Genomic DNA, 144179 nt, shown 5'->3' with positions numbered 1-144179 from the left:
CCAGAACTCTCCCCATCCCTGCCCAATCTCCCTTCTCCTAACAAATGGCACTACCAAACCTCCAGCCCAAAGCTTTGGAAGTAGCCAAATAGACTCTCTCTACCAGCAGACCTCACACAAGGCTGGGATGGGCCCATCTGTGTTTGGAGATGCTCTTAAGAAGCAGTAATAGTGAATGGGGAAGCAAGACAGGAAGGAAGTGGATATATTGTCACTGTGAGCAGCTGAGGCTTTGCACTGCCAGGGACTCTGGGGACCAGTGGAGACCTCAGGCATTAGAGTTAGTTCCACAGGATGTGTGTGTGTGTGGGGGGTGACTAGGCTATGGAAATACTAGCTCCCACCAGCTGTAGTAGAGGCCACCCTGGGGTTCCTTCAGGTCTGCCTTGGGCTCATGGATATATGAACAGGCAGAGTGTGATCCAGCAATCGGGGAAAGCCTTCAGACAACAAGATGCTTAGATTGGTACCAGAAGTGGGGGCACAAGTGTAAGGAGAGTATAAGATGTGTCATTGACAATAGTGGTAACAGAATCTCTAACATAGGCATCCCCTTCTCACACGGCATAGCCCAGGGGCCATTGCAAAATCTGAAGAATCTGCTTTGAAAATGTAGTCTAGAAATAACTGGTTTTGTTTTTGTTTTTTTTTTTTTTGCAAAAGTTTAAGCCCCAGTCGGCTCTTCCGTGTATAGCTGTGTTAGGCCTCCCCAAGAGTGTCCCTGTAAGTCATCCCACCTCCCTTAGGGAATGGTAAGAAAAGGGAATAGAGATCCTGAAGCTCTGTGAAGTCCTGTGAGATTTGTGGAGCCCCCATGGATGCAGGCAGCTTCAACAGTGGTGAGCCACTGTCCCTTCTGCAATCACATTGTTCTGCCTGTCCTTATGTTAGGGTGTGTATACGGTGTGTGTGGTGTGACACCAGATTCCCTTGGGTTCTACGTATCTAACCAACCCTGGCTTCTTCATGTCCTGTCTCTGGAAGGTTCCAGGGTCTGCAGGAGAGCAAAGGTACCTGCACATTTGCTTTCTGTCTATGTCCTGCCAATGCTGTGGGAGTAAAGCCACGCACCCTGTTCCACAGAGAGGCGGGACCTCTGGAACCTTGTACCTTTGCCTGGCTTCTTCCCCTTTCTGCTTTCCCTTACCACTGTCTTCTGAAAGTGCTCCTTAACGAATCCGTGCCTAGAAGCCTTGTCTCAGCATCTTCCGGGGGAAATACGACCAAAGGCACTCATTGTTTATTTCCTCCACCTGTAAGTTCTCGAGGGCAGGGAGTTTTCTTCAGTTTTATGTTCTCAGCAACTGGAACAGTGCCTCGCATACAGAAGGAGCTCAATAAATACGTATTGAGTAGCTGCATAAATGCATGCTCATAGGCAGAAATAAATCGGCACTCTTTCTAAAGAGTGCTTTCTCCAGTCCATTTTACGAGCCCCTATATTACTAAGGCCATCAAAAACACCAAGTTGATGCTCAGTTGGTATTTATTGATCAGTTCTTACAGCCCTTGTCTGCTCTACTTGGCCACTTCTTTTTAGGAGTGTGTCATGACCTCCCACCAGTTGTCAGCCCTAATGGTCTAGTCCTGAGGGACTCAGAGCTAGACAGATCCCAGACAAATAGGGAAAGGGCCACAGATAGACTATCAAGATGGCAAACTTTCAGTTCTTCCCCACCTTCCTGACAGACACAGGCCTAGCAGGTTTTTCTCCTGCAGTCAGGGCTTGGGTCATGCTAACAGGTCCAGGCTGGCCGGATATGCTCAAGGCACATTTTAAACATCTTTACCTGATGCTATGAGCCTGTCAGCTCCCTTTCTTTATTTAAGTTGACCAACTCAAAATTAGGGGACAGGGACCTGCCCAGTGCCACAACACGTAAAACCCCTAGCCTTCTGGGGAAAATAGATTGTGGTCCCACCATCACAGTGTGTGTGTGTGTGTGTGTGTGTGTGTGTGTGTGTGTGTGTGTGTGTGAGAGAGAGAGAGAGAGAGAGAGAGAGAGTGCATTTTTAAGTGTGTGAATGTATATATGTGTGAAAGTGTGTGTGTTTGAGTGTATGAGTGTATGTATGAGTATGATGTGAGAAAGAATGTGTGTTTAAGTGTGTGTATGCATGCATGTGTGTGAAAGTGTGTGGGTTTAAGTGCGTGTGTATATGTATAAGTGTGTGTCTGTCTGTCTGCTTCTTCACTTGTAATGAAGTTTGTTACCTGTTGCTGCCTGCTGTGCTTGAGATTTTTGCCTACCTTTTAATTCCTCAACTGGAGGAGAAGAGGAACTTATTCAAGACCCCTAAATAGTAATAGTGTTACCTGGCTTCTCTCCCCCTCCTTCTTAAGTCATGGGCTCAGAGTGGGCTCTCAGCACAAGGGTGCTGAACTGCAGCACGTGTTTGGGTCCATGGTGCAGTAGTCAGCCCCTCTGTCATCCCTCTGCCACCAGACTCTGGGTCGGCGTGCTGGCCACTCTGCAGCATGATGAAATTATCCCTTTGAAGGAACCTGAAGTCCCAGATGTCCGAGTCTTAGACTCAGAGTCAGCAATTAGAAAGAAGAGACCATGTAATGGTTTTACTGAGACCTGCCATTCAGAAAGAGCGTGATACTGGGCTCCCTAAGAGGAGAAAATACCATGGGAGGAACATTTAAGCTTTCAAGAGACTGGAGCCAGGCATGGTGGTGCACACCTGTGGTCCCAGTACTTAGGAGACAGAGGCAGGAGGATTCGAGGCTAGATCTATTTGGACCCACAGGTCAGGGCAAGATATTGGTGGGATTTGTCTTTGTTTGGACTGTTATTATGTAATGGGATGCTAAGTGACTTAAACAACAGAAATATACCTCTCAAGTTCCTGAGCCAGGAAGTTCAAGACGAAGGTGAAGCTGAGCTGAGACCTCTCCCCCTGCTTTGTGGATGGTCACTTCATGTGGCAGAAAACAAGCCATTGTTTTTCAGCCTCTTAAGTGAACACCCATTCCCTTATGAGAGTTCTACTTTCTTGGCCCAGTGATTTTCCAGAGACCCTACCCACAAAAGCCATCATACTGACCATTGAGTATACCAGAGGAGTTGGAGGGTAGGCATGGGTAGTCAGTCCATAGCAGAATTCAAGTCCTACCACACGGACAACATTCTCTTCATAGCAGGTGCTGTTCACAGGCTTTATGTGTATTCACTCATCTGACCTTCACAACGCCAGAGTATTGTGGGTCTGGAACCATGGGGAGGTCAATGAGCCACCCTAAGGCCTACTTAAGTTTTATACCCTACCCTTTGTGCTTCTGTGTCTTCAGCTGGTCCTAGAGGTGAGTAGTGCTATCATGCCCATTTTATAGATAAGAACATTGAGACAAAGAAGGACAAAAGGCCACACACTGGGTCAGTCTAGCTACATGAAATGTCTCTCCCACAAGTGCTTGGGAAGAGATTGGTCCCTGGAAGCTGTGACCTGCTGGGCTAGGGGAGGCTCTAGGAGTGGGGAGGGGGGCCACTTCTCAGGGAGAGTCTAGCCTTCACCTTGTCCATTTTCTGTTACTGAAAGTAAAAGTCCAAGGCTGGGAATTTACAAAGAAGAAAAGTTTATTCGGCTCTCAGCTCTGGAGGCAGGGAAGTCCACGGTACCACAGCATCTGAAGAGGACCTCATGCTGCCATCATTAATGTGTCACTGAGCATCACATCCCATGGTGAGCCAGAGAAACCAGGTAATTCAGGCATGTCCTCCTCTTCTCATAAAGCTATTAATGCCCAATATTAAGGAAGCAGAAGCAGGAGGATCACCACAAATTCAAGGTCAATTTATTTTTCCCAGTGAGCTCTAGACTGGCCAGGGGCACAATAGGAAGACTTTGCTTGAAAAATATGAAAAAGAAAGCCACTGTCACCATCATAGGTACCCACTTTCAAGACCTCCAATCTAATGCTAATTGTGGCACAGCTCCAAGTTCATCAAACATAAGAATGTGGGACTTAAGTTTCCACACACGACCTTTCTGGACAGGACCAAACTTTAGCAGCCCATGGGGCAGAGAGACGCCTAATCATAGGTTCTGAGGTCTTCTGGGTAGAGAAATTCTCCTGAGAGAGTCAGGGTCCTGAGGATGGGGGCAGGCATTGGGAGGCTTTAGGAAATGTGGACAGGGAAAGTTCCCGGAGGACTGGTAGATAGAAGGGGCCTGCCTCCAGAAGAGGATGACAGTTACCTGTACAAGAGAAGGATCTAGGAGATGTCAGGGGATGGGGAGGTCGGGGTAGGAAGAGAGGAGTGCAAGAAAGCCTATAGGACTGTTTGAGGTGGCGCAGGAGGTGTGGGAGGGCAGGGGGGTTAACATGGAGAAGACAGAGGGGCGGGGGCGGGGGGAAGGGGGAGGGTTTTGTTTTTGTTTTTAACTCAATGGGCCAGAAGAAGACTCCAGGGCATGTTGGTCACAGAAGCAAATGGGAATCTGGGAGAGTCTGAGCCCAGGGACTGCAGAAGGCCCTGAGGAAGATTAGGGTCTGCCAAGGTTTAGGGAACAGGAGCACTAGCATGGAGGAAGAAGTGTCTGGGTACATCTGGGACAGAGTTCTAACAGGAGGGCAGGACAGGAGAGCATTATTGAGTTAGGGAACAGATTCTTACAATGTCATGTCATTCAATTCAGAGCTTCAAAGAAAAGTTGCCAACACTAAAAGTTTTCTGAAAGCATAATGACTAACAAATAATTTAAAAAATCGAGTGTAAGGTATCCAGGATGTTTCTGGCAGCTTTGGTTCCTGTTGTACCATGTGACTCGATGGCAGGCTCTGTTCTGAACACACATGCACACTTTATACGTTATGTGGCTCCAGGAGCCTGAGCCCTTTCTGACCCCTCAGCTCAGGCATGAGACTATTGTATGTGATGATCTACAGAGTTTTTAAAATTGTGAATACGATGCTTTCGGCTCTAGAAGCACAATGATTTGATTAACTGAAAACAAAGAATATTTTCCTACCCTATTCCTCAGCACATGTCAAATTAGTAAATATTTGGATTGTATTGTGTTAGAATATTTGATTTTAAAAATTGCTATTTGAGTTGCCAATTTGAGCTTCATTAAAAAGATCATTAAATGAATCTTGGCTTTGGGATCAGGAAAGAATTTTTAGCAATTTCTGAAATAGCCTTGAACATATTTCTGCCACTTAGTACTAAATGTTTATGCAATGGCTTTCTCAGCACTGATGATTGTAGAATCAAAATATTGATCAACTCTGAAAACCGTTGAAATGCTCCGTCCTGTAATATCAAATATTCAGCCAAGGTTTAATGCTTCTTTTTCATTTTACTTTTTAGAAAGAATAGCTTGTTGACTGTATTGTAAGGGCCACTAGGATAGGCCTGAAGCCAATAATTAATTTTTTAAGTCAAACTTATGTTTCTGGCAGCTTTGCCAGTATAAACATATCCATCTCATTACTATGCAAATTTGTTTTCCTCTCTAATAAATGGTAAAATGATATGTCCATATAAATTGCTTTAAAATAAAGTCCTTTATAATTTGTTATTAGTAAACATTTGGTTTGCAGACATATTTTATATTCCTATATAGTTAGAAAATAGAAAATTCTTGGGTGAAAAGGAATCACTAGAGGGAAAAGTCTGAGGCCTGACCTAGGATGGAAGTGAAGCTCCTGAGAAGGCAGGAGAAAGAGTCGAAGGTGTGCTGAATGTGTGGGCATTTGGCAGTGCTTGTGGGGAAGCACATTGGAAGCAGGAAAGAAGAAGCCTATGGGAGAGGTGTTGGGGCCAATGGATGAGGGACCATCTAGGGAAATGATCAAGCTTCCTTAGCAACAGAGGCTTCTGTTAAGACCCCCAAATACTAAGTGATAGTTAGCTTCCTTAGTTGTCAATTTCACATAGTCCAGAATCACCCGGGAAGGGAGTCTCAATTAGGTTGTCCTGTGGGCTTGCCTGTGAGAGATTTCTTAACTGGGTTGGCTGAGGTAGGAAAATCCCCTGAATGTGGGAGGCACCATTCCATAGGCTAGGCCCTGAATGGAATGAAAAGATGAGAGCAAGCTGAGAGCATGATATATGCATTAGTTCATTGCTTTCTGTTCTAGACTGTGCATGTGACGGGACCTAATTGCTTTGGCTTCTTGCTGCCTTGACTTCCCCTCAGTGGTGGACTAGAGCCTGGAATTGTGAGCCACATAAACCCTTTCTCCTTTGAGTTGCTTTTGTCAGGGTATTTTACTGCATCATCAGGAAAGGAAACCAAGACAATTAGAGACAGAAAGTGTCCAAAACTTACAAGGATGTAGAAGACATTAAAGTAGACTTTTCTCTCTGTCTTTCTGTGTTGGTTTGGGAAATTGCTGGGTCAGTCAAAGGCATTTCCCCATTAGGAGAATGTCTGACTTAGTACAGGAGTTGCCATTTTTGTTCACAAACAAGAGAGATTGAATTGAGGTTAGGTTTGAGAATAGTGTGAGCTTCAGGGAACAGCACCACAGAGGTTTATTTTTCTCCCATTTGGAAGGGCCACATTAATGATCTGGGACTCCTTGGTGTCAGTGTCCTATGCCTTCTGCCGTTGCTCTACACCATCGCTGCATTGTTCCAGATGGTTACCAGCACTCCAGCCTTTAGGTATAGTTCCAGTCTGATGGAAGGAGGAAGATGAAAATAGCTTATCTCCTACTATAAACAATCCCCAATGTTGCATATCTTGCTTCTACGTATGTCAGCTAACCAGAATATAACTGTACAAATCATAGCTGCAAGGGAAGCAGGACAATGCAGGTATCCAACTATCTATTTAATGCCAAGCATCCATTGTATGAAGGGAGAACTGAAAATACATTGGGGGACAGAAAGAACTCTGTTCGCTGCCATATGGCTTGAAAAAGTGATCTTGGGATGGTATATTAGTACAATTACTGCCTAAGAATAAATCTCTAGACTTCACAGCTCAAATGCTTCACTAACACAGCTTCTAGAATCAGGAATACAGAAACAGCTTTTGAGTGCTGCTTGGTCAGTTGAGAGGGGACTTGGCAGAGTGTGGACACCAGTAGGCAGGGATGCTTATGATCATCCGAAGGACTACCAACTACATACAGGTGAAAAAGAAACAGAAACTGTACCCAGAGTCAGGAAGCCTGATTGGCCCTGGGCAACAGTGGCTCAAGATTAAAGAGTATATCTTAATCTGTCTAGGCTGCCATAGAAAAAGACTAGGCAGCTGGGTGGTGGTGGCACACACTTTAATCCCAGCACTCGGGAAGCAGAGCCAGGTGGATCTCTGTGAGTTTGAGGCCAGCCTGGTCTACAGAGGGAGATCCAGGACAGGCACCAAAACTACACAGAGAAACCCTGTCTTGAAAAACAAAAGCAAAAAGCAAAAAGAAAGAGAGAAAGAAAGAAGGAAGGAAGGAAAGAAAGGAAGAAAGTGTAGCAGGAATCTTAGAGAGTCTTATTAATAAAATCAAACCCAGGGCCAGTTATTGGGGTAAAATGCTGGATGGTCAAAGAGACAGAACAAACCACAGCTAACCTCACCTGGCCAACTTCTCAGCTGGTCTTGTTTCCTCAGACTGGAAGCCTCTGTGTCCTCATATCTGAATGGCTCTCAGCTGAACTGTGCTGCTAGAAGCCTGAAAGCTTAACCAGCCAAATGCTTCTAGTTTCTGGTCCTCACGCCTTATATACCTTTCTGCTTCCTACCACCACTCCCTGGGATTAAAGGCTTGCTTTCTGGGATTAAAGGCATGTGTCACCATGCCTGGCTGTTTCCAATGTGGCCTTGAACTCACAGAGATCCAGAGGGATTTCTACCTCTGGAGTGCTAGGATTAAAGGTGTGAGTGCCACCATTCTCTAGCCTTTGTATCTAGTGGCTGTTCTGTCTCTGACCCCAGATAAGTTTATTAGGGTGCACAATATTTTGGGGAACACAATACCACCACAAGAAAGAAAAAGACTAGGCAATGCTTGAGCTACATTCCTTATAGTTCTGGAAGGTTGAAAATAGAAGATCGGGCACTAGCAGATTTAGAGTCCTTTGAAGGTGTTTCTCATAGAGAATGCTTTCTTGATGCATCATCAGCATGCACAAGGGGCAAACAACAAGCTCCTTCATGCCCTTTTTATGTGCTTTATTCACCTCCCAAAGGCTCCACCTCTTGATATCACTATATCTATATATATACTTTATATACAATATATTATATACTAAAGCCTATATATTATACTTTATATATAATATATTATATACTAAAGCTATATATATATATAGGAAGTGGGTGCAAGCACTCAGAACATAGAAAGGTACAACATCATGCTTCAGTCATAACTTCCTACTGCCATTTCAAGATGAAATGCTCATGTGATGAAGGCTAGTCCCCAGCCAGTCACTCTACAGAGAGGTGATTGATTGAGAGAGGACTGACATCATCAATACATTAATCCATTGATGAGTTCATAGCTGAATGGGCTGTTAGGAGCTGGGGTAGGAGGAGGAAGCAGTTGACTGGAAAGTGTGACTTTGAAAGGTATGTCTTGTCCTTGGTCCCTTACTGTCCTTTTCTCTGCTTCCTGGCTGCCATGGGTAAGCAGCTTTCCCCTTCCATGCCTTTCCATGGTGATATTCTGCTGTGCCACAGACACAAAAGCAATAGAGCCAGCAACCAGCAAAATATTTCCTCCTTGAAGTTGTTTTTTTAAGTAGTTTGTCACAGTGATGGGAAACTGACGTATGTTCTGGCACCAGCACAACCACTCCCAAGGGACAAGCCTGTCTACTGATTCAAAGAGGAGATGGCTCTACGACCGCTGCCCTCAATGGAGCGCCAAGAGCAGTGAGTGTGCAGAGGCATCACTAGCTGCTCATAGATCCTGCTGGCCTTCTTGGGAGGAGATGCTGAGACGGTCTCACAGCACAGCCCAGGCTGGCCTTGAACTCACAGTCTTCCTGACTCAGCTTCCCCAGCACTGGGATTACAGAGGGTCAGCACCATGCTTGTTTGTTGCTTGCCTTTTATAGTATCTAAAGTGTACTCTCTGATCATTCCAGAGACTAACAGATTCCCTCATTTCCTGTTAGCTGAAACTGAGAACTCAACACTGTCTATGTGGATGGACTGAGCATTAGAAATGCAATTAAATGCTTGGCTCCATAGTCAGATGCCAGCATGGAGCTTTTGTGCATGAGTGACTAAGTTCTTTCCTCAGAGGAAATTGTCTTCACTTTTATATTTTCTCAAGCACAAGGGATTACTCAGATGACCATCTTTAGTGACCAGTAGACACGGGCTAATTTGTATAACCACTGCCCACGCAGGGAGGGACAATGGCCTGCAAAATACATTACTGGAGACAAGCTGCCATTGAATCTGATCTTCATATTCTAGTCTGTGACCCAGCAGTTGCACCAGAGCTTGGTTTTAGGGGGGTGGGTGGGGCACGAAAACCCACACACATTCTTTCAATTTCTAAAGGGAAATTTGACTCGAGCTATAGAACAAAGGAAGAAGAAATAGAAGTAAAGGAAAATCAAAGAAAAAGTGATTTGGATTCAAGGGGATCAGATGTTTCATTTATTGCAGGTTGGAGACCTCCAGTCAGTCAAATGAAAGGTGTATTTGTATTCAAATACCTACGAGGCAGAGGGAAAGCCTTGATTGGGGGCGGGAGACTTAAGTTACAGCAATCTTGCTGAGAGATAGAACCCACCTCCCAGGCTATCTGTTCCCAATAGTGAAGGTCTTCTGTATCATAGACCTGAGATGAAAGCTGGTTGTTCTGACGTCTAGGTCTGGAAGCCAGACACGGAAATTAGCGGCATTCTCAAAGAGCATGCAGCTGGGAGGTGGAACCCAGAATGGTGTGAGACGAGGGTAGCTGCTTTCTCAAATGAAAAGATGCCAACATAACACAAAGAGCCCAAGTCCCTTCCGTGGGCAGATATGGATGGGACTCATGAAAGCATCTTCTGTCAGAAGGCAGGGCACCCTGGTACTCTCTCTGTTTTGTACCATGATGGATGGGACTTGGTCTGCCTGGCTCTCATGCCAGGGACCTAGGAGGTATTTGATAAGTAGAAGTAAACGTGGGACAGCATCTTAAGCCAGGGCCAGGTCACATACACCCTGCAGATGTGGTTTAAATTGAGTACCCACATGCCTTGTTTGTCTCACCTGGTCCCTATTCTTTCTACAGTCACTAGAATAGAAAGTCTATGATGGCAGAAATTTTAAATGATGAGACCTTGGATAGCTCTTTCCCCTCTTTGGCCTCAGTTTTTAAAATACAGAGGTTACATGGCTGGAGATTTCTCCACTGAATGAGTACAACTGATAGCTGGGTGGATGGGCTAAGATAATGTTATGCAAGGCTGTAACATCAAATAGTCTCAAGGCAGTGCTGATGTCTTTCACAGCTCTCAGTGACTCCAAACCTCCACATGAAGAGGGGAAAGGCTCTCATCCTAACTAAATTTTATAAACAGATTTCTTCCTTTTGTGCTTATTTTTATTGCTATCTTCCTACTTTTGGTAAGTGATGACATGTTTTCCTTGGAATAATCAATTTGGGGAAGAATTCTTTGTCAAATGTATATAAGCAAATTTTGGCTGTGGTAAAGACACTATGAGTTGGGTATAAATACATCAGGCACGGCGAAGGTAAGGCAAAGCCTTCACTTTGGGGAAAACTGTCCCAGCTGACTTCCAAAATTCCTTCTAGAAACATTGGTCATCTCAGGTCTAGGCTTGTGCTGCTCTGATTGGGGTAAGACAAACCCAGGAGCCTCTGGTGAAGAGAAGAGCCTTAGCTGTGCACAGAACTCTGGGACAATGGCCATTTATCCAGACTTCAGATAGCTGTCGAGGTTCTAGCACATGCTCGCTACTGGGCCATTCAGCACTGTGGTTTCCGACGTCCAATAGGAAGCAGTCCCCACAGACTGTAGAACAATAGTGGGAAAAATAGGGGGAAATCTGTCATCCTGGAGTCTCTATTCTAGTGGTTTGAGGAAGCAGAAGGCGTGAGCTAGGCAAATGGATACTCAGGTATATTCTTCGAGGCACACCCTCAAGTCATGTATGACCAGACTAAGCTTGAGGAGAGTTCCCTAGGCTGGCCATCACCTGGCATGTCAGTCATCACTGCAGCATAGGGACCTGCTCTAGAGTTTTTGATATTGTTAGTAACTCCCTAGAACTATGTTCTGTAAGAATAACTCAGATAATTCCAATGGTTACCCGGGGTTGAGAACCACTGATGTGGACCAAGAACCCTTGAACATGTGTGTTTGGGCATTTGCTAAAGGCATCGGCCTTCTGGGTCCTGAAGTCACTAACTGTTTTCCAAATGAATTAACTAGAGAGTAAGTAAGTCAATATGCTGCCACTCATCCTAATGACAGAGTAGCGCCTGCTCCTTGCAAACTGATGCCAGGGGCTGTCGTTATGTCTCTGAAGGGCTTGCTTCACTCCACCCTTACAGCCACAAGCAGGCAAGGTGGTGTCATCCACATTTCCTTTTGCATATGAGGAAACAGCTGTAGGGAAAGGTAGAAGCTTGTCGAGGGCCACCCAGAAAGATTTCTTCCCAGCTGCTGTGCCCTCCCACCTCCCTGCAGGAGAGCCCCATGCCTGTGTCTGGGCACAAGAGTCGGGGTGAAGGGTGTGAGCATGGGCGCTGGAGGTGGTAGCTCAGCAGTATAGCCCATGGTTAGCAGATAAGAGACCTGTGTTCAATTCCCAGCACCACCACCCTCCCAAATTAAAATAAGACAAAAACAAATAGGAAGAAGCTGGGACTAGTCTTTACTCCCCTGCCCCCCCCCCCACACACACACACTGTGTTCTCTCACTGTGCTCTTCATGTGTTAGACTCACGACTCTATAATATTCCTCTACAAAGGAAAAAGAAATAGTGTGAGCATGGAAACCATCTTCCTGCCCAAGACTAGGGGACTCTTGCAGGTGAGGTGGGGAGCATGGCAAATTGTGAATCAGCGTCTGTCCAGTGTTTCCAGATCTCACAGCTTATCAAAGAAACAAAACAGGAGATCTAGTTGTGATGTCCCAATTGCCATGTGAATTCTCATTTTAAAATAATGGTGTGGAAATTAAACTGGTCTGTGGGAAATTCCAAACTGGAGAGAAGTCCTCAGGGACCTCGACTCAGATCGATCGTCAGGTGACCAGAGGCAAGCCCTAGGCCTTCCTGGACTGCAAGGAAATAGGTAACATTATGTATTTGATCCTCAACTTTTAGTGACACTTTATATATTAAACACTGTGCCAGATGGGGGATTCGAGATTAAATCAAGGTGCCCATCGCAAAAGGGGAGTGGGGGAGGGGATAAATAAGCTCCAGGCTTTCAGGATAGGGGTTGCTGGGAGATAAAAACTGATTGTGGAGACTGATATTCTCCCAGGCAGTGAGAGCACAGGGAAAATGGCTTCCTTGATACAGGATGTACTGCACAATCAGCATGGACCTGTTATGTGTTCAAAGACAAGTGTATTCACCCACAAACTTCTTTGTAGAGCATGTAAATAGATACCAGGAACTCAGTGGGCTTGTCTACTCTTCATGTGCCTTTGTTGTTGTTGTTTTGTTTTTTGAGACAGGGTTACTTTGTGTAACCTTGGGTGTCTTGGAACTAGCTCTTGGCTGGCCTTGAACTCACAGAAATCTGCCTGCCTCCACCCGAGTGCTAGGATTAAGGGTGTGTGCTACCACTGCCCGGCTCTGCATGTAAATACATTCAAGAATAAATCCAGACCCATTGGTCTTCCCCCTGAGTGTCCCTCTGATCTTACTAGAGATGGCATTCATCAGGAGCCTGGGGCAGACATTTTGTACTGTCTCTCTCTATCCAGGGGCAGACATTTTGCACTGTCTCTATCCAGTATCTAGCTCACTGTACACATAGACCTACAAAAGTGCCCCATGAATTGGCATCTTCTTGTTTCCTACCCCCAGTCATACCCCCCTCTGTAGCTTCTGTCTCCCACGTGGACTCCTGTTATACTCTCTCTATTCTCCCTCTTTCTTGTCTCTCTGGCAAACACATCCATTGCTGTCTGCAAAAGTTAGATCTGAGCACGTCCTTATTGGCTTTAAGCCTCACACAGCTTCTGCTGACCTTGGGGGGAAGTGTGGAGGGCCTGTGGCCCTGTGCACTCTGGACCCGACCTGTCCTTCATTAACAGCATCCTAGGAAGAGGCAGAGGTGCGCTTTTTATGTTCCTGTCCCGCAAAGGCTCCCCAAGATAATCTTGGTAACCTCTGGTCTCTGCAGGTTGCCCCAGGCTTCCTTCTTCCTTGACTCACTTCTCACCACTGTCAGCTATGGGACCCCGGCCTGGCTGAAGAGTTCTAGCCTTTGCGAGTTCTCATAGACTAAGTTTCTGTGGTCTCCTTCAGGTCTCACTAGGGCCAGACAAGCTGTAGACAGAAGGAGAGTGAAGCCTAATAATGGAGACAGAGTCTTAAAAATTCCAGAGGGAAAAGCCTTTCTGAAAGTCATCATTTTCTGGGCTGAAGAGGTGGTTTCAGCTATTGAGAATACATACTATTCTCCTAGAGGACCCAAGGACACAAGTTCAGTTCCCATTATTCACCTCTACTGACTACGGCCTGCAACTCCAGCTCCAGAGGAAGCAATGCCCTCTTCCGGCCTCCCTGCGCATCTGCAGTCACATGCACATAATCTGAATTGGCGTACACATACTTATAATTTAAAATATAAATAAGTCATTAAAAAGAAGCTATTTTGCAATATTCTCAAGCTGGCAGAGCCCTTTCATAGGGCTCATCAAGGCACCCACAGAAAGAGAAAGCAAGCTCACGCATCAGAAAAAGACGTGGGGCAGAAGGAACCAAAAAGTCAGCAAGAGCCTCAGATCGAATGAGAGGCTGGATGTGTCTGGAAGCATCTGGGCCCCAGTCATTGATGTCTGCTACTTACTCCTAATCAGCAAGGCAGCCACTTTGGGAAAGGTGCAGGCAGTCAGGCATGGGGCCAGCTCATGGCCTTGATCACATCCAGCAAAGTATTATGTGGCTGGACTCTGAATCAGTCACCTGGAAGGACAGGCACATCTCCAGTAGGGCCATCCCTTTTTTCTCCAAATATCTAGACATTTTCTGCAGAAACCAAAGTCTCAAATTTAAACCACACTGATAACAAGAGAGACTGTCAGCCGGTAGTGATTAGGATCACATCCACAGATTGTTCTGGAGACATGTAATACTTGGACTTTGATGGGAAATCATCTGTTATTAAAATGTTTGCTCAAGTTTTTAAAACATCGTATAATACAAAAGACACAACATTGCCAATGTATGACCTCTAACATAAAGGTACATGTAGGTACAGATTGACATGTAAGTGCAGAATTAGTTCAATAATCTGGGCCCTTTGTATTTGCATGGATCCATCTATTTTGCTAGTAAATGACAAGTCATTTAGTTGGATTATGCTTACTAACCAGGCATTTGGCCCTATGGAAACTGGACTTCTGTGTGCAATAATTTTCACAAATATTTCCCTGTGCATTCCTTCTGTGTTTATGATTTTATGTAGGAATACCATCAATATTACAATTTTAAAATATTCTTATAATTATATTTGTGTGTGTTTATATATGGATGTGTGCACATGTGTACAGGTGCCAGCAAAGGCCAGCAATGTTGGATTTCCCTACAGTTAGAGTTACAGACAGTTGTGAACCACTCAAATGGGTGCTGGGAGTTGAACCTGGCAAGAGCAATAATACATGCTCTTAACCACAGAGCCATCTCTCCAGCCCAATGATTTTTAATTTTAGGAACAAGAAGGGTTCTTAGGCATCAGGTGGCCTTTACTCCTCTCCAGAATTTTACAGTCCAAGAAACTGAGGCTCAGAGAGCAGACAAGCTAGATCAGGGCCAGAGAACAAGTTGGAATCTCCATCAGCACCTTGCACGTATTTGTAGATCGTACAACCCCTACTCGTGCCTGTTCGTCTTTTCCTTGTTCCCTTGAGCAAACGTCCACCGGGTGGCCAGATGTGCTGAGTTCCAGAGAGTTTGAGGAAGTGGTTTGGAGGCAATAAGAAGCAGGCCCCAGCTGGATGGCAATCTGGCCTCACATCAGCTTAGAGATAAGAGGCCGGCGCCAGAGAAGCTGATGCATGGTCACGCACCACAAGAATGATGTCTTCTGCCTGGTTTTATCTGTGGGCTTTGGAATGACTCCTTTCCCCCGCTTAGGCACATGCAAAGCCAAACAGACCCTTCTTTCCTGTGTAATGGAGAAGCATATCCCTATGGCAGGTTCTAGCCATGCCCATCTCCTTCCACTGCTCAGGAGTCCCTTTTCTCAGAGCACTCCTGCCCCATGCCCTTCTATCAGCTTGTCGCATCTTGGAAGCTGCTGCAGGAGAGGGAGCATGCCAGACTCAAAGGCATGAGGCTCTAATGGCAGGGACACAGGCTGTTTGCCTGGGGGTTGGATTCCTGGGAAGTGTCAGATGACACCTCCCTCCCTCAGAATCTGGTGTGGTTACCCTAAAACTGCCTACTCCCTTGTTTGGCCCACATGTCCCACCTATTTTCCTGTTAGCACAAATCATGCCTCCACAGCCTCTTTTTTTATCTCACGTTTTAAAATATACAGCCACATCTGTTTGTTTATGTGCATATATGAATGAGGGGGAAGGAGGAACAGGGAGGCAGAAAGTGGGATGTGGAAGAGAAAAGTGAGCATGTGTTCAGATCCTCCCAATGACTCACCTATGTGGTAGGTTTCATTGACCGGCTTTCTGGATGAGCACACTGAGACTCCTACCCATCACTTACTCTCATTTTCTCCCTTTCCTGTCCACTTCTTTCTTATTTCACTACCATCTTTATTCACAGAACTGGACTTGCTCCAGGCTTGTGCTTCTGGGACTGCAGGTGCTCAGTCTAGCTCAACTCAACACAGGCTCTCCACAGCAGCACCTGTTCCTGAGTGCTCATACCCCCAAACTAAAAATTGTCTTCCTATTAAAATAATTCATGGCTAAGCATAGTGGTCCACCCTGTAATGTCAGCAATGGGGAGGCTGAGCACAGAGAACTGAAGGTTCAAGGTCAACCTGGGCTATAAAACATGACTTTGATCAAAACAAACAAACAAATAAAAGCATGAGCTATTCCATGCTGAAACATTTTGGGGCCACACAAGTTCATCTGACATTTTAAAGTCTCAGTTATTCATCTGCAAAATGCTGCTCCTGGTGTACTAACCTCACAGGGTTGGGGAGATAAAGTAGGATTATGGAGCATCTCTTAAAATGTGGGAAGGTGATCCTGAGATACACTTCCATATCTGCAGACTGCAGACACTTCCATATCTTCCATTGAGTCACACCAACTCACAACACAAGTTTTCCAATCATATCAAAGAGAATCTCCAGTTAGTGCTTTTACGACTTGTGCACTTCCTTGACATGTGACAAATCGACCTTTAATTAAACAGAATGAGGTGTTAGGTTCTTGGTAGGCAGCAAGGTTCAACTGGGCTATGAGAAGGATGCCAAATGGATTAGAGACTAGATTCCCAGGGTGGTGAGCCCAGCAGACCTGAAAAGGTGAACCTCACTTCAGGATGGGCAAGTCCCCTAGAACAGTGGTTCTCAGTCTGTGGGCCATGATCCTCACAGAAGTCACATCTCTGATATTTACGATTCATAACAATAGCAAAATCACAGTTATGAAGTAGCAAAGAAATAATTTTATGGTTGGGGTCCCCACAACATGAAGAGCTGTATTAAAGGATCACAGCATTAGGAAGGTTGAGAACCACTGCCTTAGAACCAAGGTCGGCTGAGGATTGTGGGCTGCGTTACAGGAAAACACAGGGTGTGAAATGTAATATGAAAACATCTGTAACATTCCAATGGATATTAGAAATTTGTAACAAAAATACATGACATAAAGTTTACTATTTTTCTCCTCCTCCTCCTCCTCCTCCTTTTCTCTTTTGAAACCAGGTCTCACTGTATCCCAGGCTGGCCTCAAACTCACACTTCAACCTCCCAGATTCTGGGGTTGCTGTCATACACCAGCATGGGTGGCTCAATTTTTAACCATTCCCAGAAGCATCGTTGAATGGTATTAAGTAGAACCACACTGCTTTCCAGTGCAGCCACCATTTACCCCCAGAACATTTTTTTCAACTCCCCAAACTAAAACTTCTGTCCTCATTAAAATAACTCATGACTAGGCCCAGTGATCCACCCTGTAATGCCAACAGTGAGGAGGCTGGGGCCAGAGGGTTGAAAGTTCAAGGTCAACCTGGGCTATAAACCATGACCTTGACCAAACCCAAACAGTAACTCACTATTCCTTCCCTTGCTCTGCTCACTGTCTAGGCAGTTGACTGCTCCATGTGCCTGACGAAGGCAGAATCACACAGACACAGCATGTACCTTTTACTCTCTGACTTTACTGGCACAGTGTCTTCAAGAATACTTATAAGACCATGTTTCACATGCATAAATGACAGGCTTACAAAGCAAGTTATACAGAATAAGTAAATAATTTTAAAATGATACAGTATTGTATGTGCTGTTATTAAAGAGCAAGGTTGAGAGGTAGGCCCAATAATCATTACAATTTCCAAAGAGTAATGAGCCTGTCTGTTTCCAGATGTTATCAAACACCTGGGATGTGACTTCTACTGATGACATCTCACAGACTTTGTATGTAGAACTGGTAAGATTGTATTGTGTCGCCTTATATTCAGAATTAAAGGAAATGTGAGCTTTTAGCCAGAAGTTAGAAAAAAATGAAAAAAAGTTTTGTTTTTTTTCCCAACCAAATACGGACTTCCTGGATTTTATGCACCTATTTTTTTTTCAAGGAGCTTTTGCTCAAATGGTGTGGGCACATGCATTTCTGTCCTCACTGGGTTGTTTCATTCTTGATGCAGAGGTGAGGTGAAGGCTAGGTTTCCCTATCTCCCACCTGACCTCCTTACCAATGACAGCAGCCTAGTTTGGGGGACACCGAGCAACTTCTTTTTTTTTTTTTTTTTTTTTTTTTTTTTTTTTTAAAACAGGAAACAAAACTTTTAATTTGAAAAAGAAATGAGGTAAATGACTAGCTTCATTTTTTGAGATGTAGATGGTGTTCTAGAACAGATATAGTTGGATATAAACCTCTCCAATTCATACTGGTTTAAGGCTTTTGGTGTTACAGATTTTAAATGGTATAACCACTTCAAGACTAACGCAACTTTAAGCAGGATGAAATACTTCAGGATTGAGAGCCTTGTCTAGACAACCAGGGTAGAGATAACCATGACTTATCCACCCACAAAGAGGGTGTATATAGTCCCTGTGAAACCCATTACCTTCATAGCAAGGGGCTGAGAAGGCAATGGGGGATTCAGCTATCATAGAACGGGAGGCTGTAGAGGTGAGTGTGGGCACCCTGTGCTCAGAGGGAAAAAATGTCTGCGATTGTAGGAGGCGGAGAAGACGGCGAAGATACAGTAAGAGTCAAGACTCAAAGATGATCAAGGTTTATAAGGCTGGCAGTAAGAAGATGAGGAGGGAGGAAGCAAGGGTCGGGGGTGGGTGGGAACAAGTTGGGGGAGAAACCCCAGGCTGCCTGGTCCAACTAGCTACACAGAAATCTAGTGTGTAGTCTGAGACAAGTTGGCTCCCCCCCCCCCCCCCCCGAAATAGACATGGCACAATTTTTTCTCACAAAATTTTTCTTTCTGTTTTCTGTCAAGCCTCAGAAATCATCCCCATCTAGAGAGGACTCTCTTGGGAATGTTGGGAGTAGGATCTGATATTTTCTTCTTCCACTAAGAAGTCTGGGACTGACCCCCTAGAAATCGGATCCAGCACATGCACAGCCTCCATCGAGCAACTTCTTATTAGGTCATCAGGTACTGTATTTTAACAGTGACTTGGGAGAGGATGTGCTTAAACTTCGGGACTGGCCCGTTTCACTCTGAAAGCGACTCTAGCTGTTCCATTGAGCCTCATGGCTCATTTGTGTTTGTTGTGCAACAAAGCACCCAGATGCAATTACAGGGACAGCCTGAAGCACAGGAGACCCTCTATGTGTGGGGACAGTGCTATTCCAACCACAGAGGCGACATATTGCCCTATTCAGAGTAGTTGCTTAATTTTTCTCATTTACAAACAGGCTTCAGATAGTCAACCTTTAATTAAGACTCAGTTTGCTTTTCAAAAGCAATGCATTCTAATAGATACCATCTGGGCTAGGGTGGGGGCACCGCAGAAATTATAAGTACAGCTGCAAAACCGTGCACCGTGCAGCTGGCTAACCATGAAGGCCTTTGGGAAGGGAATTGTTTCCATGTGCTTGGGAGACTAGGGCATGCCTAGCTTCAAAGCCAAGCCATAGTGCCAGGACACTGTATTTTGCCTTCTTGTGTAAAGAGAAGACAGGGAGATGTGAAAAGCTGGGGGGGGGGGGGGGGGGTGGGTAGGGTGGGGTGAGGGGTAGGGTTGACTTCAACGCCCTCCGTCCTGAGAGTCCATCGATTTAGAACTAAGAAGCAATGGGGGTTGGATTAGAAGTATTTGGACTGCAACTCAGGTCATAGGCTTTGAAAGGAAGGATCTTAGATATCAGTGTTTCTACAGACTGAAACATCCTGGCACTTGAAATGTCTAAGTATTCCTGTGACAGCCCAGCCCTTCCTACTCAGGGCTTCCAGATAAACCAGCATTCCCAACTGCATTAGAATTTCAGATAAACAATGGATAAATTTTAATATAAGTATGTCCCAAGATATATGCTAAAATCGTTCACATTCATTACTCATTGTTTATATGAAGACCAAATCCAAACAAATGTCTTAATTTCTTATAAACTAAATCTGGGACCTCTCCATCTACTCAAACTGGTGTCTAGAACCTTTCCTCCATATCTTTATCAAGAAATGCTGAGCCAGCCTGGGCCATACTAAGGTCATCTTGGAGACATCTCTAGAGTTAGCATAAGGGTTACACGAATTTGGGGGTCTGAAAGGTCCAAGATGGCTTCCAACTCAGACCTACTTTCTGGTGGGGTGACTTCCAAAATGTTGCTTGACCACCATAGTCTTAGCTCTTTCCATTGAAGAACAGAGCGATGAAAATCATAGCTGACATTCCATCACGTCCTGTAGCCACTTAAAATTTCAAGCATTTCCCAGGCCAGTTAGTCATGGCTTCCCAGGCACCATTCCAGCCAGCCACCCTGGCTGCTCCCTTCCCACCTGACCGTCCACCTTCCCCACACAGTAATGAGTGCTGGGCACAATGAAGGGCATCTGGACCCTGTACTGGTGGTTTAATCAGTGTCCTGGTTGTCCAGTATCTGTAGTTTATTAGTAGTTGGATAAATTCATTTTGCCTCCTGTTCAGGAATGCCCACCTCAGAAGGTCACTGTGAAATTTAAATGAAAAGTGGTGGAAGCCAGGCACAGTGGTGCAGGCTCGTGGTCCCAGCTATTTTGGAGGTTGAGACAGGAAGACAGCAAGTTTAAGGGCTTCCCTGGGTTACAGAGGGAGTCCCAGGCTAGCCTGGGCAACCTAGTGAGGCCACACCTCAAAATTCTAAAAAGAAAAAGGAAACTTCAGATCTAGCTCAGTGACAGAGTTCTTTGACTAGCCTTGTGTGAGGCCCTGGACTCTATCCTCAGTACTGGAAGGAAGGAAGGAAGGAAGGAAGGAAGGAAGGAAGGAAGGAAGGAAGGGAGGGAGGGAGGGAGGGAGGGAGGGAGGGAGGGAGGGAGGGAGGAAGGGAGGGAGGGAAGGGAGGGAAGGAGGGAGGGAGGGAGGGAGGGAGGGAGGGAGGGAGGGAGGGAGGAAAGAAAGGAAGGAACTCAATACATATGCTGCTTACAAAGGAGAACCTCGGGTCTTTGCACTTGACAAAATATCTTTCTAATAACTATCTCCCTCTCTTTCTATGGTACAAGGTTACAGACACTATTCAGGCTTGAAGAAATCCTTAAGATCACTGTGGTTTACTTTACAGGAGAAAAACTGAATGACATCATTCACTGAATTCTCTAAACTGGGCTACCCACGTGCATTGACCCTTGAGGGGCTGCTGGAATATCTTTTGCTCAAAAGCATCCTTGTCATCCACTGACCACAGAGCCTGAAACTCCACCCTTAGTGTTTTAGCCATCTTCAAATACTGAACTGAAGCTTATCAAGATATTTCTCAAGGTGTAGTCTCGTTAAAAAGCTAGCAACGGCCTGTTATCACCCTGAGAGCCTTCGATGCTGGGCTGGGCACTTGTAGACAGGGATTCTAAAAGAACTGGAAGGGAGACCTGAGGCACACCAGAGACTCATGTGACCAATTTGAAAACCTTGTGACAAGCCAGCCATGCATTAAACTGTCCCACTGGGCCGGTTGTACATTTATGCTGTTGCATAATACAGAAGGACAAAAGGCACAAATACCAACTGACCATTTCATTTAAAAGAGCTTCCAAGGAGAAAGCCAGACCCCCTCGGTGCTGTCTCACATTAAGTGAAGCTAAGTCTTCCTTACACGGATGGCCAAGGGGTTTTCAACTGGATAGATGCAAATACTTTGTCACAGATCTACAAAGTGTGGATGATGAAATAGTGGATGATGAAATAAGGCTTCAAAATAACCAGAGGCAAAATGTAGCTGACATCTTTTCTATTTACATTCACAAATTGGCTCCATTGTCTGGGTTAATGCTAACTGCCAGAGTTAAACATCCCTTGTATTTGGCTGGGACTGTTGGATTCCATCCACACACACTATCTTGAGGCCAGGTAGCAGCTAACCAGTTGATTGTAAAGACGAAACCATTTTCCCTGGAACATACAATAAAAATTTCGGATCATTTCATTGGCTTAGTTTGGAAGATCACAGTTAAAAGACAAAGAAGCCTTTTCAAAAACGAGAAAGAAATTCTGTTATTCTTCAAATATCAAAATATCGATACTGGTGGCTTATTAATTGCCAATGGATGGTCACCAAATGAGGAAGGATTTTTCCCACCAGAGCCTAATTAGTTTCATTGTCTGCTCCCTGAAATCTATTGTATTCCACCCTAGCCATCAGCTGCCTGTTTTAATTAATTTTGCACTACATTCAAAGGTTTTACTCGGTGCCTCTCTGTTTGATTTAATTCCTTTCTTTTTTTCCCCCCAAATAAATAAATAAATAAATATCAAAGCTAATGAGGCTCTGAAGATTTGAGATGTAAATATCAGATGCAGATTCTTTTTGGGGTCCCAGCTCAGCAGAAGACCAAAAATAACACTTGGAAGTTTGATTAAGAAATCCCAGACTCTCTGGTCCCAGGCCTCCCTTCAGACAGTCTTTCTGCTGGCCCTTCTCAGTGATTTGACAGAAATAAAAAAATAAATCAATGAATAAATAAATAGCCATGCCCCATGAACCAAAGCCTCAAGAGTAGATGCTTTTCAAGGATGGCTTCAATGGACTTGGTTCAATTAGTCTACTGTAAGAGATCCATCTCCAGCAGACCCAAGTCTGACCTGAGAAGTCTGATAGGTCAGCTGTATACACACAAACACACACACACACACACACACACACACACACACACATGCACACGCACACACGCACGTGTGCACACACACTTTCATAATGCTCACACACAAAATCATATACATTATAAACACAAAACTCACATTCTTTCATATATACAAATACACAAATTCACAAAACACATTGTCATTCCATATACATACAAAAAATCCCATGCTTATGCAAGCGAGGTTATACATTTGCGTATAGACTTTTGGATACACGAACACACCAACACCTCCACCAGACTCTGGCCGATCAAGGTTTCCAGTTTCAAATCTATGTCACATGAAACACATTCTCTAACATCCACTTTCAAAGAGATTCCCTGCAAGAAATTCCAGGCCCCTTCCTGGCGGGTGTATCCCAGGGCTGCCTGAGGCGCCCTTATTAAACTGTATCCACAGAGCTTGTGGATTGCGCAATCTGCTTTCGCCTGAGATATTCGTATCCTTTACTGAGAAACTCTGATTCATTTCCCAGAAATTCTCATCTGCTAGTAATCTTTCAGGACATAGTTAGTGTTGTGATATTTTCAGACATTGTTTTCTGGGGCTGGGGGAGGGGAGGGCCGGTTTCAAGTGGCTGTCCCCTGGCGGTTCCCCGAGATTACTCGGCGCTTATAAGCGGCTCAAGACTGTGTGACAGCATTTCCATGCAAGGGACTTACAATCATGTTTCATTAATTCGACGTGAATGAAGCCTCATTTCTGGCCTTGAGGAGCTTAAGATTTATGTGAAATTAATAACAGAACAGATGTCTTCACAATTTGGTTTCTCTGGAAAAGGGAAAAGAGAGAGAGAGAACCTGATTACTTTGAAAACTTCCATGCTGTAAAATGCAGAGCCAGGGAGTTTTTACTCCAGGGTAAAGAGTTATGCCTTGATACCGTCCACATCTCAGAACTAAGTGGAATTTAAATGTCAGATTTATATTAAATAGTCATATTCCCCCATTATGACATGTAATAAACAGCAGCTTATTACTTTCATTAATAAGATGTGTTGGACATTTAAAGCAAAGCTTGGAGATAAGGCCGGGCACCTCATAAGCAGGAGGTGAGGGGGACCCTGGAGTGTGGGGAATATGCAGGCTGCTCTGTTTTTAGCTTGGTTTCAGATAATTTAATCATCATTTCCTCACAGGAAAACAAAATGAATTTGCTTGCACAGAACCCTCCATTTCCACTGAGGTGTGCTGGAGACCAGAAGCTCCATTTCAACAGGAACTTCAAATCTTGCCTCTTTTTTAAACTTTCACTCCTGCCCAAACTCCTTTCCTTTATCAGATACCTGCCTGGCTATAGTTTAACCCTCTCCCAGCCCCATATGACAACCTGACAGTAGAGCTGATTTTTTGCTTGTTAAGGTTGGAAGGAGGGGAGAATGGAGAGGTCCCCTAGGGGACATGAGGGAGATGAGGCACGGTGGGCACAGAGAACAAACGCCCCAGGTGTAGGGCCAGAACTTCCCTGTGGCTAAGCAAGTGAGTGAACGTTGCAGGGTGTGGGGACGTGGACACATGGAAAAGCCTGAAGTAGTTTCCAGAATCTGATTCTCAAACTACTGTGGTAACCTTTTCCTTTGGACACAAACCTACCTGTGTGTCCTTCAATCTGACTCTTCTACTTTCCTGGTGGAGCTAATAAGAGTGATGGGCCAAAGGGTCTGAAGGCCTCCCCTCGGAGCTTCTCAGTTGCCTGTAAGTTTCGGCCTCCCAGAACTCAGCCCCTTCCTTCTCATTATTCCTATCTCTCTCCGATCAAAACTGCACCAAACAGGTCGTCTATGATTCAGCCACCTCTGAGCATTGACCTAGAGATAAAGGTCAAGGGAAACTTGCAATGGCTTTGGTCCAAACCCAGCTCTTCCTAAGGGTGTGGCCTTGAGTAAGACCCATGACATGCTAGACCCTCTGACTCCTCACCTGAAGACAGAGTGGCTTTCCCCCAGGTTGTTATGGGAACCACTGATGCATGTAGTCTGGCACCATTGTCAGCATGCTTGGCCTTCTTTACCAATGGTTCAGCTTCTACTGACTCAACCACTATGGTTTGAAAATACCATAAACAGAACTGTACCTGTACTGACTATGTGCAGGCTTTCTCTCGTTATTATTCCCCAAACAGCACAGCATAGGAATCTTGTGCACAGCATTTCTATTGTGTTCGGGATGAAATAAAGCGTACGAGAAGATGTGTGTAGACCATAAACTAATCTTGAGCCATTTTATGAAAGGAGCTTGAGCATCCATGGATTGTGGAATCAGAAGGGGGCCCTGGAACCCTACCCCCACCCCAGCAGGTACAAAGGGAGGTGGTGTCATGGCTTAGGGGGAGAACAAGATGCCAGAGAGAAACAGTGGTATCAGGAATGGCAGCTCTTAAGGACACTTCGTAGCCTGTTGGCCTGTGAAAAGAAGAGGGTCAAGGACGCTCTCCTAACTGATGCAGGATTGTACAGCCAGATACAGAGGGACAGGTCCCATGTAGTGTGCGAGGGCATCTCAGTGACAGGCAATTGTCATCTTAGGGGTGCCTCCCGATGGCTCTGCAGGACAATGATAGACCGTCCATCTCTTCAAGGAAACCATAAATGTGGAACTCTAAGTGATTTTAAGTAAGATGATTTACATTGGAGTTGAGGATGCTGCAAGCCTATGCAGATGCTTATCTCGAAACTTGGCATCAGCTGCATTTCAGAGTTCAGATGTTTTTAGATAAAGAAAAAATGATACAGTGAGGCTGCTACTTACTGCGTGACCTCCGGTTGTGTCTCAGGCAGCCTGTCACACTCACGCCTGTTGTCATTCCTGCACTAAGACACTAGGACTGGAGTGATGGCTCAGAGGCTAAGAACACTTGCTGCTCAACATGAGAACTGGTCTTCAGATCTCTGCACCCATATAAGAAGCTGGGCACCCTGTACATACCTAATACCTCAGGTCAGAGGTGAGCAGAGACAAGAGGATCACTGGGACTCACTGGCTTCTAGCCCGGTTAAGAAAACATGAGTATCAGGTTCAGGGAGAGACATTGCTTCAAAAGAATGGATTGGAGGATCTCTAATGATGGATAAAGGATGTTGTTCTCTCTGGCCTCTGTGCATACACAGAGGTACACACATTCACATACAGTCATACGGGTGGACAGAGACACACACGGACACAAACACCCAAAAGAATTATAAAAAAAAAAAAGAAAGAAAGAAAGAAAAAGACACGGACACTAACAGAATCCCCAGCCACCATCATGTGTCTTTGGTCGAGTCCTATAGGAAGCACCAATCGTTCTGGCCAAGGGTCCCAACAAAGACAGTAGGCATCTCTATAGCTCTAATAGGGCCACTTCTCATTTCACAGCCAGTCAGGGGCTACTTGCCAACCTAGGACTGATGATGGGTTCCTCTTGGCCCACTCAACCATGATTTGAGAGCTAAGGAGACTGAATGGAGGTAAGAGGTCGGGCAAAATCACATCTGCCTGTCGCCATGGTGATTTTGTTTTTGTTTTTTTTTTCAAGACAGGGTTTCTCTGTGTAGTTTTTGGTGCCTGTCCTGGATCTCACTCTGTAGACCAGGCTGGCCTTGAATTCATAGAGATCCACCTGCCTCTGCCTCCTAAGTGCTGGGATTAAAGACATGTGCCACCACCACCCGGCTTTCGGTTGTACCTTTTTATCAGCATCATGGATGGTAATACTAAAGAAGGAAGGAAGACCTAGCAAAGCACACAGCTTGTTACTAGCAAGAGGTGGGTGGGGTATGGCCTAGATCTAGCAAGGCATGATTCCCTGATTATGCCAAGTGAGCCTAAAGAAAGGGAAGGATGGAGCCAACACCCACCTTCTCAGTAGAGCCTAATCCACACACATACACACATGCCACACACCCAGCCTGGTCTCCTCATCCTGCAGCCTGTGTTGGGGGGAGAGTTGAGTCAGAGCTTAGAAACAGACCTAGACACACACGTTCATGCTCACTATGAAAGAGGGCCTCAGCACCCCGTTGGCTCAATGGTGTGAAGTAACATTGTTGATCTTTCCTTCTTTTCTCATGCCTCCTCCTGGTCCAGATCAGCCTCTCCTGAGACCAGCAGGGAGAGCACTGAGGACATGTCACTGTTGCTACTGTTTCAACACTAGAGACTTCCCATGCACTCTCCTGGCTACATCTAGTAACTTCCCTCGAGGTACAGATTTGATCAAAGGCACAAAGTATCAGTGGCCAAGCAGATGCACCGAGGTGGTTAATATTTTAAACCCAAATAAACCAGAGTCTGAATTGGACAAAGACCTGTGAAATTCTGGTATTTATTATGACTGTGCATAGACAGCTCTTTCTAATTTGCATTGCTTCTCACCCTGCACTTCACTTTCGAGGACAGGAGTTATTGGTTCTGTGGATTAGGGCCTCACACGTACTAGACAAGCAGTTGGCCACTGAATTATATCCCCACACCTCATTCGTGTCTTTGTTTCTTTCTTTTTATTTTTATTTTTGAGGCAGAGTTTCTCTTTATAATAGTCCTGGCTGTCCTAGAACTCTATTTGTAGACCAGGCTGGCCGCAAACTCACTGAGATCCACCTGGCTCTGCCTCCCAAGTGCTGGGATTAAAGGCGTGCATCACCACCACCTGGCTCATTCACATCTTTATAACTATAACAAACCAACAACCCTGTAAGAGAAGGCAAATCCAGGAGGCCAATCACTTCCATTTGTTGAACATGAACTACTCCCCACCCTGAACTGTCACCAAAGGGCCATTTGACAAAGGCTTACTAGGACTAGGCAGTAGAAATGGACAGAACTTTTGACTCTTTTAGACAGACACATATGTGTCCACACACACTGCTAGGAATCTGGAGCTACAGAGCTACAGAAAGAACTGGTAGACCTAAAACCTCACAAAAGCAGACACTCATGAGGCCTCACATTGTCAGTGCCCAGATCTGATTATATAACCAAACCAAAAGCTCTCCAAACCTTGCACAAAACAAGATCTGTTTACTACTCACCTGCTGTGGGTTGGGCGTGGATTGTTCTGCCAAGGGTCAAGTGTTTGAAGCTTGGTCCCCAGTGTGAAGAGAGCAAGAGGTGGGAGAAGCTGTAAGAGATAAGATCTAGTGGGAGGTGAGAAGGTCTGAGAAAGCATGGCCCTTGGGAGTGATTATTGTTGGTCTACAGGAGTGAGCTTCCTCTAGTGGATTGGTATGAAAGAATGGGTCTGATCCCTGACTCTCTCTGGCTTCCTGTTTCACTGGGCAATCCCTTCTTCTTGCACACACTCCCACTATGAGCCACTGAACTGAACAGTGATATGACTAAGGGTCCTCATTAGAAGCTAAGGAAATGGGGATCCATATTTGGACTTTCAAAACTGTAACATGAATAGTCCTTTCTTTTGTATAAGTATTCAGTCGTAGGTCCTGGCATGGTTGATTTTAAATTTCAACTTGATGGAATCTAGAACCACCCAGGAGACAAACCTATGAACATGTCCTGATGGAGTTCCTGGATTAGGTTAACTGACATGAAAAGAGCCACCCTTAATGTAGATGCCACCATCTCATGGGCTGGGATCAAACATTGTAACATAATATAATGCATGCAAAGAAAGCATATTATAAACGCAATACGTTCATGCTTTCAACACATTTTCTTGTTCTCAGTTGTTGGTTATTTTTCTTTTTTATATGTATTTTTTTAACTTTTTACTTATTTATTCTTTGTGTCTTTCACAGCCATTTTTCTCATTGATTTCTAGAAACTTTTTATATTAAGCAAAATCACCACTGTAGGCTATGAGTTGCAAACATTTCCCCATGTTTAGTTTACTTTCAATGTTTGTCAAGCAGGCTTATAAAGACTTATTTGTGGGCAAGTTGATCAATGCTTTCTTTTATGACTTCTGTTGTTTCTGTCACAATGTGAAAATTGTTGCCCAATCTCAGATTATTTTAAAGTTCATCTTTCTTTAATTCTTATATGTTTTTCTTGTACATATGGAGACACTGGTTTACCTAGGATTGATTTAGGCGTAAGTTATGAGGTAGGAATCTAGCTTTATCTTCTCTTCCCAGGTGAATATCCATGTTTTCCAAAGACATTTATTAAATAAGACTTTCCCTCACTTGTTTGAATTTGTAAGCCTTGGTAGGAGCTGCTTTTTCAACAGCCTTCAGTTGGTTTCTGCTTTGGAAGAAACGTGATTTCAAACTGATACTATCACTCACTATGCTTGTTAGAGCTTTTGCACAAAATTTAGATGAGATATAGAAAACTATTTTGGGAGAGAGAGAGAGAGAGAGAGAGAGAGAGAGAGAGAGAGAGAGAGAGAGAGAGAGAGAGATGTGAGCATGCACCAAGCAGAGAACAACATCAAATTGATGCTGGGAAAGAACAGCACGGTGGGACTCCCTCACATCAAGCTCCTCTGATTAGCTTCAGGTTCCCGCCACCAAGAGAAAAGAATTTGAATACTAAAAAGGGCAGTAGAGCTCTGTAAGCAGACATTTGCAATGTGAACATTCAGAAAGTTTAGGTGTGGGGGTTCAATTCTGATGTGCATGGATGTGTCCCCAGCCGAGGGCAGGGAGTAATGTGAGGCTATGACCTTATAGTAATGACCATCACCTACCCCCTTAACCAGAATGTGTGTGTGTGTGTGTGTGTGTGTGTGTGTGTGTGTGTGTGTGTGTGTGTGTGTTCATGCATGTGGATGCCAGGGGTCATATCAAATGTCTTCCTCTGTCACTTTCCACTGTGTTTTTTAAAAGTTTTTTTTTTAATTATGTATATTTGTGTGCATTTGAGTGCAAGTGCCTATAGAGAACAGAAAACAGTGTTGGATCCCTGGAGCTGGCGTTCCAGACAGTTGTGGGCTGCCCTCCATGGGCTGGCAGCTGAACTTAGGTCCTTTGCAAGAGCAGTAATACTGTTAACCATCTCTCTAGCCCCTCCTTCCACCATATTTTTTGAGACAGGGTCTTTCACTGAATCAGGATCACTGAATCCAGCTGGCTAGACTGGTTGGCCAGGGAGTTACAGGGATCCCCGTGACTGTACCCCTCCCCTTAGCACTAGGATTTCAGACCCACGCACAGCACCCAGTTTTTTCAGGTCCTCATGTTCGCATGTCAGCCCAGCCCCTACTAACTGAGCTACCTCTCCAGCCTCTCCAGTCACTGTTCAACTTCGGGGAAGTGGAGGTGACGCCGAGACCTGCTTCCCATAGGGGAAGGCCTGGATGCAACTTTAATCTTCTTATAGAAAATCCACTGAGCAAAATTATAATTTGATATGGCTGCACTTAGCCAATAGAAAGTCATAAACCATCTTCACATCATAATGTGTGGTGAAAAGGAATCACTAAGAGCCAGGAAACATATGAGAGCCCCAAGCCCCCATTCATCTGCAGCTTTATGCGAGGGCAGCATATTAAAGTGATTTCAACTTCAGAGCAGAGCTCCCCGAAGAGTGCTCCAGTCTTAATTAAAATGTCAATGAAATACAAAAGTGCACGAGGGACATTTTCAGAAACCATTCCCTTTCAACTTCTGGCAGGCTGGCTGTGTCTTTCTGCAGACCTGCCTGCTGGTCCCACCAGCACAGCCACCTCAGCTAGTCACCCTTCCTTTCTGTCTGGGGAGCCCTTGGCCGAGGACCACCCTCAGGGAAAGCTGGAGGGAGAGGGGTGGCAGAGGCCTTCAGGAGGTTTCTCTGTCCCTCCCGCTGAGGCTCAGGATGTCCTCACTTGCTGTACAATTCAGCACTGCCCATAGGCAGAGTGGAAAGGTAAGGAACAAGTAGAGAAAATACCAGCTCAGACTGGCTAAGCATAGTGAACTAGTGAGGATCAGGATTTCCTTTAACTCTGTAAAGTGGAAAGTGCAAATACCTGTGGGCTAACCAGTGATATGACCGAGTATTTGAGGGAGGTGGAGAGTAGTAGGAAAGGGGGTGGGGGTAGGGTGGGGGCAGATTAGAATCCCGCTCCCTTCCAAAGGAGTGGCCTTCTGCTGGCCTTCTCCACAGGTGCTTACACTCGAAATATAAGGCTACTGTCTTTTGGCCTGAAAAAAGAAAAGCCAGAAATTTGCATTTTTAACATGTGATATTTCTGTGATTTTATACTGGCTATTTATTAAATATTTTTAAGCCCTCGATGGGTCAATTCTATGATAAAAGTAAACCAGGCATATGGATGAACTACAGCCTTTACTCTTAGGATGGTACTCTTGGTCTTCACAGCTTTTTTCCTTCTCTCAATTTCAATATCCATCCATCCATCCATCCATCCATCCATCCATCCATCCATCCATCCATTTACTTAAGCATACATGAGTCCACCCATCTATGCACCCCTTATCCCCATATCTATCTATCTATCTATCTATCTATCTATCTATCTATCTATCTATCCATACCATCCATCTATCCACCTATCTAGTTACCCATCCATTGATTTAGTTATCCATTCTTCTACTTATCCATCCACCCAGTCATCTACCACATGTTAATTTATTCACTCACCATACATTGAATATTCATTAGCACCTGCAGATGCAAGGCAACATGATAGAAACAAGAAGGAGTCCAACCCCAAGTCCAGTCTCATGTCCAGCTCCATTATTGGTCCTGCTTATGAGACTTTAGAGAGGGAACTAGCCAGAGAGTTTTAAATGTCTATGTGCTTTTAAGAAAGACCAAGCGCTAAAGGTTGTCTTCACCGTTGCAGCCTCTTCCTTGAATATGCCTTGAGCCAACACCTTCCTTTGAGTTCTCTTTTCCCACAGGACCAGCTGGAGCATGTTAAAAAGACTGTGGTTACATCTCTTCTGGTTCTTGACTCCATCTCAAGCTCAAGGTCAGTGGTAGCCTTTGCCCTAACCACTGAGTGGCTCTCACCAGGTTAATGTGCTTGAATCTGTCAAAGATTTCCTCCCATGCTCTGCCGGGATCAAAGGCTCCATGAGAGCTGAAATAGAGATTTGATATCTTCAGTCAAAGGAGAGCACAGGAAAGTGGTGCCCAGTATGTTCTCCAGAACGGTGAGTGTGGGCCTTCGGTCAAAGGAGCTATGCAAAAAGGCGTTCCCTCTCATGCACCTTGGCATTGCCAACCTTGACTGTGCTCGGTACCCAAGAAGGTGACTTCAGTGACATGCAGAAGGTGGCTCTTCCATGTAGGTAATGGCCCTCCTTACTGTTGATGTGAGGTGACAGGGAGAGGCCAGACTTAAGTGTCCCTCGCCCAATGTCACTGATAACCTACAAGGACAGGGGCCTTGAGTTAACACTTTCCATGGCTCCAGCCCCCGTTTCTCACATGGAGACTGCGCATAGTAAGTGGATCCTTTGCAGACTGGCTGGCTCACTTGGAAAATATCACGTTCTTGGTGGAAATTAGCGAGCAGAGATGAGAAGGGACTTGCTTAAGGCCCATTCCCCTCTTCTTCTTGCTGTCTTTTTACATTACATATTGAATTCTTTCTCTGTCATACTCAGACACCAGAAATACATACATACATGTATTGGCATACCAACAGACTCACACGATCTACAGCCTCGGGAAGACACATAGACACAGACTCAAAGACACCCAGACTCTAGAAATACACAGCACAGAGACACAAAGAACATGCAGATACTCAACATCCAGAAACCTCCATGGTCTGAATGTGTCCTCCAAATTCCTATTGAAATCCTACTCCCCAAGGGGATAGTATTAGGAGGTGGGGCCTTTGTAAGGTGACAGAGATTTAGTGTCCTTGTGAAACAGGCTGGGAAGAGACCTCCCACCCTTCCTCCTGCATAAGAACACAGTGAGACACCATTATCCATGAACCAGACAGCAGGTTCTCACTAAATCTCCCAGCGTCTTTTTCTCAGGCACCACATCCTCAGAACTCGAGCAGTATATCCCTGCTATTTACAATTGTTCTGGTTCAGGATACTGTTAGAGCAACTCAGTGGATGGAGATATAGACTGAAGGACAGATGTACTTCGGCACATAGACACATGCTTATTGCCTCAGATACAGACACATCTTCCTTCACACTGAATACACACAGACACATGTATGCACACTCCTGCACACTCACAGGTACACCTGCACACCAAGATTCACACAAGTGGGCGCATGCACGGAGACACTTACAAACACACACATTGACACACCTACACACACCTTCCTACCCTGGTCCTCGCCTCTAACTCCTGGTGACCACCAAAAGCAGCAGTAGCGAGTGATCTGGCCACTGCCTCATTCTCTGAGTGTCAGAGCTGCCACTTCCACCAAAGGTCACGCAGATTCCCCAGGCACATGCTAATATTTATCTCCTCATTCAAGCTGCCATTCTCAGGAACACACTGTCTTTTAAGCAAAGATCTTCTGGGCCACAGGAAAGGAATAAATCTTGAGTGACATTTCTGCCAGTGGAAGAATGACACATGCCCCCTTTCTCTCTCTCTCTCTCTTAGAGACCGAACCACTGGCCAGACATTCCACCACTGAGTGACATACCCAGTCCTCCCCCCCATGCTCAACATCCCATGTTCAGGGAAGCATTCACTTCGATTGAGGTCTGAATCAGGAACAGGCCCAAACAGGGATGCACTCATTCTCAGACTTGGATTGAGTACTAAAGCCTTAGCTCTGTGCATCTGAAGTTTAGAAAATCACCACACAGCCCTTGGGCTACTCATCCAAAGCTCAGGACTGTACTGTTACTCTTCAGGGGACTGCTTTCATGGGGCCGATGCCTGAGTTCAAAATTGCCATTCCTCTCCCCTTAACTTCTCCTTGGGCCCTGTGTGCATCTGTGTGAGCCTTCCGCACACTTTCACTGACCTGGGGCCTTTTGGGGGTCTGCTTTCCGATCATCCAGCCAGGGGCCTTGAGTCGATTGCTATGCAGGATTTATGACTGCATCATTTCCAGAAGATAATTTGACCATAATTTAACATTTTTGCCTTTTCAAGTAACTCAGACATTCCTCTTTTGTAGGGTTGGGTACCCCTTTGGGGAAGCAGGGATGGGAGAGACATGCCTGGCTTTGCTCTGGCTCTGTTCCAGTCTGTTCAAGAGAAGTCATGTACACCCTCTTCATCTTATCTGACTTTCCAGCTTTTGATCAATAGCAGAGGATATGTGTTTTATCCAAACACTAACCAAATGCATTCAACAGATTACACATTAATTTTACCATCATGACATTGAATGGAGAGATAATCCACAAAAGTGCTTCAGATTTCTTAAAAGTGAATTTAATTATAAGTGGTAATGTGTGCTGGAGAGTTACAATCATGAGAAGCTATGTTCTGTAAGTCTGAAATGAGAGCTTATATTTCAAAGGCTTATTGCGGTGGAATTAAATGACCCAATTTATTAGTTGTAAATGTATGATTACTGCAGCTTTGCTAAACACACACACACACACACACACACACACACACACACACACACACACACACACACCTGCATATCTACAGCATATTTTAGCTGGATTTAGTATACATAATCCTTTCTACAAGAATCATATTTTGTAACAAAGCTGCCTCTCCATTAATTTATTTGTGAGACAGAGACAGGCAACTGATCCTCAATCTTCTGAACCCCAAATAGAAACACTTTCAAGTTTTTGTGATTCTCATTTCCATTCCTGCAATGTGATTAGGAAGTGGACAAGGATGAAAGAACAGAGGTACTGTTTGCTGCCAGGGTGGAGGCGGAGAGGTTGGGGAAGGGTGGGCTGGGAGGCAGAGGCTCCAAAGGGCTTGGAGCTTCACTCCACTTATCCACACATGGACATTTACTGAACACCTGCCACGCTCCAGACACCACACAAAGGACATTCCATAGGCTCCCTCCAAGAGGCCTCTCAGAACAACACCCTAAGCCAGATGTATGAGACACTCATTTTCCTGTTGGGGAAACTGAGGCCAGAGAGATTATCAAGACATTTTCGAGCATCCCTGAGTTCATGATCAGTGGGAGCAGGACTTGCTTGTGGGTCTGTCTGTTCGCAGAGTCTGTGTTCCTGCCCCAGCTCCTCTGATTCCGGCCTATGAGTGACTGTCCACTGGAGACAGAGGAAGGGGGACGGTGGGCAGTGAGTGTGTCCCTGGTGGCAATAAGTGAGAAGATTGGAGAAAGAGGGGCTAGTGGTGGTGAGGCAGGATGTGGAGTGTGGTGCCAGTAAAGACTGCAGACATGGCATTGAGCTGAGTCAGTGTCGTCAGACAGAGGAAGAGAGTTCCTGGAAGAAGAAATACTTGCAAAACAGACAGGCACGAAAGAACATTAAGCAAGAGTTTTACATTTACAAGCACCTGGTGAGGGCTTGGGGTATGATCATGGACAGCAGGAGAGAGAGGCATGAGTCGGAGGCAGAAGTTAAGCCTGGGATGTTGATGGTAAGGAGTCTTTAGTTCCGGCATGAGGAGCTGAGGTTTCTCCTGTAGGCCATAGGAAGCTACAGATGGCTAATGAGTATGAGCTGGTAGCACTGGAGAAAAAGGTTGCCAACTCACTTAATGGGAGCCAGATGGGCAAAAATACAATCGATATAGACCTGGAAAGGCTGTGTAAACCAGACAGTATATGTGTCTGCGTGGGTGTCTGATACTTGGCTCCAGTCTACTGGAGATAATGGAAAGTTGCTAAAAGAAAATAGAAACTTTATCAAGTTGGTAGGTGGATGTCTTAGTTTCCTTTCTCTTTGCTAGTACAGACTATCTGACAGAAACAACTTAAAGACTCACAGTTCAGAGGCAACAGTCCATCCCAGCAGACAAGGTGTGGAGGCAGGAGCAGTTCCATCTGTGGCAGCAGGAATTTCCAGCAGCTTTTCACATTCCAATGGCAGACAGGAAGCAGAGAGTTCACAGGACACCAGGACACCAGGGCAGGTTATGATCATCAAGACCTACCCTAGTGACCAACGTGTGTAGATGGAAGTTTTCCTGTGTCCCACCTGGTCCCGTAGCCACTTATAAAATAATTACATCGAGGCTTATATTAATTACCAGTTATGTGGCCTATTGGCTCAGGCTTCTCACTAGCTAGCTCTTACAACTTAACTCAGCCGATTTCTATTAATCTATGCATTGCCACGTGGCTTCAGGGCTTACTGATACTTTCACATCTTGTGCCTCCTGGCGGCGGCTTGCAGAGTCTGCCCCACTGTCCTTCCTTCTCCTCTCTCTCCAGTTGGAATGTACTGCCTAACCTTATTCTGCCTCACCATTGGCCAAACAGCTTTATTTATCAACCAATCAGAGCAACACATATTCACAGCAAAGAGAAAGACACCCCACAGCATACGTGTGCCAGCTAGGCCCCATGCCCAGAGGTTCTATCTATGACCTACCCTCAAATAGTTCCAGAACCATCTAGTAAGTCTGTGGGGGGAAATTTCAGATTTAAAACATAACAGTAGATTACAAACTAATTGCCCTCCACTTCTTTCTTCATGTGTGTCCTTGACAGTGTGACTCTGTCGCTGTCCTATCATAGAATGGAACCATCCGCTGCGCCCACTGAGTCTGCTGTGAGAGAGGCAAGGTGTGCTTCTGCTCTGAGCCTGGCCTTGCATTCCTCCAATCTCTGTACCACAAGCCTTACCAGTCACCAAGAAAGCCTTGTCTGGCCTGCCAGAGGAGTGAGCCCAGGAGTTATAGACCTGCATTTATACTTCTGGCATTTTCAGCCTGGTCCAGCCCTCCCTACTGACCCATCAGTTCTACCGACAAAAGGGAGCCCAGCCTCATGCAGGTAGCAGCACCCCACCTCTCCATCAGCCTGTGGACCAATGAAAAATAAATCTTTGTCCTTTTAAGATCTATCTTGGAGCAGTTTGTTACCCAGCGATAGCTAGCAGGTACAGTGACTCACCCGTTTGAAAAATAGCTCCACACTGATTCTCTTTCACCCCCATGAACACTTCTGACTCAACATCAAAAACCGCTCCATGGCAGCTGACACAGTGGGCAGGGTGGGGGGAGGTCTAAGAATATTCTGAATTCTGGCACCTGGCTGCCTTTCCCTATCAGTGGTTGGTTGTTCTTAACTGGGGAGTCATTACAGCTTCAGTGTCCCCGAGTGATTCCCACCCCCAGGCTGCCTGCTCAAGCAGCTGTGCCTGCAGTGGCCATGCTCCTGTCTGGCCCCCATCTGGCCATCTCCCTGTCAGTTCTGACCTCTGGGGCTATGATACCTAAGAGTTCAGAGTGCACCATGGGCTCTGAGGACAGGGACTTGTTGAGAATGCCCAATCCTCATATCCTTAAGGAACATCTCCTCAGCCAAGTGCCCTCTGCTGATACCACAAGGTTGTCTAGCAACATGGGCACCAGCACTCAAGTCTGGGCAGCACCTACTGTGGGTCAGGCACAGTTCTCAGCCAGAAATAGGCAGCCATGTGAGGTGGCCTTGCTCAGACTCGCCCTTGCTGGTGTGTTGTGGAGCTGAAGTGTTCCCCCGAAACTCACACATTGAAGGTTTGCTTTCCAGGGTATCGGTGTTCAGAGATGCAGCCTTTGGAAGGCAGTCGGGTGGTGATGACCCTGACCTCTGCAGTAGATTCATTGCTTAGTGAACTAGTGGAAGTGGGAGACTTGAGGAGGTGGGACCTAGTTAGAAGAAGCAGGTCAACATGTTCCCTGTTTATTCTCTCTGTGTGTATGTCTCTGCCTCTGTCTCTTTTTGTTGCTCTCTGTCTCTGATTCTCTGTCTGTCTCTGTCTGTCAGTGTCTTTCTGTCTGTCTTTGTGTCTCTGCCTCTCTCAGTCTCTCTCTGTCTCTATCTCTGTCTCTCTGTCTCTATCTCTCTCTGTCTCTCTGTGTGACTCTCTCTGTGTCTCTCTCTGTCTCTCTGTCTCTGTCTCTCTCTGTCTCTCTGTCTCTTTGTCTCTCCCTCTCTCCCCAGTCCCCTTCCCTTCCTCCTCATCGTAGTCTACTTTACCACAGGCCCAGAAGCAGTAAAGCAAGTGACCCTGACTAGAACCAGGGCAGAAATAATCTTTTCCTTCTTTTGTTTGTCTTGAGTATTTTTCCACAACAGAAATCTAACATGCTTGGGGAAATGAAAAAACTTAAGAGAAAAAAGAAAGAAACCCGCCTTGCTTGAGCAGGGTATTGTTTCCAGCCACCAAAGGAGCCAGGGCTCTATAAGTCCCCCCACGCCCCTCTGGACTCCTGGCAGAAGCTCCTGGCTCACCAAGCCTCACAGAAGACGCAGCATTTTGCCTTCGGGATGCTTATCTGTCTCTCTTCCAACCACATCGAGCTGGATCCACAAACTCCAACTTCAGGCGCCATCCACCAGATGTGGACAGATAATTGGATGAACTAGGGAGCCATATCTATGGTGGACAAGGGGAAACAGATACATGATCTTCATATGGGGCAACAAGAACTGTGGGAAATGCCCAGGGAGCAGAGGGAGAAGGAAATGGGTAAGGTTCTCTCCAACCTGTCCCAAAGATCCAGGTCAGGTCTTCACCCTGAGAGTCAGTCATAGCCCTCAGCATCTGTCTGCCCTGGGCAATCTTCCTCACTTAAGCTTTCCTGCAGCTCTTCTAGGATTAAACGCCTTATAAAGAAGTCTGATCATACCTGCTCAGTCACCTTCTGTGGCTCCTAGTTGCCCACAGACCAAACGGGTATGAAATAGACACATGGCAACAGGGGCTGGGAAAGCCTGTGGCAAACTGCTGCTTGTCTGGGCTGCCCTGTGCTACCGGGTTACAGATGTGCCAATGGTCTTTAAAGCAGAAGCTGGAGAGACGTCTTTCTGTGTGGCATGCTGCTTTGCAGATTTAGCAGTGGTCCTCAGCCTCCAGCCTGTCTCTCTCCAGAGATGACATGTGGCTGGGGAGAAGAGATTCTCAGTGCAATGGGCAGGGTCTCCAATTGCCTACAGCTGGGGCCTATCCTATCCTCATGTCCCGCCCACTCCCCAGCCAGGGGTCCTTTGTTCAAGGCTTTTCTGACCCTGACACCTAGCTGGGAGCATTTTCCCCCTACCCTAGGCCTTCAGAGCTCCACTCCAGTGGTGCCTCCTCTGAGAAGTCCTCCCAGATACCTCCTATAATGGAAGTGATGGCACACCACCTGAGCTTCCCAAAAGCCCCGTATTAGCTTCTGGCACATGCTAGCTCTCTCTACACCTGTCAGTGTGTGGCCGGATACACTTTTAGTGTGAGCATGCATTGACAATGCCGCAGATGCCCAAGGTAGAGCAGAACAGATCCACGTCCTGCCCCTTCTGCTTCCCCCGCCAGGATAAATATGACAGCTACAGCAGTAAAAGACAGACAGATAAGCCTGGTGGTGGTGGTGCACGCCTTTAATCCCAGCACTCGGGAGGCAGAGGCAGGCTGATCTCTGTGAATTCGAGGCCAGCCTGGTCTACAATGGAGTTCTAGGACAGCCACCAAAACTGCACAGAGAAACCCTGTCTTGAAAAAACAAAACAAAACAAAAAACAGACAGATAAATAAGAGCATTCTTTGACCCAAGGTCAGTGAGTCCTGTCCCCATGATGCCTCAGGTTCCTCATGGTTGTTTTCTTTGCTGAGAGTCTTGTGCATGACTGTTAAGGACTCTATCGTTGAGCTACAGCCCCATGCCTTCAAGTGTTTAATGTAGGTTCTTGCTCTGTAGCCCAGGCTGGACTAGAACTTGCCTACCCTCCTGCCTCAGCCTCTAAGTGCTGGGATTATAGGTGCGTGTCACCCCACGGCATCTCATCTTTAAGTGGAAAAAGGGAGAACTGGCCTTCCCTGCTCTGGCCTAAGGGGGACCAGTAGTGATAATGGGCAGTAAAGGAGCTCTGTAAAATGGGAAGGAGGGCCAGGCGGTGGTGATGCATGCCTTTAATCCCAGCACTCGGGAAGCAGAGGCAGGTGGATCTCTATGAGTTGGAGGCCAGCTTGGTGTGTGCAGAGTGAGTTCCAAGATAGCCAAGATTGCACAAAAAAAGAAACCCTGTCTCATCTTGAAAAAGAAAAAAAAACAAACAAAAAACAAAAAACAAAAGAACAAAAAAAGGAAGGGAGAGCAGGTCCCTACAGACTCTGTGGCTGACCCAGTAGGCTGTGCACACAAATACATCTGCAGAAGTCCCTTTAAGGCCATGCTTCTCAAACACAAACTTTCCCAGAACTAAGAGCTTGTGAGAAGCGAGTTTAGAATCTAGGTTCTGTGACTGAACCCCCCTGCACCCTCACATTCTGAAGTTGTACACTAATTTAGATTACTTGGAATTTTAAAGACTACTCAGGTGATTCTGGGGCTGAAGCCGACTGAATGTGATTGCTTATAATATTCACTAGGGGGAGCCCAAGCCCAACGAATGTGCCGACCCAGGCATGCTGAGCCCCGAGGCTGTTTTTTTAACAGCAGCCCCACCAGATGGCGATGGCGATGCCTGTCTGCTCAGGAACAGCCAGCCTTGAGAATCAGTGCTCTGAAAGTTGAAGGTCCATGGGTTTCCCAGCTTGGGTGCTTGCAACAGTGAGGTGTATCCAGTTTCATCCTTACCAGAACCCACATGGCAGTGGCTAGGCCCTTATTACCCAGACACAAGCCTATACCCAGTAGTGCTTGAATACTTTCATCTCTTGAACTAATGTGCACACACATACACAGACACACACACACAAACACATAGACACACACATATAGACACACAGACACACAAACACACACAAGCGCAGACACACACACACACACACACACACACACACACACACACACACACACACACACACGTACACAGCAGCCTGATTGGGAAACCTGCAGAAAGCGCATTATTATAAAGAGAGTGACTGGTTGTTGAGTGTCTGCTGCATGCATGCCAGGCAGTGTTAGATGTTTAATAAGCACTAACTGTGTTACTACAGCCCTGAGTGTTGACTGCTCTATCACAGGACAAATAAAAGAAGTCAGGTCATGTCATACAGTCAACAAGCCACAACCTGTTCCTGGACATGGTTGACTAGCTCTGAATCAGGGAGGTCTTCCTGAAGGTGTGTTTTGAACTGACTTTGAAAGTACAATATTCTTGGGTTGACTTCTGGGCCAGGGGGAGTCAGGAAGTGGAGATCAGCAAGGCGCAGAGGGGTGCTGAAAGCGGGCAGAAGATAGCAGGGTGGGTGCGGCTGTAAGTGCAAGTGTGCGTTGGCAGGGTGTGAGTGAGCTTGCAGGGTGTGAGTGAGCGCTAACAGCAGCGGCAAGGGAAATAATTGAGACTCTGCTTGCAGCATTGTGCAGACCTGCTGTGTGTCCTCGGTCAAACCCCTCAACGTCTCTGGGCTCTCTTCTCCTTCTCATCTGCAGAGGGCTCATTGGGTATACTGGGTGTCCTGTGTGACAATACTTACCACAGTGCCTGGCTCAGAGCAAGCCCCTGGCAGGCCCTCCTTGGTGCCTTGGTTTAGTTCCCTACCTCGCCACAGTGGCTGTGGAAGGTTAGGTTCAGTTAGGACAGGGGTTCCAAAACCAGAAAGCCACAAGAATGTCCCAGTGCAGACCCTGAGTCCGTGGCCTTGAGTGGGTCATCTTCTCTGTTTCACCAGCCCTCAGCCAGTGGGGTGGCACCTCCCCCCTACTAGTCTGTCTTCAAATGTTAAAAAATTAGGCAGAGAGGCAGGACCCGGCCATCTGGAGGAATCATCTTGTCTGACACACTGGTGCCCAAGATGCCCCTGCAGCTGAGTCCCCACTGGGCCTTGTTCAGGGCTTTCTCTGCTGATGCCAGCTTAGAGATACACCACCCAAACATGTCAAAGCCTTCAAGGACTCCCTCCTGTGGAAAAGCACTATCCCCACCCTGCCCCAGGAGCAATGCTGGGGGACCCACGGTGCTGTGGGTACCAGAGCCATCCCAGCATGGCACTCTGGGATGGAGGACAGAGCTGGAGATGCTCTGAGGAGAGGTACCAGGATGTAGAAGAGAAGAAACAGGACAAGAAAGGGGCTGGCTGCAAAGCTCAGCAAGGCCATCCCTTCTGCACGTTCCCTTCAGGAATTCCTTAGCCCTGTGGTATTTCTCCAGGAGCAAAGAGGCTTTCCATCAAGGGGCATGGTGGACATGGACAGGCCCCTTTACTGTACTCCTCTGCCTTGTGAACTCCTTCTGGGGGCTGTGAAAGCTAAGCACAGGGGTTCCCATCCGAGGAGCGTGGGTCAGTGGGGTCCTCCCTGCTGGGGAAGCCCAGGCTGTCTGAGCCAGTCCAGGAATGAGGCATTCACTGCTCCGTTAGCCAGTCTCCCAGCAACCTGAGCTTCCCGACAGCAGCAAAGACAGGGTCTCTTTCTCTCTGAACTTCTGGCACCCTTGTGAGGACCTCATATCTCTTCTACCCCGTGGTGCCAAAGCAGAAAGTTTGGGCTCCTAACAGAAGCAGGAGTGGCAGCAAGTAAGCCACTTCGTGCCATGATGGCAACTCACTGGTCTGGACCACTGAGGACTCTTCCCCAGGGCACCCTTAGGGACAAATGATAAAAATGCTACTGAGGTTGCACTAAGGCTATCCTGCTTTCAGGTAAAACTGGATCAAGGGTGTCAGTCACTGAAGTCTTCTGCCCCTCACCACTGATTTAAAGCAGATTCACATAAATTCAATGTGTCAGGGCATGGTGGCACACGCCCAATACTCAGGAACTGAGCCCAGCTTGGGCTGCAGAGAATCAAATAAAGTGAATAGAATACAAATGGGTTGGGAATCCAGCTTAGTGACAGAACACCAGCCTAGCCTGTGCAGGATCCCAGGTTCAATCCCCAGTGTTACAGAACATTAATAAAAGTTAATGAATTCTTTAAAAACTAAATTCTTATTGAGCTCCTGTGCCCATTTAGCATGATGGCCCAAAAGCCTCAATGGTTCCTCTGCCCTGAAACCCACACTTGGCAGGAAGTGTGGCTTCCATGGGGAAATGGGTGTGCTGTTAACAACGGGTAGTGGGGGTAGGGCAGGTCCAGGCCCCAGCTCGCCAGTGGTTTATTTCCTCCTGACCATCTCAGACAGAGCTCAGCCTAAGGCAGAAGGCGGGTCTGGTGATGGGGATGAGTCAGGAGATGGGGAAGCAGGAAGAAGAGGAAGAGCCAAGTGAGAGGGACAAGCAATGGTTCAGACCTCACGTTCAAGTGCGGAAGGCAGAAAGGTGGAAGTCTTGAGGACACGAACAGCTCTCACGTCCTTCCAGCCCAGCCAGGACCTCCCGTCTACCTAGCTGGTCCGGTGTAGACCAAACAGGGTCTCGCCAGTTCTTTGCCTCCCTGAGTTCCCTGAAGGAATCCTGCAGACTCTGGGTACTGGGTTTGCCTTTCCATGTGCTCGTTTAGAGAATTATTCATTTATTCAAGCTGTTGTTGAGACTAGTATTTATTGAGCAACTACAGTGTGTGAGATGGTATGGAAATGCCACTGACGTTCTAGCACCAAAGTCAATCAAGAATTGAGAAATGAAAGAATAAGATTATTTTGAGGGCTAGAGGGATGAGTCTGCAGGTAAGGGGGTAGGCATGCTTGTTATGTGAGCATGGATCCCAGCACCCTTACAAAGCCAGGCATGGTTGTTGGGACTCCAGCTCTGGCTCCATTCCAAACCGCGCCCCTCAGAAAGCCCCCCAAGGATCAGCTCCTCTGGAGCTGCTCAAAGACCACACCTCCAGGGTATGTAAGGCTCCCTCCTTAGGAGCAGCCCTGTGGTCTCCCCTTTTTTCCAAGACCAGCCAGGAATGCTTTGCTCAGATTAAATCTGGACTTTTAATTTGGCCTGATCTGATTTATTGCATAGGTAGAGAAAGCCACTATCAGGGTGTGGAAACTTTTCAATGGTCTCACATGTGCTTGTAACCCCAGTGTGGTTAGGGAGAGGAGACAGGAGGATAGGTGGGCCTTTCCAGTTACCAGCCTTGCTCTGGGTTCTTGTTCTCGAAGGAACAAGGCAGCCAGCGAGACATAGAACAGGCCACTAGGCGTTCTTCTCTGGCTTCTATGTATGCGTGCATGGACACCTAAAAACACATAAATATACACACACCCCTCTCTCTCATACAGACACACACACACACACACACACACACACACACACACACACACACACACGAAATAGATGACTTTTAAAGAAAAGATTGCTTTAAGATGAATGTCACTGCCACAAAGGGATTACTACCAGCCTGAATCCTTTTGAGGACAGTCGATCAAGGACAGTCTCACCGAGGGTATGGCACTTGAACTGAGTCCTAGAAAATGGGCTTTGCAGGCCTACAGAGCAAGGAGTGTGACTCTGAAAGCCTGAGACAGTGTTGGAGCTGGCATTGCTGGGGGCTTAGGGCTGGACCTGCAGCAGAAGTGGTCCCAAGGCGGGGACTGGGCCTGCAGACTCCACCTCTGCAGGCCTCTCTGCACTGTGCTTCCCAAGGACCCATTCCTTCAAAGAAGATCCCAGAGTGCCCCCTCTGGGCTGTCACCCAGGGCCAGCGGACAGGGAAAGAGAAAGAAAGCTATGTGGCCCAGGGTTCGAGAGCAAGGGAGGAAACGTGCTAAGGAAAGCTGGCAGAGTTATGCTGGGCACCTTTGTCTGTCCTCCAGATGCCTCTGCACTTCCTGTCCTGCTCGGGGACTGCACGGCCCCTGTGTCTGGCTTTGCTTTGGGCTCAGTGCGATCGATGAGGAGATAAGACATCAATGGAAGAAGAAGAATGAAGCCTCTTCTTAGTTCCAGTGTCCCTTCTTCACGATTGCAGTCATTGGCCCTCTAGGGCGGTCAGCGGGGTCAACCTCAGGTTTCTGTCCAGGTTCTTAGGGCACCCCTTAACTCCTCACTCCTACTCCCCAGCTCCTGACTGCTCAAGACAAAGCTCTAGGAATTACTGAAAGGTCTCATAGCCACAGCAAGGAATTGAGGTTCTGCCATGAAAGTGGGGTGAGATCAGAGCTGGTTGTAGAGACCCTCAGAGTCACCAGGGGGTGACAGGCTGGAACTGGTTCCAATCTACCTGGGACTTCCTGGCTCCAGGGATGTCTTTGCGACTGCCCCTTGAAGGAGCTGTGTGTTCTGGGCCCTGATGAAGGGATGGAGGTGGGTGGCTCAGGGTGTGTCCCTCAAATGAATTGGAGATCAAGACATAGTGACAAAATAAGGCAGAGCAAGACGCTCTCAACGGTCTTGGCTTCCCAGAGTTTTTCAGAGGCCAGCCAGAGTCATTTAAACCGGCTTCGGCAAAGACAAAGCCAGTCAAAGGGACTTACTGGCTGTTTACAGAGCTGGGAAGGCTGGACAGCTTCGTGGGGGCAGGGAAGGGGAAGAGGGAGGGTTGCCCTCTCTCCCTGGGTCTTGGCTCCACTTCCATCTTTGTGTCTCTCTCACGTCAGGTAAGCCGTGGCCTTCTACTACCCTGTACCACACCAAGTTCCCTCACAGCTGAAAGGCAGGTGCATCCCAGACAGAGACCAGCAAATGTCGTTGAATTATCAGCTGGTTTCAGTGGATTCTTTATTTGTTTCTTTGTTTTGTTTTGTTTTTTCAAGACAGGGTTTCTCTGTGTAGTTTTGGTGCCTGTCCTGGATCTCGCTCTGTAGACCAGGCTGGCCTCGAACTCACAGAGATCCGCCTGCCTCTGCCTCCCTAGTGCTTGGGATTAAAGGTGTGCACCACCGCCACCCTGACACTCAGTGGATTCTTAAAGCCCAGCTGAGTTCTGCCTTGCCAAGGGGAATGAACCCACTTTCCATCCAGGTCTATGCCAGGCAGCCACCGTGGAGCTGGGAGGTGGGTCACATCTACTGAACTCCATCAGCCGGAACTAAGGACCTGGTCCTGGGAAGGCACAGATGACAGATGCCTGCCCCTCCAAAGCTTTAGGCAATTGCATTGTCACTGTGAAGAAGGACCAATTGTCCCGACTAACTGTATTTCTGGCTCTTTGTTCTCTGATTCCTACCAAATGTATCTCAAATTCCAGGAACAAGGAGAGCCCCAAGCTTCCACCCTCTGACTGGAAGTGGCCTGCCCCTCTCAGCAAGAACAATCATCTCCTAACAAGAAACAAATTGCCCCTAATAATGATGCCCTGGAGCCAACAGGACCCAAAACCAGACCTGAGATAGTCATCAACCAGACCATTACCGGACCAAGAATGCTTGGTTATGCACTTTCTGCTCTGTCTCCATATACCTTGAGGCTCTGCTAACACTCTGAAGCCAGGGACCAGAGTGATGCTTCCTATTTCTTCTCAATGTGACTACATTGGATAGCCAATCATGTCATGCCCTTGCTTCTCCACCACTCATCTCCACCTGACTGGACTCTTGGCTGGTCTGGTCAAGGGGCCTCTAGCACCAAGGACTGTTGGAAGCAATCCCTGTCTCTGCAGTGACCCAGACTCTGTCCTAATGCCATTGGAGTTCAGCACCTAGAATGGAGTTCATAAGAGAATTCTTGAATGAGTGAGTGAATGAATGAAATGTTTGCCATAGCCTGACACTGCCAATTGAAGCCTGGGTAGTTTTCTAGGTCTATGGTGTCCTCTATTGCTGTGAAGAGACACCATGTCTAAGGCCACTTATAAGAAAAGAAAGCATTTCATTGGGGGCTTGCTTGCAATCTCAAAGAGTGAGTCCATGACCATCATGGTGGGGAGTTTGGCAACTGGCAACAGGCATGGTGCTGGAGCGGTAGCTGAGAGAAAGAACAACTGGGGCTAGCATGGGATTTTGAAATCTCCCCTGCCCTCAGCCATAACAATGACACACCTCCTCCAACAAGGCCACATGTAATCCTTCCCAAAACAGTTCCACCAACTAGGGAGCAAGCATTCAAATACATAACATCCCCGGGGGGGGGGGGGGCATTCTCATTCCAACCACCGTCTATGTAACAAACCTCCATAACTAAGGTGTCTCTGAACATCTGAAATTCATCTTCTCCCAGTTCTGGATGCTGAAGCCCACTCAGGCACCCACAGGGCCACACGCTCCCCAGGAAGCCCCCAGAGGAGAATCCTTCCTAACCTCTTCCAGCAGCTGGTGGCCAACAAACTCTTGTGGCATGCTATCCTCTAGGCATAGCGTGGCAGCTGTTGTGGGATCAGAACAGCTGTGACTCCCCACATGAGGCCCTCACAGGATGGAGGAAGAGAGGGCTCATGGGCCCACACACGGCAGTGTGTGAGGATTCAGGAGTGACTCCTGAGGTGACATGTAAGAGGTAGGAGGCCTTGCCCTTCCCTGAGGATTATATAAACAGATAATGGTAGTTGGCCAGGAGGGACGTTTGGTTATGAAGCTCCTCATTTACCCATAGTCTCATATGTACCCCCTCATGCTTCTGTAAAGAGCTCCAATTAGAGCCAGGTTGATGGGTCCATGGGTAAGGGCACTTGGCTTCCAAGCCTGAGGACCTGAGCTTGATCCCTAGAACCCACATAGCAGAAGAAAACAAATTCTCCCAAGTTCCACCTAGGGACTTAAAAAGAACATCTCCTTCCCTTCCTCAGAGGAGCCACAAATCTCTGCTGTTTGGGCTCCACATCTTCCTAAGACTTTCAGGGAAAGACTGAAATGGAAACCAGGTGTCACTCGAATATTATTCTGGCCTCCCCTCAGGTCCTTATCTCTGTAGGAAGAATTCAGATGAGACACACAGAGTGTGGTGAAGAAGACATCGTTTATCGCAAAAGAAAGCATGCTTACCAGGGTGATGGATGATGATGACCATAGCCACCACTGTGCTGATGCATTGTGGGTAGGCTTCATACTGTTTCTAAAGGCTCTAGAATAGATAGCTTTTCCTAGGTGATTGACAGGCCCCCATTTGGATTGACTTTCTGGAGAAGGCAATGGTACATGAAGTGTTCTGCTGGATAGGAATTGTGCAAGGCTTGGGGCTTCCGGAAGGAGGTTTAGCTAGTTTTCAATTAATGGCTACCAGACAGTTCTGGATGTCTCAGAACTTAATGTCCCCTGCTAGGATATGATTCAGATCCCATTTTCCTGACCAGTAGCATCCCACAGTTCCGGTCCTTGTCTCTACAGCTGTGGTCTAGGAGGGAGGGGTAGAGCCCTAATGTCCTTCCAGGTGGCTAATATCTAGTTAACTATCTGACACAGTAGCTGAAATGTGGTCAAAAGTGATCACTGTCAATCTCCGGCCAGGTGGTAGAGAGCAGCGAAGTCTTGTCTGAAGGGGACAGCCTAGCCTCAGCTAGCAGCTGTCACATGGACACTGGTACCCAGGGTTGCCTATTAAAGACTATTGGGGCCCAGCCCCTTAATAGCCTTTTCCCAGGGTCTGTGGAAGAATCTAACAACCAGCCGAGGAATCTAATCTTAATGATATCAAATGAATCTACTTACACGAAACTCTTTAGTCCATTCACTTCATTCTTCTGAGTAAGTTCTCTCTCTACACAGCTTCTTTTCTGCTCTCATACTGGGCTCCTTTCTTGCCTGATTCTCTCTACATTTTTCTGCTGTCCTTTCGAAGTTCTATCTTAGTTCTCTCATCTAGGTCTTCCCCATCTAGCTCTTCCTCATCTTCCACCTCGTTTCTTCTAGTCCTTCCCAGTCTCTGAGGTCTTTCAGTTATATACCCACACAAAGCAGCAATTCTCTGGCCAAGGCAAGGTCACACAGGCTTGAATTCTTTCAGGGTCAAGCAGAGAGAGGGGGATAAGGTCCACACAAAGCAACAATTGTCAGCTATCTTTTACGACTCCAAAGAGACGTGACTATGGGGAATAGAATCAACTGAGGGCTAAATTCAGTTAGTATGTCTAGGAAAAGAGGCTTGTGTGCCCAAACTGTATTCTTAGAAGTGGTTAGGTAAAGCGTTAGGAGAAAACTGCCCTTTTTCCCTTTGGCCCCTGATCTGTCCAGTTTCATCTGGGCTGTGCCATTTTCTGGCAGGGCGGGGGAAGTGTGCTCCGTAGCTGTGCAACCTGCATCACAGCTTGATGTACCTGGTAAGTAAAAGCGCTTTGGTTCTGGGTTAATTTTAAAGGGGCATCTAGCACTAGAAATAAGACTTGGAAAGGGGAAGGCTAAGCTTAATAGCACTTCTGCCTGGCCTGGCCGTTGTCAGTGTACATTTTCACCCTCTCTCAGGAACTAAAAGGAAGTCTGGAATGCTATCTCTCTGTAATCTGTTCTTAGAAATTCTGGGAAGTATCACAGATAAGATACTTACGTCCGGAGATGGTCTTGGACGGATGTCGGATGTCGCTAATGATGATCATTACAAAAAGGCCTGAAGTTAGGGGTTTGGCTGTGTGACTTCTGTTAGCACAGTTGGGAGATGTTATCCAAATACTTTAATTGAATAGGGGAAATTGTGCCTAATGAATGATAAAACACACTGTTCTAAGAATGGAAAAGCTACAGTAACCCAGGAGAAATTCATTGCAGGAAACGGCTAATATTCAAAAGTCAATATCACCAAGACTCCTTAAGACTTGGTTTTATCCTCTGGAAGAGTTCTTAACTCTTTTGCCATAGTCAGCTGAATTCCTACTTCATATTTCGGTGGCTCACAGCAGTTGCCAGGTCTAGGACATTTTTCAAACGAAACCAGAAAGTCTGATTTATACATAAGGCTTCCCAAATTTCAAAATGCTATTCAGCCCACAAGCCACGAGTTTGCAACCCCTGCTTTAGTGAGACAACTTTTTCCACTTTCACAACCTGATCTCCAACTTGGCTCTCTGGCTATCCACAGGACTTGGTGGTCAGGAGCCAAATGGGGCTGGGCCGGCAGGCAACCCCCCTCCCCAGAGGCCGCCCCTTCCCAAAGCCTGGGCTGACCTCTCAGATGGCCCAGCTCCCTCTTACAGATCCTGGTCCCAAGGGACTCCTTGCAGCTGACCCTGGCAAACCAACTCCAAGGCCTGCCCGGGCAAGCCTGAACTTGTCAGAAGCCCACCCAAACACAAGTCACAGAGCTTTCCCAAGCCCTGGGATAGGGGGCACACTCTTCACCATGACCTCCAAGCCCCTTAGGCAGGGTGATGCCGGCTACCTCAGCCCATGACCTTGCTTCTTTAATCAGTCCCAGCTCACCCTAATCCCACCTTCTTCTCCCCAGCCTTGTCCTTGTCGGGCCCCTTGGGTAGGATAGCCTCCACCTTTAAGATGGAGGGTACTTCCTTCTCTGATACAGTGTGCTGGAAATGTCTGTCCTCCTCCCCACCTGGGCGCCCCAGGTTTAGCCCAGGAACAGCTCAGATAGCACTTCTTCCAAGAAGCTTTCCTGGAATGTCCATATTAGTTGAGTGGGGGGCAGAGGGTAAGGTCAGACTCAATTGTCTTTCCTAAGAGAGGACACTTCTCAGGGTGAAGTGCTGTGTTCTTCGCTGTACGCGTTCCACTGAGGACTACCAGTGAGACCAAGCAAATGCTTACTTGCTTTGGGAAGGAGGGAGGGAGAGAGGGAGAGAAGGAGGGAGGGAAGGAGGGAGGGAAGGAGGGAGGGAAGGAGGGAGGGAAGGAGGGAGAGCAGGCAGGCAGGCACGCTAGATTCTACCAGCTTCTATCTGACTCTTTCTACCTCTTCTCAATTTCCTCGCTTGTGTTTCCATGGCTGATTATTCAAAATCTTTGCTTCGCACCATCAGTAAAGGTCAGAGTCCTCTTGCTTCTAACCTTCACTTTTCTGACCCCTGTCCTGGCATCCCTCCAAAGACAAGGCCGCCATCCGATATCTAAATATCAAGAGCCTCTACAGTACCAGTTGTTTAACGCAAGGATCTTTAGCTGTGCTCCATGATGGGAGCCTGTAGGGGTAGAGGTGGAGTGGTGGAGAAGCTCAGCTAGGGAGCAAGGAGGCCAGAGGTAGCTGGAGGCAGAAGGGGGGTGGGGAATGTAAAAAGAAGTGGGAAGAAGCTGGGAACGGGGAATGGGGGTGGGGAAGACAGGGGCGGGTCAGACTGAACCACCCCTCTCGCCCGCCTCACTCCCCTACCCTCCCCACTTGGCCGGGGGGCTGCCAGCACACTTCCAGCCCAGCCGGCCACATCTGGCGTCTGCCCGCCCTTGTTTCCGCTGCATCCAGACTTCCCCCCGGCGTGGCTAGAGGCTGTGTGTGCATCCAAGGCTTTAAATATACAAAGGGACTGCCAGGACCAGCAAGCACCCTCAGTAGCGGGGCGGGACGGGGCGGGTTGGGACGCGGAACCCCGGTATGAGCCCCTGAGCCCTGCGAAGCCGAGGCAATTGAGCAAGGGGATCTCAGAACGCCAAGCGGAGCAGGCGCCAGTCGGGCGGACCCCAGCACACAGCCAGCGACTTCAGGGTGACACGCAGAGCCCCGGGAGCGCAACGATGGAGGCACGAGTGGCCTGGGGAGCGCTCGCCAGCCCTCTGCGGGTTCTCTGCGTCCTGGGCTGCCTGCTGAGCCGTGCCATCGCCGCGCCATCGCCCATCATCAAGTTCCCCGGCGATGAGGCCCCCAAAACAGACAAAGAGTTGGCAGTGGTAAGTTGCTACGCTGGCCTCATCCAGCCAAGTTTAGACAAACTCTGGAAGCGGAGGACTTAGGCCACCCACCCTCTGACTCCCTACTGGCACACAGAGTCAGGAGGGGCTTTGGTAAACATCTTTGAGGGTCTCCTTCTTAGCTAGCTTTTGTAGACGATGAGGAGGGGGCTTTGGTAAGAGAAGGCTGTTGATAAGTAACTTGGGGAAGTTCAAGGTACATCCCAGGGACCAGGAAGGAGCAAAAGAAGGAGATGATTGCCTTGGGAAACATCTGGAAAGGGTTGTTTTTCTGAATAACAGAGACTTTATCTGCGTACCTAGGGGATTTGGTTCGAGGTGGGCTTTATAAACGTCTTTTGGATGCGTCAGGAGAGCTGCAACAGAGCCCCTGGCAAGTACCTTGGCAGGTCTTTAGGACAATCATTTTAAGGGGGAATCTCTTGAAAATGGGGAGTGTACTTTGGCATGTAATTTGTATAAGCCTTTGCACATAGAGGGGTAAGCCAAAGCAAGGCTTGGCTAATTTCTGGGAAACTTTGGCACATATCTGGAGACAGGCCTTTGGTGAGACTGGAAGGGGCCATTTGGCAAGTAGTAGAGACTGGAGGGAAGCAGAAAAAGTGCATTTTGATGCCTTGGTTTAAGGCAGAAGAAGTTGTCCAGGAGGGTCCAAGCTGAGTTTCTTTGAACTTTTCCCTGGGGTCAGAAGATACAAGGAAACAAACCTTCCAGGCTGGTGAGCAGGCGTGAGGAGCAGGCGCAGAGGGCCAGGGCGCGTGGGGCGGGGGCGGACTGAGCCGGGCTGGGGTCGGCTAGCGGCCAGCACGACCTCCTTCTTGGCCAGTCTCCAGAGCTGCGGCTCAGATGTTGTTGTGTGAGCTGAGCCAGTGAGCAGTGAGCGTGCGCCTGGCTTTAGAGCTCCCTGGTAGCCGAAGCAACACTGGGAGACAGCAGCAAGGCAATACCCACGGCAAGGAGTTCACACTTGTAGCCATCCATGGGCCATGGATTGGCATAGAAGTCAGGTCTCAGAACATCTATCTGCACCTTTATTGCCTCAATTTAACCGTTTTAGAAATCCTCTAGCCAGCCTCTTCCCCAGTCTTCCCATAACTAGGAATCACATGCCCTTGGGTAAGTTTGGGTGTCCCTGCTGAATGAAACACCAACTCTCTTTCCACATCCCTCCCTTTACAGCCTCCATCCTCTCTGGGTAGATGGGTTGGGAGATCTTAAAATATTTAAGAGGGCTACTTTCTTCAAAGGTCTAAAGCACCAGTGATGTGTCTGTTGGCTGATATTAAGAGTGGAACTTGGTAGCAATTACCAAGGTCTCCACGCCTTCTGGGAAAGGGGTTGGGGGAGCTCTGGTCAAGCATGGTAGTACACACCTGTGAAGCCAGTCCTGAGGAGACTGGGACAGGAGGGTCCTAGGTTCCACTTTAGCTTGGGCTTTAAAATAAAAAGGTCCTAAAATAAACAAACAAGAAAGAAAGAAAGAGAAAGGAAAGGAAAGGAAAAGAAAAAAGAAAAGGAAGAAAAGCAGGATTTTGAACAAGAAAGAAAGAAAAAGAAAAGAGGATTTTGCACAAGAAAGAAAGAAAAAAGAAAGAAAAGAGAAGAAGAGAGGACTTTGAACTTACACTACCCCCTGCAAATCCTCTCAAGGAGTGTATTAACCCACTGGTCTGGTGATCTCTGATGATTGATGGAACTTCCGGGGTGGCCATATCTTTGAAGTCAGAGGGTCAGAATGGCACCTATCTTTGTGATAAATGGGCAGGTGCTCTTAGATGCTGAGAAGAGTGTTTGGGAAGCACTCGATGAACATCAGGCATTATTACTGTTCTATTACCGTTATCATCACTACTGTCATGCCCTCTTTTTACCCTTTGACGTACTGCCTCCAAAGAGGTGAGAACCAGTCAGGATCACTTCTGGCTCCTTTCTCCATTCCAGCCAGCCACGTATTTAATTTCGCATTTCTTTGTGATCCACCCACATTCTTGTACTGGGTTTTGAATCTTACAGACTAGAAGTGTCTGTCTTGATCATCAGTTTACCCCAGCAGTAGCACAAGGATTGACATGTGGTAGGCATTTGATGGGCAGCTGGCTGATAGTTTGGGGCAGACCCTCTGAAGAATAAGACTGTTCTCTTTTTAGAAATCACAGATGTAAGAATTGAACGCAGGTCTGCTGCCACACCCCTTGCACACAATTCCTGAATTTCTTTATAAGAAAAAAAAAAGAAAGAAAAAGTAAAAAAGGAGGAAGACAATGTACTCCTGCATCTGTTGGGAGGTTCAATCAGATAGATGCTGGAGTATCAGGGTTCAAGCGTGGGGCTTTGGAGCATGACTGTTTGGTGTCAAATCCAGATCTGCCATCTGTGAGTGGTTTCATCTTTTTGGTTTTTCGAGATAGTGTTTCTCTTTATAGCTTTGCGCCTTTCCTGGAACTCACGCTGTAGACCAGGCTGGCCTCAAACTCACAGAGATCTGCCTGGCTCTGCCTCCTGAGTGCTGGGATTAAAGGTGTGCACCACCACCGCCCGGCAAGTGGTTTCATCTTAAGCAAATCTCTTAAGCTGTCTTATATATAAAATGAGTGGTACATAAGTTAACGTCTGCTAAATTGAGGGAAATAAAAGAAGGTAGCTACGCCCTTTACAGATGCACTACTCAGTTGGTGGGTGACAGAAGTCATTTGGGAGCCTAAGACTCCACTCAGTGTTCTTGATTCCAAACTGTCCCAAGTAGGGGATATATAGGGAGTAGTTGGGGCTGTGTGTTTTGTCATCCCAATGTGGCTCCTGACTTTGAGACTACCTGTCTCTTTCAGCAATACCTGAATACTTTCTACGGCTGCCCCAAGGACAGTTGCAACCTCTTTGTGCTGAAGGACACCCTCAAGAAGATGCAGAAGTTCTTTGGGCTGCCCCAGACAGGTGACCTTGACCAGAACACCATCGAGACCATGCGGAAGCCACGCTGTGGCAACCCGGATGTGGCCAACTACAACTTCTTCCCCCGAAAGCCCAAGTGGGACAAGAACCAGATCACATACAGGTACTAAGGAGGGGCTGGGGATGCAGGGCCAGCAGCCTGAGGGATGTGAGTCTCCTTGGGACTTGCCTTTCCAATTCAGGGGGCCCATGAAGTGTCATTACTGAGAGCTGAGCATTCAGGGACATACCGAGTTCTTGGTGAGTGCTACCAGCAGACCTAGATTTGAGTCTCATACTCACTAACCATGGGACACTGGTTGTATTCTCCTGCACTCTGAGTTGGTATTCTTGCTTATGAAACAAGGCTAAGAAATCTACTTCCCATAGGGATGATTGGGGAACTAAATTAGATTACATGTAAATCAAGGGCTTCCTCGATGTTTGTTACAGAGCAAGAATCTAATAAGTGTTGATGATTGTTATTATCATTTGGGTCATTGGAATAGGTGGGGGAAGCTTGATGAGCAGCTGATAATTGTGTTTTTAATCTTACAGTGTTGTTATGATTCGTTGCTAATTGGGCTAAAAGCTCTACTCTGTGTGCCTGTGTTTATCAAGGGTGAGATCTCTGCCCTTTTTCTGATATTGTACTGTTTATGTCCCTGGTGCCCTTGTCCCAGACAGAATTGAGAGATGAGAAGGTCTGAGATTCTGGAAACATCAGGGCACTATAGGAGGGTGTTCTCAGTGAGCTTTGCTCGACACATCTGCACAAGAACACTTACACACACACACTGTGCACATAGACACTTGCACAATTGTATATATGCACATTCATATGTATTTCTACGCTCTCTAGGATCCTTGGTTACACACCTGACCTGGACCCTGAGACAGTGGATGATGCCTTTGCTCGGGCCTTACAAGTATGGAGTGATGTGACTCCACTACGCTTTTCTCGAATCCATGATGGGGAAGCTGACATCATGATCAACTTTGGCCGCTGGGGTAGGCAGAAGGGGGCTGGAGAGTGGGGCAGCATAAAGACAGCAAGACCGTGTAGACATTTGAGATGTGTGCTGGGGTAGGCAGAAGGGGGCTGGAGAGTGGGGCAACATAGAGGCAGCAGGGCCATGTAGACATTTGAGATGTGTGCTAGGGTAGGCAGAAGGGGCCTGGAGAGTGGGGCAACATAGAGACAGCAAGACAGTGTAGACATTTGAGATGTGTGGGGATCGCGAGGGCAGCTTACCAAGGAGGTGTAGACACTGGAGGTGGATTAGATGGAAGTAGCAGAATATGGTCCAGACACTGGAGAGCCATGGCTGTAAGAGCAGAGGATGCACTGCAGTGTACCCTTCACGCAGTGAAAACCTACTGCACCCTCTAAATCATTTAGACAGCCCCTAAAGGGCTACCTGGATTTAAAGCAATGTGAAAGACCTTTTCTAATTAAAATTCAGTTGTCACAATAGCAACATGGGAGGAAGTGGAATAGAATCTGGGGTCACAGCACCATATAAACTGTTGGTATGAATTGGCTGCAGCATAAATATGAAGGCTGGTGGTATAGATAGTGGGTGGTAACGCAAGGAAGGAAGGCAGAGGGCAGGGGAAGAACAGTGTAGACATGGGAGTAAGTCAGGCGAGCATGCTGTCACAGTGGGCCTGAGAGCCAGCTCTGTGGCTATGCCATGAGAGTAGACATGGTGAGGCAGGCAGTGTTGATGGGAGCGCATGGGTATCAGGAGGGTATGGGGTTAGCACGCTGTATTGACACTGTGGGCATGTGGGTGGGTACAGTGCTGTTGGTATTGATGAAGATAGCAAAGGTCAGTGGTGCTGGTGAGAGGACCATGTGGACTTGAGGGTAGCATGGGCCACTGGATGGAAGCAGCCAAGCCAGAGCTTTCCATTAACTCCCTGCAGCGCCTGCCTGCCCTAGATAACCCCAGTGGGAAAAGGGAAGAGGACAGGGGCTTGGAGGACTGAAGAGTTCCAAACACAGGTTAGGTTGTGGCTGGATTTAAGGACCAAGTTGTGGGAGTGGGGGACACTAACAGCTAAGAACCGATGTGGGTTTCAGAACATGGAGATGGATACCCATTTGATGGCAAGGATGGACTCCTGGCACATGCCTTCGCCCCGGGCACTGGTGTTGGGGGAGATTCCCACTTTGATGATGATGAGCTGTGGACCCTGGGGGAAGGGCAAGGTAAGACATCCTCCTCTGGCATGCTTCCCTGTCCCCTTGTAGCACAAATCTTAAATGGTCTTATAAATAAAAACAAACCCGGAGCCAGGTATTGGGGTGAACACTGAAAGATCAGAGAACCAGAACAAGCCACAGCTAACTCACCTTGCCAGTTCCTCAGCTGATCCTATTTCCTCAACCTGGACGCCTCTGAGTCCTCATCCTAATGGATCTCAGCTGAGCTGCTGCTAAAAGCTAAAAGCTTAAAAAGGCTCTAGTTCCTGGTCCTCATGCCTTATGTACCTTTCTGCTTCCTGGGATTAAAGGCATGTGTCACCATGCCTGGCTGTTTCCAGTGTGGCTTTGAACTCACAGAGATCCAGACGGAGCTCTGCCTCCGGAGTGCTAGGATTAAAGGTGTGTGTTACCACTGTCTGACCTCTATGTTTACTATAGTGGCTGTTCTGTCTCTGACCCCCAGATAAGTTTATTGGGGTGCACAATATATAAACCACATCCCCTAGCAACCAAAGCCAAGTTTAAGCCCTCCATCTGCTCTGATGGGATCAGGGTGATGAGAGGGGAAAGGAAGTCAGCCTCCAGGGTGAGCCCATAGCCTAGTGTCGAATGGAGGTCCTGGAGAGGTGGGTTCCATGCTTTGTGTGCCCTGCAGTGGTCCGCGTAAAGTATGGGAATGCTGACGGCGAGTACTGCAAGTTCCCCTTCCTGTTTAATGGCCGGGAATACAACAGCTGCACGGACACTGGCCGCACCGATGGTTTCCTCTGGTGCTCCACCACCTACGACTTCGAGAAGGATGGCAAGTACGGCTTCTGTCCCCATGAAGGTGAGCATCTCTACCCTGGCCCCAACCCTCATCCTACCCAGGCCTCCAGCCTCCGTGGGTTCCTGCTATACCTTTCCCCTCTACATTCCACAGACCGGTCAGCCTTCATCCCCTCACCCAAGTGTCCATTATCCTGAGTTCAGCTATCATTGTGTGTCCCCTCTACTGTTACAGCCATGTGTTGCTTAAGGACGGACATACTTTCTAAGAAATGTATAGTTGTGCAAATTCATCATCACTGTGTGAGCATAGTATCCTTACATAAGCTGAGAAGGTACAAAGTTACCATATGGGACCACTGTCACATGGAACCACCACCATGTGTATGGTCTGTTGTGTCTTAAATGCTATTTTTGTGGCATATGACCATATGTACTTCATATTTATTTAAGTCACTCCAGGTTTTTACAAGTCTCACCATTTGCAGTATTGGTGAAATCATGGATTTAGGATATTATTTTTTTCTAACATACGTGAGAATGACCTTAGATTGTTTCTGGGGCCACTTTACACTCCAAATAAGACCCAGGGCTCAAGGACGGGAGGACAAGAGAAGAGAGTTGAGGCCCAGAGATGGATCGAAAGCTTAGCAGTGGGAGGGGAACAGGGCTCAGTCCAAGCTGGGACTTGATTGAAGTAGGGCTCCAATCTGAGAATATTAGCCATCCCTCCCACATTGGTTCCATTGTACCAGCGAAAGTCAGTGTAAGTGGTCGCAGCTATGACATCTGATTCTGCCTTCTGTCCCTGTGTTATGACAGAGGCATCCGGCTTCACTCAGAGTGTGTGTGTGTGTGTGTGTGTGTGTGTGTGTGTGTGTGTGTGTGTGTGTGTGTATGTGTGCTCGAGTGCTCATTCAAGCTCAAAACATTGTTTTCCCCATCTGCCATCACTGGCGGTAAAAGTGTGAAAAGGGGAAGGGTATTGATATAAACACTCAATAGACTTTGAAAGCATCCTGGATACGCTTTCTAATCATAAATCTTTTTAGAATTATGCATGACTTCTTACTTGGCCAGGCCATCTCGCTTGATGGTTGCAGAGATCAGAAGCCCAGAAAATGGTGGAGTAATGGGAGAAAATATGGACATACTGCTAAGTATTAGCTTATTCCCCAGCCCATAAAGACTTTCCGGGGTCATAGACTAATGACAGTCTGTTTGGGGCGAGGAGGGACTATAATAGTATATAATTGTATATGTTTGTGACTCTCCCTGTCCCTATTGCAACACAACACTAGCCCCAGTCATTTCAACAGAAGGGAAGAAACAAAGTTTCTAGTTGTCTTCCTGTTTACATTTCTTCCTTTCCCTCTTTCTTTGTCTGGGAGATCCAACCCATGGCCTCACACATGCTAGTCATGCTCTCCTCCACCCCTGAGCTCCCTCCCACCCCCAGCCTGTTTATGCTTTTATCTCTGAAGCTGAACTTTGTGCTAAGACCCAAGCTATTCGCTATTAGTAAATCAGAGATTTTAAAATAAAGGTCTGTGTCTTGCATTTCCTAGTAGGACACGAGGAAAGACAGAAAGTCCTGAGTCAGCCCTTCTGTTAGAACAGGCTTCATGGATAGATATGGAGACAGCCTCCAACTTCACGAGCTTGGAAGGGTTCCCTTTGTGTTGGACGCTGGCCATTTCTTTGGTCCTTAGCCAGGTGCAAGTCCTCACAATGCGCACGTGTTTGGGTCTGGGGCTGCAATTCTGGTTACTCAGCCCCTCCTGATGCCTGACTCAGTGTCTGCTCCCTGACCTCTTTGGGAGGAGGGTAGATCCCAGAGGAGATGGGCTTTTGGGTGGCCGAAACACAGCTGGTGGGATCAGAGTTATCACTTAGCCCTTCCCCACTCTGAATCAGCAGGGTCTCTGGATTCAGTTTGGCCTCTTCTCTAGGTCCCACTCTTCCTGCTTCATCAGGAAAAGGTTTCTTGTTTGGGGATGAGCCGAGCAATGAAGATAGAGACCCACCCCCAGTCCTGCGGTGGGAGGCCAGGGGTTGGGCTCCATTCAGCTCGTGATAGTTAACAGGGCCTAGTGAGGTCACCTCTGGCACTGCTGTGCACAGATGGTCCTTGTTACGCACTTGTGGTTTTGCTAGTTGGCAATTCTAGAGACACCATTTTGTAACTCTAGAGTGGATGGAGGGATGGGAGTCTTGGGAGAGCCCAAGACAGATAGGCTGACCTTGATCCTCTCCCTCCCCATTCTCCAGTCATGGCCCTTCCTGGGGTCGTCAGAGTGGGAGGCTTAGATACCAGCTGCCCCTGCTTCCTCCTCCTCTCCCTTCTGCAGGGGCCACAGCAGCAGTAGAAATGTCCAGAAAGGACTGAAGCTTTCTCAGAGAAGCAGATCTCCACTAACGAGTAGAAGCTGACTTTTTAGATGTATTTTTATCATTTTAAATTAGGTGTGGGTGTATGTTTCTTTATGTGAGTATGCACACATGAGCGAAAGTACCCTCTGAGGTTAGAAGCAGTAAATTCTCCAGAGCTGGAGTTACAGATGGTTGTGACCTGCCTGACATGGTGCTAGGACCAAACTTGGGTCCTCTTTAAGAGCAACTATCGCTCTTAACTGCAGAGCCATCTCTCCAGCCTCTAGAGGTTGTTTGTGATTAATATTTTGACACAGAACCAGCAAGTGGTTCATACACGTCAACTAGCCAGCTCTGCCCAGGCAGATCTCTCAATGGCATCTTTTCCATCTCTTTTCCTCCCCAGCCTTGTTCACCATGGGTGGCAATGCAGATGGACAGCCCTGCAAGTTCCCATTCCGCTTCCAAGGCACTTCCTACACCAGCTGTACCACCGAGGGCCGCACAGACGGCTACCGCTGGTGTGGCACCACTGAGGACTATGACCGAGACAAGAAGTATGGATTCTGCCCAGAGACCGGTGGGTATCACTGCCTCTCTCTGCCATTCAGAGTCAAGCAATTTTGCTGTTTAATACCCACTTGTCCACCCACGGCATCCTTTCCTAAGATTAGCTGCCGGTACCATGTGGGCACAGAAGTCAGCTGGTGCAGTTGTGCGCTTGGACTTCTGGCTAGCTGGTTTGCACCCTGCTAGCTGGCCTGCACCCGTCTTTCAGCTCTGACACTGTGTGCCTCTCCCTCCCTCTGACCTTGAACCTCTCACCTTCTCTTGGCCGTGTCTCCTCTCAGTCTGTTATTCATCCTTTCTCAATTCTCTGTTTCTCCAACCTATGTTTACGGAGCCTGCTTCTTGAAGCTAACTCAGGGATTGGTCTCTAAAGACTGAACCTAAAGGCTCATCTTCTAAGGCAGTTGAGACCTTCTAGAGTGTGTTGAGACCATCAACTTGCTCAGTCCTCTGTGTGTCTGGCCTCTCTGCTCCTATCTGCAGGGGTCCAGTTCTGGACTCTGAACCATGGCTACCTGGCTTTAAACCTTGGCTCTGATACTTAATTTCTAGCATTATCTGCTCCGCAAGTTTCCTAAGCTCTTCATATCTGGATTTTTCCCATATATGATGTGAAGATGTTACTACAGGGTCTCCAATGTGCCAGGGTTTATTGGTGGGGGTGAATAGGGTGGACACTCATCCAGCTTCCAGAACAAGACCCCATGTCTAGGCACTGATCCGGGGTGGGTATCAGCCCTACAATTTCCGTTCTTGCCTTCCACTCCAGCCACCCTTCCAGTGAGTCTACGTTAATGTCGGCATCTTGTCATTGTTTCCTGGTAGTGGCCTCAGATCCTCTGCTGCCCCTTGACCTGTGTCTCTTACCCCACAGCTATGTCCACTGTGGGTGGAAATTCGGAAGGCGCTCCATGTGTCTTCCCCTTCACCTTCCTGGGTAATAAATACGAGAGCTGCACCAGCGCCGGCCGCAGTGATGGGAAGATATGGTGTGCCACCACCGCTAACTATGATGATGACCGCAAGTGGGGCTTCTGTCCTGACCAAGGTATGAGGAGGCCCTGGCCTTTGGTAGAGTCGCTGGACACACCTCCACACCTGAGCTGGAATATTCCGAGGCTCAGACTACTTTCAGCACAGACGTTGTCCCGAGACAAGTGTCTTAGGGTTTTTATTGCTGTGAAGAGATACCATGCCCACGGCAATTCTTATAAAGAAAACATTTAATTGGGGTGGCTCGCTTACAGTTTCAGAGGTTCAGTCCATTAGGATCATGAAGGGGAGCACAGCAGTGTGCAAGTGCTGGAGCTGAGAGTGCTACATCTTGCAGGTATCAGGAAGTTGACTAACAGTCACACTGAGGGATGCTTGAGCATATGAGACCTCAAAGCCTGCCCCCACAGTGACACACTTCCTCCAACAAGACCACACTTCCTAATAGTGCCATTTTCCTAGCGGGGGTTGGGGGGACATTTTCCTTCAAACCACTGCAATAAGGTACCCCATTGTGGCTTCAGACCTACCCATCTGAGCAGAGACTTTGCTCAGCCCCAGTGAAGACAGGTTCCCTGCTTAGGTCCAGCCAGTTCAAGTGGACACTCAACACAGCTTCCAAAATGAGACCCTATGTCTAGGCACTGATCCTGGGTGGGTCTCAGCCTTGCTATTTCCATTCTTGCCTTCCACTCCAGCCACCTTTCCGGGCAGGACTGTCACTAGCAGGAGACAGCCAGTGACGTTACTGTTGTCAGGACTATGAGCAGGGTGCTTTGGGCCTAGCTTTCAGGGCCCAGAGGCCTAGGGCTTCAGTTTTCAGGTAGCCCAGAACTTTCAGGGAAGGCGATGGGTCCAGGACCTGCCAGAATGGGTGAGCCTCTGTTCTAGTTAGATTTTTGTTAGTGAATAAACACTTGGGGAGGAAATGCTAACAAACAGGCTTACACTCCCAGGTTACAATCTATCCAGGGAAGTCAGGACAAGGACGTAGCGTAGGAACCTGCAGGCAGGAACCATGGAGGGACACCCCTTGCCAGCCTCACTGTCTGGCACACAGGCTCACGCTTACTTAGTTTTCTTATTAAGCCCAGGATACCTGCCCAGGGAATGGAGCTGCCCATAGTGGGCTGTGTTCTCTTGTATCAATTAATAATAAGACAGTTCCTCACAGACATGCCTGGAGACCAACCCGATGAAGGCAGCCACTCAATTGAGAGTTTTTAACTATGATTCTAGGCTGTGTCACATGGGCAGTTAATGCTAACTGGGCCACCCTTTCCTTCTGTTACTATTGTTCTTTTTTCCCAAAATGAAATGGTCCTTGGTGAATGCCTCAGCTGGAAAATGGGTTTTTCTTAGGTGATTTTCTTGGCCCCCAAGTGCTATGCTAGGAGATATGCTGACATCCCCGCTCTGTGCAACTTCTGCTAAAGGTGGAATGGAGACCCACGTGAAGAGTTTGTGTCCCCTCAGGCTGCCATGTGCAAAGCATAACATACCGGTGGCTTAAATAACATAAACGGATTCTTCCTTGGTTCTGGAGGCTGGAAGTTTAAAACCAAAGTGTTCCCTCTGAGCCTGTATCGTTTTATTGTCTGCTTCTGTCATTACATGCCCGTCGCTGTTCCCTAGATGCACCTGTCTCTTTGTCTCTCCTCTTAGGAGGTCGTGATCCACACTGGGTTAAGAGCCCTGTCCACTGCAATGTGGTAGCCTTTTTACTTATCATTTATTTGAGGCAGGATTTCACTATGTGGCCCACGTTAATCTCGAGCTCACAATCCTCCCACTGCAGTTTATCAAGTATTGGGATTATGACATATAACACACCACTCTTGGCTTTGCCTTCCATTCTGATGACATCTGCAAATTAGATCACATGTCCTAGATAACCGGGAACAGGATTTGGGTGTACTTTTTGTGGTAGTGGGGCCCGTGGGATAATTCAGTCCCAACAGGGTGTGGTACATGATTTGCCTACTCTCCTTTGCCAAGCCTGAGCAACACATACAGGCATGGATATGTTTTGTTTCAGTTTCCCTATGGGACTGGAGATGCTGTCATACATTAGGCAAATGCTATATCATCAAGTCGCATTCCCAGGGGAGTGGCTTTTACTCCCTTCCCCGGGGCAGAAATGGTGAAGCCCTCAGGTCAGACTATCCCTGACTATCTCTGAGATCAGGCTTTACCTCAACTTTCACAGAGAGCCAGGAAGCATGATTTTTAACCGATGAAACATGAAGCAGATGCTCCTGTCTCTCTCCCTCATCCCACACACAGTCATCATTAGGAAAGGGCAATCAGATGTTGGCTGACCTCAAAAGCAACAGAATTCTCAGGATAAGGAAAAAAAAAAAAACAATGCATGCCACTTGCAGAACTTTTAGGCCCACCCTGGAGATTTCCCCCCAAAGTTTCCTTCATATGAGGCAAGTCTGGATGCCTGTTGTATTTCTCTTTCAAATTCTACCCCTGCTTTGGCACTCAGGATATAGCCTATTCCTCGTGGCAGCCCATGAGTTTGGCCATGCGATGGGGCTGGAGCATTCACAGGACCCTGGAGCTCTGATGGCTCCTATCTACACCTATACCAAGAACTTCCGCTTATCCCATGATGACATCAAGGGGATCCAGGAGCTCTACGGTAAGCCTCAGCTTGAGTGCCTCTGGGCGTAGAGGTGTCTACAGCCATCCCACAGCCTGGGTGGGAGGCCACAGAAGTGGAAAATGCCAGATCTCATCTAGCCAAAATGGCCAGGGATATGGGCAACAGACATGAATGGTGCCTGGTCCTCGGGCTTCGGAGTAATGCTTCACAGTGCTGCTCAAACAACCCTGTCCTTTCTAAACTCATCATTCATGCCCCTCTTGGCTCCCCATTTCTAGGACCCTCCATTTGTTAGTGTGTAAACTGAGGCTGGACTAGGTTTCAGTGGCTAGGTAGGGTTCAGGATCCTGAAGAGTGAGCTGACTGCAGGGCAGAGTTTTCTCTGGCACAGAATGGGAATGATGACATGGGAATGTACATTGCCAGTTTTCATAAGATGTTGATGTTTTAATTTGTGATAGAAGCATAACTATTGGTTCCTGCAACCAAGGATTGTCTTCTGTTTGTGTTTTCAACAAGGCTAGAGGTTAAAAAGCCAGTCCATTGCCTAAAGAAGAAATCAAATATGTAATAGTCCTAGTGGTTCCTGGACCAGGCAAAATAGTGAAAGTAGAACCTGGATGGGGAAGCCTAGGGACATGGAACTTGGGAAAGAACCGGAGATCCAGACAGTGAGGTGTGGTGTTGCAGACCTGCCCTGCCACAGGCTAGCTGAAAAAGATGGAGCAGTTCACTTCTCTGGACTCAGTTTCTCAAGTGTGGCTGCTCATCACGAGGAAGAGAAAAGTGAAGGGGCCCCAGACTTCCCTGTTCTTAAAGTAAGAGACCACACAAGATTCAGGCTTCTCTTAGTTCCCTCCTTAAGTACAGGTGACACTGAGGCAGATGTCTCTTCCTTCTGGCCTTTACGGGTTAAGTGAGCAGTATTGGGGCTTAGCTTGGTGATTAGAAGTCTTGTTGCCAGGGAGAGTCTAAGTTCAGGTGTCTCCCCATTCATTCCCCAGGGCCCTCCCCTGATGCTGATACTGACACTGGTACTGGCCCCACCCCTACCCTGGGACCTGTTACTCCCGAGATCTGCAAACAGGACATTGTTTTTGATGGCATTGCCCAGATTCGTGGTGAGATCTTCTTCTTCAAGGATCGGTGAGTGAGGCTGCTTTTGTCTTTCTGGCTCTCTGCCCCTTCCCGTGGTTCTTGTGTTCCCACTGTTTGTTGAGGACCCCCAGGGCCTCACAGAATGACCTGTAGTAAGCAGTTTTTGCTGTGTGTCTCACAACCTCCAAGTCTTGGTGGTCTACCAGTTGTCCAGGCTTTTGCAGCAGTAGGGGGTCAGGTACATTTTACATGTCACTCATTCTCCTATAGTTAGCAGATGCTTGTGGCAGATGACAGGGTGTAGGATGCCAAATCAAACCATACACGCACACTGAATGATTTGATGCATGTCACATCTGAGAATCTTCTACCGATGAAATCAAAGAACAGGGCTAAGCTGGGCATTCCAGTTCACCCCAACCCAGCCATAAAAGATGGAGTGAGTTGTCATATAGTAAGGCACATCCAGACATGATTCTAAAGCAAGATGGAGAGAAGAATGTAGGGGAATTAGCCAGTCTTCCATTGGCCTTCTCCTTGAATGCTATTGATCTCAAGTAGCCAAATTGCTGTCTATATAGATAGCAAGTGACCACAGTTGGAGAGAGATTTTTTTCCTTTATTCTTCAAGGCTATGCTCATGACAAATGGTTGAGACTCACCCTAATGCCCTAGATCCCTGGGTAATGTCAAGAACTGTCTAGGACATCATTCAAGAGTCCATCCATCCATCCATCCATCTGTCCGTCATCTATCTGTCTGTTCATTTCTACCTTCATCTATTCATCTCTCACCTGTCTGTCTGTCTGTCTATCTATCTATCTATCTGCCAAGCATCATCTTCTGTCCATCTAGTCTCCATTATCCTTCCACACATTATCCAATTATGCACTCATCCATTCATAGAGTATAATAGTTAGGAAAATGAGCAGTGGATGTAGAATACAGGTTGTATGGTTACTGATAGGTTAATCATTTTCTTTGTACTTCTGTTTGCCCATCTCTAAGATGGGGCTAATATTTTACCCTATCAAATAGAGCAGAACTAAGGATCAGATGAGTTTAGTGCTCAGAATAACGCCAGCACAGGGTGTTTGTTTAGTCCCATTAGCTGTCATCTCCACAGATGGTAATTCAGCAGCTGTTGTGCCAGTTGCCTTGATGATAGCTAAGGAAAGGAAGACAGTGTGCTGGGGATAGGGGTCTGTTTAATGTCACATCACTGTTCTCAGGAGAAGTGCACAGGCCTCCTACACTAGAACCACCTAGAATGGGCCTACTAAAAAACTATGGGTTTCCGCCTTCTCTCCTGAGTCCTTTGACTGTACTCTCTGGGGGCAGGCCATACGTATCTGCATTTTATCAGATTTCCCCAGTGATTCCGAGGCTCTTGGATGGTGGATGGTGACAGCAGTGGCGGTTAGGAATCATGTAGCAGAGACAGGTAGCAGTTCCTGACTTAAACAGTGTGGGACAGAGAGCCTGGGGAGGCTAAAAGATATTCCATGAAGGGCTTCTCTTCAGACATGGGGGCAGATGTGGGATACACATGCTCTGCCCTTCACAGAGTCTACCACTGGCCAGTGGGCAATAACAGACAGGTAGAGAGGGAAGTGAGACTCAAAATGCAGTAAGTCAATTACAGTTAGGTCTTGGTGCCCAAACCACTATTAGCGATTGTAGATACCACTGATGTCCTGCTGTACTTTGTAGGGAGGGAGAAGAGGTAAGTGGGGTCTCTGGTCTCCAGCAAGGTCCCCAGCTTGGAACACTTGCCACTGTGGAAACTGTGACCATGTATAGAGCTGTCAGAAGTAGGAATCTCAGAAATGGCTCTGAGCCCAGGCCCAGACCAGGGCTGGTTCTGACACTGCATTCACACTGTCTGTCAAAAGGACCTAAATGTGTGTTCAGTGAGTTCACTTAATTGAGTCACTGTAAATAATTAAATAGTAAACATACACAAATATTGGTGCCAGGCTCTGGGAGGGCAGGCAGTACTACGGGATCCTTGAATGGATTTTGGAGTTGGATGTGGATTTAAACCCAGGTAATACCATAATCAATCTGAGTGTTGTTTGGCAAATTAGGATCGTCACTCTGCCTTGTATGTGCTACTTCAAGTAACAGAGATACCACCCTCTCCTGCCCCAAATTATAAAGTGGAAGAAAAATTGGTCTTTCATGGTATAGTGTCCAGGGGTAAGGCTGCTTTAAAGGGCAGGGGAGGGTCGGCGACTTGTCCTTGTCCACTGACACCTTTGCATGGCCCGTGTGCCAAGATGGCATCCCAGGATGACTGCCAGTGGAAGTTAGGACCACAGGCTTCCCACATCCAGCCAAAGTGTGGGTGAGGTGGGAGGGAGAGAGATGTCTAGGGGTGAGATACTGGTCTATCTGCTCAATCTTGTCATGCTGATGTAAGACACATGGCAAGGAATGGGAAGCTAACCAACTCTGGCAAACAGAATCATCTGGAAGGCTTGTTCAAACAGAGTCTCACTGATTGAACACAAGCCAGAGAAGTCTGCCCTACAGATCTCAGGTCAGGTCCAGAAATTTGCATTTCTAACACATGCCCAGGTACTGCTCAACCCACTGGTCTGAGGATCACAATCTGAGAGCCAGTGGTTTACCCATGACCATCCTGCCACTGAGGCCACATGCCGCTGAGGATAGCTTTTGTTCTGACAACGAGATGACAAGTCATGTTACAATGTCAGAGGTTTGAAGACACCCAGGACTAATTCCTAAGATGAGGATGAGGTCATGAGCAGCAGGGCCTCCTGGTGTTGAAGGATGGTTCTAAGTGTAGAGCTGAGAGGAAGGATGGTAGAGAAAGAGATGCCGGATGCTGGGCAGATCACCAAGCACATATGTTATGAGGTTATGAGGATTACATTTTACAGAGTTCGTTCATAAAAGTGCTTGGCGCTCAGTATGTCCTCAGTAAATGTAGCTCTTATTCTGCTAAGGCAGACAGATTCATTCCATTTAAATTCAGAAAATGCTTTGAAGTGCCGTCAGGCTTGGCCTCAGCTGGCTTGGCCTCAGCTGGCTTCAAGTCAAATAGGACAGATAGATAACAGCTGCTCCAGGTACTCAGGGCTGGTGTTTTGGAGAGGCACTGAGTAAGGAAACACAGTAAACAGAGACAGTCTGGGGAAGCTTCCTGGAGGAGGTGGGGGCAAGAATGAAGGGTGGCGTCTGGGAGAGCAGTATCCCCTATTCCCCAGTGTCCCTCTTTGGATCTTGCCCACCTTCCACTCTCCGTGTTTCTGAGTGGGCTTGGTGGTTAAAGCTTAAGAGTGAGGGAAGGTGTGACTTCTTGTGTCCCATTCCCATCCCCAGGTTTATTTGGCGGACAGTGACACCACGTGACAAGCCCACAGGGCCCTTGCTGGTGGCCACATTCTGGCCTGAGCTCCCAGAGAAGATCGATGCTGTGTATGAGGCCCCACAGGAAGAGAAAGCTGTGTTCTTCGCAGGTATGTGGGAGGGGCTTTCTGGCCCTCAGTTCCCCTTTAACTGGATCCTCTCCTCCATCTAAGCACAGTTCCCAGGCACCTGCCGGCGCCCCATCTTCTCCAAGAATCCCTCTCACGTCATTTCCCAAAGCACAGTGTCTTTGTCAGGTTTCTACGGCTGTGATAAAACACCATGTTCAAAAGTAACTTGAGTAGGAAAGGGTTTGTTTCAGCTTACAGTTGTAGGGTAGCATGAAGGCAAGTCAGGGCAGGAACTCAAGGCAGGAACTGAACCAGAAACCATGGACGAACACTGGCTTGTTTCCCATTGTGCTTGCTCAGCCTGCTTTCTTACACACTCCAGGACCACCTGCTCAGAAGTGGCACCACCCACAGTGGGCTGGGACCTCCTACATCAATTACTAATTCAGAAAAATGTTCCAAGGGCTTGCCAACAGGCCAGTTTTATGGAGTCATTTTTCTCAAGTGAGAACCCCTCTTCTCATGTAACTTTAGCTTGTATCAAGTTGACAAAAAGAAAAAACTGGCCAGTGCACATGGGATTTACCTGGGAGGATGGTCTAGACATCTAGCATCAACTAGCCCCATCCACAGGAGGACATTTCCTTTCCTCTGGGTTCTCTGTCGATCTTCTGGTTCCTTTCTAAAAGAAAACAGGATCTCCTTTCTGGGCTGTTTCCCTAACATCTTTCCAGTGCTAGAGCCTTGGCCATTAGCTGCTTTAGTTAGACCTTTAGTGTGTGTAGGGTGGTGTGTGTGTGTGTGTGTGTGTGTATGTCTGTGTGTGAGAGTTAGAGAGAGACAGATATAGAGAGATAGACAGATATAGACAGACACACACACAGGCAGACAGACAGATACACAGAGACAGACACATAGAGAGAAACAGATGAACACAGAAAGAGACAGAGATAGATAGATAGATAGATAGATAGATAGATAGATAGATAGATAGATAGAGACAGAGACAGACAGACACACAGAGAGAGACAGACAGACAGACAGAGTCTCATGCAATCCCGGCTGGATTCAAACTTGCTGTGTAGCTCAGGGTGACCATTAACTTATGATCCTCCTGCCTCCTCTTAAGGGTTAGGATTAAGAATTTGCTATCACACCTGGTTTAATTTGGTGCTGTGAATGGAACTCAGAGTCTTGTACATAGTAGTCAAGTTCTCTACTAACCAAGCTACATCCCCAAACCCAAACTTTTAAAAACATGTATATTGTGTATGTCTGTGTCTGTGTGTATGTGTGTGTATGTGTGTGTGTGTGTGTGTGTGTGTGTGTACATGAGTGAAGATGCTCACAGAGGCCAGAGGCATTGGTCCTCCTGAGTTGGAGGTATAGGTGTGTCTTAGGGTTACTATAGCTATGATAAAACATCATGACGAAAAGCAACTTGGGAAAGAAAGGGCATACTTCATCTTACCTCTCATCATCCAGGGAAGTCAGGGCAGGAACTAGAGGCAGGAACCTTGAAGCAGGGGTGGCAGGCTGCCCTACCTGGATACTGGGAATCTAACTCTAGTCTTCAGGAAGAGCAGAAGGCACTCTTAACCACCAAGCCATCTCTGCAGCCCCTAGCCCCTCATTTTTAACATAAAATGCTTTTAGCACACATCTGTTTGCACAGAGGTAGTTAGTTACAGTAGGGTGGTATCTAAAACCAGGATAGAAGCACACTGTTCTTTCTATACATGATATTTAGATTCCAAACAAGCACCGGTTTTTTGTTTGTGTTTTTGTTGTTGTTATTGTTGTTTGTTTGTTTTAACTAGGCTTGTTACTTTTACCTTTATTTTGAGAGGGTTTTATGACAGAACTCAGGCTGGCCTTTGCATTTGCTATGCAGCTCAGGCCAACTTTGATGGCTCAGCTAAGGTTTGGGCACTTACTGTCCCATATATAGCCAGCTTCCATCTCTGCCTTTGGTGACGATGGGTCCTGAGCAGGCTGGTTTTGGCTCCCAGGGCACTTTATACATGTTAGAAAGACGGTCTTCTTGTGGCAGACATGACACTTTCATGGACTACCTATCCTCCTTTGATTGCCCCCTTTCATAACCAACGTAAAAAACTGTGTGTATAAGGGCTGGAGAGATGGCTCAGTGGTTAAGAGCACTGGCTGCTCTTCCAGAGGACCCAGGTTCAACTCCCAGCACCCACATGGCAGCTCACAACTATCTGTAACTCCAGTTCCAGGGGATCTGAAACCCTCACACCAATGCACGTAAAATAAAATTAAATAAATTATTAAAAAAAAAAACCTGTGTGTAGGAGCGGGTCATGTAGTTCAATTGATAGAGTGCTTGTCTAGCATGCAAAAGCCCTGGGTTCAGTTCTTAGCACTGTATAAATCAGATGTGCAGTAGCCTGCCTCCTTGTAATCCCAGTACTCAGGAGATAAGATGAAGGATGATCAGAAGTTCAAGGCCAGCCTGGGTTATATGAGCTCTTATCTCAAAAACAAAGTAAAACAAAACATAATTCTGTAGTGAGACCTGGTTCTAGGTATAGAGCTAGGAAATGAGCAGGCCATTCCCTATTGAGAAAGATCCAATAGGCTCTTCTATCACAAAGATGATGGAGAGGACAGGATTGGCCTGAGACATTTCCCCATAGCCACTAACCCGCTTTCTGTCCCTTCCTTCAGGGAATGAGTACTGGGTTTATTCTGCCAGCACCCTGGAGCGAGGGTACCCCAAGCCACTCACCAGCCTGGGGTTGCCCCCTGATGTCCAGCGAGTAGACGCTGCCTTTAACTGGAGTAAGAACAAGAAGACGTATATCTTCGCTGGAGACAAATTCTGGAGGTAAGGGGGCTCCAGGTAAAATGGCAGTATGGCTAGTTTCATGGGGCACGACACTCTGGCTTGATATACACAGTGTGGGTAGACACCTTGTCCCTGGTCCTTACTGCCAGGCAGCAGGTCCTCCAAGAGAAGACACCACATAATACACCCTTCTTCTGACACTGTTAGGGCTATTCTGGCCAGAATCCACTTTCCTTTTTCTGTTGCCTCTGATTGGGCCTGCAGATATCTAGTCTAGACCCCCATGTTATGGCAACTCACAGCAGAGCTGATGATACACATACCGATGGATAATAGCTGATTATCTGCTACTGTTGCTGTATGCCAGATGCTTTTGTGAGGCCCAGGGACGTATGAATCACCATTCTTCCCACTTTCACATGCAGAAAACAGAGTTTCAAAAGGTTAAATGACTAGCTTCAGGTCTCGTGCCCGTGGAATGACAGCTGGACTTTGAGCTGACATCCTGGCCCTGGAGGATGTCCTACTCTTCCTGATGCAGTAAAGACCCAGGGAGGGAATGTATAGGCAAGGCAGCAGACGGAAATGAGAAAGAATCCATACCAGGTCCTGGGGAGCCACAGGCACCCTCCCCCCTGTCTGCAGCAGGCACCCTCCCCCTGTCAGCAGCGGGCACCCTCCCCCATGTCAGCAGCGGGCACCCTCCCCCATGTCTGCAGTAGGCACCCTCCCCATGTCAGCAGCAGGCACCCTCCCCCCTGTCTGCAGCAGGCACCATGTCTGCAGCAGGCACCCTCCCCTGTCTTCAGTGGGCACCCTCCCCCATGTCAGCAGCGGGCACCCTCCCCCATGTCTGCAGCGGGCACCCTACCCCCTGTCTTCAGTGGGCACCCTCCCCCTGTCTGCAGTAGGCACTCTACCCCCTCTCTGCAGCGGGCACCCTCCCCCATGTCTGCAGCGGGCACCCTACCCCCTGTCTGCGGCGGGCACCCTACCCCCTGTCTGCAGGCCTGGCCAGTGGTGAAGACTGGCAGGGGAGCAGTTTAGAAGCAGGTGGTTCTGCTCCGAGTTCTCTGGAGAGAAGGTTCTAGCTCTGAGAGGCAAAGGTCTATATGAAGGGTCAGAGAAAAAAGCAGTGTTTGGACATAGCCCAAACTCAGGAGTATGCTTATAATCCTTCAGAAACCTACCCATTAGGAAACGTAGGCCCAAAGAACCTAAAGGACTTGGTCAACCCACTTATAAGTGAGTGTGCTGGCCCAGAGCTGTGCTTAAAGCTGCTTCTCCTTTTTCCCCAGTGCCCCCTTCACTGTGTCCTCTGGGTCATTTGATCAGTGAGGAAAAGGGTGGGTGGACAAAAGCTTTGCAGGTGTCTCCATTCCCTTCCTGCTTCTGTGGCTGTCAGGGCAGCCAGGCCATACCCAGGAACCACTGATAGAACTCCCAGACTTTGTCTGCTGAGCTTGAACAAACATTCCTGCTTCCTTTGAGGCCTCAGCCTCCTCCTCCTTCTCTTCTCCTCACCCCACCCGAAACTGCCCTGACTGAGAAGCTGCTTATGTCCCTCGGCTGCCTATGGCAGGGTGGAATTCTGGAGGCACTGCTGAGACTCTTAGCAACCTAAGCTGATTGGTATCTCAAGCCTCAAGAAGAAAAACAGTCTGTCAGGAAACGGCTGAGTGGACCTTTCGCCCATGGGCTCCTGAACACTTCCCAGCACACCCACGTACTTCGAATGGCATCTCAGGCCTTTGAATTCACTGACGTTCTAAATCTTTCAGTCTGAGTGTGGTGGGCCAGAGAAGTGGAGCATCACAGACATGTGATTCAGGAATCTCAGAATTCTAAAACCTAAGTGATTCCCTGTACTCTCACAGTCCTCCTACTACACACCCTATGTGTGTACACATGCAAGAACAGGCAAGTCCTTTGTGAGCAGGCGTGTGCATGCATGCACAGACTCACAGGCCCTGAAACGCCTTACTGATTTCTTCTAATCTTTTTCCTTGACAAGGCCTTCCTCCAACTCTAGATGTCAGAACAGACACCATCCTCTGCTGAGGAAGCTCCATGAACCTTTGGTAAAGGGGCTGGAATGGCACGTGCTGATCCTAGGTTCTGGACTGGGCATACAAAGGAGACAGGTCCCTCGCAGGCAAGGTGGCACAAGAGCTTGAGACACTTTCTTGGGCTATGGCTGCAGAAAAAAAGAGAGTGTTTGGAGTGACCAGGGTGAGCAGCTGTCCCCAGTATGCTAGGAAGTACTCAGCTGCTACCTTTTCGAGTTCCCACCGAGACCACAAATACATATTCAGTGTCCTTTGTGTGCTGTGCACAGAACTTAAATACTTTTCCATCTAGTGTTGGTGACTCCTTCCAGACCTGTGCCTTGCTCTAGGTGGATGCTATGCATATCTGGATTTTTCATTTGATTTGGATATTGTTATCAGCTCCATTTTCTGGACCAAGGATACTAAGGCTGAAGTGGGCCAAGGACGCATTGAAAACCTGAGACTCAAATGTCTCTTCTGACACTCTCTATATTGCACCTTCTACATCTGTAGATAACTTGTCAAGATAATGAGGCTAGAGGGAGGAGGTGACATCTCCCCTGACATACCACTGTAGTCTCCTGTGTGAAAAGAGTTCTCAGGAAGCAAGTTGTTTCATTTCTCTGAGCCTCCCTCATCCAGTGAGGTTGATTCCTACCTTCTGCTTGTGCTAGGGGAAGTCCTTGGGGCTTGGGGCACATAACATTGTAATTCCAGGGATTTACAGTGGGCTCTGGGGTGGTCAGATGGGGGCATAGGCATTTTGAGCTAGGGGACTTGTGTTTGGTAACTTGGGCCGTGAAGAAATAGCCTGACGTTATCTTCAGATGAAGCTGTGGTTATGAAGGTGTTCCTGGCAGTTCTTGGGGTGATGAGTTGAAAGGGAAGCCCCTACAAAAGACAGCCTTAAGGCAATCTCTGGTTGGAACCCCTGGTGAAGGTGGTAGGGATGCCACCAGGGGCAAAGGAAAGCCAGCCAGGACACTGTGCAGAGGAGAGAAAGCTTGCCCATCACTGGGATGGGATCCAAAATGATCTGCTTAGACATTTTCTCCATGGAGGTGAGGTTTGATCTTGTTTACTGAGATATCCACGGGCACACTGTGGAGCACGTTAGCTTTTGCACTGTTAAATCTGTGTAAGAAAACTAGTAGGTGGAGCGACAGAGGGAGGGAAAGTTAAGGAATAAAAGGACAGCAATCAAAAAGTTCTCCAAGAGACTTAAAACAATGGCCTGGGAGAAAGACTTCGTAATGTTCCAGGCATTTACCTGGGTTAAAGGCAGGGCCCAGAAGAACATGTACCATGCCAGCTGCAGCTGGGACTGGGGTGGCATGCCGTCTGCCCAGTGACTCATGGCCTTGAGCCCACACCCACCACATTGCATTGTAACCTCCCTCTCTGAGCCTTGGTTAACTCCCAGACATGGCTTGTCATCTCTGCTTGACAGATGAAGAAGCAGCAATTTGTTCAAACCACACAGTGAAAGAATTATGGGTCTGGTCCACTGGTCCTCAGACTGCAGCAGGGAATCAAAGGTTGGGGGCGGGGCTGGAGAGATGGCTCAGCAGTCAACAGCACTGTGTGCTCTTCCAGAATTCCTGGGTTCAATTCCCAGTACCCACATGGCTCATAACCATCTCTATATAACTCTAGTTTTAGGGGATCTCACTCCCTCTTCTGGCTTCTGAGGGCACCCCCTCACATGGTACACAGACATATATACAGGCAAAACACCTAAACACATAAAAAATAAAAATAAATAAGTCTCAAAAGAATTTTTTTAAAAAAAAACTTGACAAGGGAACTATCAGTTCCCAAATCCTGCGGAATACTAGACATGGGAGAGACACAAACACGTGCCTCTTGGTGGCAATGTCGCTGTTGCTCTTGGGGATTGTCTCAAGCCATGCAATCAGGAAGGAGTAAGTAGTGTGGCAGTTCAGGGCCAGGTCTTCTCTAGGCCCTTGCACAGCTGCCTGCTTCCCTTCTGACGGTCTGAGTCTCTTTCCCAGATCTACTCTCCAGGATTGGGGGGTGAGAGTGGGCCATGGGGATTGGCCTTCAGAGAGGCTATTTGCTTCTTCTCCCTGTCTCTTTCTCTAGATATAATGAGGTGAAGAAGAAAATGGATCCTGGCTTCCCTAAGCTCATCGCAGATTCCTGGAATGCCATCCCTGATAACCTGGATGCAGTTGTGGACCTGCAGGGCGGTGGTGAGCTACCCAGGCCTCTGTTGGCATTCTAGGATTGCCTGCCCCCAGCCAGGAAGCAGCTTCTCCTTTGCACACACTCCTGCAGGGCAGCCATGCAGTCCTGGAAAACAAACCAGTCCCTTTAGCTCAGTGCTGGGAAGGCAGCCAGTTCCTGACCCTTGCTGCCCCAGCCAAGCTCCAGGCTGGAAGACCTAGAAAGGCCCCTCACAGCTGCAGGGCCTGGAGCCACTGCAGAGGAGGGCTGGGAGGCCTCCGGGGACCAGGAACATGGCCTGGTGCCCTGGATTCATTCTGGGGGTTGAGCCAGGCTGTATTGGGTTTCTCAGGAGGCCTTGTGACCACCTCCCGTCTGAAGCATGGCTTTACTTGAGACAAGGCAAACTTTGTCATGCTCTGTCACTCCCTGATCTCCCACTCGGCTGCTTCTTTGCAGTGTCAGCACTGGATAGCATTTGGAATTTGAAAACCATATTCCCAGGGAGGTTTCTGTGAACTTCTGGGGTCCTGGAAATGAAGTCAGTTTGGCTTTTGAGAGGTTTTAATTCAGTTCCACAAAAAAAAAAAAAAATTTTAATGTGGTGTGTGTGTGTGTGTGTGTGTGTGTGTGTGTGTGTGTGTGTGTGTATGTATGTGTGCAAAGCTCATAGGCCTGAGCTCCCATGGCTGAAAGTCTCACAAGCACAGAAGGAAAGCAGTGTTTAAACAGGTGCTCCATTAAGGGTTACCTTCAACCAAACAGCTATCAAGTCCATACTTGTGAGCTAGGGTTTTTAATGGAGTAAACAGGATCATGTGTGTTGGAAGGAATTCACAGATTCCAAAGCCTCTAGAGGCCAGGAGGGGAAACAGTAGAAACTAAGTTATGCTTATGTGAGTGCGTGCATGTATGTGTGAGTGAGAATGTGTGAGTGTACATGTGTGCATGATATGGGTGAGTATGCACATGTGTATAAGTGTGTGGGCGAGTGTGTATGTGCATGAGTGTGGGGAGTGCTGGAGTGTATGAATACCTCTGTGTGTGTGTGTGTATATGTGTGTAAGTGTATGTATGTGTGGTTCTGAGTGTATGTGTGCATGTATTTCGGCCTGAGTGAGTGTGTATGTATGTATGGGGAGCTAAGTATATGTGTGAGAGAGAGTTTGTGTATGTGTGGGGGGAGCTAAGTGTATCTGAGTGTGTGTGTGTGTGTGTGTGTGTGTGTGTGTGTGTGTGTGTGTTGTAAGGAATCAGAGGCAAGTGATTCATTGGCAGGAAGGGTTGCTTCTTAGTCTCTGATGATTGCTGATCTGCGAGAGTAAGGTCTTGTGGTTTTAGACAGTGTAGAGGTTTAAAGAGAGGCCAGTCATCTGCATGTTCATATGACATTGCCAAATGTGTTTACATCTTGGCAACTCATTCAGAATTAAAGACAAAAATGAAGCAAATATTTGCATGAACCTACTAAACCGATAGACCTGGGGGCCTCTTGCTTTCCGTTCCCTGATGCATGAAAGTGCGTGGCTTGGTGCTTGTGCTCCGGAAGGTACTGTTGTCACCAATAGCAAGTATTACCTAACGGAGTCTCATAACAAGCTCAAAGACAGTGGTTCTCAACCTTCCTAATGCTGTGACCCTTTAATACAGTTCCTTGTGTTGTGCTGACCCCCAACCATAAAATTACTTTTGTTGCTACTTTATAACTATAATTTTGCTACTGTTATGAATTGTAATGTAAATATCTGATATGCAGGATATCTGATGTGTGAACTCACAGGGGTCATGACCCACAGGTTGAGAACCACTGCTCTGAGAGTTTGATGTCCTGATCCCTGGCTCCGAGGAGCAGTCAACAACTATGAGACCTAATTTCCTAGCCATTCCCATTGAAAAGCTCCTTCCTGTGCCAGGCAGATATGATGATTCCCAGGGACCTTCCAGGTGCCATGGTGGGTCAGGGTAAGTCCAATCTCTCTTTCTTGTCTCTCTCAGGTCACAGCTACTTCTTCAAAGGTGCATATTACCTGAAGTTGGAGAACCAAAGTCTGAAGAGTGTGAAATTTGGAAGCATCAAATCGGACTGGCTGGGCTGCTGAGCTGGCCCTGTTCCCACAGGCCCTGCGGTCATCACTGCACACCAGGCTCGGAATACTGGGGAAGGATGTGGAGGGGCCTGGCTGCCCTGCCTTCAGCTCTGTAGTTACTCAGCCTTCTCCCTCACCTGGTGATTGAAGATTAATGAAAGTGGCCTCTTTCTGTGCCCAAAGAACGGTGCTGATTGTACCCCTCCCAGGTGCTCCTCCCCGCTCCTCCCGCCCTAGGGGACACTTGGATATTCTCAATGCAGTCTTCCTTTGGGCTGCCCTGGTGCTCCACACTTGAGGTTCTTCTCATCTATGATCTGCTGTGGCTCACAGCACCTTTAGAGTCAACAGAAACTATCTTAGGAGGGCACTGGTGGCCCAATAGCCTGGCACAGGGCGGTGGGATACAGGTGTGTCCAGGTGGAAGTTGGAGACACCTGCTTTCTCACTTCCAGCCATCCTCGTGCCTGCACTACATTAGCAGTTTGGTTTGTGTGTACTTCGTTCATTTCCTTCCGCCTTTCCAGTTTTCCACTATGCCGTATTTCCTTTCAGAAGGACTCAGGTTGTCTGACATCACTGCATGGTGCATCTTGGCCTACATAGCAACGGCTTCCTTGTGCGCTCTAGAACATCCTCAGTCACTTCCTCCACTGGATGGAGGAGAGTCAAGCCAATGGCTTCCTGCTCAGCCTTCTCGCTTCTTCCTTTAACAGTTCCCCATGGGAAATGGCAAACAATTATAAATAAAGACACCAATTGAGTGGCAGAATTGAATGGCAGTGTTTGCCTCTGTTTTAGCAGCTCACAGCCAGGAGGAGGAACTTAAAAGCAAATCTCTGCTCAATGCAAAGCATAGATGATGTGTGCTGGAAAGGTCAGAGCTGCCAAACCCTGGAGTGAAGAGGTTTGCATGCCTGATCCACATGCAGAGCCAGGACACAGCGGTGGTTTTGATCTTCATGAGGAAGGGCCGGGACACAGCACAGCAGCAGTTCTGTTGCTTGCTGTAGTTATGGGGTCTGTGGGAGGTTCTCTCTCTCTCCCTTTCTCTCTCTCATGGCCATCCTAATGATAGTGCTGATAGCAAGGAACGGCAACCAACCACACAACCTCCTCTTTTATTTATTTATTTATTTATTTATTTATTTATTTATTTTGGTTTTTCGAGACAGGGTTTCTCTGTGTAGCTTTGCGCCTTTCCTGGAACTCACTTGGTAGCCCAGGCTGGCCTCGAACTCACAGAGATCCACCTGGCTCTGCCTCCCGAGTGCTGGGATTAAAGGCGTGCGCCACCACTGCCCGGCTTATTTATTTATTTTTTTAAGTTTATTATGTATACAGTGTTCTGCCTGCACGCCAGAAGAGGGCACCAGATCTCATTACAGATAGTTGTGAGCCACCATGTGGCTGCTGGGAATTGAACTCAGGACCTCTGGAAGAGCAGCCAGTGCTCTTAACCTCTTAGCCATCTCTTTAGCCCACAACCTTCTCTTCTAAAAGCCTTTATGTTCACCTTTAGCTGGACACCGTGGAAGGTGCTTTGTCTGGGGTCAGACAGCTGTTAGAAACAGCTGTTATCTGTTGCTTTGGGCTTTTCCTGGTAGGACTGGGGAATGGAGTGAGGAGTGGACTGGAGATCTCAATGGGCCTGAAATCACCTTTTCTTCTGGGGCCAGCCCACGAGTTCTGATTCTTGAAGGTCCTTCTTGCAAGTGTCTGGCTAAGGATTTGCAGCCCTATTTGAAGAGTCTGTAGGCTGAGAAGCTTACAGAATAGTAGAAGCACATTGTTATTAAGATTCTCTGTCACATATTCAGAGAGAATTCAGCTGCTTCTCCCCCCGCCCCCCCCCCCACACACCATGCCTGCTGTAGGGGTGAATGGTTCAGTATCTACATTCTTCATCTGTGGCAAGTCAGGGTTCTACCCATTAGCAATTGGCCTAAGGTCCGGAGTAACCCTGGTCTTTCCCTTCCCCCTCCTACACAGTTTCAGACAGGCCTCATATTTCCTCAGTGTGAAATGTAGCCACGATGTCGATCATTTCCTGTCTCTGGGTCAGGTTCCTCATCCACAGTGGGAACCGATTGTTTTTGCCTTTTCTAAATAATAGTTCAATTTCCGTGAAAGACGGCCCTCCCCACACTGCTAATCCAAGTTTTGAGTGTAACACAGTCTACCCCTACTGCCAATTCCTGTCTTAGCTCTCTCTCTCATCTTAGTTTACAAATACCCCCAAATCAAACAGGTTCACACAAAAACGAAACACACACTGGAAATCGAACAGAGATAAGCAAAGCCCACCCTGGATTTATTAGTTTACTTACTAGATTGGCCCACAGGTCTTTATGTGTCACCTCAGTTCAGAGCAGGTAAGTGAGGGTCACAGTGATGAGTGGTTTGGTTTAGGCCCAGGACTAGTTACACAGAAAATCCTGACCCCACAGCAGAGACCAAGGAGTCTCTTGGTTGCAGCTCTGTTCGGACCATGCGGGTCCTTGCTTTGCAGGAAAGCAGGTGCCTAGAGGTGGCTGTATTCTGAAAGCAGGTATCTAGGAGGGCGGGGCCAGAGCCGGGGGCGTGTCCGGGGCCGGGGGGCGGGGCCGACAGTGGCTAGGTGACTCTGGCGCCTGCGCAGAAGCCGGGAGCGGCGCCTGGGGCAGGGACTCTCGTGGGTCTCTGGCTGGGGCCGGGCAGCAGCGTTCTTCCGCGCGCTCCGGGTCCCCAGCTTTGCTCGGCTCGGGCGCCAGGATCCACCATGAACCGGTGCGCCGAGGCGGCCGCGGTGGCGGCCACAGTGCCGGGCGCCGGCGTCGGGGATGCGGGGCTGCGGCCACCCATGGTGCCCCGCCAAGCGTCCTTCTTCCCGCCGCCAGTGCCCAACCCCTTCGTTCAGCAGACGCGGATCAGTGCGGCCCGACGGCTGCAGGTAGAGGCGCGGTGCGCGCGGAGGCAGCGGGGACGTGGTCGGACGGGGGAGGCTCGGGAGGAGTCGCGCATCCAAGAGAGGAGGCACCTGAGGGCATCTGGTGGGAGAGAGGATCCGGCTTGAGGGGATCCGGGTCTGAGAGGGAAGGTATCTAAGAGGATCTCAGGTCTGAGGGAATATGAGGGGATCGTGGGTCTGACGGAGGAGGCGCCTGAGAGGATTACCCGTCTGAAGCTCGAGGCGTCCGAGATCACAGGTCTGCCACTCTGAGGGGATAGTGGGTCTGACTCAGAATTTGTCCCAGGCATTGGAAATCTGAGCGGGTTGGCATCTGAGGAGATAGTGAGTCCGAAGGGGGAGGCTGAGTGAGGTGTGGAGTCTGGTAAGAGAAAGCATCTGAGGAAGGAAGAGCTGTGGATATGACAGGAAAGGGTCATGAGGGGCAGACAGAGGATGTGAAAACTGAGGACACTGGGGGATGGGATGACCCTAGGGACATGAAAGCGGGAAGATGCAGAGACAGCATGTCAGCGAGGAAGATCCCTTATAGGGGACTCTTCTTCGCCCGAGAAGGGATGGATGGGGCAGGAACTTTGTCTCGAGCTTGTGAAAGCACAGAGGATTGAGAATTTCCACACGAGAGTGGGATTCGGCGTTCTTTCCTTTTCATGCCCCTTGTAAAAGGGGGAGTCCGTCTGGGCTGGGTAGAGTAAGAGAGGAGGCTGAGAGCCCTGGTCTAGCCTTGGAACCAAAGGTAAGGCTCTAGTGGTTGAACTGAACAGGAACAACCAGGCTGTACTCGAAAGCAAAAGAGAAGTGGGAGACCCATGAAGGTAGTCGTCGGGAGCCTTTTCTTTGACTCAGCCTTCACACAGTACCTTTTCTAGATTCAAAGATGACACGAGAGGTAGCCACTGTTAGAAATGGCCACAAAGGAAGTTGTCTTTATCTCGCAAAGGGCAGCTTTTACCATTAGTTCACTTGTTGACTTCCTCTGTCGTGCGGTTAGTGATTGGAGAACAAGATAGATGAGGAAAACTCCGTTTGTCTTGTTCTGCAGGGGGAAACAAAAGTTGACGTTTCCCTGTCCATCTCATCATTTCTGCTCATTTGGATTAAAGGGATGGTTATCTTTGCAGTGTTTTTGTATGCAGCTCTATGACTAGTGACCTCTCTAGAGGGAACATTTTTTGGCACTGAGCTAAGGGCGAGGTGGGGGGAGGGGGAGTGGTGGTGGTTAGAGTAATGATAGGCATCTGGTTGAATGTAGGTAAGGGAGAGGAAGAGAAAGATAAGGATGCAGAGAAAGTTTGCAAAGTTCCTCTTTATGCCTTGAGTCATCTGCAACACTTGTAAGCACAGTGGCCATGCTTCAGGATTAACTTCAGACAAATATGTTACATTTAAGTGAAAATGTACCTGTCTGTTTGGGTTCAGAGTTTGGAGGGAGGCCCAAAGTGGCATATTTAAATTTTGTATTGTACCTCGAGTAGATTATTAGTTTTTAAAAATCACCCAAGAGAGCTCTTCCTAAGAACTCTATGAGAACCCCATATAATGCAAAGAGCACGGGTCACTTATTAGTTCTGTAAATTTGGCCTAGTCACTTAACCTCCCCTGTCTACTACATTTTCTCATCTATTAAATTGAAGTAATTCTTCAAAGGAAAGTTAAATTAAATGAGCTAATATGTGGCATAATGTAGTCTGGTTTGCTGATCTTAATATTAGTAGTTCTGCTGTGTGTCTATAATTGTGTCCTATACTCAAAATGTGCTACTTGAATTAAACTGTTGGGGTATGGTCTGGGAATTCTCTCACTTTCTTTCCTTTCTTTCTCCATAATACCAGTGTTACCTACCATAGATGCTTCAGTGGCTTGAATAGCAAGGATAAAAGAAAAAATTTGATAGGCATGGATAAAATAAGATGTTTATACTATCTAGTTTAAAATGTAGATATACTCTTACTTAGGTAAAACAATATTCTTGGGAGCCTGTAGTAGAATATTTTAAGATGTGTTACTTTTGTTTATGCTGCATTTGTTTAACCCTATGAAGCTGCGTTACTGTGCCTGTGTAAAACACCTGATGGCCGCCGGGCGGTGGTGGCGCACGCCTTTAATCCCAGCACTCGGGAGGCAGAGCCAGGCGGATCTCTGTGAGTTCGAGGCCAGCCTGGGCTACCAAGTGAGTTCCAGGAGAGGCGCAAAGCTACACAGAGAAACCCTGTCTCGAAAAACCAAAAAAAAAAAAAAAACACCTGATGGCCTAATAAAGAACTGGCCAATAGCAAGGCAGGAGAAAGGATAGGCGGAGCTGGCAGGCAGAGAGAATAAATAGGAGAACTCTGGGAAGAAGGATTGTAGATCAAAAATCTAGCAGCCAGAGAAGGAGGAGGACTCTAGGGGCCAGCCACCCAGCTACATACACAGCAAGCCACTGAGTAGAGTAAGATATAGAAGTAAGAGAACGGGAAAAGCTCAGAGGCAAAAGATAGATGGGATAAGTTAAGTTAAGGAAAGATGGCTAGAAACTAAGCCCAGCTAAGACTGCGCATTCATAAGTAAGACTAAGCCTCTGTGTGATTTATTTGGCAGCTGGGTGGAGGGTCGTCCCCCCCACCCCCCACCCCACCCCACCCCACCCCACCCCCACCCCCGCAAAAGATCCAAAAAAAAAAAAAAAACCCAACTACAGCAGGAGCCCATTACCTCTGGGGAGACACCTTACACAGCCTTGATACAGGGGGAGGGGCTTGGACCTGCCTCAACTGAATGTACCAGGCTCTGCTGACTCCCCATGGGAGGCCTTACCTTGTCTGAGGAAGGAATGGGGGGTGGGTTGGGAGGAGAAGGCTCGGGGGCAGGAGGAGGGAAGAGAGGGGGACTGTGGTTGGTATGTAAAATGAATAAAAAAAAAAGTCTTAATTAAAAAGAAACAATATACTTGGTTCAGACTAAATTTAATATTGAATTATGACTGGTGACTTTTTAAAGATTGTTGTCACTTGAGCATTTCATTATAGGGCTTATAGTTTAAGTTTGTCCTTTCCCCTTTTTATGTATTTTTAAAAAATTATTTTTTTTCTAAATTTTATGTGCATTGGTATTTTGTCTGAATATATGTCTGTATGAAGGTATTGGATCTCCTAGATCTGGAGTTACAGACAATTATGAGTTGCCATGTGGGTGCTGGGAATTGAACCCTGGTCCTCTGGAAGAGCAGTCAAATGTTCTTAACTGCTGAACCATCTCTCTAGCCTCTATTTATATATTTTTAAAACTACTTAAAGGTCTTCTGCTACTTTGTGGAATGGAGAAAAGTAGCCTAATTGTTATTGCTGTAACAGAATTTAGAATTAAAATGATTAGTTGTAATTATGGGGTTATTTGTTCATATCAAAAATACTTGTTTGCTGCCTATACTATAGTAAGTTCAGGCCTCTGGACATATGGAGGTGAACAAAAAAGATCCTATGCACATGCTCTGGAAAGATCCAAGGGTGCTCCAAGATCTCATCTCGGATTGGCCTTGAGGATTTATATAAGCAGGAATCTGAGGCTAAGTTTTGAACTGCCACATGCATTGACATATACCTCAGTATGTACAACAAAACTTTTAAGTACTGGGAAATTTATTAGTTCCTACACTAAAGGAAATTCCTGTACTCATTAACTATTTATCAAATTGATCAGAGGCTTCAGTAGCCACACATGACAAAGAATATAATATAGAATTAAATCATAAAAGTCCCTAGATAAATGGATCAATGGGAGAAAACTGGGTTCAAAAATAAACATATGTCATTGGCCATTGATTTTTTTTTCTACAAGAATGCTAGACTAATTCAATGGAGAAAGACTTGTCTTTTCAATAAATGATCTGGGATAAATGGATTAACATATACAAGAGAATTAAGTTCACCTATTATCATATAAAACAGCCTAAGCTGATAAAAAGAACTAAATATGAGAAAATATGAGTGTTAAAATAATGAAAGTCTAAAGAGAGAACATAGGTATAAATCTTAATGACCTTAGATTAGTCATTTGTTTCCAAGATAGACAATAAAAGCATAAACACACACACACACACACACACACACACACACACACACACACACATACACACACAGTGGAGGGTGGACAGAAGAAATAGATAAGTAGTATTGGCAAATTAAATGCTATGCGTTTCAAAATAGACTCACTACCAGGAGATTAAAGAGGGATCCAAGGAGATGCCTCAGTGGCTAAAGCCCTTGTCACACAAGCATGAGAACCTGAGTTCGGGTCTCTGGAACCTTACACAACGCTGGGCAGAGGTAGTGGCTGCCTGTAATCCCAGCATTATTGGGGCAGAGACAGGGTCCCTGGGGCAAGCTGGCCAGTTAGATTAGTCTAAATTGCTGAGCTATGGGTTCAATAAGGGACCCTACCCCAGTAAATAAAGTGAAAAGTGATCGAGGAACACATCTAGCATTAACTTTAGACTTCCCTATGCACCCAACTTCCACCCTTCATGTGCCCACAGCAAACATGGAAACAAGCAGGAACATCATGTGTACATGTAAAATGAAAGAAAGAAATTAAAGTGACCACCTAAAAAATTTGAGGAAATATTTTTACATAATATATCTGATAAAGGTATATATAGTATCCAAAGTGTGTAAATAGCTCCTGGGACTCATTAGTAAAAGGCGAGTCAATCTAGAAATCACTAGTCAATGAGGAGGCTGGAGAGATGGCTCTGTGTAAAGCCATCTTTATTTAAATGATGTATAGGTGCTTGCCATCACACCTGATAACCACAGTTCAATCCCATGACCCACATGGTGGAGACAGAGAACCAACTCCCACAAGATGTCCTCTGTCCTCTGCACATGTCCATCACACAAGCTCCCATACACATACACATATATACCTACACACAAAATAGACAAATAAGTGAATGAATGTAATATACAAAGAAAATATTACTTGGAAATTAAAAGAAAATGAAAATAGTTTTAGAAGGAAAAATGGTAAGAGTTTACTATAAGAACTAGATATAAGGGCCAGATGGTGGTGGTGCATGCCTTTAATCCCAGCACTCGGGAGGCAGAGCCAGGGGGATCTCTGTGAGTTCGGGGCCAGCCTGGCCTACAGAGCGAACTCCAGGACAGGCACCAAAACTACACAGAGAAACCCTGTCTCGAAAAACCAAGAAACAAAAGAAAACACACACACACAAAAAGAACTGCATATAAGAAATGGTAAATGGAGCCATGAGTGGTGGTGCACACCTTTAAAATCCTAGTACTCTGGAGGCAGAGGCAGGCAGATCTCTGCGAGTTTAAGGCCACCCTGGTCTACATAAGGAGTTACAGAACAGCCAGGGCTATGTAGAGAGACCCTGTCTCAAAAAACAAAACAGGCAACAATATAAATAAATAAATAAATAATGAAATGAAAACAACCAACTACTGCTAAATGGGGATTGGAGATGTACAGCTCCCTGGTGCTGTAGTGGCACGCTGCTTGAGGCCCTGGATTTAATCCTCATTACAGAAAAAAAAAAAAAGCTGTGGAGATGGCTCAGCAAAAAAAAGGCTCTTGCTGCTCAGTCTGACAATGTAAGGTTTCCCAGGACCTGTGTGGTGGAAAGAGAACTGACTCTGAATTCCACACGTGTAGTGGCATGCATGCACCCGTGCATACACAACACACACAACACACACACACGTGACTCCCACACACACTACACCACACACATGTATACCATATACCACACACACACACACACACACACACACACACACACACACACATACGTACGCACATGTACACACACAAATAAGTAGGTCTAATATTTATAAAAGAAAGAGGTAAAGGATATTTTTCCAGTTGTAGGAACATGCTAAATCATGTTATCAGTTCAAAGCATGGGTACACAGAAAAGAATGAAGAATACTGGAAATGATACTTGGAAATTAGTAAATCAAACTCATTTTTCTCCATCTTAATATAATCAAAGAACTGTAAAATATGGCTATTGAATGCAAACATCTGACAGTATTTTCTCGTTTACATATATGTAGATGTAAAGCGTCATGAACAGTTCTGAACGGATGGAATTGTACTTATTGTCTTGCACTGTGTTTGAAATGATACAGCTTTAATTCTGAGTTGTTGTGTATTAGATGTACATGCTATAGTCCTCAGAGTAACTGCTGGCAGAATTATAAGACAATATAGCTAAGGAGTCATGCCAGCAATTTAGGTGGAACACTGACCTGGCTCATAAACAAACAAACAAACAAACAAACAAATAAACAACCTGCTTTGAGAATGCTAACACTCATTTCTTAGTAATTGATAGAAAAAAAACAGACTGGAGATCATTATCAAAGTCTAAAAGTTGAAGAACAATGGTGAACACCATTACTAAACTGACATTTGTAGGATACTATCTCCTGCAACTGCAGAACACCCAGACTTTCCAAAATAGACCAATCGTTGGCAGAAAAGATGTCTTGAAAATATCAAAGGATTGAGATATTGCAGAATATGTTCGCTGACTGTAAGAAATTATATTAGAAATAAAAAACTGGCTGGGCATGGTAGTGCACACATTTAATTCTAACATTCAGGAGGCAAAGGCAGACAGAACTCTGTGAGCTCAAGGCTAGCTGATCTACATAGCAAGTTCAAAGGCAGCCAGGCTACATATTGAGATCCTGTCTCAATGAATGAATGGATGAATGACCCATATATATGAAAAAATCCCCATACATTTAAAAACTAAATCAATTTTGTATTTACATCAAACAATTACAAAATAAAATGAGATAATCTTATATGTAGTAACAGTAAGAAGATGTTGAACACTTAGAAGTATCTTTAACTAAAACCATGTCTGGTCACGAAACTGGAAACAACAAAATAGTGATTTGAGAAATTGAAACATGTGAATGGATGTGGCATATCTGTGAATTGGAAAACCCAGTATTATTAGTTTGACAACCCAATATTATTTGTATGACAAGTCCTTCCAGATCAAATCTAGATTCATTGCAATCTCAAAAAAAATATATGTGTGTGTGTGTGTGTGTGTGTGTGTGTGTGTGTGTGTGTGTGTGTGCAGACTGAGGAATTAATTACTTCTGAACTTCTATGGAAATTCGAGGATCTAGAAATATCTTTAAAAACAGTTGAAGAAGAAAAAAATTAGAGGTCACATACCACCACTTGAAGGCCTACTTGAAAACTACAGTAGTTAAGACAGATAGATAGCTAGAATAGTGTGGGCATTTTTGTAAGTTATTTGGTGATGTTTAGGTTCTCATAGAGGACAATACAGATAGAAGACAGACAGTCAGTGCTGATTGGATCATGTAATTAATTTATAGAAAAAAAGGTGGTATATATAATGACTATTCACTTAAAAGGCAGGGTGGTATAGGATTAGGAACAAAGGCTTTATAAATAAATTTGTTTCCACTTCTGTTGATATTAATGTGATTTTATTGTGATTTAATTTATCCATGGCTTTCTTTTCATGTAAAGCAACTTAAGATCTTAAGAACTAAATGAATCACTGTGTGCCGTATGCCTGACACACAGCAAGCATTTATGTATGATTTGCTGTTTTTAGTCATATACTCTTCATTCTTATTTATTGTGTATTTTTATTCTCTCCTCCAGTTCCTTATTGCTTAGTTACACAGAACTGGCAGGCACGGCAATCAGTGCAATCCATCATTCACTAATGCTTTTATTCCCACACTTCTTTCTGTGTAGCTTTTGGGAAACAGTAGCTGTCTTGCTTTGCTAGCATCTGCTTGCTTTGTGACTAGCTATGCTGGGATCACACTGAGGGAATTCATGCATGCTAGGCAAGCACTTTCTCAGCGAGGTATCAAGCTCCAGCTCCCTTCACTTCTTAGCTTAGGCAGCCTGGCACTTGCTCCTCCTGCCTCAGCCTCTCAATTAGCGAGGGCCAATATCCTGGCACTACCATCTTCTTCTGCAGGACTATTCAGGCTACCACTCCCACGGGAAGCTTGTTCTGGGTACTAAGTCAGTCCCACCTTTTCTTTGCTCTACCAGCATCCCTCTATTCCCTCTCATGGATGTGCAGATCAGGTTATCCCATGGTTCTCCTCATGGCTTCTTTGGCCTTTTGTATTGTTGTTGTTTTGTTTTTTGAGAGAGGGTCTCATAATGTAGTCCTGGCTGACCTAGAACTAACTATGTAGACCAGGCTGGCCTTATAGATCCCATAGAAATCTGCCTGCCTCTGCCTGGAGGAAAATGCTGGAATTAGAATACTACAATGCCCAACAAGTAGTAAGTAGTAGCCCGCTGAGATGAAATGTCATGTGGGGTGTGTGTGTGTGTGTGTGTGTGTGTGTGTGTGTGTTTATGTGTCTTGGTCTGATACGAGACAGCATTTAATTCATCCCTGAGCACATGCATGAAACCAAAACTTTTCTATTTTGCTTTTGTGTTTGGTCGTCATATATTTAAATAACATCCATTTATCTTTTTTGTTTTTTGTCAACTTTGATTTGCAGATCATTCTTCTTGGAATTATTCTGCTTCCAGTCCGCGCTGTATTGGTTGCATTAATTTTGTTGCTGGCATGGCCATTTGCTGCGATTACCACAGCATGCTGCCCTGAAAAGCTGACCCATCCGATAACTGGTTGGAGGAGGTAAGAGATAATTATATCCAAATATTATACAAGTCAAAAATTTCAAAGGTTTGATTCTAGTTTCTTCAGTGACCAGTGGTTTTGGTTTACTGTTACTCAGTTTTAATAGTTTATATTTGTTTCTTACATGGGAATGGACTTGATTTTTGAAGAAATTATCACACAGGCACATTTTGATAATATTCAGTTCTAGGTATAATTTCTTAATGTTAAAACATTTTGTTTTCTGAGTTATTGTGAAGGATATTCATCTATGGTTCCGAAAGAGTTCCTGTGTTGTGTTTTTACATGAAATGTCTCCAGTCATCTCATGTGTTAGACGCTTTGTTGGCAGTCAGTGGGCTTTTAGGAAGTGACTGTATCCCGAGAGCTGTGCCCTGATCAAAGGATTAGTCTCTTGATGGATTCATAATATGAGGGCATTATTAGGAGGTGGTGAAAATCTGCAAGGGCCTAGCCTAGTTGGAGTAATTAGGTCACTAGGAGTGTGTCCTGGGGAAGGAGGGGGGCTAGCCCCTTTCCATATTTCCTTTCTGTGCTTCCTGTCCACTGTGAGATGAGTAGCGTCTGCCATGTTCTCTCACTGTGAAGCTCCATTTCTCCATGGTCCCCAGAACAGAACTGATCACTATGAACCAAAACCTCTAAAGCCATGAGCTAAAACAAATCTTTCTTCTTTCCATGGTGCTCCTGTCAGGGCTTATGACACACTGCTGCAGTCTGACAATATATTCTGCTGTATTCCTGGAACATTATAGCTATAAAGTACTTGACTTTCTTTTGTCCTTCTGCATTTTCACATATGCTTTTGTCCCTTCAAGGTAACAATATGCTTTCTGCAGCAATACAATTAAGTGGATCAATTATATTATTTTTTATTAATTATGTCTAGTGGTTAATATTAATTTTAATTGTCACTCAGCATAGCATTTTCAAATGTTAGTATGAAGGCGAATGGAACTGCTTTTCTAGAATTTCTAGAATTATCTAATTCGGATGGTTCTAGAGAACAAACTGGGCAAAATAAGAAAAATATGTTGGTGAAAGTCATTACTGTTTGGCAGGTTCAAATTATCACCATAATTATCACCATCTGTACATACTGCACATGGACTTTTTTAATGAGCACTCCACGGATTTCAATAGGCTGCAGATCCATACATTTATTTTAGGACACTTATGAACTCCCTGAAATTATGTATGGTGTTTTTTTTTCTTTTTGCTTATTTGCTTTTTCTGTATGCAAGGATGTGTTCTTTTTATGCAAATCTCAAATGTGGTTATGTCCTCCAAAAATTATTGAGAACTGCTGCTGTACAACTTTTAATAGAAGTATGCAGTTTGCTATTCAGTTCTTGTCCCAGTGAACAAATGTGAATATCAAAACTAAGGCTGGTTTGAAGTGGAAATAAATCTAGTGTTGGCAATGCCCCAGAGAAAGCTCAGTCCTTTGCAAATCATACTTCTTTGTTTTATAACTCAAGGATGCACAGTATAAAATAACACTTCATGGGCTGCTTTTCATGATTCACACTTCTTTCAGATTCTTTCTTTGGTTTTATAGTTACTGGCTTACAAAAATCTAGGATGAGGGAAGGAATAGTTTAAGAATCTTGAAAAAAATAGAAAAGTGTTCTTTTTAATATTTTATTGTTTTTGCTTTGGAAAACTTTTACTTTTTTTTTCAGTTAAACCAGTATCTCTGTTTCCTCTCATACAAATAAATTGGAAGTTATTATGTGGCATAAGACTTTTAGCTATTAAAAATTTTTTAAAAATTGTGTGTGTGTGTGTGTGTGTGTGTGTGTGTGTGTGTGTGTGTGTGTGCGTGCACATGTGTATGTATGTGTGGGGGGGTGTGGGGGCCAGAGGACATTTGGGAGTTGATTCTCATCTCTCCCTTTGTTTTGAGGCACAGGCTCACTGTGTCATGTTTATGCTACAAGACAGCATAGTCCATGTTAACTGGCTCCCTGTCTCTGCCTCCCATTCCCCCATAGCCTGTTCTGGAGCTCAGACTCAGGTCATTGGATTTGCATGGCTTTTCCCCGGGGCATTTTAAAATATGTCTAAGAAGAAGTCATTAAGGGATCTGACTTCTTGAAATATGTTTATAAGGAGCTATACCGCTGTAGCTAAATAAAATATAGAAACACAGAAATGTACTTTCTGTTCCTATGTGAGTATAGAGCTCACCACTAGACTAAAGGTGGAGATCATCACTTACCTGTGCCCTCTGGAAAGCACTCTGGTTTACTGGGTCTCACTTCTTGTGAGGTCAGCATTGAAGAAGCTTCCTCACGGGCTAGTTACTCGCAGCCTTTCACTGGCTAAGAAATTCAGAAGCTCAGTTTTTAAAAGTTCTTTCTGATATCTAATAGGTGCTATAGGTCAGCAGTGTGTTCTGCATCTGCAGTTCAACCAACTGTGGATCAAAAATGCTCAGAAAAAAAGACTACATCTCTACTGCACATGTATATACTGGTTGCTTATTAATAGTCCCTAAACAGTATACTATCAGACTTAAATAGGATTCACATTATATAGCATTCATATTATATTAGGTATTATAACACTCTAGAGATGTTTGAAAGTCTTTAGGACAGTACGTTTAGCTTATGTGCAGTGGTCACATGGCATTATATGAAAGACTGTGCTGGACGTGTAAGACCAAGTAAGGTCCTCAAATTGAGCATTTGAGGATGTTGCTATTTGCCAGCCTCTGGAGCCTGTTCCCCACAATTACTGAGGGATGACTATGTATATTTTATTTTTCATGTCATGAAAAGCTGTATTGTTTTGTGAAGTAGAGATGTGAACAAATGTCTATTCATTCAGATAGGACACTGAAGACAGACCAAAGAAATGATTCCACCCAAGTCTAGCTTAGTGAAGCAGTGAGGTTGACTGGGGCTGCTTACAGGAGGATGGACGGGAGGTTACCTACAGAAGCAGGGGCAGCTTAGGGGAGGCTGGGGTGCTGAAAGATGTAACCCCCACTTCTACCCAGCAGGTATTTCTTGCTTCTCTGTCTGAAGGGAAGGGTGTGTACATATGTGAGCCATGAGTGAGCCTGAAGCTTTCATGCACTTTTCCTCTGGTATTTTGTGAGCAAAAAATTGGACAGTGGGCCCAATCTTGTGAGGGTCTTGTTAGGATAATTACAACTGTTCTAATTTCAAGACAGTAAGAGCCATGCCATGTCTGGGTGCTCCATAACATATGTTTGCTCATATCTGAGGTGTCCATTCAGTGCTTAGGAATCTAAATATCTGTGAGAATAGTTTTGATTCCTTATTTATTTATTTATTTATTTATTTATTTATTTATTTATTTATTTATTTATTTATTTATTTATCTATTTAGTTGTTTTTTGTTTTGTTTTGTTATGTTTTTGTTTTTTGAGACAGGGTTTCTCTGTGTAGCTTTGGAGCCTGTCCTGGAACTCGGCTTCCCTCGTTATTTAAGCTTATTAGTTAAGAGGCTGGGCCTTACTTGTCTTACATGTCCAGCAGTTTTTTGCACAGTGTGATAATCTTTTTTTAAACATTGTTTTGTGTGTATATGTGTGCATGCATAGTTGGTTCTCTTATACTTTGTGGGTTCTATATACCAAACTCAGGTCCTCATACTTGGTGGTAAAAGCATTTACCTGGTGAAGCATCTTGCCAGCTCAGATAATTAATCTTTAATGATAGACTATCTTAAAACCTTTTTAAAAAGTAAATAAGGAGGCTTCTGGACTTTCTTGGATCTAAGTTCGATGGAAGTGCAATGATATTTATTTTGGAGATTCTTGGTGATGCCTAAAGGCTATTGCACTATGATGAGATTCATCTCTAAGAATTATCCCTAAATTAATTCAGCATGAGACTTCTTATTTGGGTAGACAGTAGCATTATCATTATGTAAGAGGAATTCATTTCCAAGATGACTGCTTTCTAAGGCCAGCAATGATGATGTTGGTGATCTCAGTGTGGGATGTGGTTTGAAGATTCACTTTGATCACTTCAAGCTTACAGAATAATGGAGTCATATATTATCCACGTTATCTTTGGATAAATTGCTTCTCTGTGCCTCACTTCTCTCATCTTCAAAATGAGGATAAGGAGATGATGGCTCAGGGGTTAAGAGTGCTGGCTGTTCTTCCAGAGGACCAGAGTTCAGTTCCCAGTGCCAACATTGGGTAGCTCACCACCACTTGTAACTCCAGCTCCAGGGAATCTGATACCCTCTTCTGGGTTCCCTCGGCATCCATATACCTGTGACATGCACAGATAAAGAAACATATAAATCAAATTAAATTTAAATTTAAATAATGAGGTTAATAGGGCTGGCAAAATGGCTCAGAAGTTATAAATGCTTGCTACCAAGCCTAACAACCTGAGTTCAATTCCCTGGATCCACTTGGTAGAAGCCAAGAATTGACTCCTACAAGTTTTCCCATGACCACCAAATGCACAGTGTAGCATACACATTCTTACAGACATATATAGATAAACACAAAGAATACATTTTAAAAACAGGGATGATAATAATACCCATTTCATGAGGATAGGCTGAGGATGAAAAATATTAACATATATGTAAAACGTTAGGAACCGAGTCTGCAGCTTCACAGAAGAGCTCCTGTTCAGCTCCTTTTCAAGTTTGCTGTCTTTTGCTCTGTTAAGACATTGACCAACACCAACAGAAGGGGTTATTTCATCTTACAATTTTCAAGTCATAGTCTGTCGCTGATGGAAGTCAGGCAGGGGAACTCAAGACAGGACCGTGGAGCCAGGAACTGAAGCAGAGACCATGGAGGAATGCTGCTGCCTGGCTTGCTCCCTAGGCTCATGTCCAGTTACTTTCTTATATGGTGCAGGCCCACCTGCCACAATGGGCCGGGCCCTCAAGTTTCAAACAACTAGTGATGAGCCATCTTATGGAGGCGATTCGTCAGCTGAGGTTGCCTCTTCCCAGATGTGTCAAGTTGGCAGCTCAAGATAGTTCTGACAGCTGGTACTCCCCATAGCTTATGTCTGAAGATGGGGTTCTCTGATTTGTTTTGCTTTTCCTACTGTGTTTTGGAGTAAAGCAAAGCCAAATATGTCTTTTCTATCCTTGTTTTCGAAGGAAGATTACTCATCCAGCTCTGAAGTTCCTGGGCCGTGCCATGTTCTTCTCCATGGGCTTTATGGTTACCGTGAAAGGGAAGATGGCAAGCCCTGTGGAGGCGCCCATCTTTGTTGTGGCCCCTCACTCAACCTTCTTCGATGGCATTGCCTGTGTGGTAGCTGGGTTGCCCTCTCTGGTGTCACGGAATGAGAATGCACAGACCCCTCTGGTGGGCAGTAAGTACCTGGTGGCTAACAACTGAAACAGTAGCGCGTGCGTACTTTAAGTTGGAAGAATCGTAGTTAGTCATTTTCTATACACTTATTTACTTTCTTTCCTGGGTATTAAACCCCATGGTCTTGTGCATGCAAGGCAAATGGTCTAACATTGAGCACAATCTCCAGTCAGTTAAAAATAAAACTTTAAGATATTTTAAATGCATTTCTTTTTATTTAAATGAGCTACTCTATGTAAAGGGTGAGTTTATAAAAAAAAAATAGACGTGTCCCCTTATCTTTAGCTTTTTAGACTTTCAGGAAACTTGCCCTTATCACTAGCCATCATATCTTTGTGTTCCTGTGTGTCATAAGGAAAATCAGATTTCAGACACTAAATATGCTTATTTTTTAAAGGAATCTGAAAAACACAGGTCACGTGCTGTTTCGAGAACTTCTCTTTATGGTATTAGGCTGATAAATGTGCTAAGTCTTTTCTCTCAGCTCTGTTTTCTAAATTATTGTGCCCAATGGTTCCCTGAGGGACATTTGTGTAACTCTTTGAAAATTATGATGTGGAACAATAAGTGCTTCCTGCCATAAAGAAATAATGAAGCGAGTGAAATGTTTTTCCTGCCAGATGCTACCACCTCTCCCCGAGGAGTCAGTCTCCAAGTAACTGCTCCCGCTTGTCCCAAGGTTACCGCCAACGCCGCGTGATGAGGGCGGCTGCTGTCTCGGTGTGCCTGAGAAGGAGTAGCTGTCCTTGTGGCTTTGCCATGGAGTGATGACACTTCGTTTTCTTCAACGTGCAGCCACCGTGCTCTGTGCCGCGTGGCCTTCTCCATAACGTTTCTGTTGCGGAGCACTTGAAGTTTATTTTGCATGTGGTAGGAAGCGGTCTCTTCAGAAGGGTTTTAGTAAAATAAGTCATAATCGCCCTCTACTCATGGACACTGTCAGTTCATTCTCTGAGTGTTTAAGGTCTTCCTAAAATCAGACGGGATAGTTTTGAAGCGTAGTCCCACATTTTAACATCCATTAAGAAAAAAGACTTAGGAAAACAACTGCTTTTCCTCCTCCTTCTATCCGCCCCCCATGCTTTTCACTAACGTCTGTAAAACCAATGACATAACATCTGTCTCTGCATTTGAAATTAGACTCTTAACTAGTCAACTTGAATTTGAGTTTAAAGGGATTATTCTTTTAGACGTGCTAACATTTTCATTTTCTGTAAACACTGTTTCAGTTTATCCAATGATTGCAATGCCATGGTGGCTTAAAAAAAAAAAAACAACTGGGTTATGACCCTTTGTTTTCAAGGACTGTTACGGGCTTTGCAGCCAGTTTTGGTGTCCCGTGTTGACCCAGATTCCCGAAAAAACACAATAAATGAAATAAGAAGGCGAGCGACATCAGGAGGGGAGTGGCCCCAGGTAAGATGCCGCTGCTTGTCATTTATATACACTGAGAGCTTTTGTATGTCTGTAGACTTACTCATTTGGGTCCACAGAGAGTGAGATATCATGCCATGTGTCTGCAACGTAATAGATGCAGAATAAATAAACCAATCAGTGTGAAGAAGACCCTGCCCCCAGCACATACCCTTCCCTTTCAGTTGTCAGATATTTTCTTAATGGTATAACAAATGATTCTCTGACTTTACTTCCTATTACATAAAATGAATATTTTATATGATTTAACTCACTTGACTAAAAATATTCTAAGTATATCAAATCTTTTCTGAATTATATTTAAATAGAGCTTTCCGTTCAAGGGGCATATCAAAATAGCCTATAAACCTGTCAGACTTCACCAACACCTAGCCCATTCCCTGGAATGCCCTTGTAGGTTAGTACTTACTGCATAAAGCAGGGATGATTCCGATAAACACCCCGGTGTCTCTGTCCAGGTGAAAGCACATGATCTCTAGCGACCAATGCTACAACAGTCGGCCTACCTGTAGTAACACACAGACGTTCAATTCCCCCACCCTGGAGGCTTTAGAAACCAAGGCAAATGAGGAGTGGCATAAAAATGATCGAGGTGGCATTTGGAAAAGTTAGACTTTCTCTTTGAATCCAAGAAAAATGTCTAGGATTAATAGGCAAGAGATAACAAATAGATTTCAGCACTTTTTTTTTTCATTTTGCACAACTTTTTCTCTGTCCAGGGGTAAAATGGCCTGATTTGGAAAACTTCTCAGGCCCTGACTCTCAGCCACTGGGTGAGGGGAGGAGACTGTAGAATTAATTTAAACATTTGAGCCATTAGGCTATTTTGAATGCTCCTTCCTCCCTGAGATTTGTGACTCACTTTGTTAGCATTCCTTGTTAGTAAGCTGTTTGTGGATTTATGCCAAGTAAAACTGTTGGCCATTGTGTCTGCTTGTCACAGGAAACCCATTTTATAAATCAGGGGATGGAATTATGCCCACTCATTAATTTTTGGTTTGAGTTTGAGCCAGTGTTTCCCCTCTCTAATTACTATAGATCATGTAGTACTAGTACAGGGATTTGATTTGGTTTTATATACTTAGCAGTTAACTCACGACTAAATTTGAAAAGCTTCAGAAAATCAATCTTGTGTCTTAATTAGTGGAGAAGCTCGAGATGCCTGTATGTCTTTCACAGAGAAAAACGTCAAGTAGCACATTAACAGCTAAACTACTTCCTCAGGAAAAACAAAGCGAACTGTGAAGTCCACCCCACATGATAACTGAGCAGGAGGCTGTCACAGCATTTCCTCCATTGTTCGTTCTCAAGGCATCCCTGAAATATGTACTGGGAGTAAAGATCAGATAGCGCGAAACTGTATCAGAAAGATTTCTTTTAGTTAAGGATGTAACCTTGCCTTATGTCTTCTTTTAAATTTCTTCAGATCATTAACAAAAGCATCGAGAAACAGTTGTAAAAAGCAGAAGTAAGCAACATATGCTGTAAATTAAGAATACTATTTATTCAAAGCTTTAACCCTTTCTGATTATTATACTGGTCAAACTGCACTTCTTTTTTTTTAATTTTTTTTTTTTTTTTGGTTTTTTTCGAGACAGGGTTTCTCTGTGTAGCTTTGCGCCTTTCCTGGAACTCGCTTTGGAGACCAGGCTGGCCTCGAACTCACAGAGATCCGCCTGGCTCTGCCTCCCGAGTGCTGGGATTAAAGGCGTGCGCCACCACCGCCCGGCTAAACTGCACTTCTTTTAAAACTATACTTCTTTTAGAGGAATATGGAACCATCTGATTCCAGTTTTTATTAGATCAACAGTTATCCTTTTATTTAATTTTAATTTTTGAAGTATTAGCAGTGTTGATGAAGTCATAGGAGAATAAAGAGGTAATCTATCAATTAGACTGAAATATTAAATTTATTCCTTTTCTCCCAAGATACTAGTTTTCCCAGAAGGTACTTGTACTAATCGCTCCTGTTTGATTACTTTTAAACCAGGTGAGATAAATTAAATTATGTATTGTAACAATATAGTAATGGAGATTTCTCAAATGATTCGAGGATGATGCCCAATAGAACTCATTTGCTCCTGGCATTTCTTTTCTGATGAAACCTTTCTGATGCTGTGATTCCACAGCACTTATTCCTGTGTACTACTTTGCTCTTTTTTGATGTAGCCTTTTCCTTTAGGGGTGTGTGTGTGTGTGTGTGTGTGTGTGTGTCTGTCTGTCTGTCTGTGTGTGTGTGTGTGTGTGTGTGTTAGTTTGTCTATGTATGTCTCTCTGTGTATGTGTCTGTACGTGTGTCTGTCTGGGTCTATGTGGATCTATGTGTGCGTATGCTCAGAAGTCTGTATGTGTGTCTGTCTGGGTCTATGTGGATCTATGTGTGCGCATGCTCAGAAGTCTGTATGTGTGTCTGTCTGGGTCTATGCGGGTCTATGTATGCACATGCTCAGAAGTCTGTATGTGTGTCTGTCTGGGTCTATGCGGATCTATGTGTGCGCATGCTCAGAAGTCTGTATGTGTGTCTGTCTGGGTCTATGCGGATCTATGTGTGCGCATGCTCAGAAGTCACTGACATTTTTCTTTTTCCTCCAAGGAACCTCATAGATATCTGGGGTCTTTTGTCATGAAGTGGGCGGCCTACATTAATATCATTCATGTTTTTACATGCCTTCCAAAGTTCAATCTATTTTTTTTTTTTCATCTTAAGAAGGCAGCCCTGAATGTGCCTTTATTTTCATTTGTAACACTTTAGGCTGTGTATGTTGGTAACACTTTACAACATACTGTACTGTGTATGTTGGCTGCTTTGCGCCATGGTGTGGCTCACATCAAGCCAGCCCAATAGCTTTGCTTCCAGCATTTTAGCTCTTTTATTTTTTCTTGGCCTCGATTTTGTCGTTGCTCTTCTATGTTGTTGGATAGTATGTACTTAGGAAATGAAACCAACTCCCCAAATAAAAGTAAATGGTAAAACTATATGTATACTAAAGAATTGTTTTGAAATAAATGTCTTTAATTTTCTTTACCAAAGAAAACAGTAAATAAATGTATGCTTAAGTGGCGTAGGCACAGCATTTAATGTTTTGCTTTCTTGCAATAACTCATTTTGGTAAATATTTCAGCATGGCTCATGCTCTGTTTACTCGTAAGTCATCAGTGTGTTTATACTATGTTGACTACTATATCCTTCTTGTTCATATACAAACCATGTTATACAATTTTGATGTGGTTCTAGGGGCCTTCATCCCAGGAGTTCCAGTGCAGCCCATCCTCCTCAGATACCCAAACAAGCTGGTAAGGGAAGGAATTCTGCACTCCAAATAGCTTACTCTCCAGAACCTTTTTAAATATCTGATTAATGAATGGCTAAAGGAAAGAAGTGATTGGGCAGATGGATGCCACCTGCCTCCGGAGTTTTTAAATTTTGCAAGATCAACAGCTATCTGTGACAGCAGTACTCAATGTCATTCTGTATAACTCAGCTCCAGGAGGGCATTGCTTGGTCTCTGTCATCTCTGTGATGGACAGGTTAAGTCCCAGACTTAGGCTCTGATTATACTCGACAGCAGAAAGGATTTGGTGGTGACAAGGAACCTCTTCCAGATACAGAGATGACTAGTGGGAGGAAGGCTGGAGGTAGAAGATCCATCTGGGGGACAGAGTAAAGTACGGGCTCAGTACCTCCTGGCTGTGTGAACCTCAGGGAGTAGCGTAATTAATTAAGAAATCATCATAGAGAACTTCACCTCTAAAGTCCAAGGCTGCTCCAGGAAACAGTGTCTTCTGCATCCATTGGTCACACTGTCATCCTCTGGACATCAGTTGCACGGCCCTTCCCCGGACACTGGGGTCACACTGTTGTCCTTTGGACATCAGTTGTACTGCCCTTCCCCAGACACTGGGGTCACACTGTTGTCCTCTGGATATCAGTTGCACGGCCCTTCCCCAGACACTGGGGTCACACTGTTATCCTCTGGACATCAGTTGTACTGCCCTTCCCCGGACACTGGGGTCACACTGTTATCCACTGGACATCAGTTGCACGGCCCTTCCCCAGACACTGGAGTCACACTGTCATCCTCTGGACATCAGTTGCACGGCCCTTCCCCAGACACTGGGGTCACACTGTCATCCTCTGGACATCAGTTGCACTGCCCTTCCCTAGACACTGGGGTTCATCCTGAAAGGACCTTACTAGAGGTTATAAAAAAGCAGAAATTAGCCGGGCGGTGGTGGCGCACGCCTTTAATCCCAGCACTCGGGAGGCAGAGCCAGGCGGATCTCTGTGAGTTCGAGGCCAGCCTGGGCTACCAAGTGAGTTCCAGGAGAGGCGCAAAGCTACACAGAGAAACCCTGTCTCGAAAAACCAAAAAAAAAAAAAGCAGAAATTACTACTAATACTATTTAAGATTACAAGTTCTTGGCCAGTTCAGTTTTGTAGTCAATGGCTGGCTTCTCAACTTGAAATCTCCAGTAAAAAAAGGAATTAAAATCTGTCAAACATCTACTCTGGCCCCTGCCTATATATTTGAGTTTTCATGTATTAAATGATAATTGATAAATTATATATATTACACACACATGCACATAAATTAGTTTTCCAGATATGCTCGTTTGAGAAGAAAAATAACTGAACATGTACAATAATTATTTTTAATTCAGAAAGAGTTATTCCATGAAAACATATAGAGGTGGGAGATGATCTCTGTGTAGTTATATAACCTGTGTAATTCAGGAATTTGTGCATTAGTTTATATCCTTTAATAATTATGAGCTTGTTTTAGTTTTTAATATGTTGCTTTTTATTCCAGAAAAAGTGTACATGAATCCTAATATTAAACAAAGCCTTACTTTATTTTGTTGTTTAATTTTTTGTTTTGTTTCGTTTATTTTTTGAGACAGGGTCTCATGTAGCCCCTGTTGGCCTTGAACTCCTGATCTCTTTCTTGCCTACATCTCTCATCTGCTGAGATTACAGTTGTCCACATCAGTCTAGACTAACAATTTGACTACTTCTGTTCTTTTAGGATACTGTGACCTGGACATGGCAAGGATATACATTGTAAGTCACTTATATCGTTTAATAGTTTATTAATATCTTAATGAAGAAAAAAAATATAATTTATTCCTTCTTTTAAAAAAAATCTTATTTTTGTAAAAGTAAACATTTCTAATCAGTCTTAAATCTTTTAACCATATCTCTAGGAACAGAATCACTTTCTTGCCCACTAAATGTCCAGTGAGATTAATGTCCATTAATACCATTTGAGGAGTACTAGTCATCTGTCAGCATCACGATCTTGCCGACCAGTTTGTAAGGAACATTCCAGGGCCCTGGCTTGTATCATGCTTAGCTTGACTCTTTCACTCTCTCCTGTAGTATCTCTGTTCAGATTTTATGAGATTGGTTTAGCAGTTTAGATTACATCAGTTTCGGGACCTGAAACTGGTGTGGCATGTCTGTCTGTGCTGGGGAAATAGCCACCCAGGACTTGTGTTCCATTCCCAGATCCTGAAAGTACCGGGATCAGCAGTTTCTGGAGCTCGTAGAGGTGAGGTGAATGAGACAGGCCTTTTTGTTGTTGTTTTTCTTTTTTTCACACTGAACGACGCATGTAGAATCCAGCTTTCTTCCAAGACCTTTTGTTTAGCTCCCACTAGAAAAGTTTGGGCCTACTTAAATTTCAGTGAGAACCGTATGCGAATCTGGGTTTGAAAACTTTCCCCAGGGGCCTTATCCAGTTTTGACAATGATAACAACAGAGTTCAACTAACGTCGCCAATGGAAGTATTTTGGAGGAAATCATCATTGCTTTCTAGCACTTTCTGGCTTCTTTACACATCATTGTACACTCTCTTGAACTTTGGAAAGTGGGGGAGAAAAGATTGTGTGTACTTACTTCTTCTCCTTTTGGGTGTGTGCAGAAATTTCTCTGAGATAGTAAGTTTGCATCAGGAAAGGTGACTTAAGGGTCAGTTGAATAAGCATTAATACATATAGCACACATGTGTTCCTTTTGAGCTTCAGTCCTTGGTAGGTGAAGTTAGGCAGACAGCATTAGACACGACACGTGACAAAGAGGATGTAGGCAATGTGTTATCTTCAACTCTTCAAGGGATCAGTTTACTTGGTGGCTTAGAAACAGGCCCAAGATCTTTAAAAAACTCAAATTTGTTATGTGCATATGCACATGGCCCTTGCCTAGGGCAAGTCCTATTTCTGCCTGTCTTCTGAGGTATTGAATGCTGCTGGTGGCACTGTATCTACTACTTTCAAATCTATGTCCTCAGCTGCTATCTCACCAAAGCAGATACCCCCAGGGAGAAGGGACATGGGAAATAAGCTTAGAGAAAGGACAGAGCTATGGAAGGCAGTTTTCCAAGAAGAATTTGGTCTTACTGCAGTGTAAGCAAGGCATACTTACTGATCTATTATGTTCAACCTTCATACTTTTAAGAACGAAATTTGTGTCCATCCAAATACTAACTCCAAGGCCCTGTGTAAATGATTGAAAATTGTTCTCTTGGGCTGGAGAGGTGGCTTAGTGGTTAAGAGCCCTGGCTGTTCTTGCAGAGAATCCAACTATAATTCCTAGCACCCATGTGGCCCCACACAATCATCACCTGCAACTCCAATTCCAGGGCATTCGATGACCTCTCTGGTGTCAGAGAGTACTGCATACACATGATACACAAAGACACGTACAGTCAAAGTACTCAGACGCAATATAATAATAGAAAATATAGCTGGGCGACGGTGTCTCGCGCCTTTAATCCCAGCACTCGGGAGGCAGATACAGGCAGATCTCTGTGAGTTCGAGGACAGCCTGGTCTACAGAGTGAGATCCAGGACAGGTACCAAAACTACACTGAGAAACCCTGTCTCAAAAACCAAAAAAAAGAAAAGAAAACATTTAAGAGACAATCATTCACTTGATCGTTCACTTGACCATGGTTAAGGTAGGGATGGTGTGGTTTGGAGCTTGTATGTAGTACAGAGTCTTCTTTTCTCCTTTCAGATGGTAGGCTTGGCAACAATCACATTTCCGTATTGTAATTAACTCTACAAATCCTAAATTGAACTTCCCAGTTCCTTCTTTTTTAAATGAAGTTCATGAAATTTGTTCCTTGGCCGTTTGATACATGATGCATTCTGAGTATGTCACTCCTCACCCCCTCTTTCCTCCCTCCCTCTCCATCAACCTGTCCTCCTCCCTCCAGCCCCCTTTCCCACAGTTGTGTCATTTTGTTTGTTTTGTGACTCACTGAGTTTCACCAGAGCTGTCCGTATGAACTCAGGTTTATAAGGAGCCTGGTGGACTTGCCAGTGAGTACAAGCTGAAGGTATTGAGCACCCCGCATCCATCTGTAGCCAATATTCCTTGGTGAAATTCCAACTTACTTAAGTCCTTTCAGATAATTTTTACAGATAAATCATTCTTTTTTTTTTTTTTTTTGGTTTTTTCGAGACAGGGTTTTACTGTGTAGTTTTGGTGCCTGTCCTGGATCTATAGACCAGACTGGCCTTGAACTCAGAGATCCACCTGGCTCTGCCTCCCGAGTGTTGGGATTAAAGGCATGTGCCACCACTGCCCAGCTCTTTAATTTCTTTATAGCAAAAAAAAAAAAAAAAAGACTGGTTGTTTTCTTAAACATATGGTCTAATCCACTCTGCCTGATTTCTGGGTCAACTGTCTAAAGAGGCTAAACTGAAAACCCGACAGAAATCTGGCTCAGAGTCTAAATACATCCCAGAAAGCTGTAAGGAAGGACATTTGTCTCAAAAACTGTCATTGATGGGTTGGTCAACCACTTAGAGAAGCCCTTTGTCTAGATTTACAGTGAAATTTGCCAGATTTCAGGACATTTCCCTGTAGCTCAAACCTTATTACTGAGAGAACTTTGATAAAATTTGTAATTTTAAGGAAAATCCCACTGACTTTTTAAAAGTTGTTACCCAAAGAATTTAGAAATACTGTGTACTAAGGCATTTTCCTGTAAACACATTTATATACCTTTAATTTTTATTTTAGACTTATTTATTTTTATTTTATGTGTATGGATGTTTTACTCATATGTATGTGTGCCACATGCATGCTTATTGCCCAGGGAGGCCAGAAGAGGGCGTTGGATCCCCTGGAACTGGACTTACAGACAGGCGTGAGCTGCCATATGGGTGCTGGGAACTGAACCTGGGTTCTCTGGAAGAGCAACCAGTGCTCTTTACCACTGTCTCCCATCCACATTTGCATATCTTAAAATAGACTTGGAGCACTTTCTCTAGAGACTTAGGCCTATGAATGTGTGCTATCAGGGAAACTGTAAATTTGAAGTTTGGTTTGTTTGAGCTGTAGCTTACATTCATTAAGGCAGCACAGTGATTGCATTTGGTGATTTAGTTTTTCAATGACAAGAATAGTTGTCTAATCTAAAAAGGTGTCATGGCTTGAGTGTAACATATTTAAATGCAAAATATACATGCAGTGTGATATGGGGGGAGGTGTGCCTGTGTGTAAATAACTGGTACTGCTTGCATTGCTGTGTGAGAATAGCCTTCTCTCTTCTTATTTTCAGCCTCCAGCTGTGTGTGCTTACTTTCTGTCAGCTCTTCACAAGGGTGGAAGTTGAGGTAAGTCATTCAAATGCAGCCTTGGATCGTAAGATGCAGCCTCTCTGACTGAATCCTAGCTTAGAAGTGCCAGTCCAACACCTTTACAATTACTCCCGGTCTTATAGATTGTGTTTCTAAGTCCCTACTGCCGGATTTAGTTCTTGGAATCAAGACAGCAAATACATGTAACTTTTGAGACCCTCCAACATGCTAATCACCCTGGCAGGTAAAATTTGCCCCCCCCTTCCTACCCCTCTACATTTTAATGCCAACTCATGCCTAGTTAAATGTCCCACACTGGGCAAAAAGAGTAGTGGTAGTTGGTGGAGCTAGCTTCCTTGAGGAGTAGTTGTATGAAAACTGAGAGGTAATACTTGAGACGTGACAAGAGACACCAGATTTAGCTGCCCTCATTTACAGTGTGCTCTTACACCTGGGAATGCTGAGGAAGTTTGGTGTGGCTCATATTATTGTCCACAGGACAATCTTTGAGTTGCAGGGGAAGATGGGAACGGAGTAAATAATTAGAACATTTTCAAATTTTGGACCTAAATTGTAAGACCCTAAAAATTGGTTCCAGATAACAAGTGAAACCCTCAAGTCATGACTGAAGTGTGATGGCTAACGTATTGGGAACTAAGACTCTAGCCTGGATGCCCCAATTGCGTCTGTGGATTAGGCAGTGAACATCTTCAACTTCTTTGTGTACTGCAGAATTCTGAGTGGAGGCTTGTGCTCTAAGTGGCAGGACTATAGCATTTAAAATACTATTTTGACTTGCTGGATAACTTAATTGTTTAACCATATATTGGTAACTAGCAATATCAAGTGATACACAGGAATAAATCCGACTTCAAAATGAGTTTAAACTTTCATGAATTCTTTGGAGATTCGCATGCTGTCCCCTTGGAAGATATCGTTTTATTAGTCTTCATATACACCTGCCCACTATTAAAATCAGCTTAGCGTCTATTGGCATGGTCATAAAATGTAGCAGAACACTTACTCATGGGCTAATTCTAGTTGTTCTGGCAGGGGGCGGGGTCTAACGTGTGTCCCACAAAGTTCAGGAAGCACTCAGGCAAATCAGTGAAGTGGAGTCTTTCTCAGAGCCTTTGAGCTGTTAGCTGACAAAACTCTTCCACCAAGAATGGGAACGTTCCCACTGTTGTCCCTAAGTGCCCTGAGCACGACTCTTCCTTCTTTAATAACTGCTTGTGTGGTTTGGCTCTGTTTTCTTTTTCTACAAAAGACCTACAAACATGTACTTAAAACAGCCTTGGTATCACCTCTGCAGACTTGGAAGTTATCACACACACACACACACACACACACACACACACACACACACGCACACGCACACGCACACGCACACGCACACGCACACACCACACCACACATGCCATCAATATCCTTTTCTCTAAATTGACCCTTCTCTAGCCAAAATAAAATCCAGCCTCATTTGTGGAAGTACACACAGAGCTGTGCTTCCCTGTCTGGCATACATGTCAGTGGTGAAACTGCATTACAGCAGGGTACCTAAGTTCCTCATGCTGTCCCTCTGACTGCTATTACCACATTTCCTTTCCGTGTCATGACTTTATTTTTTTTTTTTAAATTGCATTCTCCATCTGGCAAAGGAAAGAATGTATTCTTTGTTCTGTAACTTCACAAATGAAGTAACTTTTGAAAACAGTTGAATCAGTAGGGAATTGAACTGATATATTTGGACTGTGGTGCCGAACTGGAATTTATGGACTTTTAAGTTTAGTATTCTTGTTTTTATTATATTTGTTTTGGATTTATAGTTCTTTCATACATGGAGCCCCTGACTGCTTTATTTATTTTATTTTATGGTACTGGGAATTTCACCCAGGGTTTCACACGTGCTAGGCAAGGGTTCTACCAGGGAATTTACATATATCCCCCAGCATTTTTATTCTATTTTAAGAAACAGTCTTGCTAAGCTGTCCATATTGGCCTCAAACTTGCAATTCTTCTGCCTCAGTGTCTGAGTAGCTAAGATTAAAGATGTATACCACCATGCCTGGGTCTAATAACTTAGTGATATTTGAATATTTTACTTCTCCCCTGTTTGAATATAACTCAGAAATGCATCCCAGCAGCCTTTTGGACACAAAGTATGGCCACACTCTGGCACAGACTCTAATAATCCAGGCCTCACCTATGAGGCTCAGACTTTTCCATTGTAACTTCTATGGCAGCGCTAAGCTGCCCCACATGGACCTCTGTTTATGGTCTCAGATCATTTTGTCCCTGGAATTGCAGGTATCTGGGCAGTTCAGAAGCAACTTTTTTTTTTTTTTTTTTACTTAATGGAAATTTTTGTAAAAAAGCTCCTAAACCGAGTCTAAGACTTGCTATCTAAGAATATGGTATTAATTTTATACTTTTAAAAGTGAACTTTGGGTGGATTATGACGATGATTATTGTATATTATATAATTTTTTTTTAAAAAGAAAGTCTTCAAAAAGCCAGTTACTTAAGGGATGCTTGAATATAGCCATGCATTATATAACAGCTGTGTATGTTCACAGAAATACATTTTATGTACACATTATAGACGGCACTGGTACAAATGTACACAGAAGAGGCTCTCACACACACAGGCTCTGTAGGCTGTGTGGTAGAGCATGTTGCTTCTCAGCTGCAAACCTGTTCAGCATCTTACTATGTTAAATGCCGTAGGCAGTTATGACACAATGATAAATACTCAGACATCTGAAAACATGTATAAACAGCTCCGTTGTAACCTTACAGGAACATCATTATATACGTGGTCTACTGCTGAATGCAGGGTTATGCTGCATGTGCCTGTATGTCTGTATAATTTACTTAAATATCTAAATACTTTAAATTATTTGCAATTTTGAATCTCAAACAGGCCCTTTAGAAAATCCAGATTTTACAGCTTCCCATCAGTACACACCAGCCACATGTATACTTGTTATGACAAAGCAACTTTGTTCTAGAACTTGACAAAATTCTGTGATTTGCAAGTATTAGTAAACATGAGTGTTACGAAAAGCATCAGATTGTTCCAATTTTTTACTACCTGCCTATATGTGTGAAAACCACTTCAACTTCTCTAAATCTGTGTTCTCCCTGGCGAATGAGGACAATAATGCCTTTTTATGGGGTTGTGAAATTTAATAAGTCTACTTATGTGGTAAGCGTTCATTAAGCATTAACTTTTACTTCCCACCTCACCTGGCAGTTTTCTTCATTGGAGAAGAAGCACCAAGTGGTGGTGATAAAAGTCTTCCCTTCATTTTACGTTTTCTCTCTGAAGATTTAGAAAAGGAATCATAAGAACTACAATCTCACATTGTTAGGGTTGACTCGATGCTTTTGTTGTCTAGGATAAAAAGAAAAGAAAGACAATCATAGTGTCATCGTTTAGCAGTGTCCTTCCTCTTACTCGCTAGTTCATGGGAAGGACATGTGCCTGATGTGGTTACAAAACAATGAGCAAACTAGTTTTACTGGTGTTCAGTGTTGATGGGAGGCCTGGTCCTTGTTACTGGATAAATGTGGCTGATGCACGAGGGAGTTAGCTCTGAATCTTGTGTACGGTTTAAAGCTTGAGAAGAGTTGGACACCATAAAAAACAAAGCCCAAAGGTGGGAAATGGGTCAGCAAACGTTTTTAACAGGGACAGGCTGTGAGACAAAGTCAAGCATGGTGTGAAACTGGACGGTATTTAAGCAGGGAGGGGCATGGAGCTATAGGGCTGGAGGCAGGTGCAGTGGGACAGCGACAGAGTTCCCATGGGCTGCCTTTCTCTGGAGTTCAAAGTCAGCTGTCACTGGCTTTCTTGAAAACTAAAGAATTGTTTGGCAATTTAAAACTTCATTTCCTTATGTTGTTTTGTTAGAGATTTAATGAACATTTTTAACTTCCTCTTTTCTTCTTTGAATTTTGTACTATGCAAGTGTAGTAAATTTTACAAGATTAGGACCGAGGGAATGTTTAGTTAACTCTGATTTACAGTTTGTTGTTCTGGATATATTAAGTGATGTGGAGACCTCTGGTGGCTTGGTTGATTTTTCCACCTTGAAGAATTGGGTGCTTAGCAGAGACTTCTGGTTAGAAAGGACTTTAGAGATTATGGAGTCAAAGTTGTTCATTTGACAGAAGGACTTGAAGTCCAAAAAAGGCTAGATGCCTTTCCCTGGATTACACAGCAGGCCCGTTCTCAAAAGTGCTGTTGCTTCCTTGTAAAATTAATAAATTAAACACGAAGAGCAAAATGACACATGTCACTTTATTCTGCAAGTCCTTTACATTTATCTCAAGAACGCCTCTGGCATTGCTGCTCAGCTTTGCATCCTCGCTCCTCCTCCGCTGAGTCCCAAGGTCTCTCCTGGGACCATTGTACGATCTTCCAGGCTCTTCTTTCTCTGCTCCCAACTTTTTTCTCTCTGGTACCCAAACACCCAAGGTGTTGCTCAAAAACTAGACCTGGGGCTGGAGAGATGGCTCAGCAGTTAAAGGCACTGGTTGCTTTTCTAGAGGACCTAGGTTCAATTCCCACCACCCCTATGGCGGCTCACATTCTCCTAAAACTCTAGTTTGGGAGAATTTGATGCCCTCTTCTGGCCTCAGTGTGGTGCATTGACATGTATGTAGGCAAAACACCAATCCACAAAATAAAGCAAACAAAAGAACCTTAGGCCTAGTCTTGCCACACTGCTTTGCCCAAACTTCATCTGAATCACCAGTGTACCAAGATTCATAGCGTGCTTAACAAAATTTGAATATAGGTCCATCTGAAAAAAGTGATGTTTCTTTGTACAAATATTTTTATTTTTTCTTTTAAGTTCTAGCCTGGCCATTTATGTGTGGACTTGACTATGTTATTTAGTCTTTTAAGATACATTTTCATCATAAGTTAAAAAGCTAACATTTCATCTTCAATAGTAGGGCTTGCCTCAGAGCTGAGAGAGCTAGTTGTATGAAGTCATGGCTCCTGTTGGCTGTTTTAGCTCATTGCATGATAAATATCTACCATGCTTCATGGAGAGCTTCCTCAGGGGGAGGGGCTTCAGTGCCAAATCTCCAGGATGTGGTACACTGATTGGCACATGAGAGGTCTATGTTCAAACAGTATTTGTTGAATGAATGCAAGTCATGAGATCTTGAGTCATTTAATCTTTATAAATTATAATTCTTTATAGTATAAATGAGAGAATTAATGAAATGATGCCCATGAAACACATTGCATAGTCCCAGGTTCATAGATCCGTTTCAATAAGCAAGCAAACTGGCAAAATGACAGGTATCCTTTGAAAGCCACGATCAAGGTTTGGATTTTCTGTAGACTATTCTCCACAGAATTAGCTCTTTCGGGTGGACCTTCTCCCTAGCCACCAACTGCTGCATTGACTCATCTCCTTACCTCCCACCCCCACTCAAAATTAATAATTTCCTGCTCCTTACTATCATGCTCCAGGAAAAAAATGGTCTGGTAGGAGAAAATAAAGTCCGGCAAGCCTTGGACTGAACCTGGGCCATATGAATTCTATAATATCGGGTCGATGAGCTAAGATTTTAAACCCTGCCTGTAATTGGACTTAGCATGTAGAGGGGCAATGATGTGTTAATCGATAGATGTAGGTCTTCTTTAGAGAAAAAGGTCCTAATAATCTCGTCTGGAATATTTTAAGATCTGAAAAGTTATATCATTTGAATATGGAATTAAGACCTTCTTTGTGTTCAAAAACCATAAATATAAAGGATAGCGGCTGGAGAGTGGGTGAAGTGACTGCGACATGGCATGGGCACCTCATAACCCTAGTGTTGGGAAGAGGGAACAGAGAGTGGGGGTGGGGGAACACTGGGGAGCTCTTTGGCCAGACAGTCTAGCCAGCCAGTGAGCTCGGAGTTCAGTGAGAGACTGTTTCAAAAACAAATAAAGTAGAAAGCAATAGAGGAAACACCCTGAGGTTGGCCACTGGCTTCCACATATATGTGCATGTATGAGCACATACACCCACATGACTTGTGCACACACACACACATACACACTCCACACACATACACACGGGTGAATTTTTTAAAAACAGCAAGGACAGTGCAAGTCATGTGTCAGTGTTAGGTGGAGAATAAAGTTAAAAATGATAAAGCAAAAATATGAACAAACAAATGAAAAAACGTGACAGGCAAAAGACTAGAAAGCCAGTTCTGAACTTTAATTTTTTTTTAAGTAGGAAAAATAACAAAACATGGTTTTCAATCAAATAACTAAAGTATTGACATTGGAATGGGTGGAACAGATAATACTATAAGAGATTTTTTTTTCCACTCCTGGGAGGGCTGGGGGATGGAAGCAGGAAGGACAGGGGAATCTGTGGTTGGTATGTAAAATGAATAGAAAATCTCTTAATAAAAAAAAAGAAAAAAAAGAGTTAAATTGGAAATGATTATCAAAAAAAAAAAAAAAGATTTTTTAAGGCCATTTTCACATAAAAAAGAAATGAAGAAAATCCAGCTCTGGCAGATGAGATGTTAGGCACTGCTTGCTACATTACCAATCCCAGAATTCTAGGCATCAGCCTTCTTCAGTATCATGGTGAGGCTGGTAGGTGACCATGGCCGTCTTTCCAGAACTGGGGAGGCAGTTCAGCCCAGTTAACACAGTCAGGCTCCCATGTCCCAAGTCTAAGCCCAGTGCCCCTTCCGGGGCATGTGACCCATGCTCTAGGAAGGCCAAGGTTGAGATGTGTTGATTGGGCATTTAACTTATTTAGTGCTTAATGTCTTGGGCCTAAGAATTGCTATGGAAAGGTGTGTCTGTCTTTCAGTTTATGCCTGTTCAAGTACCAAGTGATGACGAAAAAAGCGATCCCGTTCTTTTTGCCAATAGAGTCCGGAATTTAATGGCAGAGTAAGTATGTCTTAGAGATTCTAACCAATAAATAATTTAAAAATTATTGGTAAATGTTACTTAATATAGCTTAAAGCCCACCTTCCTCCACCCCATTCCCGGTTCTTATTCGTGAACTCATTCGGTAAGTATGATGGTGTGCTAAGGTACGTGGTCAGGGAAATAACTGATAGTAACATGTCTCAGCTCAAAAGGCCAGCTAGTGTCTTCCACAGGTGCTAGCCTGTCACTACCAAACCTTGGAATGGTTTCAGGCACTCTCTCTGAGGCCACTTATCCATCCCCTGAGCTGCCCCAAGGCTGGCTGTTTCAAAGGCATTAATGATTATACCATCAAAAAGTAAAAGACTTGCTTGTGAAAAGATGCCCAGAAAAGGAAACTAGCTACCCATAGGAAAGGATAAATAGCACTTAGAACCTGGACAACATAAGGTAAATATTTCTTACACTTAAGGGAGCTTTAACTGGTGAGTATTTTAATTGGGTAAGTCACCCCGACTTGTAAGGAAGGAATGTGTTATTGTACACCACCACCCAGGCTGCCTCAGGGCCCTGGGTGTACACCCTCATCCAGGTACCACTTCCCTCTGGGAGCCCCAGTAGGAGGTTTGGGGCTAATAGACACACAGATTTCTCTCCCCGACCTTTCAGTAAGAATTCAGCAGGAACTTTGGATTTGACTTTGTCCTGGCTAGTTTTAAGTCAACTTGATACAATCTACCTTCATTTGGGAAGAGGGATTTTCGGTTGAGACTATGCCTCCATGAGATTTGCCTGTAGGCAATTCCGTAGTACATTTTCTATCTTTTCTTTTTGGTGGGAGGATCTTTAATTATTTCTTTTATTTTTTTTAGATTAATTACATAATTTCCCCTTCCCTTTCCTCCCTCCAAGCCCTCCCATACCTTCTTTCTTTCAAATTCATGTGCTCTTTTTTTTCAATAATTATTGTGTGTGTGTGTGTGTGTGTGTGTGTGTGTGTGTGTGTGTGTGTATGTTTTCTTAAATGCAAACACACAAACTCCCAGTCTGAATAATGTTACTTTTATGCATGTTTTCAGGGCTGACCATTTGGTATTGGAGGAGCAATTGGTGTGCTTATCCCTGGGAAGACCGTCTCCCGCTCTCAGCATTTCTTAGTTTGTAGTGAATTTTCTTAATTACTGATTCATATGGGAGGGCCCAGCTCACTGTGGGTGGTGCTACTCCAGGGCCTGAGGTCCTGGGTTCCATAAGAAAGCAGGCTGAGCAAGCTAGTAAGCAGTACCCCTCTGTAGTCTCTCTATCAGCCCCTGCCTCCAGGTTCCTGTCTTGCTTGAGTTCCTGACCTGACTTACCTCAGTGATGAACTGTTACCTGCAAGTGTAAGCAAAATAAACCCTTTCCTCCCCAACATGCTGTTTGGTCATGATGTTTCATCACAATAATAGAAACCTTAACTAAGACCACATTTTGTATCCTTTGCTGCTTCCCCCTATATATGTCTTACTTCATGACAGAATAACATTATTTTCAAAATAGGATAAATGTTTATTGAAACATTTTTTTGCTATTGAATATACTTGGGTATGCTTATTTTATGTAGTTTCTAAACCAGCTGAAAAAATATTTTATATTTTTTTCACAATGTAAAAGCAAATTTTATAGTTGTATGCGAGTTTATGTCTAAAAGTTAGGAAAGCATTTGTGTCAGATATCTTGACTTCCCACAGTATACCTAAAAACAAAGAAGGGATTTTTCAATCAGCAATATGAGTGGGGTGAGTAGTGGCCTTACATAAAGAATAAGAGAACAAGTCACCCTCACCTCTGAGCTCCTTTTCCTCATATATAAAGTAGAAATTAAAATTATTGCTTTGTCTTTCATATGGTTTTTATTATAATGATACCTAAGTGGGAAAATAAATGATAAAAACCATTTGGAAGTGTGCTTGCTCATCTCAGCTCTCAGAGGCTGGGGATGGTGATGTCAAGGCCAGCCTGGAGTGCACACTGAGATCCTGTATTAAAATAGAAAAGGCAAAAAGCGATGAGGAGCACAGTGGATGTCCTTTATTCATAGTGTCTAGCATTGTGCTCATCGCAACCCTGCGGTCAGGAGAGCAGTATGTGATCTCATAGACACTTCTACAAGTAATTTCAGTGACTGTTATCACTTTTCAAATCTACAGACTATTGTGGACATAGTGCTAATACAATAGTTAGTTTTACTAAGCAGTTTCTCCAAAATCATATGAGGTGACAGGTGGGACTCAAATCTACATTTCCTATTACCAAACCCCACAGCACAACTATTATGTTGCATGATTGATAATGCTACTGCTAATAAAGTATTGATTTTTCCAGTTAGAACACAAAACATGAATTTTCAGCTGCACAGAGACCTAAAGGCAGGAGGAGTAGGAAGTAGAGCAAAGTAAGAGAATCGTCCGAGGAGTCGTGAATTCCTTTCCGGTCACTACTGCCTGCTCACCAGCTCAGGACGAGTGGAAAATCACGGGTGCTTCATTGAATGCCCTCTCCTCATTGCTTTTAGAGCTTTGGCAATACCAGTAACGGATCACACCTACGAAGACTGCAGGCTGATGATCTCGGCAGGACAGCTGACATTGCCCATGGAAGCTGGGTTGGTAGAATTTAGTAAGATTAGCCGGAAGTTGAAGTAAGTATATGTCACAATGTATGTGCACACACAGACACATTCATGCCAGAACGCATGTGTGGAGGTTTGCTGCCCAGCATGATCTCCACCAACCAGAGATTGAACTCAGGTCATCAGGCTTGATGGCAAGCACCTTTACCTGAAGAGTCATCTTGGCAGCAAACTTCCCTGTCTTCACGTACTCTTATTTAAAAAAAAAAAAAAAACCTTCAGCATTTATGATGTAATTTGAACCATTTGGTCTTACTAATTTGGCTGTTTGGGGTAAAAGTGTGACCCTCACATCCTTCTTTAATTTTAGTTAATTCTGTTCCTAACCTTACTAGGAATTTGAAGAATTTATGACTTGATAGATGTTGGCATCCTTTCTAGGCAGTTGCTGTAAAACTAGTTATTTTTCAAAGTTTGATATGGAAATGTATTTTAATAAATTATATAGAAAATATTATTTTTGTCTTCTGGATAACAATAAAATTTTGCTTTTGTATTAGCACTATGTCCACAGTATTCCATAGATTTGGAAAGTGATAATAGTCATTGAAGTTGCTTGTAGAAGTGTCTATTACATCACATATTTAATTCTTCACAGCAAAGAGGTGATAAAAGCATAGTGTGCTTTCCAATATTTTATCATTCTGACTTTTTAAAAAAAAAAAACTTTTACTTATTATATATGCAGTGTTCTGCCAGTATGTATGTCTGCACGCCAGAAGAGGGCACCAGATCTTATTGTAGATGGTTGTGAGCCACCATGTGGTTGCTGGGAATTGAACTCAAGACCTCTGGAAGAACAGCCAGTGCTCTTAACCTCTAAGCCATCTCTCCAGCCCTTATTCTAACTTTTAATAGCTATTATCAGAGGAAATGTGTATAGTTTAGTGAATCACCCGATTATAACATTTTGTGAACTGTGAATTACCGTCTTGAAAACTTGTTGAAAGAAGTATCTATAATTCCTTTCGTAACAACTCACTAAGCACCAGTTGACTTTCCAGATATTGTTAGGTTAAAATTCTTGGGTCATGCCGGGCGGTGGTGGCGCACGCCTTTAATCCCAGCACTCGGGAGGCAGAGCCAGGCGGATCTCTGTGAGTTCGAGGCCAGCCTGGGCTACCAAGTGAGTCCCAGGAAAGGCGCAAAGCTACACAGAGAAACCCTGTCTCGAAAAAATCAAAAAAAAAAAAAAAAAAAAAATTCTTGGGTCACTTGCTGTTCCACTTCACAGCTTGTATTTACTTTTCTTTCCTTCCAATATTTGGAGTTTTTTGTCACTTATTGATATACTTTTAAAAATTAAATGGTCCTATACATGTTTGATATGTTCTCTCAAATACTTATTTTCACTTCCTTTTTAAATTTAACATAAAGTATTTTCTCTTAGACAAATCAATAAAATAACAGTCATAAAATGTACATGTTACTTAGAAAAAAACTGATAATGTACTTACACTTCTTTATTTAGGTTAGACTGGGACGGCATTCGTAAGCACTTGGATGAATATGCATCTATTGCAAGTTCCTCAAAAGGAGGCAGAATTGGAGTTGAAGAGTTCGCAGAATACTTAAAGTTACCTGTTTCAGATGTCTTGAGACAACTTTTTGCACTCTTTGACAGGGTATGTTAAAATTTATCTTTAACATTTTACTCAGCCAGTTCCTGCAGACCTCAAGGCAGATGTTGACAAACGTCTCAGGCCAGTGTGAGAAGAACCAGTGTAGTTTAATGTCATGAATTGATTTTCCCCTTAGTGTGAATACTAAACATAGCTGTGAATATATGTAGTGCAACTGTAAGTAGTGTGTATTAATTTCAACATTGGTTCAGAAGTGAAAATGGACTATATAGCCGCATCTGCAATGTGGAAGTAGAAATGTTCATGTAATTGGGGAGAATTTTTAAATGTATGTAGAATTCATACTTTGGTGGCATGGGTGGTAGTGATATTCTGAACATTTCTGGACTGCCTCCAAATGTATGAGGACCAAATGGGCTTTGTTTCAATGAAATTGCCTGACAGAACTCAACTAAACCCTTCACTGTTTATAAATATGTAAGTTCATGCAGCTAGTTAACTGACCCATCAGTAAAGTTTCTTTAGGAAAAATTTATCAAGATTTCAGATTTTCTTTAAAGAGTTATTTTAGTGTATGAAGTGTTAAAATGAACTCTTTTGGTTATAGGTCCAAGTTAGCCCATGCATAGAAGCCTGTTATAGTCTTAACATTTATAGTGTAAAAACAGACAAAAATAATAATTTCTTTGTACCTATCCATTTGTAGTTAAGCCCTCCCCTACCTTTAACTCATTTTATCATTAATCTGCTGTCCATCCTGGTCATTATGCATTTTCAAGACTCCATATAAGTGGAACCATATAGTACTAAAGTCCTGATTATGGTTTCTTTTATATAGTATAATGTATTTACTATTCAGCCACTGAGATCAGTGTAGCAATAATTTGTTCCCTTTATTTATTTCTCCACTGAGGAAAATTTGCTTTGTGTCCAGTTGGGGTAATTTAAACATGTCTTCCTACCTTCGGCCTCCATGGTTCTCAGACATCCTGATTGTTCTCTGGGCTGTGACTTTCCTCACCAATCCTTCTTTAGCATTTTTTTTCAGGTGTAGTTTGTTTTTTTTTTTTTTTTTTTTCTATTTTACCCAGGGTTTGTATTTTAGTTGGGAGAGAGCTCAAAGGGGACTTATTCCCTCTACTACTAGACTTCTCAGTTATCTACCACATCTACCAAGAAAAGATGTTTTTCAAAGGAATTATGCCTGATGACAGACAGTAAGCTTTCCCGTCCCCAGCTGTCTCTCCTCTCACTCCCTCAGTGTGGTCATCTTCCTAGTGCTGTGCTTTGTGATCTTGTAGAATCAACTAGTCTTTAACACGATATGGGTCACCGGCCTTTCTCTGTATGTAGTCCCTCCGTATCTCTGCTGCGCTTGCTACAATATTCAAATAGCATGCTCTCCTCCGTGAAACAGTGAATTAATGTCATGGTGTGCTTAAAGTGTAATGAAGATTCATGGTGAGGGAGAAAAATGATTGAACATTAGCTATGCAAGTTGGTAGATTGGAGGTGCTTTTCTCTTTATAACCACTGTTTCTGTAACATTTCCATAGCAGCTTTCACTGTGGCTCAAATCCATGCAGGCTGTTTCCAGGGAAGTTTCTCTGCAGTCTTTGTGCGGACAGACGGGATGTGACAGCGACACACAAATAAGGGAAGGAGATGAGGAAATGGGAAAGGACGTGAAACAGGGACAAAGTGGGCAGTTACAGCACCTCTTTAGACATCATCTGGAATTTTTCATCAACATTAAAGTAGTATTTGTAAAAGTTGTCCTGAACTTCAGGTGTCAAACTACCAAAGCTGGCATTTCCAGGATTGTGCTGGCTTTTGATTGGAGACACCTGCTAACACCTGTGCTATTTCTACATCACATTTAAATGCAGGAAGATTTGGGAGCCAGAAAGGGAGCTAAAAGCAGGGATTAAAATAACTGCCAGTCAGACAGATTGAGTCACTCTGACTGAGAGAAGACAATTGGTCCCAGGCATAAGGATACTGGTGAGAACTGTTGCCTGTTTTTGCCAGTCACATTTCTCCATGGACCATTTTAGTAGGTTTCGTGGTTTCTACTTATTTATTTATTTTTCTTTCTGATAAGAACTGGCATTCATTTCCTTTTGTGGTGTGGAACACATTGTGTTGCTAATGCAAACATGAAATCTTCCTCCTAGGCTCCTTAAGCAGTGTGTGTTTGATTTGACTCTACTGATTCCTGAATTCTTCATATATGCTTGCATTCTGTTTGCCCTCGCTAAACAGTGTAACACGACAGTCTCCTGGTTAGCTGTCCTGCCTCTGCGTGGTAGGACGTTTCCACCCTGTCTTGCAGTCTTCCTTAGTGCTATGGGCACTGGCTTCTGATCTCCTCTTATTGATTTACCTGAGGGCTTACTCTTGGACAATAAAGTTAATAATACATAAGAAGTCATTAGAATATTAGTGATTTTGAAAATCTTTTTATAATAGAGTAAAATATTTATGACACATTAGTAAAATGAATTCAAAATGTCAATTTATACAGCACGATCTCAATTTTATACTAGAAATCAAAGAAAATAGGGCAGGCCCCATAATTTGAGCCATATACACAATTAAAATGAACTCGAGGAACTCCAGGTAGTGATGGGGCTACATAGTTTCAGGCTTATGCAAAGTGCTGATATGAGATGGGAGAAGTTTTCCTGCACAGATGTCTTGAAAGAAGAGAGAAGGAAATGGACAGTGGCCCAGGACTCATCTGGGGTGTTGTGGTGTATTCAGGGAGCAAAAGACTAAATCAGAACTGGAAGCAGGTACAGCTGCAGAGACGCCGAAACTGAGGAAGGAATTCATGGAATACAGACAGATTTCACTCACCCTTGCAGCTGTAAATGTTTTTCTCTGTACTTAGCTTTCCATGTAGACCATAAGCTGCTCCTCTGCCTGCCACGTATTGAAAGAGAAAATAGTGTGGAGAATTAATGACTAATGTATTATATAGTGTCTGTCTGTCTGTCCACCCCTATCCCTCTCTGTCTCTGTCCGTCTCTGTCTCTGTCTCTGTCTCTCTCTCTCTCTCTCTCTCTCTCTGTTTAATGCAGCTGCATGTCTGTGCCTGTGAAGATTTTCTTTGTTTTGAAAAGCTGAGTTGTGTAATTCTTACCACACCTTGTGCACACACTCACACATGCCAGGCCTGTTTCCTCAGTCTAGTGAAGTGATAGAGCTTAGGAATATTTGATGGGAGAGTAAGGAGGTCCAGCAACTCCAAGTGTGTTCCTCTCAGTAGCTATGTAGTAAATTCAAAGTTTAATGAGGGCTGAGTGTTCCTGGTGATCTCTTAGCAGCTGTACATTCTTGAGTGGAACCCCCCAGCCCCTTTACATGTCTCTTTGCCCTCTTTTCCCTTCTCAGGTTCCCCAAGACTCTTCCTTCCCAGATGCATTCTTGGCTAATCTACAAAAGCTGCATAATTATTTTTATTAATTTGTCCTAAAAATGCTATTAGTAGTATGTTCTTTAGCTTCTCAGATATTTGATTGTAGACAACTTAAAGGTTCCAAAGGTGGCATGTCATTGTTTACTAGTTTGGAGTAGTTTCCTTTGGAAAGGTCCCATATCTCTGAGGGACAAAAACAAAAGACTCTTCTTATCTTTGGCTTTAATTGAGCTTGTTTATACTCACGAGTATTTACTGAATTCTTCGTATCAAAGGTTAATTGGAAAATTAGTTAAATGTCCAGATAAGTCTGAGACAGTAGTTTAGAACATTGGCATCTCAATATTTTTATGCTAATAATTCAAATTAAGTACTAACTTATTTGCTAGCACATTTGAGGGAACTTAAGAGCATTTGAAGAGATCTAGAAATAATACCAGCTAAATCAGGAACAATTATGGGGCAGTCATTTCTATAGATACAGCTATGTCTTGCCAGTACCATAACAACAGTGTTCATTTCATCCTCTGCAAACACCTCTTGTAAATCTCCTCCTACACTAAAAAAAAAAAAAAAAAAAAAAGTGTAAGGTTGTTTTTCTTGCATGTATGTCCTTGTACCACATGTATGCCTGGTGCACACAGAGGCCAGAAGAGGGCATCAGATCCTCTGGAGCTAGAGTTACAGATGGCTGTGAGCCACCAGGTGGGTGCTAAGAATTTTAAACAGGTCCTCTGGAAGAGCAGCCAGCACTCTTAAACTCTGAGCCCTCTCTCCAGCCCTCCTCCCCTAGTCTGAAGTAGTAGTATATCAACAGTCTTCACAGACACAAGAAAAGAGTGAAGAACTTGATTTCTGCTTCCTCTGGTATAGTCTGACATGAGCTCCATTTCTTACTAACCAATACTATTCTGTACACAGACCATTGACTAGTAAGACTGTATGGTTACTTTTTCCCTTCTTTAAAACACATTAAAAAGTGTCATATTTCCATTTCTGGTGTTTAGTACTGAGCTCTTCTGGCAGCAGTATGTCCTTTGTTTAAGTATGATCCAGGAAGGGTTTATGTATACTTTAGCGCTCTGGCAAACCAGCCTTTCTGGCTATGGTAAACTTCTGTAGATCTTGTATTACTGTTTCATTCTGTGGAATGAATGTACTTCTTTATTCCAAGTTCTTCCCATCTACCCTGTTCTTGGTGTGAGTCCAAGTATAAGTCTTGAGTGCCAATAATAACAAACATACTGGCTTGCCCTTGTTTTTAGAAGCAAGGTGCTATGCATAGTACAGGGATTTTGCTCCTGATGAAAGTCAAGATACAGGTAGGTACCTTCAATGTTTGTAGAGAGACTAGAAAATTCCCATCTTTTAAATTTCATGTCAGTTTTAAGTAATATAGTGTTTTATAGTTCGTGTGAGAAGAGCTCATCTTGATTTCAAGTCCAGTTATTCTGTCCTTGCTCTATGAAACGCACTTCATAATTTACGTGACATCATTTGAGGAAAAAGGCTACTACTTCTGGTGGGATCGGTGAACTTTTCTACTCAATTTTCTTGAAAGTTTGGCAGTCCTCTGTCTGAGCATTTCTTTCCAATTCCTAGGTTGACTTGGCTCTCTCATCTCACCCATCATAATATTTTTCTATGAGTGTTATTATATTATAAATATGTATCTGGACATAAGAATTATATTCTTTCCCATCTTAATGCTTGGGTACCTGGGAGGTTAGTAGAGGAAACAGAAGAGAGGCTGAAACAACCCAAACTTCTTCACTGGAGCAAGTGAGCAATTGCTGACCTCCCCTGAGAGCAGAGGGAAGTAAAGAGCAGGCTTTGTAAAGAAAAGATTGTGTTCAACCATACCGTCCCCGACACTGGGCAAAGCAAGAGTCCAGCATAGTGAAAAAATTGATACTGTCTACATAGACTCTAGGAAAGCTTTTGATTTCATCCAACCTGACATTTTGATCAACAAATGATTGCCAAGTTCAGACTGTCTACTCTACATCATGCTAAAGTAGCTAAAGCCTCACCTGACAGAAAGACTTCCCCTGAGATGGGAGTTGGGAGTCCTCAGTTAGTGTAGACTCAACCCCTTCCTGTGATCTTGAGGTCCTCTTTAGAGGAGTAATGTGCTTAGTAGGTTATAGTCGGGAATACTTTTGAAAACGAGGCAGCATGTAAACATAGGATTAGGAGTAAGTAACATTAATAGAACCAGGTTCAAGATACAGATAATTATACATACATACATATATCCGTATATATGTATGCATACACACATACACACACACACACACACACACACACACACACACACACACACATATGTATAAATCAGAAAGAGGTACAGGTACCAGAAGGAAACGGAACTCAAGAATGCTACTGCTGTCACTATTACATGACACATGAAAATCCAGACACATACTGGGCGGTGGTGGTGCACGCCTTTAATCCCAGCACTCAGGAGGCAGAGGCAGGCGGATCTCTGTGAGTTCAAGGCCAGCCTGGTCTACAGAGCAAGTTCCAGGACAGCCAGGGCTACATAGAGAAACCATGTCTTGACAAACAAACAAAAACTAAACAAACAAAGAAAACCCAATAACAAACAAAAAATCCAGACACACACAACTCTAGAATCGGAGGCCTTTGGCATCAAATTAATTGCCCATTCTCTTTATTTTGTGGTAAGCAGCTAGGCCAAGAGAGGAAGTTCCATATCATGGCCACAGAACTAGCTAACTGCACCGTGGAAACCAAACAATTTAAGTTCTTTTTGCTATAAACTGTTCCTGTGGATTTAAAAAAGTGACTTTCTTAAGATGTGTTTTACAAATCATGTTATTCACTTATTTCAAGAATACAAATTTTCCCCTCAGTTTATTTACCAAGCTATGCATCCATCACCATCAATCAGTATTGGCACATGTCTGTCAACCTCATATGATGACTGTGTCACTGACTGTATAATTTTTTTGTCACATGCTTCTTTCCTAGAACCTAGGTGGCTGCCACTAATCTGCTTCCTATCTTTATACATTTGGGTTTTCTGGACATTTTGAATGATTGGAATGTCACAACATGTGGTTCCCTGTGTCTGACTTCTATAGTTAACATGCTTTGAGATTCATCCATGTAGTGTGCATCAGTGATTAATTTCATTTTGGTTTTGATTAGTATTTCTTTGTATCAGATATTCATTTACCAGTTGGTAGATATTCAGGTTGTTTTCACTTTGGGCTATTAGAAATAATATTCTAATAGTGTTCGTATATCATTGTTTATCTCTTGAGTTCAGTAACTCTTTCCCCCAAGTTGGGGCTAACTTTTCCATTAGGTGTAGGCTGGTCTATCCTTTTCCTTCAGGTTTTAGCAGTGGTCTTTCCTCCCAGATAGCAACTCAGGTTGTTATAGATGTTCTAATAAATAACCATAGAAGATTAAATGAGCCATTAAAGAAAAGACTTCTTCATCTAATAACAACATTTCATCCTGTGATGATCTATGACAAACTGTTAGCCAAATACCCTCCTTCTTTATAGAAAATAAATTGTTGGAATTTAAAACGTAACAAAATAACAAAACAACATGTAAGATGAGGTACATTGTATATGATACTAGCTGCCATCAAGTTAATTTGCAACTTTAAAAAAAATCTAGAGAGATGGCTCAATGGTTAAGAGCACTGGCTGTTCTGGAAGACTGATGGTTGATTCCCAGCACCCACAGGGTGGCCCACAACTATAATTCCAATTAGGAGATCTGACACCCTCTTCTGGCCTCCAGGGGTACTGCATGCATGTGTACAAAGACATGCATACAAATACAGCACCCATACACATTAAATTAAATTAAAAATGAAAAACAAAGCCCATGGATTTTCCTCTTAAAGAAGCTTCGTGAATAGATTTAAGTCTGTGTGAGACACAGTGAAGGAAGGCAGTAATTTCTGGTTATTTTTACCTACACAGTGAAGGATGACATTTGTCCTTTGGCGTTCATAGAAGTAATTTCACTGTGGTCCTGAGAAATAAGGCCAGTTATTGGGTATGTCTGAAATAGATAGGATATTGAAGACGTTGTTCCCACGACCTAAAAAAAGGAAAAAAATGATACTGTTAGTTGGATTTAGTGGCATATACCTGTAATCCAAGCATTCCAGAGCTGGAAGAGGAGGATTGAAATTTCAAGGTCTTCTTGGGCTGTGTAGAGATATCAGAAGGGAAGGAGAGATTGAGATTTTTCTATTACCATTCTCTTCTAAATAGCTTGCCCATTTATTGTTCTAGACTTGTCCAGTTTCGCAGTAATTTCACATCTATTCTCCTTTTGACTTCACTTTGAGCTATGGGTGGTTCTGCAGCAACCTGTGAGGTGGACCCCAGTACATGGTAGTCCCAAATCCTTTCCAATCCAGTTCTGATTTGTTGCTATCTCATCATTTTCTCTCTTGTAAACAGAGCCTCATCACAGTGTGCCATTTACTGCCTCTTGAGAACCCCACATCCTTGGTTCCCTCTGTTTCTTCTTCACTGTCCTTTTGTATCTTTGCCCATTTGGAGGATGATTGCACCTGTAGGCAGACGTACACATGACCTCTTCTGTAGTAAATGCTCCCCTTTCCTTTGTCTCGGCAGAGTTCATTATGTTCTTTTTGGTGACTGTGCTAGCTTGGTAATGCAACATAAAGCACGTTACCTGAATGATCTTCAATAGGTGCTAACTTTTCTGAGTTTTTCTTTATCTGGGATGTGTTTTTGTCTTCCAGAGGAATTTTATGAAAATAACACCAAACTATGATCTATGAAATCTTAATTGTTTAGTGTTAAAGGCAGACATATGCAAATGGACACAAGCTTATATGTATGGTCAGTCCTTGACTTTGAGCACAACAATCCTATTTTATTTACCTTTCTATCCTAACCACCTAGCCCATGTCCCAATACATACAAAATTAGGTTGAACCATTGTAAAGCAAGTAGGGAAGATATTCTTGTCATCACTTTTCAGATTTGCAATAAGTAATAAAATAATTACTAAGCAATAAAATAATTGTGTGTGTGTGTGTGTGAGAGAGAGAGAGTGTGTGTGTGTGTGTGAGAGAGAGAGAGAGAGAGAGAGTGTGTGTGTGTGTGTGTGTGTGTGTGAGAGAGAGAGAGAGAGAGAGAGAGAGAGAGAGAGAGAGAGAGAGAGAGAGAGAGAGACTGTGTAACTGTGATAGTACGACTATGTGAGTGTGTGTACATGTAGAGGCCAGAGGTTGATGTCGATGTCTTCCTAAATTACTCTCCACTTTTTGAGGCAGTGTCTTTCACTGAACCGGAAACTCACTGATTTCGCCAGACTGGTTGGCAGCAAACCCAGGGATCCTATTTCACCACCTGCCCGCCCGGGGCTTACAGATGTGTGCTGTGGCACCTGGGTTTTTACATGGTCCCTGTGTTCAGTCCACAAACACTTTACTAACTGAACTGTCTCCCTAGTTCTTAAGAGACATAATAATTTAACCATTGAGTCCTAGCCCTCTTCCTCTGAATTCACCATTAGAACTTTCAAAGACCCATGGAGAGCTCCATGAATTCAGATGGAGCATATCAAAGGTAGGCTTTATCAGAGTGTTGTCTGAGACCTACCTATCACACGCTGACTTCTGAAAATGTTTGTTAAAAATATATAATCAAATCTCACGAATGCAATATTGAAGAAAAAAAAAAACAGACAAGGAAGCCAGACAAATTAATGGAAATCATAGAAGTACCATAAGTGCTAATTTTACAGAAATAACAATTAGTGCTATGAGCAACTGCGTACCACCCATCTGGATAACTTGGACAAATGGAGAAATTCTTATACATACTCAGCCTACCATGACTGAGTCATGAAGACTCAGAAAAATCTGTGAAAGTTCTTTGTCTTTTAATCACTCAGTGAACCAGCCTTTTTTTTTCTAAGAATTTATTTGATTTGTAACTCTGTGTGTGTGTGTGTGTGTGTGTGTGTGTGTGTGTGTATGTGTGTGTGTATGCATGTGTGTGTGTTTATGTGCATATGCCTGCAGTGCCCACAGAGGCCAGAAAGGGATATCAGATCCCCAGAAGCTGGAGTTAAAGGAGACTGCCGCCTGATATGGGTGATGGGAACCAAACTTAGTTCTCTGCAGGAACAGTATGTGCTCTTAACTGCTGAGCCATCCCTCTAGTCCCAAAGTTAAATTTGGACCTAAGTCAGTAACTTAGAAAGGCCCAGGACCACGTGGTTTCACTGGTGAATTCCTTCAAACATTTAAATAAGAATTAATACTGTGGACTGGGGAGTGTGCTCTGAGTGAATGTGCTCTGCTCTGCTCTGCTCTTGTGGAGAATGGAGAACGGATTCACCTGACACACACATCCCAGCACAGCTGCCTGTGACTCTAGCACCATGGGATCCATAGACACATATATGTACATAGTATATTTTTTGCATAAGTGTTAGCCTCAAAAAGGTTCCAAAAATATTAATAGCCAACCTCCAGACCAAACTTCTGAGGGAAGGATCTGGAGACCTTGGCTGAAGAAGACGGCTCTAACAAGTTGTTCTTAAGCATTGGCTTCTGGGAACCTTAAAGGAAGGAGAACATCTGTATTGAATGCCCAAGAATTCCTCAATTCAACCCCTAAGTAAATATCCCTTGGTTAAGAAGTTGTTGATTTGAGTCACTCACCTTCTCCTTTGAGGAAAATTCATGTCCTGTTTTGGGTGCTATTAAAAATAAGAACGCAAGCCGGGCGTTGGTGGCGCACGCCTTTAATCCCAGCACTCGGGAGGCAGAGCCAGGCGGATCTCTGTGAGTTCGAGGCCAGCCTGGGCTACCAAGTGAGTTCTAGGAAAGGCGCAAAGCTACACAGAGAAACCCTGTCTCGAAAAAACCAAAAAAAAAAAAAAAAAAAAAATTGTCTTGCCGGGCGGTGGTGGCGCACGCCTTTAATCCCAGCACTCGGGAGGCAGAGCCAGGCGGATCTCTGTGAGTTCGAGGCCAGCCTGGGCTACCAAGTGAGTTCCAGGAAAAGGCGCAAAGCTACACAGAGAAACCCTGTCTCGAAAAACCAAAAAAAAAAAAAAAAAAAAAAAAAATAAGAACGCAATGCCATAGAAATTTGTAGTTTTATATTTTCTATTTAAAATAGTATTCTAATGTGGACTATCTAAAGACGTGGAAAAATAACTTCATTGAGGCCCGTGAAAATAGGGCTGGTGCTAGGACCCAGCAGAACTCAGCCACTTTGGTTGGAGATGAAACATCTCCTCATGGGTGTGGTGCAGTTTTAAGCAGGTACAGAAAAGCCAGTTCTTCCACATGTGCGCTACTCTGAGGCTATTGCAGTTCTCTCCGAACCATCTCCAGGATTTTAGCCGCTTTCACACCTGCTCGCTAACCCGCAGGCATGTTTCTGGCAAAGGCGATCCTGGAAGGGGCAGATCGGGGTCTGGGGGGGGCTCTCGGAGGCCTTCTTGGAGGAGGTGCTCAGGGAAGAGGAGGCGGAGGCAACATCGGGGGGATCATTGGAGGAATTGTCAATTTTATCAGCGAGGCTGCTGCTGCGCAGTATACCCCCGAGCCGCCTCCCCCGCAGCAGCGGCATTTTACCACTGTGGAGGCCTCGGAAAGTGAGGAAGTCAGGCGGTTTCGGCAGCAGTTTGCACAGCTGGCTGGACCCGACATGGAGGTGGGTGCCAAGGACCTGATGAATATTCTCAACAAAGTCCTTTCCAAGCACAAGGATCTGAAGACCGATGGCTTCAGCCTTGACACCTGCAGGAGCATTGTGTCGGTCATGGACAGTGACACCACGGGGAAGCTGGGCTTTGAGGAGTTTAAGTACCTGTGGAACAACATCAAGAAATGGCAGTGTGTTTTTAAGCAGTATGACAGCGGCCATTCTGGCTCTCTCCGAAGCTCCCAGCTGCGCAGTGCTGTGCAGGCTGCAGGCTTCCAGCTAAATGAGCAGCTCTACCTAATGATTGTCCGTCGGTATGCTGATGAGGATGGCAGTATGGATTTCAACAACTTCATCTGCTGCCTGGTCCGTCTGGATGCCATGTTTCGCGCTTTCAAGTCTCTGGATCGCGATGCGGACGGCCTGATTCAGGTGTCCATCCGAGAATGGCTGCAGCTGACCATGTATTCCTGAAGTGGATAGAGAGAGACAGAGACCCTCCGTGGAGGACAGGACTGCAGAAAGCCTTGCTGTGTGAGCCAAAGCTCATATTGCACCCAACAGCTACCATTTCTGGGGGTTGGGGAGGGGAGGCGCTCTTTTATAATGCTGCATATTCCTGATCGTCTACACTATAGTGCTTAATTAAAACTAATTTTGGACAAAAAGTGTTCTGAGTGGTTTGTATATTGGGTTTTTTTTTTTGAGAGGTGATATGTAGAGACATGTACATGTGATGAGGAGGTACTGTTGACTTATTGGTTATTACTTATTGGTGAATGGATTAACATTGTTTATGATCATGGACTAAATCAAGAAAGCATCAGGAGGTAGGATTTTTTTTCCCCCTTTGAAAAGCTGAGAGGGAAAGATTAAAGACTGTCCTACGCATAATTTCACATCTGGTCTTTATATTATAAAGAAGTGTACTTTCCAGAGAACTTACTTTATTGTATAGCGATAGGTTCAAAAATGTAAGATTAAGCAATTTTATTCAGGGGTATCATTTTATAAAAGATATTGAGCACCTACCTAGAAGTCTAGAGTCCTTTGGCTGTTTTCTAGTAAGACCAACAGAGCAGCTTTCTGTTAGTGTTTGTAAAGAGTCGAGGGTCTTGAGGAGTAAAAAGGTATTCCGGTTGCTCAAAACGTCTTTAGCCATCTTAATGAATCAAAATGATCACCCTTATGTTTACTTCATACAAAATCAGGCGCACCCAGGTGATGGTAGCCAGCTCTTGTCCCGTCTTGCCCTACCTTAGAGCAAGGAAAATTCTTTCGCTTATCTTTGGAAACGACAGGCAGGGAGAAAAAAAAAAAAAGGAATAGGAAAAACACATAATTAGCAGTCAGTGAAGTGGAATGTGGAGCAGCGTAGACAGCAAATGTTGCCGACTTTTATTGCGGTGGTTGGAGGTCCTGGCTGCAGTTTAGCCTTGCAGGGGGAGTCCTTTAGCAACGAGTGACTGACTCCTCCTCCAGATGAAGTGAGTCTCTTCTAAACCCTCTTCTTTAAGCTCCTCAGGTCATGCTAATGCCAGGCTGACAGTCCTAAGCGCTTTAGATCATGCCTGTCTCCCCGTGTTTTTCAAATCTGTCTCAGCCAGAACTGCCAAGCAGGTGAGTCAGTGCCACCTCCATTCAAGAAAAAGAAGACAGGAATAGTGAGAACCTGCCACCCTACTGCTGAGTTAACCAGCCTTTCTGGTGTATAACTCTTAACCTGGCTTTATTGTTTTGGTACGAGCTGTTTGTTACAACTAAGCCAGCCAAACCCAGGACCCTCGCGAGGCTTGGTTGCAAGTCTTTGTTCACCCACACCCCAGTCTTCAGTGTTTTCCACTCTCTGCTGGGTTTGGTGCATTCTTTCCATCCTGGGCTGCTTTGGAGAGTCCTTCTGAGATCAAAACTAATTTAGAAGAAAGTTGTAACTATGGAAACGGTGTTGCTGGCCCCTTAGGAGGTCTGGAGCTCCCTTCAGAAAGCCCCAGTGATGTTGGGAGAGGTTGGCATTGAGCCTCTGTGTGCACCATCACCACCATCATATAGTATTTAGGAACTACCACACACATAATTCTGAGCCAAGCACAGAGATCACATCTACTTTCTTAAAGGAACTTGTAATTTAACTTGGTCTGATAGTCTGCTTAGACCAGCTGTGGGTATATAAGCACGAGGCTGCTGCCAGCAACCACATACTCATACCAGCCTCACTATTGTAGAATAAATCCAGGAATACATCAGACACGGGAGCAGGAGAGTAGCCAGGAAAGAGAAAACTGCCAAGATGTCTATCGGGACTCTCAGAATATGTTTCTAATTTGATTTCCACATTGTGGTTGTGGAAAGGACAATGAAGAGCTTGTATTTTTCCCTCCAAATTTCATCATAAATGTTTTATGCAAGTTAAGGCTGTCATCGCTACTAGAAGTGGCATTAAGTATTTCCCTCATTCCTCCAGCTAAGAGAATACCTATTTCATGATTCTCCTCCAACGTGTGCATGAAAAACATCCAGAAGCCACCTAAGTTTCTCTTCTGTTGTTTTCTACATTCATATAAAATTTATCTAAATTACCTCAGTCACCATTGTAGATACTAGAAGATTTAGTCCAAACTCAAGATTGTCCTAAGTAGGAAAGTCTTAGGCTATTGTATAGGACAACAGTTCAAACAGTGACTGAGTTTCTAAGTTTTCATTCAATATTTATTATTTAAAACTTCATTTTCAAGGTTAGAGAACATATTAGTTTGCAACTTCAAAAAATGTACTGTGTTCCTGGGCATGGAGTCACATGTCTATGATCATCACACTTGGGACAAAGGCCTGGGGGTCAGGAGTTCAAGTCAAGCCTTGACTATGTAGTTAGTGAGCTTGAGACCAGCCTTGGTTACATAAGACCCTCTCTCAATCTCTATAGCCCCCATGCAAAAATTATCCATTTCTATATGGAAAAGTACTTATAGCCTATGACGAAGGCTTTTGATTCATCCACTCTACTGTCAGTGAATGTCTAACATTAAAGAATACAGTCCAGGCGGTAAACTGAGAATGAGAAAGAGAAGAATATATGAAATAGTGCTATCTGTAGATTTACATTTCAAAAAACTGCATATAACTTTGAAAATACCTTTATCTTAATTGTATCCACTAAGTTCTATAACCTATAAAAGCACAGAAAGGAAACATGTACTGTTTATCTGAAAGCAAGAAACTTCTAGAAAACATCCACAATGTGTATGTCATCTTGAAGGTCACTTTAGGAATATGTTTTAGTTTTAAAGCTTTATCTTCAGAGCAACCCTGTTCCTGAATGTGAATTGATCTTGAAGAATGTCAGAATTACCATTTGAAAGTGCTCACAAAATGCTAAGTATATTAAAATAGTTTAATTACAGTAAAAATTGGTAGTATTCTAATATATGTGGTAGAAATATACTCTCAGTTGGAATACCCACATAATTGGGATACCTTTCCTTGCCTGTTTTGATTACTGAGACAAACAATAATAGTGTTCCTCAGGGTACAATGTGTCTTCACAGATGGAGACTTATATTTTATGGCAATGTTTTGAATGTTACTCTGAGAATATTGGTTATCTCTCATTCCCAAAGATGATATCAATTATAACACAACAAAAAGAAAAAGAAAAATCATCCTTGGGAACTAACCCTTGTAAAATGTATTCAAAATCGTATCCTTAAATCTTATAAAATCTTGTAGAAGACTCAAAACCTTATAAAATATCTGATTCTGATTGACAAAATACATTAAGTTCTGAAACAGCCTCAAAGAACTGATGCCTGAGAATCAGGCCATTTATTTTTCCTGAGATTTTTTGAAATTTATTTTTATGTGTATGGATGTTCTGCTGTATGACTATGCACCATTTGTGTGCAGTACCTGCAGAGGCCAGAAGAGGGCATCAGATCCCCTTAGACCGGAGTTATGGATGGTTGTTAGCTGCCACATGGGTGCTGGAAATTGAAACTGGGTCCTCTGGAAGAGCAGCCAGTGCTCTTAACTACAGAGTAGTCTCTCTAGGCCCACTCCTGAGATTTTAAACAGCTAATACAAGGACAAGTCACCTAGGTTTCCCATTGCTCCTAGAAGCCAAGGCAGGAGGTGAAAGGTGCTGGTTGCAGGACTCACTATACGTCCTTCCACACTTTTTTCTGACCCTGCTGACCTCCAGGAAAGGGATGAAGTCCACAGCTGGAGCTCACTGAAGCTTGGCCATGCTTCTTTTTGCAGTGACTTGGTGTAACTCCTCAGTGCCAACTCTGGACTATTCCTCAGCTCTGCCTTGGCAAAGGATGTGGAGAAATGACTAGGACTTTCCATTGAAAGGTTTATTTCTTCATTTAAATGTAGCTATGAAAAAAATTTAAGACCAGGTGCTATTATTAAGTTTATAATTCTTCCTAGGGAAGTTTTAAGGAAACTACCATAGATTTATGGAACAATATTTTTAAAATCACAGAACTGATTCAAAAATATGAAAATTAAAAAGAATGTATGTTGTTATATAACTCTTTGTACATTTAAAAATATACTTCATCAAACTGTTAGATGTGAATGATTGATAGTCAAACTACTTAAATTTAATTGCAGTTATAGAAATGGTGAGTTTTATTAACTTGAAATGAAATGCATGTCTTGGTTTCATTAGTGGTTTCTACAGTTTCTTCCAGTTCTAAATTTTATTATACTGATTTAGAAGCCTCAGTAGTATGTTATTAATCCAATAAAGTAATCTCTGCAAGTAATTTCTATATTGATTTTTCCTCCTTTACATTACTAGAAAGAAAAATTACATAGTCTTTCTCATGTGAGTCAAGGGTCTGCCATTATGTAATCATATCAATAAAAAACATGTCCATTGAAGAACGCTTAGCCATCATATACTAATGTAAATTTGGGCACTAACACTTTGCCCTGTTTCTCGTGGTAATAGGAAGGGTCTGTTGCATTTTCATTTCTGCAAAAAGAGTTGGGGTGCTTGACTTGTGTTCCACACAGGGTTGATGGTGTAGTGAGGACTGCTCATTCACGACTCCTGTATTGCTCAGGGAAAGTCAACTGCATAGGAAGCTTACCAATGTAAAGCAAATTTGCTATAATTCAGTAAGCTTATCGGTATCTAAGGCTCATGAAAAACCACTGTGTTCAGTATGTAAAGAATTAAATTGTGATGGTACAGGAAGCATATTGTGCTCCTTCAGATGCTTCCATGGTGGTGACATACAGATGTTCACTGTGGCAGTGACTACCTACCTGGTGTATGTGATTTCAGTCAGACACTTCAAGTAGGTGCATCCAGCTGGATATAACTTTTACAGCAGTAAAGTTGATTTTTAAAAAATAGTTATCCTCGAGATGCTTTCTAGGCAAATAGAGAAGTTGAATGACTTTAGGTTTTGTCTTAGAATAAACCCTAATACTTGGGGGAAATCTTAAAATCTCTGTTTCTGCTTTTCTGGTGGAAACATGAAATTAAATTATTCCTTTTAATTTCCGCCCTGCAGTATGATAAAGTAATATGAAGAAAGTGATTTGACTTTTTGAGGTTTGGCTATTGAGAGGCTGGTGAAAACCTCCCTAGAAAATGTGCTTACAGAGAGCCACCCTCCAGGTCAGAGGCTTTTGTGGACACCCCCTTTCTCAAGTGCACCTGCTGGTTGTGTGAAGGTGATGATCCGTGCATGATGATGCCACGTGTCCTTTGTGAACCTGTGAGATGAAGTATTGCCCCGGTCTTATCCCTGGTGCACGGTTTGTCAGGAGTTTCCTCCCTTGAGCGTTGTGTTGCCGAAACGACTCTCCCATCTGGGGTTCTCTCATAGTCCTGGTCACCTCCCCCTCCTCCGTCTTCCTGTTTCACTCTCCATCTCATTTCCCCGTTTCCTCTTGTGTCTGTTCTCTGTTTCTTGTCCCTTGTGTTCTGACCTACCTCCTCTCTTCCTTTTTCTTCTCTATTCGAGACAGGGTTTCATCTTGTAGCCCTGGATGTTCTAGAACTCACTCTGTAGAACACGCTGGCCTCAAACTCAGAGATCCACCTGCCTCTGCCTCCTTAGTGCTGGGATTAAAGGTGGGCACCACCAAGCCTCGTTCTTTTTTTCCTCTTTATCGTAAACTCTCATTCTCTTGGTAGTTAAGTTATGTGCCAGCCTGCGTGGGATCACTCATCCTTTGTTCTCTGTTGTCCTGACACCCCTCCTGAACTGTATCATGCTTGTTGTGTTTGGTTTTCACTGACGCCAAAGTACAGGCACTTCTGGGACCACAGATCCCCAAGGGGTTGTTGGGTCTGCCACATCAGCTCCAAATTAAGCCCAAAAACTAAAGAATGCAGCTTGATTAATGCCTCAGTCTCTCTTTTTTCCTTCACTGGTGCTGGCCATCTTGGCAGGACCATTTTCACTGTGGACCCAAAGCTTCATTTCCACTAAGGATTAGAATCCTAGTCCCTGTCTCCCTGAAGGGTCCTCATCAAAGAAAGCAATTCCAAACTTAGGCACCACAGTGAGTGTCGGTGGGTCGCGTTCCATGGCCTCGGGGGTAAGCATTTATAGTTATTATTGGATATAGCATGCTCTGCCTCCTGAACTGGCAATGGGTAGCCCTCCCCTTGCTGTCGTTCTCGTCGGGAAGCTTCTCTCCACAGTGTCCCCGTGTGTGATTCTGCAGTGCGACTCGGCGGGCTTGTGCTTCACCTGGTGTGACTAACGTTAATCCAATAACTGCCTTCCTAACTGATGGCTGTCTTTCCACAGAATAATGATGGCAGTATTGACTTCCGAGAGTATGTGATCGGCCTGGCTGTCTTGTGCAACCCTGCCAACACAGAGGAGATCATCCAGGTGGCCTTTAAGGTACTGCCAACCCCACTGACCGCATCTCAGTTGGACTTGTAAATATGTGTTGACTCTAACTCCATTATTTGAAAAGTCGGTGAATCTGTTCCCTGAGTTTATAGATCTGCTGTGACATGTTCAGGAGGATAATGTGATTAAGTCAATTGCTACTGAGAATAAAGAAAACACAGGCATCCATTTAAACAACAGTGGATGCAGTCTAGGTATGAGCATCAAGACTGAAGAGCAGGTGATTTGGCAAATTAATGTTATTTCTTTTCAGCCCTCTTTTGAAGTCCTGAAGTAAGATTTATAAATAAATACCACTCCTTGCCCCTCATCCTAATTCATCTAGAAAGTTCTGATCTGTCCTTCCTTTTGCATCTGTTAGATCATTTAAGTGGCGCTTTGGTGCTGGAGTTTATTTTGTGTGGTGATGTCAGGCCAACATCATCATAAATGTCCCCTGTTTCTACCCTGCTGATCTTACTGTAATATCCAACATATTTTCAGCGTAGTGCAGAGATCTAAATTAGGAGAAAAAAATCTTTCTTATCCCCAGCAAAGCTTGAGAAAACCGTGTGTTGTGAAGATCTGGACTGCATTGGCCGCTCACACATGCTATACACTAAAGCGCATGTCCTGAGAGCGGAGATGCTTCATCTGTAGTCTTTCATCGCTGTGTGTCCTGAGTTCTGAGTTCATGGGGCATCTCTCAGCTGAAGCAGTGCTCCTCATCTCCCCACTGGCCTTGCCAAGCAGGCTTCATTGACTTGTACAGCAACAGCCTCAGCTTCTGTGTAGCATGAAAGCCAGTGACCGTCTCTCCCATCTGCTCCTCTTCTCTCTCCCTGGCTTTCTCTGAGACCGAGATCCCACTGTGGTTCCAACCAGCCTTTCCCCTTCTCTATTATCTACAAACTTCTCTGGCCAAGATTCCTTTTTTTGTGTTTTAGAGGCCACAAGGGCTGGTGTTCTCCCATTGTTGGAAGTACCCCAGGGCACCTTCTATTGCAGATTACTTTAAACTGAGCGAACTGGGTGTAAAGAAACCCAGTGACTGATGTGCAGCAGATGGGCATGATGCAGGGGCCAGACTCTTTTCCAAAATTCCAAACCTTCAGCTTTTAGACTTACTCATCAAAAAACCTACAATGACGCAGGGAGCTAACTCACCCCAATCCAGACATCTCTGTTTCTGTTTTGGGGTTGTATGTGTAATTACACGTTTAGCTGAGCAAATAGTCACTCTTGGTTTGCCAATGAAAGACCCAATAGAAAAGTTAGCCCTCAATCACAGTAATTACTGTTTTTAAAGAAACCATGAAAATCTTGACCAGCCTAGACCTTGGTTTGAAGATGGAAGAAAGGAAGACTTACATCTATAATTAGCTCATTTTTCTCTATGGCAAGGGTCATGATTTACATTGGTTTTTATTTACCTATTTCTTTATGTATTTACTTATCTACTTTTTTTTTTTTTTCTGAGACAAGATGTCACTCTATAGCCCAGGCTGGCTCAAACTTGAAGTACTTCTATCACAGCCCCTTGAGTGTTAGGGTGACTGGTACAGGCCACCATGCCTAGCTCACACTGGTTATCTAGAGCTGCCTTTTTAGTATGTTTTACGTTGTGGGAATATTTTTATATGTTTTTTGTTTTCAGTTAGTTATTTGCTTTCATAGTATACAGAATCCTGTCACATCCTTTTCTGTGGTAAGCACATTATAGCTAACTTCCTGTCTTTGATTTCCTCTTTACATTGAGCTCTAGGTAGAATAGCAGAGGTGCCACTGAGCCCTGGCAGTTACTGTTTGAAGTCTAAGATATATAAGGAACCTGCAGTCTACAATTTATGACAACCTGTCAGTTCTTCTCTTTCCAGTCACCTTCACCCCCAGTTAAAAGCTCAACAGCAGGGAATTGGCCAGAAGCCTGTTTTCCCTTCTTGGGGTAACAAATCCCAACTTGGAGCTATGCATTTTTTTCTCTCACTCAGTGTTAAATATTCACTTACATTTCTTTCCATGATTATCAGACCTTACTAATGCCACTTTTTCCATGTCTTTGATCCAATGTTTGGTCTGAAATAGAGATTTCAAGTACCAGGGCCTTTTAGTCCTGACCTCCAGCATTTGTTAGCTCTGCCGTTTACATGTAGGTTGTATGTCCTGGGACAGAACTACCTACCTTCATTGGGCCTCCGCTGCTGCGTGTCTAAGAGGGCTGCAGTGGCACCTGTTGGCAAAGTATATTGAGAACATTAAGGATTCGTACATGTAAAGGGAACTGGATACCTTGATCAGTGCCTGTAAAGAAGTTCTAATGAAAAATTCTTAATACCCGGGCAGGATTTTGATTATCCGTTGTCCATCGTTTACTCCTTTTCCGCTGCGTGTCTTTTCACCTCCTTAGGCCACTGCTTTTCTTTCCACCTCTAAGTACAATCACCTTTCATGCCTGCTGTTAGCTGCCCGTCTCCTGCCCTCTCTTCTGGAACTTCTTAGAAATGCCCATGCCAGTCGTCACTGCGAATCACGGGCTTGTTCCTTGATTCGCATTGCCACCTCCCTTTTGGTCCTGTGAAACTGGAAGCTTCTCATCCCCTAGTTACCAAATCTAGCAAATACTTAGTTCTCCTTGCTCTTCCATGTAGTCCGGTGCCTGTTACCACCGTCAAGTCTCGTTCTGTTAAAACCCCGTTAGCTTCAGAAGACACACAGTCGTCTGCTTCTAAGTCTCAGTTCCTCTTCTGTCTGCATGTCTCAATGGTCCCAGGGCTGTGCCTTTTCTCTGTACTCCATACCTTCTCTACAGACAAGCCGCAACCCCCGTGGTTTCAGGTCTTCCCCACATTTCTACCTGGAACCTCACTCTCTTGAGCTCATACCTGATTCTTTCTTTTTTCCTCCCTTCCTTCCTTCCTCCCTTCCTCCCTCCCTCCCTCCCCCCCGCTTCCTTCCGGTACCTCTAACTCAAATTTAACTTTTCTAGGTCCAGCTCTAATCTCACTTGGCAGTAGTTCTCATGACGGTTTCTCCTCAGCTACCCAGCTAGAAAACTCCAGTTGTTTGGCTCCTTCCCATCACTACAAACCTTTTCTGCACCCCATCTGTGCTGCTTGTACAGCCTGCCCTTCCTGTCCTGCTTGTCCACCCTAGACTCGCTTGGTTTTCTTGCTTGAAAAAGACTCTTGCCCCCATCCTGTCCTACACACTGCTTCAGAGGCCTCCTTCAGAATACATGTGATCACACCACTTCTGCTTGCAAGTATTAGGTGGGGCCATGTGCGTCCACCATGATCTGGTTCTGGCTTCTCCATCAGTCTCTGGACTTAAGTCCCAGGGGCTCACCTACCATTCCTTTTATCTTCTGGGAACATCTCTTTGCATCATGAGAGCCAACTGTAATGACAGCCTTTGTGGACCTCTCGGGTAAGATTCATCATGTCCCTCCAGGGCTCCCATGTCTTTTACTATGCACTATTGGCACAGCCCCTATTCTAATTCTGTCTCTTTCCGTGACCAAACTACTGTCGGTTTTTAAGTCTTCTAAGAGTAGCAGAGACCATTCTCTCCCTGCCCCTCTCACATGCATATACATTATGTATGTATCCGTAACTATACATGTAACTATTTCCATTATTAAAGACTTTACTTTCCAGTGCTGTTCAATGCAGTAGGCTTCAGGGCCCTACCTCTGTGTGTTGTTTCCCTTGCAGCTCTTTGATGTTGACGAGGATGGCTACATAACAGAAGAGGAGTTTTGCACCATTCTGCAGGCTTCTCTTGGAGTGCCCGACCTTGAAGTTTCTGGTCTCTTCAGGGAAATTGCCCAGGGGGACTCTGTTTCCTACGGTGAGTAAGCAATCCCCAAATCACCATTCATTTATGAGAAGAGCATCCAGGCTATTAATTGAGAGTCAGATGAGTGTGTTTCCCTTGGCTAACTATTGGTAATAGCAATGATGATGACTGTAATATTGTTATGATGGTGATAGTAATAGCTAATTATTGAAAACTTACATACCAGCTACTCTTTTATGCTTTGTGTATATAAACTTGTTTAATCAGTATCCTCCTTTTTTCACATCTGTGTTTGGCAAAGAACAAAGTAACTTTCTGAAGACTGTCCACCTGAAGATGGTCAGAGCCAGGATTCAAAGAGTCTGGCAGTAGAGCCTGGACCATTGACTACACCTCAGTGCCTTTCATATCTGCTGTGAGTGTGACCAGGCTGCCCTGAGTAAGCCAGTCAAGCTGGTCTGTAATTGCATCGGAGGAGTGTGGACCAAGGCACTGACAGTAGTAGTAGCTCAATCTTTACTGAGATTTCATGTAGTAGTTAATGTAAACGAGGGCAGCCTTTGTCTTTGGCATCCTAGAGCAACCCCATGAGGGAGTGACCATGACAGAAGAAGACCTGTGGTACTGTGTATAGACACAGAGCCATGCATTGGCTTCTCCTTCCTCCTGATGGTTCAAGACCCTACATCAAAACAATGGTGCTGAATCACTTTCCCTGTATTTCCCAGTGTAGTCTTTGAAAAACATACCTCTGTGCAGAGGTCTAGGTGTTGTTTCCTGCTTAGCTTTGATGTGGTCCTGGATGCCAGGCTGGCTTATCTTCCCCAAACTTGCCCCTCTGGCTTGAGAGACACGAATTACCTAATTACATTGCTCTGAAGGTGTTCACAGAGGTTCAGCTTATTAATGCTCATGGGATGGGGAAATCAGGTCACATACTTCTCTTACTCTGTTTAGTTACTGGAATTTTGTCTGCCCCATATTCTCTTTTAGATCATTACATGCAAAGGGCCATGAATCTTTTGAGTTCATTAAAAAAGAATCTTCAAAAACTTGTGTTAACTAATTTTTCTTTGGCTATTTGCTTCCATAACACTCTCTATTACTCATAAATATCTATTTTTAAAGCTTTTTTTAAATTTATGTGTTTATTTGTATGCCTCTGTGAGTTCATGTGCCCCATGTACATGCAGGAGCCCAAGAAGGTCAGAAGAGGGCATCAGATCCCCTGGAACTAGAGTTAGAGAAGGTTGTGAGCCTACATGTGGGTGTTGAGAATGAACCACTGAACCATCTCTCCAGCCCCAGAATTACCAAATTTTGACAAAGTGTTTCATTGGAACATAATTTTAATTCCATTAAAATTATTTGTAGATAGCCATACTTTTGTCAGCTTAAATACTCTGTTAGAGAATTATGCTACATTATCTTGGGTTTTTTTTTTTAGATTTATTTATTTTATGTGTAGGAGTTTTTTACTTATATGGATGTTTGTGAGCCATATGCATATCTGGTACGCACAGAAGTCAGACCAGGGCAACGGATCTCCTGGAACTAGAATAATGGACAATTGTGAGCTGCCATGTGGATGCTGGGAATCAAATCCAGGTCCTCTGCAAGGACAAGTGCTCTTGACTGCTGAGACATGTCACCAGTCCCAGGAAATTTTTTTCCTTTAATTACATTTTTCATATGATATATTCTGATCATAAGTAATATATTTATTTGAAAAAAATTCATACATGTATATGTAGATGTTTGTTTTTTTTAAATCATATCCACCCTCATGTTCTCTTTCTCTAACACCCTTCAGGCCCTTTTGGTACATGTCCCTTCCAACATTACTTCCTTTTTTTGCAAATAACCCACTGAGTTCAATTAGCACCGCACATATGCACATGGGTATGGGACCACCCACTGGGACATGGGCGATCTGGCGATCTACCAGTGGCCAGAGTTTAGTTTTGTTTTGCAGTTCAGCCTTTTTCTTTTCAGAATACATAGACTCTCTCTCTTCCCCTAATATTGTGCAAGTCCAAATTAAAAAATATATATATATTTGAGGTATTTAAGTATTTCTTAAAATAAGTGTTGACATGTTTTAGTTTTGTCTATGGTTTTGAATTTTATATAAATGAGCTCTTATAATCTGTGTTCTTTTGTAGCGGCATTTTTCACTTAGCATGTAGTCACAAACTCATCATCATTGCTCACCCACTTCCTTGCGGTCATTATGCTCCATGAATATGCTACAGTTTAATTCATTGCTGCTGCTGATAGACAGCTGAGCCATTTTCCTTTTTCCCTGTTATGAATGATGTTGCTATGAATATTTTCATACATGTCTCCCAGGTGCAGTTCACAATTTCCATAGGTTGTGTACCTCGGAATAGAATTAGTGAGTCATTAAAATATGTATCTTCGACTTGACTAAATGTTGGGAAAACTCCTACAGAGCGGTTGTACAATTCATCTTCTCATCAGCAGTTTTTGGAGTTGAGTAACAGGATTCTGCAGTAATTGCATGATTAAGATCTTTTTGTTAAGTTTCATCGTGCCAAATGAAGAAACCCCCTAATTGATTGATTTTTTTTCTTTCTTCTAGAGGAATTCAAAAGTTTTGCCCTAAAGCACCCAGAATATGCGAAGATCTTTACAACATACTTAGACCTCCAGACGTGCCATGTATTTTCATTGCCAGATGAAGTCCAGTCAGCTCGGTCTGTGGCTAGTAATAAAGTCAGTCCTGAGAATCATGAGGAGGGCACCTCAGACAAAAAGGCTGATTAATCTGTGTTCCGGGGAGGAAAGCTGTGCTTCTGCCTGCCATTGGAAAGGTGTTGATTGACAATATTGTAAATGTACTTACCAAATAATGATGTTCAAAACAGAAAGCTTTTTTACTAAAATGACATATTTTCTTCCTAAAATACTTTCATTAACCTGCATATATCAAGTAAGTTCCTTTTGTCTTATATTGTGCTTTTACCAGTCACTTTAACTGGTGATAAGTGCTGTATATTTTTATGAATTTTTCAGTTCAGTTTTCATAATAAACTCATTAGTCTTCCTCTGTATGGGCCAGCATTAATCAATGCCATGAGTTTAGCAAGTACAAATGATTTTCAGCCCTTTCACATAATAATAATACTTTGTTTTCTCTGTTTACTTCCCTTTCTGAAAATAAGGATAAGGAATCTGAAAAATATGGCAGAATTTTGTATCTCTATCTTTGCAGATTTATTTTCCCATTTAAATTTCAGTTTCCTCGGTCAGTCACTGGCTAGGAGAGGGGAGTGCACCCTTAGCTAGATGACATTTTCTAAGGGCACACAATCCCCTTGGCATGCATCTCTATTGCAGGTTTCTTTAAAATGCCTGCTAAGGTCAGCAGATCCTTTGATACTATCCATAGTGTAGAAGGGACCATGTTTTGAAATGACTGCTGTGGCCACAAGCTGAGTGGGAATTGCCTTATTGAAGGGAACAGTGATTGCCTAATGAGAAAATGAATTGTTTGCTACAGAGTTGAATTCAATTTGAGTTGGATGGTTCTGAAGGTAGCACTTTCCCAATAAATAAATCAGATTTGTTCTATTTATATAATGGTCAAATTAGTATTTTGTACCATCCAATCCAAGAGAGAGTTTTATTGTGTTTAATTTTCCTCTCAAACTTTAGAGTGTGTCAGAAATATCCACATGAAAAACAGACGCTTCCAATGTGTCACCAACAGCCAAGGAATCAAAAAGCTTAGTTTGTCATTGTATGGCCACAGGCTATGCCCAGGCAGAAATCCAGCAGCAACATATCCCCTCTAGGTTAGGTGAAAAATTCTCCAAATGCCATTTTTATTGGGACCCATGTCTGCATGCTCTTAATATTACTTATATTTCAGGTTTCGAATAAAGAAGCAATTTATTAAAAGAATGTACAAAAATAATTGGTTAATATTCTTCATTCAGTCTTTGAAACCAAATTCTTTGCTCTGGCTAGGTTTCAGAATCTATTAGACAGCCCACCTTAAGTTAGAGTTTTAAAGTCACTGCTTTGAGGCCCCAAAGTCTCCTGAAAGTGTTGGAGACTGTATTTAGTCAAGTGCCATGATTTTGAACTACTTTTATACACGAAGCAAGTATCTTCTAAGTTAATGGCTAAATACATATTTGGATAATTGAGTAACAAAGTTTTATCCTTAAGTGTATGTAATTATTTCCTTTTCATGTGTCTTAAAGCATTTTAAGAGGCATTAGAAGAGTGGAAGCAATTGCTTAAGTAGTTAATTACACTAAGTAATGTTTACACTGATACCTGCCATATGTGGTGAATGTATGTACTCAGGTAAGGGCAGAAAGCCCACATGTTAATCTGCTAATCATGGGAGAGTAAACTTAGGAGTTAGAGGCTTTCTACGGAGCTCTCAAAAATGATCTCACTGTTTCCTGGTTTGTAGACCTCCACTTCTGTCAGTATGGCATTTCTATTTTATGATTTCGTCAATGAACAAACAAATTCGCAATGTAAAACTTGACGATGACAAAGTTCTGGTTTTATGATGTTTACCTCAAATATACTTTTTTACTTAAAATACAGTTTGAGTTTACATAATTGTGGATGTAGTTTATCATTTTTTCATTGATGTTATTATGCTCTAGAGAAAAAACTTAAACTCTACCCAAAGTAGTAGTAGTGGTGATTTGTAGATTTTTTTTTTTAATGTTATGTGCATGTTTTTGCCTGCATGTGTGTCTGGTCATCATGTGTGTGCAGTGCCCATGGAGGCCAAAGAGGATCCCCTGGACCTGGAGTTATGGATGGTTGTTAATCACTGTGTGGGTGCTGGAACAAAACCTGGGTCCTCTAGAAGAGCAACCCCAGTGCTCTTACCCAACTGAGCTAGCTCTCCAGCCTCATGTCGTTATTCTTAAGGGGCTTGACTTGACTGGATGAATACTTGGTTGAATACTTGGCCTATTGAGTAGCCCTGGACCTTCCTGCCCTGAAATTTTCTTTTAGAGAAGCTTTGCTCCTCTTAAGATTGACGATTAGAAATTAAGTTCCACAATAGTCATATATACGAATCTGTAGAGGGAAAATGAGAAATATTATTTCTTAAAACATTTCGTAAACCAAATGCATTTCAATCAAATTAGTCCTCTTGGGAGATTATGATGTACCAAGTTGCTTAGAGACCAAGATGTTTGCATTATAGGTGGTTAACTTTCCTCTTCTAGGTGTGATAATTAGTGGTGATAACTGTAAATGGATATAGATTTAAACTACATTTGCAGCTGGGTGCAGTGATGCACACCTTTAATCCCAGCACTCGGGAGGCAGAGGCAGGTGGATGTCTGAGTTCGAGGCCAGCCTGGTCTACAAAGCAAGTTCCAGGATAGCCAGGGCTACACAGAGAAACCTTGTCTCAAACAAACAAACAAAAAACCCCACATTCATTCATTTATTTGGGAGTGGGGGCATAGGCATGCTGTGACCATCCTGGGTCGAGGTCAGAGGACAACTTATTGAAGTCAGTTCTCTATTTCCGCCATGTGAGTTCTGGGAAGTGAACCCAGGTCATCAGACTTGGCAGCCAGAGGCTTTCTTCAGTGAGCCACCTCACCAGCCCACTTCTGGTGGGTGTTTAGGGAGAATGGCTCCCTGTGGAAGTTGTGTGTTCTCCACTCTGCATGAGGCACAGCAGAAAAGCTGCTTGATTCCCAGGCCCAGGAACTCCCATCATATCATTCTGAACACAGGATGGTTAATTGAAGGCAATGTGTTTTTCTCAAATGGAAGGACATGGACTGTATGGAATAGACAAGCTGTCTGCTGTGAAAGTCCTTGGATGTTTGGTCTTTATATAGCAATCATTGAAGAAGATAGTCTACTTGTAGAAAGCCATTTTCTAGGAAAGCAAACATATTTATGATGTGTTAGCCCCCACCACCACCATAGACACACACACTTGGATGAACTCTGTTTTTTGTTGTTCTTGTTTAAATTGTTGTTATGTCTTAGAAGTCAAATACCTTCCTTCCATAGGTTATGTGTTTGAACATTTGGTCACCTGCTGGTGGTACAGTGTTGAGAGGTGATGCAAATTTTAGGAGGTGGAGCCTCGATGGAGGAGGTGGATCTCCAAGGGAGAGGCCTTGAGGTTTAAGCCTGGTCCAGCTTCTTGTCCTCTCTGCTTCTTAGTCCTAAGTAGATCGTTTGAACACTCAGTGGAGCATGGGTATTCTGTCACTAGTTCCAGTGAACAAAAACTGGAACTTGGTAAGTGGTAAAGTGTACAATTATGTCAGAATTTGCCTGATTCCAACAGTCATACTTTTAACCATGAGGTAAAGCACCACACTGCCTGCTTTATAGAATTTACAATTTAGCATCTGTCACGTGTTTTCCCACTTGTAGGTTCTAGATATTATATTGTGACTTAGTTCTTAAATGGAAAACAGATAGATGCCATTAGAATGGTTCTGGGACTCAGAGAGATGCCTGAACACTTTCTGGACTCCCAGCACTGACATGGAGGCTCTAACCAGGTGTAACCCCAGTTTCAGGCGATCTGATGCCCTCTTCTGGCCTCTATGAGCACCAGCAACATACATCCAGACAAACACTCATGTACATAAAAGAAAAATAAATTTAAAACAAAGAAAAAAGAATGGTCTGAACAATGAGCCATGACCAAGATGGGGTAAGATAAATGAACTGCGAGCCAGTGAGGGTAACACCTCTGTCCTTCATTATGGTCCTACCTTCCTGTGTGAATTCTCCACGTTTCTGTAAATTAGAGGTGAGGGGAGCTTCAGAATGCTACAGAAGCATTTCCCTGTGGACAGTGCTGGAGCATCGGGTCTCCACTTCTCACCCTCTGCTGAGGTGCCACTGCAGTCACAGAAGAGCGTGGAGGAGGAGCTGAGGGTCAAAGAGGAGCTGAGGGTCAAGGCCTTCATTCCAGCTGTTGGGGGATGTTGTTTGTGTT

At 44.5% G+C, this 144179-nt stretch overlaps 3 protein-coding genes across 5 annotated transcripts; all 3 read left to right on the top strand.

Annotated features, from left to right (window-relative positions):
- Positions 1-50558: 50558 nt before the first annotated feature.
- Mmp2 (matrix metallopeptidase 2) lies at positions 50559-78027 on the top strand. The gene is made up of 13 exons (XM_052729072.1): positions 50559-51078; positions 53925-54151; positions 54890-55038; positions 56117-56245; positions 56898-57071; positions 59790-59963; positions 60828-61001; positions 63441-63596; positions 64565-64706; positions 68010-68146; positions 70802-70961; positions 75080-75189; positions 77159-78027. The coding sequence occupies exons 1-13, from the start codon at positions 50926-50928 to the stop codon at positions 77260-77262; spliced, it is 1989 nt and encodes a 662-aa protein (XP_052585032.1). The 5' UTR covers positions 50559-50925; the 3' UTR covers positions 77263-78027.
- Positions 78028-79876: 1849 nt separating this feature from the next.
- On the top strand, positions 79877-141799 carry Lpcat2 (lysophosphatidylcholine acyltransferase 2). Of its 3 annotated transcripts, XM_052728406.1 has the most exons (14): positions 79877-80182; positions 88738-88877; positions 93996-94213; positions 95516-95628; positions 97576-97636; positions 98882-98940; positions 100674-100708; positions 104221-104275; positions 111085-111167; positions 113704-113829; positions 115292-115445; positions 133304-133402; positions 137107-137242; positions 139797-141799. In XM_052728406.1, exons 1-14 carry the CDS (start codon positions 80012-80014, stop codon positions 139979-139981), a joined length of 1635 nt encoding a protein of 544 aa, XP_052584366.1. In that variant the 5' UTR covers positions 79877-80011; the 3' UTR covers positions 139982-141799. The 3 variants fall into 3 exon arrangements, with proteins under 3 accessions (XP_052584366.1, XP_052584367.1, XP_052584368.1); XM_052728408.1 differs by lacking the exon at positions 79877-80182 and having other exon boundaries at positions 88763-88877; positions 94000-94213; XM_052728407.1 differs by lacking the exons at positions 95516-95628; positions 97576-97636.
- On the top strand, positions 125991-133293 carry Capns2 (calpain small subunit 2). The gene has a single exon (XM_052728409.1). It carries the CDS (start codon positions 126252-126254, stop codon positions 126996-126998), a length of 747 nt encoding a protein of 248 aa, XP_052584369.1. The 5' UTR covers positions 125991-126251; the 3' UTR covers positions 126999-133293.
- Positions 141800-144179: the final 2380 nt, after the last annotated feature.

The sequence above is a fragment of the Peromyscus californicus genome, unplaced genomic scaffold, assembly GCF_007827085.1.
Source record: "Peromyscus californicus insignis strain IS unplaced genomic scaffold, ASM782708v3 Scaffold_8__1_contigs__length_139910024, whole genome shotgun sequence".
NCBI classification, from domain to species: Eukaryota; Metazoa; Chordata; class Mammalia; order Rodentia; family Cricetidae; genus Peromyscus; species Peromyscus californicus.
The sequence above is the reverse complement of the archived record's forward strand: the minus strand, read 5'-3'. Positions and strand labels throughout refer to the sequence as shown.

What these genes read in the sequence shown, in the direction of transcription:
- Mmp2 (XM_052729072.1), top strand. Translation starts at nt 50,926, where the DNA reads ATGGAGGCACGAGTGGCCTGGGGAGCGCTCGCCAGCCCTCTGCGGGTT. An exon ending in GACCCTGGGGGAAGGGCAAG is followed by an intron (nt 56,246 to 56,897) that starts GTAAGACATCCT and finishes TGTGCCCTGCAG; the next exon opens with TGGTCCGCGTAAAGTATGGG. An exon ending in ATCTTCTTCTTCAAGGATCG is followed by an intron (nt 64,707 to 68,009) that starts GTGAGTGAGGCT and finishes TCCCATCCCCAG; the next exon opens with GTTTATTTGGCGGACAGTGA.
- Lpcat2 (XM_052728406.1), top strand. Translation starts at nt 80,012, where the DNA reads ATGAACCGGTGCGCCGAGGCGGCCGCGGTGGCGGCCACAGTGCCGGGC. An exon ending in AAGATTAGCCGGAAGTTGAA is followed by an intron (nt 113,830 to 115,291) that starts GTAAGTATATGT and finishes TTCTTTATTTAG; the next exon opens with GTTAGACTGGGACGGCATTC. An exon ending in TCATCCAGGTGGCCTTTAAG is followed by an intron (nt 133,403 to 137,106) that starts GTACTGCCAACC and finishes TTTCCCTTGCAG; the next exon opens with CTCTTTGATGTTGACGAGGA.
- Capns2 (XM_052728409.1), top strand. Translation starts at nt 126,252, where the DNA reads ATGTTTCTGGCAAAGGCGATCCTGGAAGGGGCAGATCGGGGTCTGGGG.